Below are 144,179 nucleotides of genomic sequence, written 5' to 3'. Positions count from 1 at the left end.
CTCGAAGGATGATTTGTGTGGGTCTGATAAGTAAGATGAGCCTCACACTGACCATGCTGAGTTGCCCAGTGTTAAATGACCACCATCCATGGGAGCCCCATCATTAAAGATGACTTGTTCATATTTCATATGAAGAGATCAAGTCGGGGCTGCCTAGACAACTTTATCTTCTTTATCTCCTAAGTTGGGAGTACTTCAATTTGTCACCACAGTAGGCTTCTTTCAATACTTGGGAAACTGTCTCTTTCAAAGATTTTGACAAATATTGTAAGTAACATTTCTGAACTACTGTGCCTGAGGTCACAGTTCTCATTTGTCAGAGCTGATGGCCAGTAACTGCTTCTTTGTCCTAGGAGTGTCCCAGGAGCGGAGGTACGGCTAGCAGCAGAGGAGCAGGCAAGACCTCTGTGCAGTGCTGAGAAACTGCTCCTGGCTTCTGAGCTTTACACAGTAACTGCCGCAGAGGGGCTGTGCAAGAGACATCAGGTTTGCTGAAAATAAGGGTATTTCCCCTATACACGAAAGGGGAAAGAGAGGGACAGGTATAATGTGCTCAGCCTCTCCAGCTCCTGCCAGGAAGGAAAATCAAGGGTTTAACTTCCATTTCAACTTATCACAGATGGGAAAAATTAGACATTTTAAGTGGTCATCTAGGGTTATAATAAAGCCATTTTAAGGGATATTTTAAAATTACTTATACATGATTGAAACTGGATTAAGAAACCTTATTCAGCTGTAACTTGACTATAACCCACCTGACCACATCAGGTAAGTGACTTCAGCTTTGGCCAGGCTTTGGATCAGCTAAAATTCCAAGAGCACCAGGGACAAAGGAACACAGTCAGAAGGTATCACTAAACATTGGTTTAATGAGCAGAGAAACACTTTTAGTCTGAGTGGAGATTAATCTGAGCAAGAAAGCTTTACACACAACAAGAGAGAAACAGATCTCTGATACACAGGATCAAATATCAGCTGAGAGAGGGTTAAGAGTATTAAACACGAGGTTACGATGGAGTGAAGATAAATAAAGGCATCTGAGAAGCTAAAGCAACAGCCTTTCTGTGCATGTATGTACCACAGATCTGAATCTTCATTGTTTTGCAATTTTCACCTGTGATAAGATGGGTGTAACAGACTGAGCTGGCACTAATTTACAGCCTCTTTGAAAAGGCATAAGAGATGAGTGTATATGATTGCCAGGAACCAGGGTGTGGTGAGAGATGCATTGACCAGCTTCCAACACTAGAAATAGCTCTTTTTCCTTTGTATTTAATAGCTTCCCAGAGGGACACACCACAGACATTTCTAGTCCTGGGAAAACACATTTAAAGTTATGATATTATTATGTATCAAAAAGCTATTTTGCATCATTTATTATTTATTCAATGAGGCCTTGAGAGCACTTGAGTTTCATCCATGCATGCAGAAAAGATACAACCCAGTCCCAAGAAATTTATTAGCTAATACATTTGCTATAACTAAATTTGCGTCAGATTTACTTAACAGATTTCTAAATTGATTTAAATGGTGCAAACCTTTCTGCAGACAATGTAAACTTAGATTAGATGTTACAGAAATTTAGCATCCATAATTACATACTGGAATCAAGTAAACTGAAGTGAGACTCTCAAGTTTAAGATGTTTATTATGTGGGTCGTGTATCTGGGATGTATAAGTGAATTGCAAACAAAACTTCAAAAACATCATTTGTCTAAAAAATCAGTTTTGAAAGAGGCAATCTTCCATGTCTAGAAAACTTCTTGTAAAACATTAACCAGCTTTCACCCCATCGTTTTGCTGCTTGACTTTATACTTAGCTGCAGCTGCCTAGGTTTTTATAAGGTGTTAACAAATCTACCCATACTATTTTTAAATAATTTGTCAGAGAAATGCTTTCTCATTCATGCCATGAAGATTGAATCTGTCTGGGAAGTACTTGGCTGCTATGCAGATGGGCACTGTAGAAAACCCCCTGATAAAGATAGCTGATTGTGTTGTAACCAGAAATAGTTTCTGCCTGTACCAAGGACACACACCGAATGGAAAATCTGACAGTGAAGAGGTGCTTAGCACCTGTGCTTGGTGCTAATCAGAGCCAAGCCAAAAGTAGCTTGCAGCCTGACAGCCTCTCTGCCCTTTCCTCCTCTTCCTATATACAAATTTAGGTATAGCTGAATTTCTGTGGGCAAGGGGGATGGGCTAGACAGCTCCCATGAAATCCCTTCAGGCCCTGATTTCTACTGCTTTACACTGAGAAGTTGAACTTTCTTAAGAGAAAAGAAATGGGGACAGAGAAGGGGAGAGAAAGAGGATGGAGGAATAGCCAAAAATGCAGAGCACCAAGGATGGCTGATTGCATAAGTAAAATGGGGTTATAACTCAGTAAGATGACAACCTCTGCTGCAGTGGGGACAAACTCTGGCCAAGATGGCTGGAAATTATGTCTCTCTTTTTCAAAAGGGTAAATGATACCTACTGACCTTCCTCAAAAGTCACTGCTGCTCACTGCAGTGGCCCAGGGAAGCTCATCATGGGAAGCTGAGCTTTCCTTTGCAGTCTGAATGTCTTAGTAGGTCTTCTGCACACATTTTTTTTGTTGAGAAATTGGAGTCAAAGGCCTTTACACCACATCAAGCTCAAAGCAGTAGGCTCTGGCAGCGGGTGGGTGAGAAATACATTAGTACCTGGGAACCAGCATACCTTCATTTAGTCTAACCTTAGCCTGCCTCTTGCAATAGAGATTTGTAGTCCTAGGTCAGAGACTGTAAGAGCAGTTTAATACACTCCTCTTTCCATTAGACAACTGACTAAGTGCTTAGGTGAAAATTATACCATTAGAAAACCACCATCACTAAATTGAGTATTTGCAAGTTAGAATTTAAAATGCAAAAAGGGATGATAAATATATAACCTACAGATGCAGGGTTCAGAAAGTCATTACAGAGACATGTTCTTGGCCTGATTTCTCTCAGTGCTCCTGTCAATCCTCCTTTCCATTTGTGACATCAGGCAGCCACTACATTAAGCCCAGACACTGCTGATGGACTAGGGGCTTCCCACCGCCCAGGCCAGGGCTCCCCGCTCAGAGCCACAGCCACTGAGATGCACAGTCTCACTCACACTTCCTGCTCCTCTCGGGGACCTGTGACCCTTCCACTCCTAGTGATGCAACTTGTGCTCAGTCTTGCTGCAAACACCCTCCAGGCATCCTTGGTAGGATGCTCTCCTGGGACATGAGGACAGCAGGTTCTAATATCCCAGGGTGCATGACTGGTTGTGAGCCACAGCTGTTTGATCTCATGTGAGTTTATATGGGAGAAAGACACTAACTGATGAAACAGTCCAATAGCCGGCCACAGCCAGGACTCTGAGAACCATGAAGTGACACAATCCTGCATGTGTTCATAGCCTATTTTGTCTACTTATCTCAAAAAGCTTTCTGCATCCTGCTTACAGCAATGGAAACAGATACGACTCTCACTCCTGGGTGTACTGACAGGCCAGTGAAGGTTCCAGTGCATTTATGGATTGAATCCCAATTTACACAGGTGTAAGAAATGGCACCCTCGGCATCAGTGGTTTCCTACTGAACAAAGAGCATTGCAGCTAAATTGAGCATCCAACAGACATGCAGCAATGGCCAAACAAATGAGCAACTCCCTTGAACTCACACTATCTGCCTCTTTGCCTTTCCATACTCAGGGCCTGATCTTGCTTCCATTAAGAAAGATGGAAACACTCCAAGTGCTTTTGGTGGGAGCAAATGCCTGCCTCTATACACTCCAGCCTCCTGGGGTGTATATATTGTAGACAGTATTCAAGCTACGTGCCTGTATGTATTTCCTATGCAGTTTCAGTTTTTATAAACCTCTGGAGTTTGCAGCTTTGTCAGCACTGACAATGACGAGTTTCATTCCAAGTGGTGTGTTCCCAGGGAAAGTTTTTATTTTAAAGAAATGTCACTTCCCAAAGAAAAAACTGTTCTGCTGAAAAATTCTTCACTGGTTCTGCCTTTTGAGCTAATTTAAAGGCTCATCTTGCCTTCAGGTGCCCTGCACACTCAGAAAATACTGAATCAAAACATCTGATACTACAGTGATTATACTTTTCTTCAATCCATCTTCTGCAAGCATTAAAATGCACCGTTGTAGGTCTCCATTCCAGATAGAGAGGGGTGACAAACTGTCCCTGGTCATTTGTTCTTGCTCATCCTGAACAGACAGTAGTAGTAGAGGCTTTCAGTTCCTTTTCTGGCTGTTTTGGGGGACAGGAGTTATCAACCTTTAGAAGGTCTTCTTCACATAGCACTTCAGCTCTGTCAATATCCTCAGTATAAAAAGCAAACACCTATAAGTAGCCTTCAAAGTTTAATGGGAAATTCAAATAGCTTCTTCTAGATTTGCATATATTCTTGATTTTGGCTTCTTCTACTCACGCTATGCACTCCTCCATGCATTTCCCAATCTTTGGATACTAACATATAGCATATGTTCCCCATTTAACTTTTCCTTAATTTCTGTTGGCATTGTGTCTGTGGCAAAGGAGAAGCAAAACAGTTGCTCTGAGAGAAAATATCTGTTTGCAAAACAAACTTTTTGTTATATTTGTGTGTGAAAACAGTCAAAGCCTTTATATTCTTCTTTGAGATAGACATGTCTGCAGGAAGAATAGCATTCATGACCATTTAAGTCATGAAGCAATGGTCATATTTTAATGGAGCTTATCTAATAAAAAATAACTAGAAAAGCATGTGTTAAGGTGTGTTTAGAGTCTTAAACTACCTCTGTGTTTCATGTGTATAGAACCAATTGACTTCTGCAATGATGCTGGAATCTTGAAAATGCAAAAAAACCCCCATTCTTCAAATAAATTACCTTGCTCGTAACTGAAAAGTTCTTGAAAGACATTATTTAGCTAACATTTCAATTTTGCAAAATACTAGTTTGCAGTTTGCAAAATACTAGTCTACATCTGTAAGTCCCACAGCGAATAAGCCTGCTTGGACACCTTCAGAGAGGGAGGACTGGGAACCTAGGGAGATAGCAATTTGATTAAGTAAGCATTAGTAAATCTTCCAGTAGAAGGAGGTTTTGGAGACACATGTGTGTAAAGACTGAGTAAAGTAGATGTTAGAAGACCACAAATCTGGGAACAAAACAAAATAAAAAGACCCACCACCACCATCAACAAGTATAAATTCAGACAGGAAGAATTCAGAGTAGCTTTGCAGTTCTTTTTCTCAATGGTTACAAGCATATACCATTGAAGTCAACACTGATGATTGCAAGTTTTTACCATATTCTATAATGGAAGCTGATACAGACTAGATCTGGGATATTTTTAGCAGGGAATAATGTCTCAGGCATTGCAGGTGCTCTATTACTTCTCAGAATTTGGCCAAGAATTACAAAATCCTTTTATGTTAGTTTCAGAGGAGGGTTGTGCTGGTAGAAATACAAAGAAAGCATCTAATGCACAGACACATGAGGCACCTTCTTTCCCAGTCATGGGTTTAGCTCCTGCAGAAACCCAACGGGACTGATATCAGAGTTCTTTGTAGAAGATGCAAGCAGGAAGGAAGCCTATGAACCAGTACCACTTCCACCTTGTGTGCTCTCTTGTCTTTACCAATATTTCTTGATATGAAGCCAAGAGGGGGTAGTGGTGGTGGTGAAGGGGTGGGAGGGGGGTCTTTTCAGGGGAGTGAAGGGGACAGAAAGTTCTTAATTCAGTTAACGATTGCAGGAAGTGGTTTGTCAGTTTAGAGGTAGTCCCTGCTCAAAGCCAGTGCCCTTCCTAGAAATTAACTTACAGTTCTCTAAAGATAGATTGCGCAAAACACCAGGGGGCCCTCGGGAACCTGCAGCCACAATTCCCCGGGCAAGGAGCTCCAGAAAAGCAGTGAAATGCCCCCCTTTGTGCAGCTGCTCTGTGGACTAAACCAACGCTCAGTGGAGTGGGTCTCTTATGCAAGTTCTCAGGTTTCATATCCGCAGTGACCAAATTTTGTTAAAAATATGACAGCTGGTCCTGTCATTTTCTTTCCATGTAATTTTAACCGTAACTTCAAACTGCACATGTATTGTCTGCCTTTCAGCAATGGTGAAGGGAGGTTTGTATAAAGCGAAGGACTTACCAGAAGTTGCCAGCTTTGGCACTGAAGGATCAGGTCCCCTTGGCACATCTCATAGATTACATAAAAGAGTTGGCAAACTGCAGCAAGTAATTGATAAGCTAGGTAATATTCAGAACAGTCTATTCAAGCAATATGGCAAAGTAGGATTCAGTTGGGTACAACTGCAAAAAAACATGAAATTGTTTGATGTCACTTCAGGGAATAACTCCCAGGTTGCCTTGAGCAATAGCGAGGATCTGATCAATGTAATTACAGAGTATTGGGATGTCTCATCCACATTCCTAGGAACCATACAATAAATCCTTTCATCAGAGCCTCTAACATGCCCTGTGAGAACATTTTATTCACCCTTAAGGAATCACTTCAGTTAATCCATCTGAATGACAACATCTCACACTGGTGTAAATCTAGATTATCTGCACTGATGTCAACAGATTGACCCAGATCTTAGTATTCTTGCAACTGGAGAACAAAATCTTTGCATTATTTTCAGCTCAGCAGTTCCCTAGTTAATTTATACTTCCTTTGTTAACGAAAACTGCAGAAACTGGCACAAAGGTGAAATGAGTGTTCTATATAACCCAGTCTCCCATCCTTGACAGAAGTAACTACTTCATGAGAAGACATCTCAGAGTAGGTCCATCTTGCTCCATAACTGCAGACTAGACGTGGCCACACATCATGCAACATAACAGTATTATTTGGGGCATTATGGTCCTGTTTCCATCCCTGTTCCCACCCCACTAAGTATATCTGTCCTAAGGCCCAACAGCAAGAGGCTGGCTGTCCCTTCCTCAGTGGCAGTGGTTGTATCTCAAGAGAGGAACATGTCAGTCCATCACAATACTGTTACCTTGTCTCTCCAGAGTGTCTTCAGCAGTGACAGCTTGTTATTTTCTCCCACAGAGTTTTTACCCTATTGTAGGCCAAACACTTCAGGCAAAAACAAACCAGCTTTGTGTTTGTTTCTGTTTTGGAATCCTTTTTTGTCTGATTTTTAGGTCTTTGGGGTTTTTTTAACAATAGACCATTAAATGCTATATGGCAGAAAGAGAGGGCTTACTTTAAGGTGTTTTAGACAGAAAGATCACAAAGCATGGCACTAGCACTTCCTCACACAGCTCAAGCCAGAGCTTGGTTGTGAGCAGTGGCTTGGTCTAATCTCCCATGGCAGCAACTCCGTGAGATTTCCCCTTCTCACACCTGCTAAGGCTGATAGGGCCACAGAGACAAGAACTTGCCTGGTCCATACTGCACAATAGAAATCAATTCACTTTGAAGTGGATATTCCAGAACAAATAACAATCATTAAGTCAGGATTCAACCAGTTTATTAAAATAACTTTTCTCCATGGGAAGCAGATATCACCATGCCCTCTACTGGCCTGTGGCACCTCTATAGCTCATCTGCAAACTTTTCTCATTTCTTATCTCTCTTCCTAAAACATTTACCCTTAGCTTAAGGTGCCTTCCTCATTTGAAGGTCCTTTCCTCTGTCGCTTTGATTTTTTACTTGTCAACCAGTTACACAGATGAAGAAACCTTTAAGGGATCTACAGAAGACACCTGCTTTAGTGAAAAAATTTTAAGAGATGGCATAACATCTCAGTAGCTTCCCAGCTCTAGGTGCCTCCCATGTCATGATTGGTCTCCCCAGCTGCATCTCCCAGCACAGGAACTTGTTCCAGCCTTGGGAAAAAAGGTGGTTTGAAATGGTGCTGGTATACACAGGACCACAAGCACCCAGGTAGTCTGTTTGTGGGAGCAGCACATCACACTGTCACTGTGATCCCTTCCCTGAATTTTGCTCAAAGACCCTACACATGTGAGTAAGTATTCTACAGACTCATCTGACACAGTGCACAATGCAGCTGACAGATGTGGCCTTGAATCATTGTCTTGTTTGCTATCGAACCCTCTCCATGTACATCCTGCATCCTTTTAGAGAAAAACATTAGCTTTCAGGAGAACTCATAAGATGGTCATGTATCGACTCACAGGGGATGGGAGTCTGCTCTGCTCCCGGGTGAATGAATCAGACTTGCGAATGAGTGGGCTTTGTCTTTCCAGCGTCCACTTTCCCAGTCATGGCCCATTCTTGTGTTCCTCACTTATGTTAACTTCCCACACTGGGCCCTGCTTGTATAATTTAGACTGAGATTTTCTCCCCTTTCTTTTCCCTCCCTCCCCTCCGCCCCCCGCATCCTCTGTACAACAGAGCTGGCCACACAGCAACAGAGGAAATGAACAACATCTGGTGAGATTGATTCCTCGTTCTTGTAAGCAGTGTAAGCTAACAGCTGTGTCAGGCATTTCATCCAGCTCTGGAATAGAAAAGAAATCAATCATGCTTTCCCCTTTACCACACCTCCTCATTCTGGCATCTGCACCAGTCCTACAAGATAATTGCCTGATTTGCTTTCCTGAAAATATACTGGAATCCCACCCTTTGTACAGAGGACACTCGTGATGCAAATATAATAATTCTTTTGAAATACAGGAGAGGGTTAGTTGTTTTTTTTTTAAAAAAAAATAAAAGAACAGAACACTTAAGCGCATGACCATCGTAAAAAAAAAGAACCTCATTGGATTTAATAAAACTATGCATGAGCTTACATGTGGGTTGAAAAAAGTCTGGGGTTTTTTTTCTATGCATTTAGATGCCTAATCACTATTGTATTTTATGGCTCTTGGTAATACTTAGGTACTTAGAAAAGCCGCTTTTAGCACAGACATGAGTTGTACCATTATGCCGAATGATGCCATAATGGTGGCAACGTATCTTGTTGGACTGAAACCTTACTGCTCTGGAAATCAGAACATGGGGACAGATGAGATCCAAGCAGTAGCAGACACAGGATGAGCAGTAGATATAGCAAGAGAAGGGCAATTTTCTTATAGCTTATGGGTCTCTGAGCCAGCTTTGGAGTTAAGGATTAATCTCTTCTTTTGAGTGTTTCTGCTGACACTGCCAAGGAGCTGCCAACTATCTTCAATTGCCTGGGCAGTTTCCGTGATGCAGACGTCTGACCACTAAGAACTCGGCAAAGATCCACCAACAAGTCTTCAGTAATAATTACTGTCCCACAACCTCAGCTGTGACCATAGAAAGCACAGTGCAGCTCAGGAAGGAGGATTCAGAGGTAGTTTTTAAGAGAGTCTGGGACAGCCGAGCATTGGGCAGCTTGCCCTGTCTGTCTCACAGCTGCTCATTCTGATGGTCTCGCAGACAAGCCAGCTACAAAGAGCTACAAGCAAGGAGCATCTTCATCTGTCCCTTGGGATGCCATTCTCAGGCATGCTGGTTTTGACTCAATTTCATTGGGATTCTGGCAAAAATAAGGCCACAGCAGTCTAGAAAAAGCAGCTTGTTTATCATCAATCTGGACAGGTATTTGGTCTAGAAACATAGTCAAAACTACCCTCTGGTAGATCTATCGTGCAGGCTGCATGCTGGTCTTCTCTGTAGAGATTTAAATAGCCTGTGTTCTTGCTATCCAACCACTTTCCTAAGAGCACCTCAGAGTAGTGATACCCACCTCCAGGTCTCCAGAGATGTTTCCTGAGGGCCCTGTAGAATTAATAAGTCATGACCATGAGCAACTGAAAAGCAAAGCATGATGCTGAGAAGGACAGCAATGTATGATAATGCACACGGCACACCATCCTGCACAGGTTTACTAACACTGGAAATGGCTAACTTATGAAAACAAGAAAGCAAAAAGAACACTTTCTTTTTTTTTAACCTCAGGTGCTGCCACAGGTGTCTCATGCCCACAGTGAATTTTTCCACTGCCTCTGCACCAACCTTCGTCCTGAAAATCTGAGCAGTACTGAGCACAAAAGCCTTATGAAGTAAAATGCAGGATTTTGCCAGCTTTTTGCACATGAAAACAAGTCCTCTTCTCAAACCAGTGAGATTCACTACTGTAAAGTGGAATGGAGAATTTGGAAGCAGAGGGAGAAAGCAACCTAAGAGAAAGTAGGAAGCAGCCAATAAAAGACATATGCAGTGAAGGGAAGCAAGCTATAGTGCTAGGGGTTTGCTTGGGGTTGAAGATTTTCCAATAAGCAATGTAACAGAACAGATTTATGATTTCACCATAAAGTTGCATGATACCATTTAATGAATTAAACATTCGCATACGGGTTCAGAGAAAATATTACTGACTGGGAGAGCATAAAAGCGTTGGGACATTCTTCACATTTATTACTCATGAAAAGCTAAAGAAAGAAAGCAATCACAATAGCAATGAAACATACTTTTCCACCCACATAGCATCTGATCAAATATTCACAGATGGAATTTATATGGGGGTTTATGGTAGTTTTTTTAAGCTGCAGTTTTAAGTTAGGTTCTACTAAAATCCAAATATACATATATATCTTAGGTATTTATAGGAGTCCTATTACCATAATAATTGAGCTCTTCACCTCTTTTAATGTATTTATCCTCACACCATCCTTGGAAGGGAGGATGGGCCACCATTCCTAATGCTCAGATGGGATCTAAGGTACAAGAGAGGCTATGGACAATAAAGTGCCTTAGCTGCCTTCAGTTTGGATATTGCAATGCCTAGAAATGAGGCATCTGGCCACACTGGAGTGCTTAAAAGAGCCAAAGCTAGACAGCGTCCTAACCAGTCAACAGGAAAGGGTACACGTCCCCTTGGACAGAACAAGGAGAACTATCTAAAATAAAATTAAATTGCCTGGGACATTCACATTTTGGAACACTCCGCCAAAAAGAGAGAGTCCTGCCATCCAGCAGAATTCAAGTAAAACACAGCTGATGAATATACAGATCTAGAAATCAGGTGATTGGGTTTTTTTGACTGCTTGAGCACAGTCTTTGCAGATCACAAAAATCCTTCAGGTGCAAAATTCTGCGTAAGTAATCTCTGTGAATTCTGCCTTAAGACACTCACTGCAGGTGAGTGGGGATGGCTGCGATAAACTCGCTGTCTCCCAGGAGCAGCAATAGTCCCATCAAATAGAAGGGAAAATGCTCTGAGATTATGAATATGCTACATTGCCTTCCTTTCCACACCATCACACTAGTGCCTTCATCCCACTAGCACTCAGCTGTGTGGGGAACATCTCACATGAGCGACCAAACTCCACTCAGTCACATACCTAAGTGTTTTCCACTCTGACGCCCAACCTGAACAGGTCCCTGATGAAATACATTTATAGAAGTTGCAAGACTGATATTTCTGAGGTTACTGAGCAGGAGCTAATAATTGTTCTTTTGCAGCTTCCAAATCCTTGTTCTTTGTTTGGACTCATGTCACCGACATGAAAGCATCTCATTTAAGCATGTGTGGTATGACAGTAAGGCAGGGAAATCTTGCATAATGTGGGCTGTTTTTTAGAAGTAAATAAACAAGGTTGAGTATATGTCTGAGACCCAGGAAGGGTCATTCAGTTGAATTCACACAAAGATGGGTTTCAATTCAGATTCAATGTGCTGGCACATTGCCAAAGGCCTTGTGCCTATGAATTTTGTTTAGAACAACAGAAACTCATAAGCTCAGAGGGAAATACAGCCCAAAGAATCCAAAAGCAGTAATTGGCTCATAGCAACATGGAAATAGGCCAGAACTATATTTGCTTCAGACATGGTGGGAAATCATTCAAACCTTAGCATCAGTGTTGCGGTCAGTTTGGAAATTGGGGTAAATTTGACACCACTACTGTGTTGAAAACATTAAAAAGATTTTTCCCACTCTTCTCCCATCCCCATCTCTAAAGATGAGTTCAAAACTGCTCAGCCTCAAATGTTTAAGAAGGGTATACATCTTACCTAAACCCACTTTGACAGCCAGAGATTAAAGCATATCTCTATAAACAAATAAGCTCTGTGTAGTTCCCAGTTACCAAAAGGAAAGAAAGTTATATAGCAAAATCCTCAAAGCACACAGACATCTGGCTTGAGTCCTGTATTCATTTTTCCCAAAACACGCAAAGGCATCTTGTTTGATCACTGATGGATATGTAATACAGAGGAATACACACTCACACACCAGGAGGAAGCACAACATCAGTACTCTAAGGTGCTATGTGCCATCAGCTGTCACTGAACTCAGCAATAGGTGATATTGGCCATCTGATACTCATCCCCGCAGATTGTGACTTCCGCAGGACACTGCTTCAGAGACTGCCTGGCCTTTTCCAGCATCATCAGCCCAGCAAAAGACTGGACCTAGGGCTGTTCATTCATGGCAACTGGAAGGTTAAACATGAACGGTTAGAGGAGGTACCTTCCTCAACTGCCCGTTCTGCCTGTTTTCTAGAGACTGCAGTAGATACAGTCAAACTGTATGTGATGCAGTTTGCAAACCCATCATCTAGAACGTGGGTGATCTGAACCAGAGCAGATGCAAATGGCTGTAGTCCAAAAGTTACTTCACATGCAATTCAGCTTCTCTGCAAAGGAAAGAAGTAACCTCTGGGAGAGGGGAGGAAGGAAATATTGGGGAAGACAATTATCTCTGCCATCTAAGTTTTATCTTCCCATCCTTGTGAATCAACATCCTTAGGAAATATCCATTTGGCACTTTGAACCATCTTACTAAAAACATCCCATGTGTTATTTTTTCAGCAGAGTGTCTCAGTGCATTATTGGTGTCATCTTATTTGTTATTTTAATTTTAAAAAACATTTCATTTGAAATGAGTAAAGAAGAAAAACCTCAGGCTCTTTTTTTCATGGTTCATTGTTTCTAGACTGAAGTTGCAATATATAAAAATCACTTCAGCTGGTTTTTGTCATTACTAGAAATAAAATAATGACTTAATGACTTACTATCACATGGCATTCAAATTACAAAAGCAGCACTACATAAAAACCAATGCAGCACATATTAAATGGATTAAAATTGAACTAGATTTCTAATAGTGACTGTATGATGTGGTTACTTGAAATAGCTGGGGATTGGACTCAATGACCCAGGAGGTCTCTTCCAGAGTTATGCTCCTAAAAAGCAATTGTTAATGGGGAATCATCATCAAAGGGGGGGGTATTTTCTGTGGGTCTTACAGAGATCTTTTGTCCAATGTTATTCAACATCTTTAGCCAGGATGGTGAAGTTTTCAGAGGACACAAACATTTGGAGAACAGTAAACAATAATGGGAATGGGTCAATTGTGCTCACAGCTTGGTAAACTGCGTTACTTTGAACGTCACTCTGCAGTGAAACGCACTATTCCCACATCTAAGACAAAGTCACTCTTAGAGCATATTCAGAAGTAGGCACTCCCAAAAACCCTGTACACTATCCTGTAAGACAGAAGATACAATACTTGATTATACAAAGAGAGTATTGTGACAAGGTGAAATGTTATTATTAACTCTGCATACAGTACTGGTGTGTTCATTACTCAAATAACATCTACAGTCCAAGGAGGTAGCTGAAACACTGGAAAGAGATCAGAAAAAGGCTACAGCAATGATTTTATGTCTGGAAAATCTGCCTTAAAACAAAAGACTTAAGAAGTTCAACCTCTTTAACTTCTCCAAGAAAAAGTTGAGAGGCAATGAAATCATGGTCTGTGTTTGGGGTATGGAAAATATTTCTGACAATAAAAAGTTGCTCAGTTTAGCAGACAAAAGGCGTGCAATGTCTGACCAGCAGGAACTTGAAATCAGATTCAGGTGAGATAAAATATACATTTTTAATAAAGAGTTCAGATAATCACTGAAATAACTTACCAATGAAAGTGGTAGATTTGTAAATCTCATGAAGTCTGAAAGGCCACGTATCTTCCATAATGACATGACCTGGCTGAAGGAAGTATTCATCTTGATACGGGGATGACCAGGGCCCTTGCAGAGAAGAAAGCAGTATGGGAGATCAAAGCCTCTTTACTGATTTTAAAACCTGTGAAGAAAGATAACCTACCCACTTTTACAGACAATCATATACCACCTCTTGATCACAATGTAGGAATCTCTCAGGAATCTCTCCATCCAAAAAGCACATTTATTTTGACTTCAGTGAGACACCTATTAGGCCTTTATTCTTTCTAAACCTTTCCATTCTTTGAGTTCTGTTTTCATATCTTCTTTTAATCCAATGATTCCTCCTTGCCTTCCCATAAAGTTTCATTTCCTTCAGATGCTCAGACTGATGAAAGAGCCATACTGAAATAAAAACTAAATGAGGTGAAAATATATCCCATAAAAACTCCCATTAAGGAGTTTACGGAGACTGGCTCAGATAGCCATATTTTATTCCTTCTAGGAAAGAGAAAACCCTTAATCCCATAAGAATGCAGCCGGAATCAAAGAGCAAGTGGAGGCATTAGGTTGCAAGAAGAGGAGGGGGGGGGGGAAAAGAATTTTATAGTCAGCCCTTCAACACAGTGTGAATGAATGGGCTATAACCACAGCTACTGCATGGAGCACAGGCACTGAGTGAAGCGGATACAGGAGAAAAATATGATAAACTGGAAATCTACACAAAGTCCACGGTCAGATAGCACTGGGTTAACATAGTGTAATAGACTGTTAAGTGCTTAATGAGCCAGACACCGTTAGGAAAAATGTCTATTAGAGGAAAAGAACGGAGAGAGAGGAAAGGCATGAAATGCTTTGTGTTCGGTCATGATTAATTAAGAAATTGAGAGAAACAATAAATTTGATAGTTTCTTATCCCTTACATGAGAAACTGATTCTTCTTCAGAGCAAAATATATTCCGTCCCCAACCAACTCTCAGGTCATTGCTTCCCCTGCCTTGTCTGTTTTTTTGTGTGCTTGTTCTGTGTGTGTGTGTGTGAGTGAGTGTTTATCTTTTAGTATTACAAGTCGATCAACTATCAAACAAGATCAGCAAAAATTCTATATAATATCCCAGATTATGGAAAAACGGTATTTTGTGAAAGGTGCCTGATATAAACACCACATCCTTTTCTCAGTCTGCTCAAGCAGTTACATGGTTTTGTGAGTTATTTAATTTCCATTTTTGATCAGGGTATCTTATGTGTTTTGTTTTTTTTGTTGTTATACATTAATTCATGTAAGGCAAATAAATTTCTTTCACTTACACCTTCCTGGTCTTCTCAAGTTAGTAGGAGACAGAGAGGTTAAGCCTGTATCTGTATTTTAGTGAATCAATATGGCACTAGATGATGCAGCTTTTCCTGGACATTTTCATATGTTTCTGGAACAAACCCTGCCTGAACCTCTAGCACCTTCTGTTCAAGCCAAGTGAGGCACCATACAACTCAACATCACTCAGGATTTGAGCTTGTATCATTTCATTTACTTTTCCCTAAAAAGAAGTACTCATTATTTTTGCAATTCTTCTTGTCTTCATTGTCGTCAAATTGCTTCTAAGAAACGAACACATGGAATTCATTGAACATACAACAAAACCCACATTCAATTAGATACTGACTGTCTTGAGGGATAACAGCAATAAAATGCGGCCAAGGGGAAAAACAGTTCACAAGTTATGGTACAGTGACCCAAGCGTTGTGGGCAGAGGGGAATGTTGCATAATCAAAACAACAATGAGGCGATCGTGGGGAACGGCATTGTCTTCTCCACACCCTGCCATCACAAGCACTGTTCCTGGAACCAGCCCCACCACTTGTGAGAAAGCCTCTTTAAAAATCAAACCCTCACATTTTCAAATCGCCTTTAGCTGTGTGGACCACAGATTCACCTGAACTGATCCTAGCTACTTCTCTGCCATGAGTACAACATGTTTTCTCACTCCATCCTCTACATCCACCATGCTAGTCAGAGGCCAGCAAAGAAAACTGTCTTAAGTCGTTCTTTAAGAAACCACGCATTTTGCCCATGATATAGACTAATGCTGAGCAGGTCACCATACCATAACTTCTAGTACAGCCTTTAAGTCATCTGCCTTTGACTGTTTATCTAGTCTAAGCTATTTGTCTGGGCTCTGTCTAGTTAAAGGAGGATTCATCTTAGAGTAACTCATCTGACCCAACAGAGGTCTCTCTGGGAGATGCTTGTCTTGGTCCTTTGATGACATATGGGGACCGAATGTGCAGATGGACATATTAGGTGGACTGAATTACATCCTTACTTTCTGACTTCAGAGGACGGTTTTCAATGGATGTGACAGTAAGGCTATTGAAATCCACTTTATTGACTTAACTTGGCTTTGAACCAGAGCAAACATGACCTAAGAGACTGAAGAAGGATGTTTATCCTCAGTGAAACCACCAAGATCTGTATCCTTCCCTGATTTCATTGGTTTTTGAAGGGGTCTAAAGTTATTAGGCTCCTAAAAGAGATGCTTCACTTCAGTGACTGAAATGAGGTGGGCAGAATCTCTGCTTTTCTGACGTTCTCTGCAGTTATTTCATTGCAGCATTTAGATCTGTCAGCTGTACAAATTCCACAGAACAACTCCTGATCAAAATCCCAGCCCTTTGCCTGCTTTTGCAGAGATACATTCTCCCACCAGAAGCTGAAATAGCATAGGCAACCATCGGGAGTGTCACTAAAACTCACCTTGAAGTTCCAAGTGTATTTTCTTCTTTATTCTCTTCCTCCAACTCACATTTAATCCTTTCCTCTCCTCTGACACTTTCTAAGTCTGCATCATGAAATTCCCATGCCACATTCCTTCCCGCTCTCGCCTTTGCCATGCCTATAGGAGTTTATATTAAAGATTGTAGCCCTGTTGTACTGTGGTCTGAGCCACAAGACAGTCGTAAGTCATGTTCTGTATAAAATACTCCCATTTCCTAGAATTCACTCCCATTTTCAGTCTTTATTTGCAAAGAATCTTCTTTGGGAAGATAGAAATCATTTTCCTTTTCTCCTTCCTGGCTTAATATCATGGCTGATAAAACCTACCAATTTTCTTTCTTTTCTTTCATAATATGCCATATCTGGACCAAAGCAAACAACACCAAAAGGAAAGCTCTCTTCTGAAAATGGCTGAGAATACCCCATACAGTGTGTTTGATATCATTCATGTCTTGCTTTAGCAACTCAGAAACAGGGCTACCTCATCCCAAGGACATTTTCAAGTACTGTTTTTTGCCTAGTTTTGGAATGAGAGCATGGGCTAATTACAAGCAATGATGAGTTCCACCCAAAAATGTCTCTGCTCAGAAATTTGTGCGATCAGACCTGGTCTTTGGGAGTTTTGCATATGTCTACCAGTGCACATTAATCCCCAAAATAAAGGACTCAGCTGGAACTGTCATCTACTGGACAAGAATTCAACATTCCCATATATTTTAACACAGGTATTACAGGATGGAGATATACTTTTCACTGACATTCTGACCTCACCCATCTCTCTACTGTGGAGCCTCCATGGATCCAAATCATAAAGCTGAAACACTTTGAGGATATTACCTTCAAGGAGGTGAGTGAAATCCTTTTCCCTGCTGCAGATTCACCACTGGAGTCAGCAATGCCTTCCCATCCTGTTTCCCAGAGGCAAGCTATGGTATCTCCATCATCCCACTCCACAAACCTGGGACATTGCCAAGGATATTTGCAGCCAAAGGAGGGGAACGCAGTTTCCTACCACAAGAAACATAGCCGCCAGTGCAGATGTTTAATGTGTAATCTTCTCTGCAGATCTGTGTTAAGGATGCACAGCCCAGTTTACATCAAAGAACCAATGTGAACTTTCATCCACAAGTCAAACTACATACTAGTCTGAAAAGCATGGGGAAATGTGTATCAGAAGCAAATACCTTGGCATTGGATGGAGCTCTGTGTTACTCCAGTGCTAACATTACTTACTACTTACATCATACTGTACAAGCCATTTCGAGGAGTGCCTTAAAACTAATGATAAAACATTATAGAACAAGAGTGACATGGGGGATATAATTCAGCCATGAACTAGAGCAGCTTCATTCCACAGCCAGAGGTACAAGGCAACACCAGTGGTTTGCTCATATGTGCGTGTTACCAGCAACACTGTCTTCAGCAAGGCTAAGGCACAAATTCCTGTGACGTGCTCCGCAATTCAGCCTCTTCCTCTTTAAAGGCAATTATAGAGGTAAGTGTTGCTCACACTGGTTGCAACACATATTCTTGTATTTCAATTTAAATTCACTCATTGAGATGCATGACTGCTTTTTTTGGTCACACAGTATGTCTATGAGTTCATGTGACACCTGAAGCTTATAAAGTAACACTTTCTAAACTGCTGTGACATTCATCTGTTTCATGAGTTCAAACAACCTCTGTTCATACAATTACTCACATATTGAAATACAATTACTCACAAAAAGCACATCAAGAAGTCAGGAAGAGACCAGACTGATTTCTAGTTTAGCAAATCAGTTGGCAGTGGAACTTTTTTCTTTTCAGCTGTCCAAATCAGGTGCTCTCAACTTTGCTACATACCCCGAGTCACATGTCATGAGACAAATCAACCTTTCTGAGATTATATATAGGTATAACTGAGACATGTTGCCTTCTGCTCAGACTTTGGACCCTAAGAACAAGGAACAAATGCTCTAAAACATCCCATCTAGATCTATTGAAGTCTCATTTATCAGAATCTATGCCCATTGAAGCAAATTTTCTGAAGCGTATGAAAATCTACAAATTAAGATCCATTGTCTCTGAACAAGTTTTTTAGAAATCCTTGCTTTCTTAGTTTGTGTAATCACTATTTCTTTCAGAGCACAAAGAATAATTAATTCAAATTCCAGTGCCTGCTGATGCTGGAGGACCAGCACTTCTTCAGGTATCTTTCCATCCTGTTGTTAATTTTGCATTATGCATCAAGTTTTAGACTGATCCTTCATTACCACACCCTTCTCACTGCCACCTATACACATGGGTAGTAGGTGTAAAATAGTTCTGAAGCATAGAAATTGTCCTTCTATCATCACACTCCATCCTCTTCCCACCAGCACTGGATGCAAACCACCATGCAAATAATTAACACGCTTACCTCCCTTTGGGTTGACTGATAAAATGGAATCAGACAAATGAAATTTTGGTCCCCACTGATCTTTGAGTACTGCGTTATGACAGGGTGTGATGTGACATGTCAGATAATGTATCGTGTCACACTCCCTGTCTATTTGATGCCATTTAATGTAATGCATCCTGGCATGCCATGATGGGATGACACAAAATGAGAAAGAAGCTAAACTGGAAATACCAATTACCCACTCTTAACCCTGAGGCAGCAGGGGGAAAATATGCCTGCGTCTGGGTGACCCTTGCTCTGCTTATTGCCTAAGCTTCATAATTCAGGGAGTTTGTTTCGGGTACTCCTCCAGTCTGAGGTCATTACTAAACACTCAGATGGCCAAAGTGTCTGTAACCCTCCACTTCATCGGAAATCTAGGAAAAGCAGCAGAGAAATCAACTGAAAAAAAAATATAAATCGCTGTTCCCAGAGTGTCAAGTTGAGCTGATATTTTGTGTCTAATGAGCTGCAAAGCCACAGGGTATAAGGAATAAAGAAAAGGCAGGAGAGAGCAAGGAGAAGGGAGACTGTGTTGGCAGGGAGGCTGAGCCAAAGATCAGGCTTTCATCCAAAGGCTGCATGGACAAACAGGGTCGAGGCTTGTGAGCTGTCTGGCAGAGTGTAAACAAGCAGAACATAAGAATAATGCACGCTGTTCTGCTGCAGGTCAGCCCTGGGAGAAGGTTACTCTCCCAGCCTACCCTGAGAAATTCACTGTCACCTTTCTCTCCATCTGAAGTCACTACTCCTCTGATCTACCAACCAATCTGTTTGGGTAATTGCTGCCAAAACTGGTCCAGTCAAATGATCCAGGACAAAGCATAGCCTCCTGTTTGACCTCTTGAGCACTGAATGAGGGCACAATTTCATACGTGGGTGTGTTGGCAGACTGGAAGGAAAGCTAACCACCCAGTCAAGAGGCAGGGGGGATCCCACGGGATCCCATATCTCTCAGCTGCACCAGAACAACATATGTGGCTGGCATGAACAAAAGTGCCCAAAATACTCCTGGTTACTGGCACAGACATGGTGATGCAGCATCATGGTTTCAAGACAGCTGAGCTTGATACCACACACAAGGCAGAAGTCAGCAAGGTTTCAGCAGTTTTCCTTCTCAAAATCACCTTCCAGCTTCATATCTTCTTGCATCCCCACCACATATTTCTAAAAGCAACCATTGCCATCCACATGTCTAGATCCCAAATTCCAAGTACATCATACCAGGAATGAGTTCAGATCAAGGATACCCCTTCCACTAGATCTAAATCTAGTTTACCCCGTTTCCACTCATCAGTCTGTATGAGGCTGTGCTCTCCAAATACTCCTCTGACTATCTCAATGGCCAGTCTTTTCGCATCACAGCATTTTTTTTTCCCCATAACTAGCTTCTGGGAAACAATATCTGTGCAGTTCCACTACCTGTGTCTTCAAGTACGTGTCAGTGTGAATATCTATGTATGGTTGCATGTGTCTTGCCATTATTTGCTCATCGCTTTCTCAAAAGCCATTATGATGGTTGGCTGAAGACACTTAATTCTTCAGATTTTTTAATGAGAATAAAGGAAGTCAAACATGTTGGTGTGATGCAAAGCACTTGACATACAAACCCTGCCCTTGACATGTACTTTGCTGAAACCTCTAAAGGAAAATCTGTATTTGTAAGTTTATTCATAATACTCTTTTTGAAAAACAAAAAACAAACCACCACAATTCAAACCAAAATTATACCTTCATGAATAATGTCATAAAGATATGAGACTTGCATTCAGATATCTGTCAGAGGCTGACTCGGTCTGTTCCCACACGGGCTTGCAGCACTCTGGAAACAAACTGCTTAATGGTATATTTTTATTAATTACTTCCATGGCTGAAGAAACATTATCCTAGCTATAGAAAAATGTTTTAGTGATATTGTGAGAAAGATGGAGAAATGCTCCAGAGTGCTTTCTGTTAGAAGTGACAACAAGCACATCTTGTTATATCATTTAGCAGCTGGCAACTACAAATACGATATGGTGGATCATAACTACATTGGACTTCCATATGGACTAACAAATCCCACGTTATTCACAGCCAAGCAAAACTGGGAGATTCCTTATGGCAAAGCTGAAGGAAACACAGATTTACCAAAAGATTAATTTATTTTGTTGGGCTGTATACTGTAGTTATTATCTACTTTATTTTAACTTCTTTTTTAAACTAAGTTCCCTGTTTGTAAAAGAGAATAAACCTAGCCAGCTTCCAACAGAGTGGCAAAACTGAACGAATTGCAAAATCATACCGTGTAATTGCTAGAAGAAAAGTGCTAAAATGATGCAATCAAATTCCAACCGGATGGAATACCAAAAAAAAACCCAAAAAATCAGACATTTGAAACTGTTGCACCAAATCAATGTGGCAACTGCAGGATTTAAGACGAAATCTCTGTGTCAGGTCCTGAACAAATGATTGTGAGCAGGAATCTGGACATGAAACACTCTCAGTTCAGACAGAGACACAGACTAAGCCCTGTGAGTGACACAGCTCAAAGCTGAAGGATTTTTCAGACCTAGTGATGACGGGGTTTTTTTGAAACACAATGTATTCAACACTTGTTCAGTCTTTGAGACAGTCCTACACAGAAGCAAAGTACATTTAGGACTGCAATGGAGGCTAATAGAGGAATGAGCTTCCTAGAGACAACAGATTGGGCAGCCATGGGGTAATCAGCAAAACCCTGTTTCTCCCAAAGCAAAGCACATAACGTTGAGCTGGTCCTGCTGGCCTCCAGTAAGCCACATCTCTGCACCAAGTAAATAACCTCATTCAACACTGCCCTATTTCTGTAGCCCACCTCTGACAAATGCCAACATAGCCCTAGCAATCATCAGTGCAGCATGCTTTTCTGTTAAAATGTGTGTATATGTTAGAAATGTGGATATATTGACATATATGCACATGAACAATTCCCTATAAATAGAATAAATAGGTGAAACAAGCCTCCTCTACCTTCCAATGCATGTTTAATATATTTATGAGTATTTCTAGTTCATTTTTCCTTTTGACTCCAGACCTGCATGTGTTGTGATTCCCCTACAGTTTAAGTAGAACACACTTGTGTTCAATACTTAAATTTCATGCTTTATAAGCTGTACAAAATACTGTTAAACTTTAAAGGACAGCCACTATAAGAACAAGAACAGTCATAGAGATTCCACAGGAGCCTCTCAATTGCCTTAATTTTTATTTTATTGCAGTAAAACTTTGCATGTTTGAGTCATTCCATTCTCATCAAATTGGTAAGCGCAGGTAAACAAAATGCTTAAACAGTTTGGATAGTGATCAGAATCTCAGTCCTGACGATGACTATATTTTTGATGTTAGAGAAGTGTTGGTGTGATATGAAACTAAAGCTCTACCATTCAAAGCATAAAAGCAAAGTAATTTGTTGGTTTGTTAAGGAACCTGTGAGCATCATAATATCCTGGCAATTACTGATTATGAGCATATTTTCCCTTGAAAACTCTTTCCTTTATCGTTCAGGACTTGATAGGTTGACATAGAAAAGTTTCATCAACAACCAGCTTGAAAAACTACACTTAACTCTGTAGTAACTTTGCCCACAAAAGTTAGACTGAACTTTGCTCACAGGGTAATCGTGTGCATTTAGTGGGAAGGAGATGCTAAACACAGTCTCAATATATGTGGCCAGAATGGCTCTTACCAAAGCATGACACCTGCATTCTTGTTAGCACTGCTGCTGGGGCTTCAGCAGAAGGGAACATACAAGTTAGTGTGGAAGAGCCATTTCAAAGGCCTTTTCCAGTCTGTAGTTCAGTGTCACTAATCCAATACCGCTTCCAAGTCTTTTGTTGGTAGAACATTTTGGAAAGGCTTGGATTACTTTAAAACCAATTAATATTCCCCTTGGTTTAAATCAGGAGCACCATGTAGAAAATGTTATGTCACCCATACATCAAACACTATAGCTGAAAGCTTCTAAGACACTTGGTTTGAAAAATCTAATCCCAAGTTTATATTTATTTCTAACAGCTTGACTCCTTAAATAAATAAGATTTAGGATAACAATATTTTCTGTCAAACAGTCCTTCACCCATAGCTTGAACATGTCAATCTGCATCAATTGAATGTGGCAAAGGAACAGCAACTTCAGGGATGCTGCATTCCTACAATTTTTCAGGGTATAGGTAGCCGAGTAGGGGAGCAAGACTTACTAATGACAGCAAGATCAATGTGCAGCAATTTATTTTAGATACCAGGAATCCACAGAAATGGTACCTCTCATGCCTTCCAATGGACAAACACATTAGAAACTAGATTTCTGAAGTTCTACTGCTCATAATGCTTCCCTCCCTCCATCAAGCAGTAGACAATACTGAGAAAGATTAAGAGGCAACGCTCTTTTTTTGTTAACCCAAAGCAGAACATCTCCCTTTTCAATTGAATTTTATAAATAGAGGAAAAACAAGATCAAGATTATAAGGATCTTACTCAAAATGACAAGCAGCTCTTAAGACATGACTTTACATGACATTGCAGCTATCATTCATGCCTGACTGAAGGAAATAATGCATCCCCTGAAATAAGGTATTACTCGATATTCAATCAAGTATCAGGTACTGACCCATAAACTATCACATCACCATCCTGAGGTTTATATGGGCATAAATTTAAAGTAGTTCTAAATGAAGTCTTGAGCACTGTAGCCATCAGACTTGATAATTCCTGTATGGAGTGCTATTACTTCCAGATGAACTGCAGCCTACCTTTAGAGGTATTTTTATTTCAGAACTGTAAATAACCAGTCTTTATCTAACTAATTATCACTTCAAGAATAAATAATACAATTTAAATTAAGAAGTAATAGATGCAAAGTACTATTATTCAAGGCAAGATTTCTATAAGTAACTGCACCTGAATGATTAGCACCATCTCTGGTCCTCAGGGTTTCAACAGACAGGTATATATAGGGGTACATGTATAACCCTCTAACCCTGTTGTGCAAAATCAGTGACTTAAGCAATACACTGGTGGAAATCCAGGGAACTCTGGGAAGAATGATGAAGAAGAACTTTCAATACTTTGATAAGATTCCCTAACTATAGTCTCCTAAGAGGATGATCTTCCTTACACTCACAAGGGGTTTGGGGAAGCTAGATTACTCCAATACTCCTCATACAGACTTCTTTGATGACAGGTTTTGTTGTTGGATTGTTGTTTTTACTTTTACTGCAACATTGGAAGCCAGTCTGGGAAAAGATTTTGTAATATTCCAGGAAGAAATGCAAGAAGTGAGGAGTCCTCCTCCTTTCATCCCTCACAAAGCAGCTCACAAATCATATCACAGAGGATTAAGCCCTCGAGTCCTGTGGACCTCTGGTCAGCCTTGGTGGGCACATTCACAGCTAAATGCCATCTCTTTCAGCTCACCTATGACCTTCTCCTACACAGAGATTTTGGCAACATTTTGAGAAGTCAGCAAAAATATTCTGCTTCTTGACTCTGACATAAAATGCAATCAGAGTATGCCAGGAAAAGCCCAGAAAAAATAGCTGAGAGTAACCATGACTTAGTGGAGCATGTCTACAAATCCAAACTGATCAGACATGCAGTTTCCCTCCCTTTTGGAAGGAACTTGCAGAAGAAAAATTAGTGAGAGAGAAAGTGACTGAAAGTTTTCCTATACAATGGCCCTCCTGATATACTTAGGGGGAAAAAAACAGATAGGAGTAGAAGGAGTCTCTGGAGCACACAGAGTTCAGGTGTGAAAGGAGGAAAAAAATCCAACATAAAACCCCCTTTGTTTTAAAACAATCCTTTCAGCATGAGCTAAGCACTAGTTAGGCACTTTGTTCTATTTATTATTTCTACAACAGTAGGACAGAGAGGTCTCCAAGAACAAGGTCCTTTCTGTTAGGTTTCTCACACAAGCATTGTAAGAGATACTACCTGTCAAAAGGCCTTTCTAAATAGACATGACAAATATGGGGAGAAAGCAAGCAGCATAATTTTCTGCATGAGAAACTGAAGAGAAATTAAAAAACATGCCCAAAGACATTGAAAAAATCACTAGCAAGGCACTGATGTGATCCCAGCTCCTTTGTCACAGTCATGAGTAGATGACTACTGATACAGTAATCATCTAACCTAAAACATTAACCTCATGTTAACCCTCCCTGACTACAGCTCACTCTCTTGCTCAGACCTTTAATGCCTGTAAAAATGGAAGGTAAACAAACGAAAGTACATTCCAGAGCACTTAAAAAAATTTGCTTTTTTTTTTAAAATTATGAACAATTGCAAAAAAAATTAGGAGAAGCTGCCACTTAGTTTTAAAACCCACTTAAGCATATTCTCAGATACTTTCTTAATTCCTGCTCCTAAGATCCCTGATTTCCTTTGACTCTGGGCTCTTTAGGTGCTCACCAAATATTCCGGTTTGCTTGTGTTACTCCAAACACTTCTGTCCCTTACTTAAAATCTGAGGGATCTGTCCACCTTTTTCAGATGACTAGTGACAGTGCAGTGACTGGACTGTCTGGTCTGAGGAAAACAAGCAGAATTGCACCCTTGATATACACTTTTCAAAAGGCAGTAAGAGATCACAATGAGGACAGTCAAACATTGGAACAGGCTGCTCAGAGAGACTGTGCTCTCTCCATCCTTGGAGGTTTTGAAAACCCACTGGCATAAAGCTCTGAGCAACATGCTCTGATCTCATAGCTGACTCTTCTTTGAGTAGGAGGTTGGGCAAGAAACTTCTTAAGGTCCCTTCCAACCTGGATTTATCCCATGATCTCATGATCTTACTGTGTGAGACAGATTCTCAGCTCTATGGCAAGTGGATTCTTATTTTAAGGATGCACCAAATTCTGCATTAAGATTTAGCTTGAGCTATGTCTCCCTAGAAGAAACAGAAATGAAAGTAACTCTCCTGTCTACATGAATTTGATATTAAACACAAAAAAGTCATCTGCATTATTGATACCAGTAGTGGTGTTTAAAACAGCAGTCAGGTAGGCTAATCACTTTCTAACATTGATCTCAAGTGTATAATTCTCAGTAGGAAATTTGATAGCAGTGTGATAAATGAGTTGTTACCTGATTTCCTGGCCCATCCTGGATCTTGTGCCCTCCTTCATGTCTACCTGCTGTATCAACTCACACCATCCAGCAGAGCCACTTGAAGCATCACAAAGCTCTAAGCACGTAGGCATGCATGCAGGTGTCAGATGAAATATGTTGGGTTTCCTGCACAAACTTGATGAACTGCAAAACACATGGGCAGTAGAGGCCCAGATGCATCTTTTCAGTAAGCAGTCAGGGCCGGGCAAGGCAATAGACCACAAACCCATAGCAGAAGATACCTTATATATATTCTTCTAGGGCAGTCAGCCTATATGGTTATAGCTCTATAAGTTTTATAAAACACCTATTATAAAGCATCTTGAATTTTGACTAGGGTCATTCATTAATATTCAACAGTCCCAAGAGCAGGTAACAGTTCCTAATCAGCAGAATTCTTTCTCCTTGCTTGTTACTGGAAATTTACATGTTATATTTGTTCAGATGTAGCATATTATTTGCCTCTGAAAACTTTAAATCAGTTGTGACCATCATCCCAAAATGATATGCACCAGTCATATGGAATGTTTGATTGATGAAGTGTTTGCTGGGTGATGTACTATGAGCTCTGCCACAAGAGTTTATTGCATAGACTCTGGTTGGATTCGTTACTTACACTGTAGGTGAACAACTTCAAAGTTGACTCAACATCTATACATAGAACTCTGATTTCAGTTTGCTGAAATGTGAAACTATCATACTTTCCACTGGCACAGTTTAGTCTGATGCTGCTGTATAATCATTCTGCAGCACATTAAAAGAGAGAACAAGGGCTACCACTGCGACAACCTTGACGTTATACCACTTCACAGAAGCCAGTAGCCCTATCGGGTACTAATATCACCAAGGGATTGGTGCACACAGCTGAGAAACAGTGCCTTCATTAGTTATCAGTGATCAGCTGAATTGTGGAGACTGTCCATATGATTGCTTATCTCCAGATATGTGGAAATATAATGTAACTTTAATGTTCTTTATCAAAGTTCAAGATAAGAGGCTTGACTTCATCATCAGGTCAAGAGCATGTGCTCTGAGGGTTGTGGAGAGCTACAGCAGCCCAGCTCCTACGCTTCAGGGGGTTCAATTGCCCTGTCTATATTACATGTTTGAGTCCTATGTAAGTTTGATTTAAGCTGCTTGATCCCATTGCCTGAGACCCCTGGGCAACGCGAGGATCTAGCTCTCCACAACTCCCAGCGTACCTATGCAAAAATACAAACACCAGCTTTGATTTTATAGGGAAAGTAAAGGAACATAGAAACATCAAGATATTTCAAGAAAAACCTGTGACATCCCAAGAAAATCAGGTCGTGCAACTGTTAAAAGCTAATGACAATCCACAGTCAAAGGTCTGCAAAAAGTGTAACAGCAATTAGAGTCACCACTCTTTCTGTTCCCCTGAGCATCAGAAAACACATCAGATACGCAGCAACAGTTATGTAATAGGAAGCAATAATTTCCGGCAATTTCCACATCAGCATATTATATAATGAACACATTGATGTGGAACTGACCAACGACCAAGCCGCAGAAGGATGTAACATTGGCAAGTAGATTTATAACCCTTAAAAAAAAAAAAAAAAAGAAAGCGGAAGAAAGAAAAAAGGTGTTAGTTCCAATACCATCCGTTTTCAACTAGAAATCTTCCAGGCACTCAGCAAACATTGTGCAATGTAGTTCTACAAAGCTCCAAGAAGGACAGTGAATGGGTACAAGTGTCCTTATTTCATATCTGTATAAAGTAAGGGGAGGTTGAGATGTTGTAAGGTACTGGAATGAGACTGCAGGAGTTTGGATTTCTGTGCCAGTCCCACCAGAAATACCCAATATGACATTAGGAAAGCTACTTAGGCCAAAATTCAAAGTTATTTTTAAAAGTTCGGTTACCCAAATGTTTATTTATCTACACATATATATTTATCTACAAATAGATCTTCAAATGTTCCCTAGCTGGAGTTTATTGATTTTATGGGATGTTAGTGTAAAATCTTTCCAGGAATATTTGGAGAAAAAAAATCTCTGGCACCTCCTGAATCTGGCACTGGTGATTAGCCCCAGGGATTACACATATGCTTCATGTTATACACATGCCAGTCTGAGGTTTTGCTAGGCTTGTGCTAAGATTTCTCTTTGTAAACTGGAGTTGTTAATATTGTTTGTTTAGGACCTAAGCTTTTTGGAGCAAGGACAGTCAATAACCTACATGTTTATTCCATGCCTAAAACACACTCACAAAGGAATAACAATGCTATAAACAATTACTAATAATGTTGTAACAAGAGACAATATTAAAAAGGCAAGTCCTTCTTAATCTTTAAAGGGGCAAACTCAACTTAACTATGCTTATTCTCCAGTTCAAGTCATCACAACTTTTGCAAGGTGAAAGAAGGCCTGATTCAAAGAAGGGTTAAGGTTCATATATGGACCCTTATCTCTTTGAGATAGGAACACTTCCCAGGACAGGCCATAGGAAGCCACAGTCTTTGTAGCATCAATTGTGCATAAAGTACAGCTTACTGTGACTGAAAAACAAATGCAAAAGTCCTCGTCCTCCTTCTAGGAAAATCAATGGAAACTTTACACTAATGCCAGCAAGAAACCACCTGTGGCCAAAGTAAAATATTATTAGCCATGTGAGGTTTTTTTCCAGAAGTGATGTCTACAGTCCAGGGCATGATGAACAAAAATATCAGCATATTAGTATTCATTCTGAAATTACAGCATTGGGTTTGACAAGTGACAGACTGAACACAACAAATCTTTGATTGTGGCAGGCAGTTTCCTTTCAGAGTCTCAAAGATTATACAGACTAGGAGAGAACTATTTTTATATTCAGTCTGCAGAGTCAGGACTCCAGGGACATTGTTTTGTTTTACTTTAAAGTCTTTGGAACATTAAATTTTACAGACATAGATTCACATCTGCTTCCAAACTTCTAAGACAGTCACAGGTGATCTGACCTCTTTTCAGCCTCATTAGACTTACCAAATAATTGTAAGCAAACAATCAGACCCCTCTGAAGGAGAAAAGCAACCAGACTGTGCAAGTAGGATGCATTCTTAATTGTCACATCCATGCACCACTGAGTATTTCTTGCGCTCATTGCTGCTACTTGATTTAACGCAGCAGTCTGTACTTCTCCCTGTGTCTGATAGTAACGTGACAAGGGATTTTAAAATGTATGCGTCTGGGAAACATAATAAAGTAAAAATACTGGGGAGAAAGCAAGGGACCGGCTGTATATTTATAGTAGGTTTTGTATAAGCTGTGCCAAATCACAGTTCTACCAAAGTTTGAAGTTGGGGAGAACTTGTTGCAAAAGGAGATTTGGATAAAAGTACATGACTAAGCAGTAACAGAACCTGTGAATGCTTAGACCCACGGAAAATCATAGAATGGTTTGGGTTGGAAGGGACCTTTAAAGGTCATTTAGTCCTACCTGCCTGGCCTGAACAGGGACACTTCCACTGGATTAGGTTGCTCAAAGAGCTGTCCAACCTGACCTTGAACACTTACAGGGAAATCAAGTCTAAGTGTCTCAAATAGGGAACTTAAAATGGAGGAATACAAAAACTGAAACTCCTCGAAGACAAACACAGATAGTTTGTTGCTTGAGACTTGACATAGCCACAAAGATTTGCACAAAGAGGTGAAATCCAGGGCTCTGTAAGTGTTCCCAATTTAAACCAGTAATGTTTCTACACTCACGTTCCACTCCCATGTCATACACAGCTCAGGAGGTCATAGCAAAGGCAGTACTGTATCAGTTCTTGGTTTTTTTCTAATCTCCAAAGCATCCATCACACTCCTGGAAGGAACAAGAAGGAGCCTGAAGGAGAGGAGACACCTGAGCAGTCAGGATGCACTGTGTGAAAGGAAGTCTTGGCCGTGCCTCTCCTCTCACTGTGACTCATGCCCATATTGACCAAGGGAAGAATCTTCTCAAGTTATTTCAGTTCTCCAGAATTCCTTCTCCTGGGGAGACTTTGCCATCAGCTCATTAAGCAGACTCTGGTGGCAGTGCCTAAACAAAATGTTTAGTGTGCCATAGTACTAAATTATCTTTCTGCAGGCATACGGGTTGATTTATAAAGAGTCTTTACAGTGGGCTCACACTTTAGAAGCGGTCCAAAGGGAAAAGACCAGAGTGTGTTTTGTGGGAACCGAAGGTACAGGGAATACTCTGGGAAAATCTAATTACACTCACGTGTTACATTAATCCTAAGTGTTTCGAGGTCTCTCTAGAAAATTAAGAAAGCTCAGCTATTTAAGGATCAAATGTGCCTTTAACTTTTCCCCCATGTAGCTTATGAAGAGTGTTGATTACCCACAAAACTGGTGGAACAAAACCGCATCAGTGGTCATTTAATTTCTGCCCCCAGACACACTGCAGTGGTTGAAGGAGTTCAGTTTTCAGTCAAGTCACATCAAGGTCTCTGCTGAAAACACAAGCAAGGTTGCTAAATGTAGCTTCACAGTACTGGTGTACCCTAAGATGAAAATATGTGTGATGGCTGAAAAGTGAGCAAAGTCCACCCATCTCATTCCACTTTTATTTCTACTTTCCAAGGGAAAATTTGACCACTGCCTGAAAGGACCCAGTGCAGGCTGGAAATGAATGATATCTATCCAATTCTAACCCCTGTGTCAGCTTGCTCAGGAATCACCTATGAGATGGCAGGGTCATCTCTGCACTCATGGACACCAACATCAACCAGGAACAGTGCTCCAGGAGGACCAGCAGTCCTGTGTTGCAAGAGAGAACAGAAACCTGAGCCATTTGGGGTCATTGTAACAAAGCTCTGGAATGCCCTGGGGTGTACATCACCGCATATCTCAAAATTTACTTCAGCTCTCATCAGCATAAAGAAGGTTAACCGTAAAACTCTGGGCAGCCCACACCCAGCACTTTTGAGTTTCAACAACTTCTACCCTGGAGCAGTAAGAGGAAAGAAAGGGCTTTCTCTATTTCACATGGATGGGGAAATGTGGAACATTTAATACGGTGCAAGATCTTGTGTCCTATCTTGGATAGCAGCCAGAAGCTGGAGTCTGAGAAGAAGGCAGGAGAACCAAGCTGGTCCATGGATGTGGACTAACTAGCTGCCTGCAGACCGCACGGTCCTCTGCTTTCTAACAGCAACTGCACCGCAAATCAAAACCTGTCCTGTGTGCCTAGAGCTGCACGAGTCATTCTTGAGTCAACTCCACCTTTTTTATTGATGTTATTTCTAATTCTTCAAGGGATTTGAAGCAGAGTTAACCATGTATTTTATTTTGTCTTTTTCAAAGAAAAAGGTCCAAATAACACTGAAGTCAAAAGGATTTTTCAGCCCTTGATGGGATCCAGACAGCAAGCAACAGAAAAAGTCTTTATTTCAGGGGAGACCTAGCAGACACTCACTGACAGTGATCAATGGGTCCTGAAGCAGAGAAGGGGGAAGATCGGGAACACCGATCTCATTTGGCATGCAGACAGCATCTCTGGTTCTCCACATGTCCAGCTCAGTGGCAGAGCGATGAGTAAAGGTCACCCTGGTGACCCCAGTCTGGGAAATGTCCCCATATGGTGCACTGACACTCAGACCTGTACAATGAGCTGTCAGAGGAGAAAAGACTGGACACTTCTTCACATTCAAATTGCACTGTCAAAAACTTCAGACAGAAACATGTAATTTCAGTCCTAAATCACACTGCTCAGCACAGATTGAAAAAAGATGGTGTTTGGAGGGTTTTTTGGGGTCTTCTTTTAGTAAAACAGCAAGGAACTCTATAGCAATTCCCCCATGAAAAAAAAAAAAAAAAAAAATTCAGAGCTGATAAAGTAAGATTAATTGGGTGAGATTATGTAGAAGTATAGCATCATTTATAAAGATTACTCTTAATAACTACAGAATTACTTCAAGAATGTGATCCTTAATAGGGGTTGCTGAAATCATCCTGGAGAAATCAATAACAATACAAATTTCAATTTTTCAGTCACATAGCATAGCCAACAAAACACTACAGACACTCAAATGTCTCTCCTTGGCCACTGGAGAAGGCTCCAATGAATCCCTCAGTGGAAGCCATTCATGATCTTTCGATCTGGTAAACCAGGCCTGAGAGAGACCCCAAAGATTTTGCAGCCGGTGTGCAGCCAGTCTGAGCACCAGAGAGTGAGGCTTTGTGCTCCAGACTCTGCATTCCCCATTCAGTCCCTGATGCCACAGATAGTACAAATCCCACAGAGCTCAGCCTTGACAAACTGGACCCCCTCTTGGCGCCATCACTACACTCTTCCTCCAGCCCCCATGTCATTTCCACCACCAGATACGCCATTACCTGAGTATCTTTGATACCCATGAAACACTTCTGCAAAAGGGGAGTTGGGCACATGCCTAAGTGTCCTCTGTCCTGGATCCTTTCAAAACACTTTTACTGTTACTAATCACTGCCACTGTGATCAATGGCTGAGCTCAGGTGCTGGTGAAAGAATTGTACTGAGAGCCACGCAGATGCTCAACACAGACCTTCTGCACATCTCCTTGGCTAGACACGGGGAGGAGTACGTAGTCCTCTGGTGGCATTGTCCCTTTTTCTGATACTCCAGGCACGGAGACAGTCCTTGCTGCGTCACCTCACAACATGATCTGTGGTGGATCACACTGCTGTTCATAATATTTCCTGTCCTAGAAGGTATATGCATGGTGGATGGGGCTTTGAGATTTCACAGTGAGACAGTGCTGGCAGGGAGAGGAGCAATTCAGGGTACTTGGAAAATTCAGACTCCTCCCTCTGGATGTACCAAAAGGACCATGAAAAACCCTCTGGGTAAGCAGAATTTAAAGACATACCTACTGCCCATTTCTTCTGGGGAAGCTAGATCCAGCTTGAATTCCTGCCCAGCAGACACAAGCATGGCAGAAGCAGTGTCTCCACCTCCCTCAGGCTGGAGCAGAGCTGCACTCTTGGTGGTGCCAGCCAGGACATTTCTGCTGTGGAAGAGGAACTCATAGTACATTGCACCTGGGAAGGGCTAAGGTTGAGCAGCAGCTACCAGCCTCCCATACACAGGTACCTAAAATATCCTCTAAAATGTGACTAACTTGCGTCAAACCCAACTGCTGGCACACAAGGGAGAACAGGGTCCCTTCTGTGCCTTTCTAAATGACTAGCAAAGGCTCTCTGCAAGCTGGCCCACAGCACCCTCCCTGGAAGAGCAGGCTGAAGCTGCTTTCCCTACATGTTCACTCTTCATTATGATTAACTCCTCCGTCACAGAGAGGGACACAAACATCCATCTCCGCTTGGCCAACTGGAATCACTGGCCAGCACACCCCATGCCATTTATCACTGGCACTTACGTGGGAGAGGATGACAGCAGGTATCATTTGTGTCAGCGTCACTGCGTGAGCCGACTGATTAATTAAAACCACAGGGACCCCAGGCTGCCAGGAGGGTAAGGAGAAGCAGAAGGGATCGTTTGTTAGCTCTCCCTTAGCACTTGATGTCTCCTTCAAAGGGCCTTTGAGTAGAACCACACAAATCCCACAGCACCTTTGGGCCATGGAGATGGGAAGGGTGATCTCCCCAGGGAATGACTCTTGGGGGTCACTGTTGGTGGAGGTCCAAATGACAGGAGGGGACATGAGGTCTCCACGGACTCACCCCATCTCCTGCAAGCTTGTTTTTAAACATGCTGCTTTAAAAGAAGAGATAGAAAGGAGAAATAATCCCAGCAAACACTGAGTTAATTAAACAATTGCCCCACATCCTGCAAACCAGGAATCTCTATTATTCATGGACCAGAGCTGATGGGTGCAATACCATTTCTTTTTGTTCTCACATTACAATTGCATCCATCCAGTTTCACCAGCCCTCACATGACCCTCAGCTCAACCAGTTCCAGTAATTCTGGACAGATACTGATGTGAGACCAACACCAGACTCTGTCATGCAAGTCCCCAAGCCGTTATAGAAGAGCTGTAATGACAGACCCCAAAGTGCTTCTTGCCCATTTTCAGCTAGGCTGGGTTTTATAACTGCATGAACCTCAGTGACATGATATGCCACATAAGGATTGCCCCAGGGAAAGAAGTCATTCGGGTATGAGGTAGATCTGACTCACAAGGGATGAGGCTACACATTGCACTGTAACAGCCATTTGGGATTGCCATCCATGCCTGGCACAGAGATGCTGACCTACCTCCTACAGCACTGTCGTTGCACATTCACCCACAGCCAGGCAGGTTTCCTCACTGCTCTGGGAAAAAAACTCTTCCTGATCCTGATTGCTGCCCAAAACTCTTTCCCATACTTTGAGACTGGGATGTAGAAGATGCATATCACTGTGGAGAGACATCAGCCAGGACCCTGATACTTTTCAACACTTGCTTATGTCTTGCTGGAGCAAAGGGCACTGGTTTCTCTATTATGTATGTGCAATCAAAATAAAGAAATTTCCTGAACTTTTAGCACCCTAGAAGTATTGCCTATTTCCCAGACTCAGAATAGCCAGTTGGCACAGTTTAAGGTGGCTTGCACTCAGATTTTTAGCCTGCCAAGTAACGTTATTTCAGCACTGCAGCACTCACTCCTTAGCAGTTGTTCACACCCCCTGCCCTAGTCTTACATCACGCAAAGCTAGAAGGAGCCTAAAGGAAAAGATTTAAGGCATTTTTGCCGAAGACTGAATGTGAATCTTTCATTGGATTGTCCAAGAGGAAAATACAGTTTTTCATGTTGTCAAACACGCTTGCTAACCCCTGATCAGTTTTCTAGGGCATTCCCACTGAGAGCTCAGGAAAGAGTTAGGAAGGGAGCAGCCAAGTGGGTAAATTCCCTCTGCTCTCCAGGAACAGCGCTGGGGACACCATGGTCAGTGTCAGGATGAAAGGCCAACATCTGAGCTCACTGAAGAGCATTTATCTGCATGTATTCCCCATACCTGCAACTCTCAGCCCTGTGAGTTTAAAGGATAAGATGACTCCCAGCTTGGTTACCCTGCAGGGAAAAGGGTAGTATGGGGTTAATGCACCAAAGCTGCCCCATCAGTCAGGAGGGCCAGCAGAGCTCACCCCTAAACCAGGGTGGGCATTAGCTCCCTGAAGTCTTGTGCAGCCTCATGTACCAGATGTTACACACTGATCATTAGCCTCAGCTCAGTAAGGATTCCCATCATTTCTAGGAGCAAATATCAGGGAGTTCATCCCAAAGTACCATGTCCCACCTGCTGACTCTGACTGAGGAGAGAAGGCTGAAACAGCCAGAGGCTGAGGCACCACAGATGCAGATCAGGGGACACCCCATAACTTGCATCTAAAGCCATAAATTTAACATCTGCATATCCTGTTGCAAACTAGAATTAAAGCTGAAGGAAAAAACTTAGCAGCCATCAAAACAGAGCAGCAGGAGAGATGATTTGCTGCACCTCCTCCATTGTCCCTGGGCAGCAGACAGGTTCTTGTGTGCCTGGAGAGAAGGCAAAGACCTCCAGGCCGCTCCATCCAGCACAGCCTTGCACAGGGGCCAACAGAGGGGCTGACAGCAGCAAAAACACAGATGGGATTTGGATAGTCTGCACAGGGCAGTGGGGTTTTCAGTCAAACACAGGGTTAAACACACACAGATGCAGAGTGCTCTCCTCTCCCCAGTCACCTCTCTCCTGTCTGGAAGACAGATCCTCTCCTATGTCTTTTTCTGGTCCCCAACAGTGGGGTGGACACCCTTCCTATTCCCACCGCTTTGCAAAGCTCGGGTCATCTTCTGTGTACTTGCCGCCTCCCCAGGGAGCTGATGAAACCAGCCCCGACTGCGCCTTCCCATCCCACAGCCTTTGCTGCCATCTACAGCCCCACGACTCCCCGGGGGGGAAGGGATGAGGACTGATGTGGGGTGCACACCCCACGGGAACCCTCCCGAGAGCCATGGCAATTGCTGGCCTCTGCCTGTCTCCCCTGCAGAGATCCCCATGGCCAGCTGAATAATGCATGGACAGTAATTTAGTTCAGGCAATTCGCCCTTTTTTGTCTGCAGGTTTAATCATTGGGAGATAAATCGCCCACATCTCTAGCTTCCCGGACGAGGAATCGTTAGGGGCCAGACCTGCGATTTATTATATTTTGGCAGAGAGAAGATTTAACCACTCTGGCATGGGGCGAAGAAGGAAGGAGCTCTTACAAAGACCACAAATTAATGTTGTTAAATATTTACCTCTAATCTCATGCATTCATAGGTGAAATGATTGTGGTTATTTGAGAAACAAGGAAAAAGTAATGCAGTGGGAACCTGCACGAGACCCTGCACGGTCAAGAACAGGCACCCTCCATCATACTCCAAATTCCTTAATGCTGAAAATGAGTGTGTTCCCACACCATCCTACCTTCCCTCAGTACACAGAAGCATCTTGTCACAGCACCACCCCAATATAAAAATAACAAGAAACATTAACTCCTATAGAAAGCACTTTCTCCATAGGTCTCCATGTCTTCCAGGGTGGCAGCAAATATCAGTTTACCTGGGTACAAAAGGGCAGGAGTCTCTTTAGAGGACTCCAAGGATTAAACTGCAGGCTGGACTTCAGCTCTGCAGTAACAATATCCATGCAGAGGTGAGCCTCCTGCTGATGTACTGGGAGATACATGCTCCCATCTCTCTTGATATGCACAGGCATAAATGGCAAAATTAGAAAATTAAGCTTAATGTAAGACTAATTTTTACATAATAAGTAATATTCCTTTTTTAATCAAATGCATGCGCTTTAATAGTACACACTGTAAAACTATCAGGATGAGATTAGCAAAGCTACTGGTATGTTCAGACAGCAAATAAGAAGTCACATAGTGAAAACCATCCCATCTTTTATAAACATTTTTCCTTTCCTCTTTCCTTTCCTGCTCTCTTCTCCTTTCCCCTTTCCTTTCTCCTTTCCTTTCCCCTTTTTTCCCTTTTCCTCTTCCCTTCCCTCTTTCTCGATGAGTATTACCTACTCAATTTGGGTATCAAGACAAAAATGGGGGTGAAAAGAAACTACATCTCTATGCCCTGAGATTCCCAGCACACCCTACAGCATTCTAACACAGCTCAAGACTGCCACATTTCAACCACTTGATCACATCATAGGACTGCACCAACCTGGAAAAAAGAAAAAGAAATAAACAGTGCAGTTAATCATAGAGCCAGGAAATCTCTTCACATGAAAGTCCTTGCCCACTCAAAGGGGCTTTAAATCCCAACCTCATGAACAGCCTCTTCAGCGTCTGCACCATGTGAGAATCTTGGAGAACTTGACATGAAAGTTCTGCAAAGATGCCAGGGAAATGCATTTAGCAAGAAGATTAAACAAGACAGACAGCTGGGGAAACTATATCTGCCAGGTACATGCAACCACAGCTAACCCAGAGTGATGCTGAAGAAATGTAAAATTAAACAGGTGAATATATGTTAGAGGGGGAGGAGTTTACAAGTCACTTTTACCTACAGCATGAAATGAACCCAACCTGCTCCAGTCTCATTGTCCCAAAGCCCCACAGTGATCAGAGCTTTACTACATCAACAGAAGTGTCAACAGCTTTTGTTTATTTCTAACCCATTTCTAGAAATAAGGTGAGAGTTATGTACCATCATGCAGTACTGAGTTAAGGCAAAGACCAAAAATCCAAAGGAAAATGAAGCCAGGATGAGGATAACAAAAGGATAACACTGAGGGACAAAACTCAGCAATGTGTGTAGGTCTTGAAGTACACAGAAAAGCCAACAAAATTTAGCCCAGGAGCGCACTTGGGGGCATCTGAGTTTGTGCACAAGCCTCTTCCCCAGCACAGAGCAAATGGACACAGACAGCAAACACTGAACCTTCTTAAAACACTACCTCATCTTTTTATGTTACTGCTGATGACTTTGCTAGAGGATACCTCGCATTTACATGGTCCTACCTGATTGCCTAGACTCTATCCCAGCATGACTGCATCTCTGCTGGGTCATGGTAACCATCCACTGCTGTCACAGCTGTCTACACTGGGATATTGCTTTTACAAAGGCTTTTGCTTAAAAAAATGTAGAAGGCAGTAATAGCGGGGTAGACACAGACTCTTCCGGGAGAACCTGCCCATGAGCTCATTGCTCCTCAAGGAATCTCTTTTAGAACAGCTTTTTCTGATAGGAAAAAGATTTTCATTTCCAGCCTAAGCTTTTTCTTGGACTATTTGCACCACTTGTTACTACTCCATACTAGTCCCTAATTAAAATGTTCTCTGTGTCTACACTTCCAGAAAATGCTTTCCATACTCTCACATCAGAAAAGGGCCTGTTTCACTAGCATGAAGCTGAACAATTTCCACTAGATTGCAAAACACTTGTGCAACCATTAGATCTTGGGAGATATCCACCATTGGCAGCCAAACTCGTGTGAGAACAATTTGGATCTGAGCTCAGCCCTTATCCTGATTTGGCCTAAGCTGGGCTCCAGATCCAGGCACTTGCTCATGTCCATCTTTCCTCCACTGAGAAACAAGAGAAGAGGGGAATTTCTTGTCAGGCCCTCCCAGGCTCTCTTGTTGGCAGTCAAGAAGGCACTCATCCCCACCTTATCCAACAAACTTCTTGTTGTTCATTCTGGTGTCTCAGGTGCCAGCAGGAGTTTCTCACCTTTGCAAAGGAGGAGTTTCTTAGCAATATGGAGAGAGGGCAAGAGGGTGTTTTCTGTGGATGCCATTGCAAATATGTGTGTTTCAAAGGACACACCGTACTCCAAGTGCTGGTTGTGTGAATTAACTTCAGTGTCCTTCACCATGCCTACCTCAGAGCCTGACCACCACCAGCACAAACCACTGTGCCACACCACCAAGGTGGACTGAGGAGACCTGCGTGAGCCAAACAAGGCTGAGGCATGGCTGAGGAAGCTGGACAATTCAAGGTAAAGGAAAACAAATAGAATACTTAGTTCTGAGTTACTTCATGGCAGCACAGAATTAAAAATATGGAGCACCAGCATTTAGAGAAAACAAGACAGCCTTCAAAAGAGAGTCCATGCAACCATAGCTGCTTCATTGTGGAGAGTGACCTGCGATCTGGAATTTGGTCTGTGAATCCCTGAGTCCCAGAATCCAAGGGTCTGAACCTTCTCTGGAGAAATCCTGGTAATACGACTGCTGTCAAATGACTGGTTATACCACCTTACCAGTCAGCTGTCTGCACACCAGTGTTAGATCCAGAATCAAAAACCTTGTGTGTGTCCCCCCTCAAGCTCAGAGAGACAAAACAAACAGCAAAGCATGAACACAGAACTGCAGCTGCACCCAGCACACCACCAATCTCGAGGTACAAGCCAGGCTTGCCATAAGGCCAAGACAAAAACTCTCTAGCCTGCCCCCCCAGCAGCTCTACTAGCTCCAGAGCACACCAAAGCCTGTTACTCCAAACTCATTGCTCCGGCAGCCACAGCCTCTCCTCCCTGGCACACACAGGGACATTCCTGTAGCACCGGGTCATGTAAGTGTGCAGATCTCTCTTCACGTCCTACAAGGGGCCAAGTCTGTGCTGACACCTCTCCCTTGCAAAACCACAAAATGGTTCTTCATGAGCTAACCCTTGTTCCTTGTGTCCCAGTCACAAAAGATCGACATTGAGCACTACCGTTTTGTGACAACATGAGTGAGTTCAATAAATCCACTGCAGGTTTCTCTTGACAATGTGCCCAGGAAGGCTCCTTGCAAGGCCTTAATCCACTGTTTCAGAGTATTACTATCAACAAAGAGTCTTGAGTTCCTCTTCATACAAGCCCTGTTTACACTGAACAGCCAGTCTGCATGGGGCCAGCAGCAGATATGATGGATTGTTCCATTCAGAGTTTGTCCGCAGCAGTTTTTTGTTTTTAAGAGTGTAACAGTCATTAATAACACAAGGCGGATGACCCTGTTGGCTTGGAAAGATTATGCAACTGCACCACTGTGCCACAGAAATATCTTGTGCTGGAACTGGGGGCCCCAAAAGGCAGTTCTTCGCATGGGTCAGTTATGCTAAGTTCAGATCAAAGTCAGATCTAGGTGCTAAGAGAACAGAGCAGCACCAAAAGGATGTGGCCTTGGGCTGAAGTTGGCTGCCGACACACACTTTTATTAGAGATCTACTTGTTCTTGTCCCAGATCTATCATTTCTATCATTTACAGTGGGGGATTTGCACATGCACATGGCAAAAGCCCAGCACCAGGAGTGCTTCTCCAAGGCAAGTTACAGCAGCCCTTTTGAGTAGATATGTAGGTCCTACTTTTGATTGCTCCTAGGTAGTTGGGAAGATAAAAAACACAAGAAAAACCTATCCCATGTCCCATTTTCCTATGAAATCATGATGAATAGTGACTTGCCAACAGAGAGTGAGTCTACAAATTCAGGAGCTAGGATGGGGGTTTGGGAAGGAGCCTGCAATAAAGTTTCACCCCCTATCCTCTTCAGTTACCTGCTGAAGTAGGGGCATCTTTTGTGTCTGTTTCAGAGATGAAGAGTCTGATGCAGAAGTGAATGGGTTGACTTTACATCAAGGCAGAGGCCATCAGTTCTTAGTTCCTCTGTCCTTTAAACCACTAACCCAAAACAAAAAACTCAAATTCTTCAGTTGTTCTGAATATTAAACACTTGGTCTTTTTTGGTATAGCATGCTTGGGCATCACATTAGCATCATTCTGGAACCAGGAAATAGTCCATATCTAGACCTTGGCTGAAGACTTCTCAGTGAAAGAGAAATGCATGTCATAAAATCTAGGTATATATTTAAGCAAGCTGTTGAACATATGCACCTCTTCTGAGTGATCACAATGCCCAAAATCAGTATCCATGATTAGCAACCTTACATCCATACTGGTAAATGAACCCTGGTCAGGGAAGAGCACTGAACCATGACTGCTCTCACCAGGGAAGTGCTGGTGGACTCCCTGGCATTGTTTGACCTGTGCCAACTATCTTCCTCCCAGGTGACATTTGGGTATGGTTCAGGGAACAGTATTTTCTCAGGACTGCCTATGCCCTCTTTGCTTGTCAGAAGACAAGAAGAAAGAGTTTAGTCATGACATTTGGGACTGGGTTTTGCTTATTAGTGCAGAAGCATTTACTGTCTCCTGATCTGGCTTAATTTGAAACCAGGTAGCACCCAGATTTTATCTCACTGCCAGCCTGTGTGCTCTCACTCTCTTCCAAAGATTACTTCACACAGACACTGCCTACATCCAATGGTAAGAGTACAAATGCAGGTGTGTTTTTTTAAACACAGTAGGAAATATTTTGGAATAGTGTGCAATAGTAACATCACACCACACCCACCCATCTGACTGAAAAAAAATAAATTATTGCTGAGTATGTATTTTATGAATGCTATTTCTGGCTCTGTCAAGTTTTCCTGAGTAGGTTCACAATGACCACAGAGATACTTTCATTCTGGACACTCATGTTCTTCAAGGCCTCATTTAAGCTATAGATGATCAGCCAGGTGTCAGGCCATATGAATTACCCCCAGGTTTCCACTCATTAGAGTGAAATAAAGACTTCAGGGTCAGTGAAGACGACAAGAAGAGGATTCATTGGCCCATTTGGCCATATGCATATTAGCATTTGACACTTGACTCCTCTATACAGCAGATGCAAATGTAAAACAGGAAAGCTTTAGGGATACCAGAATATCTTTTCATTGCATATAGTGAGAACCTTCAGCCTAAAAAAACCTAGATCACCAATTAGCATGATCACAATTTTTGCTCAAGTAAACATTTCTCTTCACTGCAGTAACAAAATAAACACACTTTGAACCAAAGTGGAAAAAACATCTCTCTTATGCTTATCCACTACTAGTTTAACTATAAAGTGGCAGAATTAAGACTTCAGGTCTTGGATTATCAACAATGTTTTGTATTTATGGAACCATTCAATGTCTTTAATTCAGTCATGAGGCTGTGTGTAAAATACTGTGATAAATCCTTTGCTGATGTAAATTTTCATCACTTCATTAATTCCATATTAAAGAAGGATTGGCTGATTTTCACTAAGAAGAATGACTGGCCATGTACTTAGCTGCTGAAAAGCTGGTAGGTCAATTGTAGGAAATTTGTCATGCCAGATAATAAGATTGGCGAAGTTAGGAAGGCAGAGAAAAGCTTTCTGCACCTGTAGTAACACTCCAGTCTGATATGTAATTTAATTAATTTATAATAGCAGAGAATCTATTTTTTTATGCCCTCTGGGAATCAGATAAAAAAAATATTTCAAGCATCAGACTTAAAGAAATAAAAAACACAATATTTTAAACTTGGGGGGGGGAATCTATCAGGCAAGATAATGTTTACAGTAACTTTACTCATATTTTCTAACTCACATCAGGGCAAATCAAAGCACATGGTGTTTTGGTTCTGTAGAAACATTCTCTCCCAAATATAAGAGCAAAGGTTCCTATTGGAAAAGACATTTGAGACATAGCCACATCCACTTCAGCATCATGGAGACCTTCTGCACAGGAGCCCTACAGCTGCAGGTGGCAGAGCCAAGTATCACAGCCAAATATTTAAGCTTAGGTACGGGCTTTTGAAGTTGTCCCATATTTTGCTGAGGACATCAAGTCAGAACTTCAGTTTGTATGCACTTGTCTGTATAAAATAAAACAAAACCAAGGAAATCTCATTATTGCTGTAGTATCTACAAGACTTCATCATAGACTAGGAACACATTGTGCAAGTTTCCATTGCATGAAAAGATAGCAGAAACTTACAAAACAAAAGAAATCAACTTGTTTTGGAAGAACTTACACATATTAAATTTTCAATTTCCAGAGAGAAAAGGACATTTTCATTCCAAAACAGGGAGGTTTTTTGTACAGGTTGTTACTCCTGCACCAGTCAAATCACTAGGAATTGCTTTTATTTACAGGACCAGGGTGATGCTTTCAAGGAGCCATACAACGTCAAGAACAGGAAGGGATGGGTCAGCATCACATGGAAACTAGTAAATTCTACAGAACATTCTGGAAATGATAAATCCTTTTGCACGTGCAATGCAGGTGCACTTTCAAATATTAACATTCAGTAAGGTGCTGCAAGTCAACAACAACCATTGCGCCGCTTCTCTCAAATATAGTCCTGCCCCAGCTTCACCCCTCAAAAACATACAACAAAATACAGCAAAACCAGAGACCAGAGATGAGTGTTGTTATTAAATGGGAAAGAGGCTGCTGAGGTACTGAGGACTAAATAATTGTTCTTGACAAACAAGCAGATAGCTTACAGGTCCTAAAGCTGTAGGCACCATTCAATATGAAGAGTTTTCTTTTCTCCTTCCAGAGCAGGAGGCAAATTCAGTGTCATGAGATCATGAAGCCTAATCTCTTCTTTGACCAGATTGTAAATGAGTGCATTGGAAACCACTGGCAGAAGGGTACTTATCTCCAAGGCTATGATTATTATCATAGGCTAGTTAAGAGTATGCTATTTGTTTCCCGCATCTTTACAGATGTCTATGGCAAACGTTTAGCTCTTGACGGGAAGCTCTTGTTCGCAGCTTGCGAAGTTTAAGATCCAGCCTCCACTGGTCTGAGATATGAGGTGCTACACACTCCATGCTCCTTCCAGATCTTCATCCAGAGATTTCCAGCCTGACAGCGCCTGGTTCAGACCTCTGGCAGGCCACAGACCAAACAACCCCACCCAGTTATCCTTGAATCAAGCCTGTGATTTCTGGGTTTGTACAAACACATGTGCATGTACAAGCAGAGACATGCCGGGGAGGTTAGCACCTCCCTTCACATGCGCTCAACCGCCGAAAAGGACTGACACAAGTTTGCGTCACTGGAGGAAATAAGCAGTGGCTTGGACCACAACAAACGCTTGCAGTCTGGCATCTCGTTGGAGATCTTGTGACTTGTCATCCCCACAAGACAAGAACCCCCTCCTTGTAGTCATCTGCCCTGTGCTGTAATGGGGGCCTGAGGCCTTGTTCAAAGGCTTGACATCAGCAACACAAGTGCAAAATAAAAGCAAGAGCTGGCTGTACTCCAAGGGTTCATCTTGCTGATGTCTCAGCTGTGCCAGGTGGAGTTAGTTATCGAGGAAGAGCTGCAGGAACTACCACAAGTGCTGAAGGGATTGGGAACGTCATGGATGGCGTAAACAGGAACTTCTGAGTCTTGGCAGGACCTGCTTGATCTTTGTGGTGTAGGAGAAGACATGGTGCAGTTCGCTTCAGCAGTCTTCCTCTCCCTCAATCCAGAAGGCAACACTCAGAGGCTGCTAATGCAGATAGCACAAGGGTAGAAAGGGAGGCATTTCTAAAATATCAGATGGAATTGCCTCTTTCTGGCAAAACAGGCAGGTTTCTTTCCACATATTTTCTCTCTGACCTAGACCAGCTCTTCCTGCCTTAGCCTGGTTCCATGGGCAAGGCCAGCACCCCAGGTTTGGGGCTTTCCTCAACCTCCACACCTGCTACAGCTGCAATAACTAACGTGAAATCACTAGGGAAGAAGAGATTCTGTGAACTACAGGCTCAGTCACAAACCTATTTTTGGATCTCAGACCCACGTTAACCCCATCTCCAAAAGCTGCCTGCACCTAGGTACACAGGCAGCATCTTGATGGGCTGCAGATTTCACTGGGATGAGACAACTCCCTGCTTGACATTTAGAGCTACTGTTAGTTCAGTCTGAGTCTTTTTTAAAGGGGAAATTGATATAAGCAGGACAATGTATTCTCTGTGTTCTCCCTTCAGACACACAGTCACGTGTCTTTGCTGGAAATGCTTCCAGTATAGATAATCAGTTTGTGAATTTCCTCATGTCCTACTCACTGCAACGTTAACACACTCCAAGTAACTGACCAGCCCAAAGGGGCAGGTGGGACACAGCTCCCAAACAGGTTTTGCAGCCTTGCTTTGTTCCCCCAAACATGTACCCTTAAGATCCTGACAGTGCTTATGTGCACAAAGCACTGCTAGGAATTACAAGATGACACAAAATGGGAACACGTTGACCTTCTGGATGCTTTAAACTCTGGTCAGCACTAGAGAGAAAACATGTAAGTCAAAAATATGATCTTCTTGGGAGACCTAAGATGAAAAAGACTAAAATGCACCATTTAAGTCTGACAGTTGTTGCTAAACTCACACATCTCTCCTTACCTCCTTACTACTGATTTATGAATTAGATGCCTCGTCCTCTGGACAGGCGCACACATGTTTCACATTGACACAGGTTTTCTTTCCCACACATCTCTGCTGTATAAGGTGACCGTTTGAACTCATTAATTCACCATACAAAGCAAGTATGTTCCCTTAGCTGCTGTCCTACAGAGCTCAAGTTAAGGGCAGGAGAGTGAAAAACACTCCTGGTTTGGGGGAAGGACAGGAGAAGGGAAGAAAGCACGTGAAAAGGCTATACTTTAACCCAGTATGATTTGCCTTCTCTTCATCCACAGCATATAGCATACACATGATTTGAATGCAGCAAAATAGCCCATTACTTCATGCAAACCAAGCTGAGTGTGTATGTAACTCTGGTGGGTCCCCAAGTCAACCTGAGCTTGGAGATGCAACCACTGCAGCTTTTCCTTTCCAGAGATACCTGGAGGGCTTCTGGCTCTCACACAACATTTCACTGTATCGCAAACCCTCAAACAGTTGAAAAGTGGCTCAGATCACCCAGGTGAGAGAGGATGAAGTAAAGCACATTTCCCTTGGCCTCACCCTCTACCTGACCTCATCTGAGGGCATCCTCTCTCCCCATCATCTGCCCAACCTCGGGAGGTCTCACATATGGGACATTGACTGCTTGCGAGAAGCAAATGAGGCTGCTTTGCTCTTCCCTTTAATAGTACACATTTAGGTATGAAAGAGGTGAGGTGCAATACAGCCTTGTAGGTGAAGCACAGGGTCCTGGCATTTGGCCCCCTGTTGCTCCCTGCTCCATACCTATGTATCCAAGTCCGAGCTGTCCTCCATCACCACTTGGCTCACATAAAGCACTTTTGCTCATACAGGAGGCTAAAGGACACTCATAGCTCATGCATAATGTTCTCCATTCCTTCTCCCCAGAGAAATCAGTGAAAATCTGGCAAATTTGTACCAACTTCAGACTTACCCTTGGATATCACTAATATTAGAGGTTGGGAGTGAGTCTGTGGCAAACAAAGAAATTGAGGGGAGGAAGCAGCAAAAAATAATTGGTAGGTGGATGTCTTTAAGGAAATAAATACATGGTTAAAAGTAATTCCATAGTCAAAAAACAAGTTTTCCAGGAACTTTAGGGGAGATTATATGTACATGATAAACCAGAGAAAGAGAAAAAACAAATTTTAAAAAAATTAAAACCATATATATAGATATATATATATATGCCCTTCTTTGTTAAAATCCCTAATGTAAGAAGGGTGCCCCTGTCTCCCAGTGAATTTTGGGGTTCTTTGTAATATTTCACAAAACAACATCTGTCACCCCAAATAGTGATGGAGATGAATTACATTCTTTAAGATTCTCGGTACTCTTGACTCCCACTGACAGCCCTCTGCAACTGCCTCAAAAGGCCCATAATTAGTAGCCACATGCCATGGATGGAAAAAATCCATGCCAAATATTACTAGAATGCAGTAACATTATTTCCAAGGGATTTTGAGAAGCATCCAGAGTGAGGGAGACCTGACTCATTTCTTGTATTTTGCTTTTGGCAGGAAGAAGTGGGGAAAAGGGGTTAGACTGAAACTGCCAAGGAGCAAAAGAAAATGATAAACCTGACATGTAGAAGTTGGACACAGTGGGTCACTCACTATGGGGTATGTGGGGAAATCATTTGTGTCCCCTCCTCACCACTTCACAATGCCAAAAACCTCAATTGATGGAAATTATTGTTCCCCCTTTGGCTTCAGTGGCATTGTGCCAGTTTGCAGTAGCTAAGGATGTGACACAACAGTTTTAACTCCCTGCGAATATCGACAAAGTTATACAAAAATTCAATAAAATGCATTTGAAAATTAACTGAATTTGAATGATGTCCTACTTTGGGTATTTATTTTAAAACTCCACAGAAGAATTTGAGGTCTAACATCCTGCTGGGATAACGCTGTTGATGGCACTGCTATTTACATGAGACTATAAAATGGGATTTTTAATCTTTTCTTCTCCTGACCTTGCGCTTAAGGTATTACAAGCATGAGTGATAAACAAGCAAATAAATTCTTATGGCCAACAAACAGGGGATCATCAGTGCCACACTGCTTCTGAACTTGAGTATTATTGCAGGCAATCAAAACTTTAAAGGGAAAAAAGTCAGCTGGAGCAAAACCACCAGCTGTGAAAGCGGTGTGTGTCCTTGCGTCCATATGGCTACAGCATGCCGAGAGGGGAAATGCCTGTAGCCACTGACACCAGCCCACAAGGCACCAATTCTCCCAGCAAAGCATTGAGTTAGCAGGAAAGAAATGTTACCTTCACAAATGGAAAGTCCTCACCTGGAGAGATGAGTTACTCCTGCAGGACTCGTGTGGGAGACCCCCCTTAGCACAACGTGGGCTGGAGGATCTACTGTCCCTGTCCTTCCCAGGTCCCACGGTCAGTCATTCTTCTAAAGCTGAGACGCTCTTGAGATGCTCTGGCTTGGCTGAGGCAGATATCCTTATAAACAAGAAGTTGAACCCAACAAACCTAGATGAACCCTGCCATAAAATCACATTCAGGAATTGAATGACAATGACCTTATGTCATTTCTTTAACCACCTGCAAGTGAACACACTCTTCCAAATACCCACAATTCTGAATCCTTCCACTGGAAGCAAAACTAACAGTAAATATAGCAAACATCCTAGGACAGTGACAGGCTAGGACACAGGCACCAGCCAAACAACACAAATCGCCCTTTGCCTCCTGTCCCACCAGTCTGGTCTGCTTCCTGAAGCCTCACAGCACCAGGGGAATACTCCCTGTAGAGACAAAGTTAACTGGAGGTCTGGAGAGGTTTAGTGCAATAGGCAAGATAATATTTAAAAGTCCAAGAGAAATAAAAACCTGGGAGTCTTGCTTTCCCACTGTCAATATAAAAGGCATTTCTTTTGTAAATACTTCGTTTATACTTCTGCAGCATCCTCATATGGCTGCAAAGCAATCCTGAGAAAGCAATAAAAAACAATACACGAAATTCATCATTAATTGTGTTTTCATGTGTTAGGAACATCAGTGGTCTTTCCCTAACCTAGGAGATGGTGGTAAGCCCTGACTTTCTGTCTATGCACTTAACCTGAAGCAAACGTGTGTGTGTGTGTGTATATATGCAGACATATATATACATGTGTATATATACACACACACACAACTACTTATGCAGAAGGAAACCTCTAATACTTTGTCTTATCAAACATCCCCAGTGCCTTTTATTACAACACTGTAAGTTTCCTAATGCTTTATGTCCTCAGATCCTAAAGGGAACTATTAAAGAGCCGACATGTGAGCCAGCATCCATTTGTGGATGAAGAATGCTAACGGCCGGCATGGCCGTGGCGGGGGGGCGGCAGGTCCTGAACGACCTCCAGACAACCAGGAGGTAGTTCAAAACACTGCTGCAAGGATGTTAATCCCATCTCAGCCTGCAGTAAAAGCTCACTGTGCCATTTTTTAATGCTGCAAATGTTCTCCCTCCTTAAAGCAGAAATTTCTTCTCCTCTCAGTTTTCTTGTACTGAATTTAATGTCAATGTCAAGCCATCTTCTACAAAATCTCTCAGACACAGCCACAATACTTGCCAGATGTCTGGGGGATCCACTGAATCAATACAGTGAATACACAGAAAAAGTCCTGTCTTTTTAAAATAATATTTCATTTCCTCAGAACTTCTTTCATCCCCCAAGAAACAACTGTCAGCTACATGATATCTCAGCTGGATAAAACCCATAAAGCTGGGACAAAACTGCTGGACACGTCAGTTTTCTGTACAGAACCACAACACTGAGGGGCAGCAATATGCAGGATCTGGTGGTCTGAGGGGACTGATCAATCCGTGGGTTTTTCATTTCGCAGTTACATACAATCGCCTCCACTCCAGAGTCTGAATCCTCAGCCAGCAGATGCTTATTTAACTCATTGCAAGATCTTGGCAGGCAGTCTGACATTTTCAGAAGATAACTGCAGTTAATAGCACAGATCTACTTAATCACTTCAGTCAGGACAGAATGACCCAGTGTCGTCTTCTGATCTGATTTATGAAAAGATGGCATCAGATAGAATAAAGTAACTGGCTGCTACAGCGTCAATGACATGATGTTCCTGCAGTGCTCAAACACTTGGTTTTGGGGAGAGACAGAAGGAGAGCTCATGAAGCTGCAGGCACAGGGGGTCACACCTTCCTCAAGGACCCCAGCCTGGCCTGTTAGCATCCCAAGAAAAAACACTTGGAACACTTTTTTGCCACGAGGCAAAATTTGGGTTTGGTAACTTGCATAATCCCTCTAAGGGAGAGCCTGGAGGCAAAAATAAATAAGTAAAAGGGGAGATGCAGTCATTATTTCCAGTCCCTCCTTCCTTCTAATTCTCTTTAGCTACTGTCCCCTCCCTCCAGATAGGCCACCACCCCCATTGAGCTCAGCACACCATTGCCCCACTCACAGTTAATAAACAGAGTTGGCTTCTTACTGCGGCCCTTCCATGGTCACCTTCAGGCCTGCTCCTTCAAAGAATTCACCTCATCAGTTCTTCCATAGGCTCTGAAATCCTTCTCCCATGGGATGCGCAGGTCCAATTCCTAAATATCTGCTAAACTAGTGGTTTGCAGCCTCTAAGGTATCGACCTTATGTGATGAGCTGCAAGGAACTGGAAATGGGTCTGTGAAATGTTTCAAGGAAAAAACAAACAAACCAAAAAAGGACTTTTCACTTATCAACAGGTATTTGACAGTGTCTACAGAGAATGCTGGTGAATGGTCAATTGCCAGACAAAGCTCATGATTAATTTTTTTCATTTAAGAAGTTTGTAATAACAGATTTGCACAAGAGTGATTCTGGTGATTTCACTGGTGCAAAACAAGCCAGTCTGAAGATTTTTCTCAAAAAAGATCTATGGCCCAATCACCTATCATCACTGATACACTGACTTCAGGCTATTCAGTCCCTGCTGCTTCTAAAGGAGAAAAAAAAGAAAATGGAAAATATCAGCATATATTTGGACCAGAGTTTTGTGACCTTCTTGGTCTTGCAGACACCTTACAATTCAAGTGCCCGTGCCATGAGTATATACTATATGCCTGTGCTGGTTCAAGTGTGGCCCTCCAGAGAAAGGCAGCAATAAAAACCAGGATTGATCTGACACGACTTATCTAAGAAATAAACATGGCCGCCTAGGTTCTCCCTGAAGTCACAGGGAGAGAGAGATACCTGCAAAAAGATGTTAATCTTGTCTATCTAATGATACTAGGACAGGATGAATCAAGCTGGACACACAACTCTCTCTTCACTCTCTATCAAGAGAACTTAGATGAGACTGTTGCTTCAGCATCATTCAAGGTAGGTCTGACTAGCACAAGCCAAAAAGACTTGCCAGAAACTAAGGTGCTTGGAGGAGGTCCTTACCATCTCAAACCCTTTATCTTCATTTCTTTATCAATTAATTCCTTCCAGCATATACTGCAGGGTGCCAACACACGGATCCTTGCCTGTCCAAGAGCATGAGCACAGGGTGTGCTTCTGCCTTGGCCAGACTGCCTCCTCCTGCCACACCTCCCTGCTGCCCACCAGTGCCAGGGAAAAATGTCCCATTAATTTAAACAGATGTTGCAACAGCCTTTTTGTCTGCAACAGCCAAGCAGTGAGACACAAGGACTAGGAATGCATCCCATCCTTCCAGCACACCATTTTGCAGAGCATTCCCTCACACATGGCTTTAAAAAAACCCAAAAACAAACAAACAAACAAAATTATTATTCTTACTGGATTTTTCTGAAAGAATCAATGTATTATATCTAAGTACACTCATGAAATCAAAGACCACAATCACCAGGAAATTATCTAAATGAAGTTCTGAATAATGAGTCATGTCAAGTCACCACTGACTATTTAGTGAAACAAAAGACAGAGAAAAAAAATGGTTTTCATCCCAGTCAAAATAACACCCTAAAAATGGGAATGACATTTTTGTGGTTTTGTTGCTGAATCTTCAGGTTTTGTATCATGGAAAACCCTGTGATAAGGGCCCTGCACAAGATGCCAGGCATTTCCAGGCAAACTGTACAGACCGCAGTATCATTAATTTAATCTTCCACTACTCAAGTCTTCTCCTGACTGAAAAATCAATGCTAATAAGGAGCTTTGGGAAAAGACTATGTTGATGCCTCATCTCGTATGGACTAATTTTAACCTGCTATCAAATGACTAAGTGGCTTTAAAGAACCTATAAACCCAACAAAGAGATTTTTAAATGTCTCTTTCCCAAACGGTGCTCTCTGCTGATGAAGACATCTAAATGCATGAGGATGGGTTTATATGCTACCTCAGCCTCTCTGTCAGGAATGCTGGGGATGGAGGCCAAAGTCTTGTACTTCAACTGCATCAGCCCCTACACTTGTGTGGAGGAAAACACCAGGCAATGAATCCAACAAAGAGCAATTTCAAGTAGTGGGAGACACTAATAGGATCTGAATCAGCTGTAGCTGAAGGAAAAGAGCGTGGTGCTATTTGCTCATTCAGATAAATTGCCTGCTGGAGCAATAACTGAAACCTGAAGAACAAGTGTGATCTTAAGCAGTGGTTGAGATGGGATAAAAACAACACCCTGAATAGTGTCAGCTTCACTCTTGAGCATCCTCTCCAGTGCTGACCTGAGGTGTCTGCATTTACCTTCAAGGTCTTTGAGGAGGCAGCCCAGGAGGTCACAAGGCATCCAGGAAATCATTCCTCACCTCCGAGAGCTGTGAGACTTGACTGTTCTGAGTCACACAGCTTTTTCTCACTTTTTGGCAAACTTCCCATCCAAATTTGCTACATTGCCACATTGCCCTACTTTAAATCATGCCACAATGTCTATTTCACCCAGGGACCCCTAAGTCATGTCCAGAAGACAACAGCAAGGTGAATTAGGATACTGTCTTTTCTGAAAAACTTCATTTTATGACTACTGAGTTCTTCCAGTTCATTTGTCTCTTCCATTCCATGTTGCGTCCCAATGTGTAACCATTAATCCTGTTGATCTGACCACCAGAGCCACAACTCTCCTATTTCTTATTTCTTTCTACAGCTCCTAGCATTATGAGGGCTCGATCTTCAAATCAAAGGTCCTGAGTACCCTGAATTGTATTTAAATACAAATAAATACACTTATATTGTTAGTAGAGTTTTAGAAAGATGTTTTGCTTTCTGAAGATCCACCCATCAACATTGGAAAGTGCCTATGAATTTTTTGGGCAAATGCAAGGCCTCCTCCATAGTGAATAGGTTATTTGCTGAATATTCACTGAACTTTCAAAGTCAGATTAAATTTGTTTTCCCTTCTATTCATCAGATTTGACCATGGAGGGAGATATGGGAAAGGATGTATCCAAGATTAAATATTCACTCAGCCTGTGAAGAAGCTGTCTCCCTCTTGCAAGAGAGCGTCTCAACTGCCAATTTCACAATTCCCTCCTGAACACGATGATACATTTATAATAATGCCTGCTATTAATACAAATGAGGAAAAAAAAAAAACAAACCCAAACAGCCAGGCTGTGGAATAAAGCAGAGTATTTATCCCAGCTAAACATCACTGTCTTATCACTGTGATAGGAGTGAGAAGGAAACCAAACTCCACTACATCAAACCATCTTTTAACACTGCGATCCATCCTGATAATATCACAGCAGATAGTTTATCAGCAGGATCTCATCCATCACTAACTCCAAACAGGGAGTCTGTGACGAGGTTATCATCCCAGCAGAACCCTGTTTCCTTTCCCCAGGGCCTTGCTTTCATCCAAGTAACAGCATGCCTGGCAGAGAGCAGTCCGGACCCCCCAGGTCTGATCCCAGAGGGACCAAGGTGTCCGGGAAAGGCTCTGTGCTCTAAGGAGCTGCCAGCTACAGTTTCCATCTTGTACATGAATGACAATCACTTCATACCTTGACCCTTTAATGAGGCTGCTCTCAGATACCTGTTATGTAGGGTGACAGCCTGTGGCTCACAGGAAAACAGACACGGCCACGGGCTTTTTTGGTACCATGGATCAGCATGACATTTGGCTACTGAGTTACTGTAAAAGGAACTGCTGGATGCATGCTTGCAGATAAATCCCACACCCCCAAGCATACTGGATGTTTCCAGCCCACTGTGCATCTCCACGAAGCCGACCTCTGTGTCTGACTCTGCTTCACCTCTATGCCGAGGTGGCTAAGTCACGCACCAGGACCACATCTGTCTCCACGCTGGCATGACTTACCTGCCTCAGATGGCACTAGTTCCCCAGCGCACTGCGCCCAGGCTCTCCAAAATCACACGTCCCCAAATTTCTCTGTGCCTGGGTCATCAGTGGTCCTCTTGTCTGCTCCCTGAAGGGCAATACTTGCAGCTCTGCCCTTGAGACCCACCCTTAGTGCATGAAAAGGCTGAGGAGGGGGCTGGTCCAGTCGAGGTCTCGGACCCCAGCACCCAAGATGGCTCCGAGCCAGCAGCACATCACAGCTCCCCATCAGGAGGGGTCAGGTTGTTCAGCACGCTTCAAGATTGCCATCAGCACAGAGTTATCAGGGTGGAAAATAATCCCAAAATGTGGTGTCAAAGCCTGTGGTTGTGCTTTTTTGCTCCTGCTACAGTAAGTTACATGAAACGGAAAAACTATATATAGGAAAACTTTGTTGCTTTCCAGTAATTTCCTCAAACCCTTACCATTCTTTATTTGGTCATTCTACAGATCACTGCTCTCACCGTCCTTAGATCATCATGCAGCAGGAAAATGGAATGAAGCTGAAAGATAACAAAACCTTGGCAAGACTCCAACCATGATTAGACATTTCAATGAGTAACGAGCCTGACCAGAGTTACAGCAGTAAATATTTAAAGTTATTTTTGAAATGAAGTCTCAAGAAAGATGTAAACTCTCATGATCTGAGGCATTAGCTAACCTCTAATTACAGAGGGAAGGGGAGGAATGGAAACTTTTCTGAGATAAGGGATAACCTAACTGCTTGTTGCAGGGTTTCTTGGAACACCCCCAGTCAGCCCCGTTCTGGTCATTGTCAAAATCCTGGGCTAGAAGGCTCGCAGGTCTGAGCGAGCTTAGCAGCTCCTAAATTCCTAGAAAAGTAATTGTAACTTATACTTTGCTTGCTGCAAACGTTTGATTTTCCACACAAATTATAGAAATATATTATTATATAAAATCAGATATTTTGTTACAGGCAAACCATTACCATAGCTACATACTTCCCCCCCCCCGCCCCCAGGAGCTGCAATTAATAGTTTGTCTATTACAAACATCTGGGTTTTATTTATGTAATATATACATTTTATATATGTGTGTATATATATATATACACAAATTAGATGCTGCAAACTGTTTGTTGAAGTGCTTTTATAGCTTACGAAAAAATCTAGAATGAGAAAACAGCTTCCCACCACAGGAGACTCACACTCACACACTTTTACAGACAAACAGTATAAAGAAAATAAAGACCATAATACTTATCGATATACAATATGATCTATTCAATTAACTGAAATGTTAGTTGTTATGTGTAGCCTGCTTTACTTCTTTCTCCTCCATATAGCATTGGATCCATTCATTGTTTCTTTCTTTTTTGGGAAACTTATTTTCACCACCCATTTTGTAATGGCCAAAGCAATAGCTCTCCAACCTTGACTGGGTCCTTTAATACAAATGTCTCATGACATATGTAGCTATGTGTAACCAGGTTACCATCCCTTCTGCTTTCAGTCTGCCAAGGCAGGAACGTGTGGAGTGGTTTGTTGTAAAAACGCCTGGGTTTGGGCAAGTCTTATACAAAGGAGGGCCAAAAAACGCTTCTTACAGCTGGGAAGGTTGATCGTGATCTGCAGATCTACCACCTCAACACAAGAATGTTTCAAATGTGTTTTCTTCTGCTGTAGCAGGTCATCAAAGGAATTTAATGGTCAACCCAAAACTTCCATCCCCAACACCTAGTAATTTTTTGGATGCTATGGGCTCTGGACCACCAATCCCTTGGAGAAGGTGTAAGTTGAGAAATGCCACAGGAAAGTGGTGCACAGGGCAGGAGCCAGAACAGGTGTGCTGGGGCAGCTGGCACAGGTCCGGTGACACACAGTAGCATTTTATACCAGTGAGAACCACTTATGTGCTGCAGGCTGTGCTAGATTTACCCTACAGCCATAGTCTCACCAAGGGCGAGCCTGTTCTTTCTGCAGTGAGGAGATAGAGACACACCCCAGCCAACTAGGGCAGCCAGCGCTGATACAGGGAGCAGGTGAGCCTCAGATGGGATGCCCAGTCAAGGTGCATGTTTGGGCTCCTTTTGGGGCCCTGCTGAGCCATGGCTGAACTGGAGAAGAACAGGAGCAGACAGGTTTCTCTGGGATCTGCCAAGCCCAGGGCGTCGATCAAAGCATGGAAAGCACTCCCAGGCAAACCAGTCAGTGCCTCAACCATCAGATGAGGGGATGCAATGGCAGCACCAGCAAACACTGACAATGTTGACAAAGTGCCACTATCTCCAAAGCAGTGGTGTCAGCCAGTTGGGGCTGTGCACGTCCACTCGTGAGCCAGCATGCTGGGAGCAATGGTCTATCTCTGGCCCAGACCATGCAATGCGATTTGCAAACACTGCAGCACCTGCACTAGGACTGAGCCCGCCTGATGAGTTTCACTAGCAGTTGCATACCAAGATCAAAAGAAAAAAAAAGTGGGAGGAGGTCGATTCCTGCAGGACTTGGCAAGTCTAGCAACAACAATCCTGGGCAGTCTGATATTGCTGTTCACTGTGTGAACCCCTCTAAGAAAAATTCAAATTTCGGTGCATTTTCCTGGAACACTGCTCCTCCGTGAGATGTCACCTAATGGTCAGCAGCGCTAATAGACACTGATGGGATGGGAAGAAGCATTTGCTCTGAGTCCTGATAGGTGAAGATCTTCCAGTGATGCTACTAAAGAGTTACCAGCCCTTCCTCCTGGCCTGAATCCGAAGCCCGTGTTTGAAACCTGAGGTTCAGCGGGCACTGATGCTTTTGCCTGCTGAGGAACGGGCATTTTTGGCAAGGGGCTGTTGGTTAGAAGAAGTGACAAGAGTGGCTGAATCACTCCTGAAGGAGAAAAGGAAGATTCTGCTTCCGGATGCTATTTGATTAGCGTCCCTGGAAACTTCTGCAATGCAAGTTTGTCTGCTTTTCCCGTTTACAGCCCAACACGTGCTTGGCAGCATACATGTTATCCTTGCACAAAAATCAGCTTTTAAAGGGTACCCCAAATCCCATCATCAACTCAGTCACATGGACATCATTTGGGCTCCAGAGCTCACACTTTGTTTTATCAAAGCATCAGGTTGCACCTGAAGCAGCAGTCAATGTGCCTGCTACCCACTGCCACTCCTCCAGCATGGCCCCAAAAACCAGCCCAGAGCTCAGCTCCGGGCGGCCCTCCTCTATCTCCAATGCCTTTCTGAAGAGGAAGTGGAGCAGACTGACCAAATTCCGATCCCCTTACACAGCCCCTCGGAGCCGCTCCCCGGGCAGCACGGCGCAGCCCTCGGCCGCTTGCTCAGACCCAAAAATGTGGCGAGGATTCAGAGAGTCAAACTCTTCCTTTAGAAAAGAAATCAAGTGTGAGATATTCCTAGCCTCAGGCTAATCAGACCCTGGAAATTTCTCTGCATTGGATGTAGTCTCAAGCTGTGTCTGTTGTTATTGATATTATTAAAAAAAACCAGAACCAAAACCAAAACAGTTTTGGGAAAGAATGCAGCCAAAGTCCCAGCCCAGAGGTGGGGGGAGAGATGTAGCAGACTGAAGAAATCACTGCAGTGCACATAATCAGCTCCTCCCTTACCTGCAACAAAGGTTTTCTTGTAAACTTATAGCATTTACGGTAGTGATGCAGTAGGCTGTTTAAGAGATATATATACACAGATGCACAGAGCACTCTTCATAGCGATAGCTGTAAATGCTGATCTAGGTTCAGACCACAGAAATTTCCCATGGACTGATCTCCAGCTTCCCCAGCCTTCAGAAGAAATCTATCCCCAGTGCAGATGGGGTGGGCTTGGTCTTTTAAGGGTTTCCAGATCTGAGCCTCAGATGAGCCATCTCTGTGCTGGGGAGCTGCTTGGGGCTGCAGAGACCAGAGCTCAGACCCGAAGAGTAAATTTGAGTGCAAAGCGTGGGAAGGGGCCAGGAGTTTGCTGAGCATGGAGCAGCCACTTGGCTGGATGAAAGCAGCCGATGCCACCCCTGCAAACAGCATCATCCCCAGAGCCTCGCCGATGAGACAGCTATCCTGCTAGAGGTGAAGGGGGATAGACACTGAAGATGATGGTGCCTTGCGAGGCTGAAGGTCCTTCAGGAAAGCGACTGATTGAAACCCGACTGCTCTGCTCCCTGAGCCAGAGCTTCCCATGCTGCAAAGACCTAGACAGTGCCTTCCATAACCAAACCCACGCTGTAAAAGCTGATTAAAACATTTAATAAGGTTTTGATTAACAGCATATTTCAAAATTCTTTAGCGACCTGCAGATCAGCAGAGGCTCAACTTCGGGGTCTGGGGCCGTTCATTTTTTAAACGTTTTTAAAAGTTCCCTCCTTGAGAGCAGACACGCAATTACACCGCAGTATCAGTTGTTCCTCATTTGCAAAGCCAGAGCATGAAGCAAGTTGTGTTAATGTGTCGAAACAGGGCAGAAATAGAGAGCAATGGATCACTGAATCTTTGAAGGGAAAAGTAATATTGCAGTAATTTATAGAAGGGAGAGTTTGTGGGTGGGACAGTCGCTCTCAAAGAACAGTGGCATTCAGCCAGTAAATATTGCTCGTTTGAGAAGAGCATCACTGCCATCTTCAGGACAGCCGGTTTCTCTTTCCTGCCATGCAGCGGCTTTCCCGGGAGCATATTTTGGTTTATGCAATACAAAAGAAAGCATTTTCTGCGACTCCAGCCAAAGTTATATTTTTAGTTATTACTGATGCTCTGTGGAGGATGGTTTGGTCCAACGCCTCCCAGCTTCTGAATTCTGACACCTCGAACTGCCTACCCAGGAACATTTCATAAGCATAATTTCCAGTGCAAACTTCAGTTTAAGATGGAAAAGACCTGTTGGTCAGTCCAGCCCATCTCAATGAAGCAACGTTTCCTAACGGACACCTCTCACCCTTTATTCAGTCTAGCTTCAATGTCTCCAAGGAGCCATCCCTTTCCACTTCTCTTGCAAGATGTTTATGTTAGCGTAAGAGATGTGTTAGGAAACTCATGACATCAGCCAACTTTCCTTCCCATGGCATTAAATCATCATTCTTCTAGCCAGAACACAGTCAATCAGCTGGTAAACACAGAAAGCACTTCTAGCCTGGGTCTTAAAGTGGCATTTCACTCTTGGGCACTACAAGTCATTTCAAAGATGCACAGTGCTGAATATAGAATATATCACCTCAAAAACAACACTAAGAATGCTAAAGATGATAAAGGCAATTGCTTAAAAGCTAGCAAATAGCAAAGTTAAAACTTCCACATTACTTAAGCTCAAGTCTTTCAGCAAATGCACTCCTACACTGCTTATTACACCAATGCCAACCAGAGGTCACACAGCTGGTTAGGGGAACATCACTTTTATACTGCAACATCTCCCTCCACCCTGCAATCGGACACATGTCTTGTGCCCCTTCACACGATGGGTGTGTTTCCAGCTGCATGGGATGAGCTGGATGTGTGCACATACCCCTTTCCCAAGCCTGGACACCGGCCCGTCATTTGGCCAACATTCGAGCATCACTTTGACACAATGGGCACGTGTGAAATCATGCAATGCAGGAAGATAGGGAGCCAGGATAAAATAAGCAGCTGTTTCTTCCTTGCCTGCATCCAAGAAAAAGATGGGCCACAGATGAGGCCAGATACATGCTCTTGCCAGGCCAGCTCTGACCTGGGGTTGTCTTAGACTCCCGTGACTATAGAAGCCACCTCTTCTCTGCCTCAGTTTGTTCATGGTGTACATGGTTACCAGCAAGAAACAAAACCAAAAAGGACCTACAGATGTCACCTGCAGCAGGAGCTCTCCATGCTTCTGCAGATGGAGACATCAGTGATATGCCCTAGAGGGGAAGGAAGGGGAGAACACGCAGACACCTCTGGAGACCTTGGGATCAAAAGGGATTTGCCGTCACTAACCAAGAACCCCACGGCAGGAGCCAGGAGAGGGCACAGCTCTCCAGTGTTCCACTTCTTCATCACAGTCACCGGGTGTTTGTAACTCCTTGCCTCATTTATTGGACACCTCTGACCCCCCGAAAGAAAACATTGGCTTCTGAATAAGGCTCAAGTGTGAGCAGAGAACGCAGGTCCCCAGGGCAGAAGCCTGCAGGGGGTAGCAGACTGATGTACTTCACAGCAGACCACTATGGGGGAGAAGACAAATACACCTTCTGAATTTCTCCAACTTCTATTGCACAAATTGAGGTCCCAGGAGCCATCCTAGGATCTGTCCTCTATCATTCCTAATCGTAGCAGCACATGGAAGACAGCAGACAGCACCAACACATTTCCATATATATATATTAGATGAATGCTTTTCAAAAGGAAAATGAAGGGTCTCCCATGAAGCTGTAACAGTGAAACACATAGACCTGACTGAGCAGGGCAGCCAAGGAAAGGCTGCAAGTAAGTGTGGCCCTGAGAGCTCCAACGTCACTCACATGCAAGGGCAACCTCAGTAAGCATGTTCGTAACACACCAGGTCTATGTAACTCACTCCCAGTCTTCCATGCACTCAAGCATTTGCTAGTGAAATAATAACAGCACTTGGAAAGCTTTATTCTACCACTTTCCCAAGTCTTGTAACTTCTAACATCCCTGCAGTAACTAGATGACTTGACCTCTGCCCCATACAACTCCACAAACACTCACTTCACACCACTACAGTTGTGACAAAAAGGGATCAGAACATTGCTCAGATTCAAGAGACAGGGTCAGATTATACCTGGCTAGATTTGCTCACTGGGTACAGCCCTTCTCGTGTTGTAACTTTGACAGAAGAAATAAGCCTGTCCAGGCACCCTTGTATCATCATGGTGGTAACAGGACGAGACCAACTTGAAAGGATCATTAGCACTGAAGCAGGGGGAAGCAAAGCACTACCCCAGATCCAAGGCACCGAGTTGGATGCAGTCATCCAGTTTTCAAATATCCCATGTGATAGCAATTCCTTACAAAATTCATATACAAATTGATAGCATGAACTTTATACTGGGATTGTTTGAGTCCTTGTTTCACTGCCCTCAGATGGAATGCTACTACTGATCAGCCAGCAGACAATACACCAGACTTGGAAAAAGGAGTGAAAAAAACTTCACTTAGGCCAGTAAAAAGACCAAAAGAGCGAGCAAGAGCAAGGAGCCTGGTAATTCAGAGCTAGTTCTCTATTTTGGTAAAAGAGGCTGCTTGACAAAAAGGCGTTCATCCAAAGTTTGAGAAACAGTAACCCCATCACCACAGCCAGGAAGGGCATCCCCAAAGACGCCTCCTGCCTCAAGCAGGACTTGTTACTATGTCTCTGCAACATCCAGTAAACATCGCAGTGAGTTTCTAAACTCTGAACTCACAATGACTGCATAAACTATTCCTTGTTAATTATTTACATTTATTTCACAGGTGTAAGTATTTTCAGGAACAGAAAGAGAACACTAAGTTTAGAAAACTTGAAGAAAAGGAGGATGAGCATCCTTCTAGTGAAGCAACAGCCTGAAAAGTCACCACATCCCTGCTGCTGAAGACAGTGGCATTGGCTTTGCAAGCCAGGAGAAAGCAGCTGGAGAATGATGCATCCACTGTATTTGCCAGGGAACGCTTCATATCCACCTGCAACAAGCCACTCCAGGATCTCTCTCTCCAGATCTGCTCCAGCCCTAATAAAACTACTGGGAAACATGCAGCATTCCTGGCAAAATGAAATCCTGATGTGGTTTATAAACAGAAGATACAGACAGGAAAGGATACTTTTTTAGAAGAAACACTTCCATAATTTGTGTACTTTTCATGTGAAATTTTAAGAACCAAATCAGTATCATGTAAGCAGGCTAGTACTAAAGAACTGCAGAAAAAAATCCGAGGCTTGTGGGGTGGCACGCACTATTAGCACTGTGATCAGGTGGGAAGCTGTGCAGGCACTGCCTGTGAACGGTGACACGCACCACACAGGCCACTGTAGACTCCTCCGAGACCCCCCTGTGCCTGGAATGTGAGGCCTGTAAGAAAGCAGCAGCAGCATTTACACTCAGACACGCAGTATCACGAGGAGGAGGCCTTCCACCCATAACAGCTACAGGGCAGATACACCAGCTCACAGCAGACGATGGCTGGTTTGAGCAGAGCGTTTATGTAAACCATCAAGTGCCACTCAACCCAGTACCCCAAGACTCTAGGATATCACATAGGCCAAGGTGGTGCCATCCAAAATGAGCAATTTTCCCCCCAAACTTATATAAAAGCTGTTTAGTGACCAATACTTAGTGCTGAGCCTGCCAGCTACTCTTCTGTCCACTACCACAGATAACAGAAGAGTTTAAACAGAGAGGGAGAAGATTAAAGAGTAGGTTTGCAAGGAACAAGCACCAATAGCTTGAGCAACGAACACACAGTGGTTCCAGTTCAAAAATGCAAACAGCTGATGCCTGATGCACTGGAAGGCCTGTTTTCTTCTCTTGGAAAGCTCACGAGTAGAGAAGCTTGCGGAGTTGTGGGCCAGCCAACTCCAAGGCACGCCAGCTCTAATCTCCTTCCCCAGCTGTGTACACAGAGAAACTGCAGAATACAACTGCCGGAGGAAAAAAAGGAAAGCTCCAATTATTCTCAGACCACAAGAACAACGATGTTTAAAAGCAAAGATATTGGCAGGGCAGCAGAAGGGAAGAGCTGTCCAAGACAGTCGACTGAAGAAATTCTGTGTTGTTTTAGTCAGTAGGCATTGAGGCAGACAAAGAAGAAATCTGCTATGTGGCTAGTTCTTCCCTAACGGCACCCAGACTAGATTTACTGTTTCAAGTAATCTATTCTTTGTAAATTAGTTTCCTCTAGACTCTAGAAAGTTTTACTTCCAAAAAATAACACAGAACAGCAGTATGATTTGCACCTCCTGTGATTATTATTCAATAACTGTATTCACAGTAACAAGGCTGAGATGAATTTTTTTTCAAAGGGGTAATGAACTCATGAGGACAGTTACTCTTTCAGATACATGCAGAATGGTTGGCTGTATACAGTTTATAACATTCATACAACTCTGAGAAAGATTTTTTTCTTTTTAAAAAACCAAACAAATCAAGTTTTGTCCTTTCTCAGCTGGATTCAACTGTGATGCTGCAGAAAGGATCAGAGTATTTTATTCCTGTAGCCATCTTAGTACATGGTTTGCTTCCTCTGTAGCAGGGACCTCTGCTAAGCATCTTCGGCAAGAAAGAAAAAATGTATTACCCTGCCTAGCAGAGAAGGATGTACAGGTACCAGCAATACACGTTTGTACCTCCTGTGAACTCTTTCTCAAGAGTCACAATTTAAAATTTTGCAGATCTCTTATTTCCAAAAAGCAAACAAAGATAAAAAGGAGAATCTTTCCTGATGGTACAAAAAGGGGTGTCCACAAGAAATCCAGCATGGTCACACTGGTATGTTTTATTTGGAGCTAGCGTGCCATGTAAACTTACAAAATATTATTTGTCCAGCAAATAAAGCTGAGGGTGTTCACGCTTGCCTGCAGGTTTCAAATCTCCTTTCCAGAATGCTGACAACTCATTTCAGGCATAATTAGGACAGCACCACACACATGAGGTGCACTTATGTTTGCCCACCAGTGCAAAACATGCTATTTCCTAGAGATGTTCTGTCTAGTAATTCTCAATTCTTGTTTTCCCCTTCCATTCCTCCCCTCCCAAAAAGATTTTCCTCACTAACCTATCAAAGCTTAATGCTTGTTCTAGTAAGATGTTAGCCAAGCAGGAAACATTATTTGCTACGCTAAGATTATTCAGATTTTACACACAGTTCAAAACATCTAGATCCACAAGAGTATACACTGGCATAGAGAGAGGGAAGTTAATCTCCCCACCACTGGTACAGAAAAAGCCAAACTGGCAGCCTAATCTGGAATGTCATTTCTGATGGCTAGGGTGAGACATCAACAGAGATGCAACCAAGATGCTGGTTCTTCAGCAACATCCACTGGGATCTACATGGATTGCACACAGTTCTCCCCCCCAAACCCTGTACAAATAATATTTCTGGAGACAGGGAAGCAACAGAGAGTGGAGAGCAAGAACCCTGAAACACACTAAGCTTACATCAGTGGATTAGACTAGTTACTGATAATGAAACAGCAGAGTTTTCACTATATAAAATTTATAAATTTATTTTTTTGTAAAAATCCAAAGAGCACGAAGACATCTCACTCAAAATACTGGTAAATCAAACCACACTTAGAAAAATGAAAGCTGATTTTATTATCTCCACAGCCAATCATTTGACATGAACATGCATACGTAATTTTGCTACGCACACACCACAGTTTAACGTTAGTTATTAAAGGTTAAACATACAACATACATCCTTACAAAAATGAGTCAAAATGCAAACGTAACTTTTAAACAAAACAGTTTTTACTCATTTAAAAAAACCTTTGTGTTGGGTACCATTTTGTACAAACACAGTTAATTTAAACAAATCTGCTTTTAGTTTCCTCATGGTTGCACATGAAAATAAGCTGCAATAGAAAATGAAGTCATCAAGGGATTTTTAAATAGCAGAAGTAGGCAGTCTTGCCATGCAGAAGAAGCAATATTAAATATTAGTTTTTCAAAAAAAAGAAAAAACCACAAGTTTAAAAATATTTAGTTCAAGTCACAAATCTTTCCCCAGTACAGAGAAATCCAAATGCAACGCATAATTAGCTGCCACTTAGGATGGCTATTCTGAAAAGTAGAAATACTTTCCAGAACTGATAATTTTCATTGATTTGGCACAGAAAAGAAGTCTGAGCTTACTTAAGAACAAGAAAGTGATTAAAAAAAAGGGTAAACAGGAAGAGAGAAAATAAAAAGCAAGAATGAACGAGATAGTAGTTGCAATCACTAAAAAAAAAATCTGTGCATCTCAGTCATTGCAGAATACTGTCTGTCTACAGCAGGTGCGAATTCCAGGTAATTGTTATTGCAACATGGATTTAATTTGCTTGGAGGTAGTCTCATCATTCAAATGCTTTGTTGTGTACCTAAACACAGAAATAAAAATCAAGTTGAGAAGATCATATTTTAATTTGGCTTAACAAGTATGTAATTTCTTTTCTTATGACCCAACCTGACTGTACCAGAGTAAAAGCCTCAGCCACTGATCATCACCCAGCCCACAGTTACCAAGTACAGAAATCAGACATTCGGAGCAGAAAATGCTACTATCAATCAGAACTATAACCCAACAGCCTTGCACCAAGGGGAGTTAAAAATAAGCCTCAGCTGGATATTGGTTTTAGTGCTCATAGGCCATTTCATAGACTAAACTCACATTACCACCTGTGGTAGGTAATTATCAATAAGAGTAACTCTGAGGTCTCTGCCCACAGGAAACATCTTCAAATAAAACAGCTTCAGAAACTTTTCTTCAAAACTTCCAGTGACCAAACCTTTCTAAGATTGCTCAATGAGAATGGATTTAATCACTTTTCAGCCTAATTTCCTGTTTAGTTAAGTAATAGTGCTGCTACAAATAAAGAGTATACACATGTGTTTATCCCAGGGCCTTCCCCCTTCAAAATTCTCTAGGACATCAGCACATTTTTAAATCACTACAAAAAACTCAGTCATCTCTTATTTTAAAAGGAAGTACTGTATATCCTCAATACTGGGTTCTTTGTATGATTAATTTCCCTGATCTCCCTTCCCTAACTGTAATCTAAAAGCAAGCAAAAACTTATTCTGTAATTTAAATTTAAAAAGTTAAATTAGAACTTTCATTGTTATCCACAACAACAGTGGTATTTTAGTTGTTCACTTGTAGAATATCCAATGACCTTTTGTTTTGGAAATTAATATCAATATAGATTTCAGCACTTTTTGGTAATTTATACTTTCCACAAGAGGCCTAAAGTTTTCTAAAATCCTGAAAAGTTATTGCACTTGGTATTCTGCCCATGTGAAAACACTAAACATGATTATATTACTTATATGAATTTCAAATTGTAAACAGCTGATCTCCCTCCAAATCCATACAAGCTTACATTTGCTTTTAGGACACATTATCTGTCTCTTGAGAAAACAGGAGAACTTCTAACACTCCTCCAGAATCAAAGACTTAAATTTGGACTTAATTTCTCATGACATCTTGAAGCTTCTTTCATCACACACACACAGCAGCGCACATCTGCATCTCTTCCTAACAATTCCAAATGTGATTTTAAAAAGATTTAAATATCCTACCCAAATGAGTTATCAAATGGATGAAACCAGGGCTGTTAAAGTATGTAGACATGAAATGGGTTGGTGTGGTGAAAGGTCAGCATGACAACATAGACTGAATTTATGCTACTAACCACAAAATGACACAAAATGGAGTGAGAACCTGAACTACACTTTACATGTACTTTAATGATGTCAACCATGATGGGGAAAAATGGGGTACTAGTAAAGACTGGTGTTTATTTACAGCTGCAATCACAATAAATTAGTCAGAAAATAAGTGCTAATATAACATTTTTCCCTCTGGAAGCTTGTGTTTTTACTGATCACCACTTCAAGGACTGATCACATACAGGAGGTTCAGAGATGAGTAACAAAATGATTTAGGCATGGAAATACTCACATGAAGTCTGAAATTAAGCTCAGATTTTATTTTTTTTTCCTTTAGCTAATAATCTGAAAAAACTTTGCAAGTGAAACCACTTATAATACCACATTATTTCACTTCTAACCACATCTTAACACAAAAAAAAGAGGGCAAATGAAATTAAAGCAGTTTCACTACAGATAAGAAAAACAAAGTACAACTGCATACTTTCAGGCAAGACAAACTAAAGCTTCCACATTTCAAAGTGAGTACATACATAACTCCACCCAGTTACAGTTAAATGTTACCAACATAGTATGATACTTTTTCAAGGAAGGACAAGAATGAAGCCTTCATCTGCTTATCACATTTTGGCACTTCTTGCAACTCCTCTGATGCTGGACACTGACACGAAGAACACATTACTGACTACAGATACAGCTTTATGACCCAAATTAGCAGTTTTTAGGTTTCTATACAGAATTATTAATTTTTCTTTACTACTTCAATCATGTGGCAACTTCTTGTCTATTCTACACCAAAACCATTGAGACTCTTGCCTTAAGCACCTCCCTATAAATACTTTGTGAAAGAGGAACGATTTCTAGTTACATACCAAAAAAACTGCCTTACATGTCTGAAGCTATCTGCAAAACAAAAATCACATGATACCACTCTTATATTCTACTATTAAAAAATACAATCATTAAGCTATAGTCAAAACACACACAGCTGAGGATATGGCCCATGCAAACTAGTCCAGCCATCTCTTTAGTAAGCTGGCACAAGTCACAGGGCACATGCTGCAGCTGCTCATTTGCTTGTTTGGTAGTTCAGTCAGTAGATGTGACCACAGTTAATGTCTAGTTAGCTTTTAGTATGTATGATACTTTGTCATCAGTTTTAACTGCAGGTAAAATGTCTACTCTGTCATGCTCACCTCTACAGACTCATTCTTAACCTGCACACAGTTAAAGTATGCAAACAGTTATCCCAGAATGAACAACTGCAAGTTTATGACCTAGCTTTTAAAATGCAGTAGCTGCTCCATGCATCCCTGTCTCAATACACACTGGAAAAGAGGCTTGCAATAACCACATTCACCTTTTACCTGTAACACTGACTGAATACTTCACTGCTGAAGGAAATGCCCTGGACAATTTATGAAAATTCACATAAAAATATTTCAAATAACAAGAGTACCTGAGAGCATTTAGAAGGCCTTCTACACTGTTAGGAGGCTGGTCTTTAAGAACTTTGATGCATCCTTTCATCTAGGAGTTAAAAAAATGATACAGTTATTTTATGCTAATACCTTTTAAGTTTACAGAAGTGTTTTATATTCAGTTTGTCAGAGAAAAAAGTTAAGTTGCAGTGACATTTTCTTGATATTAGAAAGGAATTAAGCTTTCAGTATTACATTTTCCTATGACAGAATGGCTTAGCTACTTAAAAATCTGCGTATCTTTAAACAATGCAACTTTAATGTCACTCTGCTTTATTGAGCTTAGAAAAAAGGAACTGCAAACAGAAATCTTCATTTATCATAAACCCATTAAGAATTATTACAATCAGCCAGTGAAATAATTACAAAATCTGTGGCTAATACAGTAGGATAACAGTCCATCTGAAACAACCACAAAGAAGCATACAGTAACAGCATGTATTCCATAAACTTACTATCAAACAACAGCAGGAAGTTAAATACTTGGAGACTGGTGGATGATGAACTTAAGTTTTTTACCAGATCGTGAGGAACAAGCCATTTCCAGTCAGTCTGATTTGGATCTTTCAGCACAACCACTGCTTACAGGTGTTTCAAGACACTACCTGAATTTCATCAAAACAGATTTTTCATGACCTAACAATGACCATCTATGTGCCTGAAGGCCTAGTTTGTATTTCTTGCTACTTAAGTATATGGTTTTCTAACAGCTACCGCTATCCCATTAGCATCAATCCAAAGTGTACATCCAGTACTAGAACCTGGAGGACAGAAGAGGAGCCTACACACAATTTAAATACTCGAAAGATTATTTAGTAACAATAAACTTACATCAATTTTTGAAGTTTTGGCAAAAGCGCCCACCGGATGCACGTGGTCATAGAGTATGATGACACCCACCATTACCCTCAGACAGAATGATACTGTTTCCTCATTTGTAAACCTGCTTCTATATTCACTGTAATTAAAAACACAGATTATTATCTACCAAACACAACAGTACATACTAGTAACACCCAAAATAAGATTAAAGAAAAAAAATCCTACTATAAATCCTCAGAGGGAAAAGCAAACAAAAACCCCCAAACCCATCAGCCCCACAGACTTGAGAGCTTTCCTTTTTCCTTTCAATAACCTGCCTACAAGTCAGACCACTGCTTAGAAAGAGTTACCTAGAGATTAACAAAGATGCTCAAACCTAAAGTAGCACCCTGCTGCTACATCATTTCAGGTATGGGTTGTTTTTTTTTTTTTTCCCAGAAAAAAGAAAGAGATTAAAACAATACATATCAACTTTGCTTTCAATGCTTCCTCTCCTTTTTCCTGCCACCCTCTAATATACATGCAACCCAAATTTCTGACTCAGGTTAAAAAAAAAAGTTAAAGCTAAGTTTAATGAACAATGCTTAACTACTTTCTTGAATGGGACAAACCATTTCTAAGAAGGGTAAGAATATAAGTGTTTGGAGCTCTTAATGTACTCTGAAACAAATGTACTGCAGTATCTGGACAGGAACTTACTTAAATAAGACATAACTCATACCTGAGTAATTTTACCAATAGGAAACTATTTAGAACCCAGAAGAAACAGATAAAAAACCAAAACCTTTTTGTTCACATTCCCAGTGCCTCTCAAATTTACAGTAGACAACAGACTGCCTTCATGCCTAAAAGTCACCTCGTAATTCCCCAGACAGGGGTGCTGCAATTTTGTTACAGCCATCACCCAAGTCAACTTGCAAGGAAGTACCATCCAACACACTGCCTGTAACCCCTCTTTCAGGAGGCCCTAGGCAATCATGCTCAAATAGTATATTTTCTTGAATTATACATGAGAAAACCATTTATAAAGAGTGCCAAGAGGTTGTCTAGCTTTCATAGCTATTCTATTTTTAAATATTAATATGTTCAGAAAAGCAGACCACATGATTTGCATGGCTAGCAAAATGAGACAAGTTAGTTTCAAGTCAAGGTAAACAACTAACTTAGCAAAAAGAAAAGACCACAGCTCCTAATTACCCCAATTATATTTCTTTGATCTTATGCATCACAAGTCATGTCTTAAATACAGAGATGATTCAGACACAATACAAGCACTGTTTATACTCACGGGGTTTCCAGCATGACCCTGCACACACTAGCCATGGTGCTTAAGCAATCTGTAGTATTCTCTATTGGTAAATTTTTATTCTGCAGAAAAAGATAAATAGTTTCCAATTCAATTGTTGTGAAATATTATACTACAAAACCTAAATTAAATCAAGGATCTACTGGCATGACAACACGGAAGAATTAAAAACATCAACACAACTACGGTAAATTGGGTAGTCTTACACTGTTTTCAAAAAATATTACAATATAAATTAGCGACTTACAGAACAAAATCTACCATATGGGTTTTGTTTGCTTGTTTATGGTTAAAGAAGTACACCGCTGACACAACTGACTTTTGGGAAGTTTTAAAGGGATCAGCTAACCTGCTCTTTAAAGACAGAAATTTCTATATCCAAATACACGTATCTGCTGCAATAGTAAGACTTAAAATTGTTACAGCCAAGCATCTCAAATATGAAATGAGGCCATTTTTCTCAAGGCATTTCAAGTGTAAAGCAGAACTTAGGAGAAAATATTGAAAGACAAATGTATCTTTGTATTAATCATGTAATGTACAATTATTTTGTATTACGAAATAGTGTGCATTCTTTGCACGTAAGACAAAAATCAAAGTTATCAGAAGACAAGCACAATACTTGCAGTGACTGGATTTTACCACTAATATTTATTTAGGTAGTTAGGGATAAATAGGGACAAGTTAAAATGTTGGAATACTTTTCCAGTTCATGTTCCTCCCCTCTTCTGCAATAATGTAAGTATACTGAACTTTACACAGCAAAATAAGAGTGTCTTGGGAAGGACAGAAGGAAGTCACCTTTCAACTCAATCAAGCTGTTTCCCTTTTAGTTTTCTGAAGTTTCTGCTCTAAACCACCACCAAAATGCAGGCAACATACTTACCTCTCCCACCTCCCTCCTTGAGGAAAGCTACCATTACCAATGTTGTAATGCCCTCCATTAACTTTTTGCAACACATCGACAAGGTGGTTAGCTGAACTTCCTCTAACCTCTATGGCATCTGAGAAAGATACTTTATGTTTCTTGAGTCTCCAAAAATCAAGTTTGATTTCTAGATGCCAGATTAAGCCTGGTAGAAGAGTTTTGTATTCTAAAACAATGTCTGTCCATGCAGTGCTTTGAACTACACTATCCAAGCCATGAATTTATACTCTCACCTCTGACACAAACTTTGTTGTAGCATCACTTAAGGTTTTCAACATTGGCGTTGCTTCAGCATAAAATAAAGACATTCTGTTTGCCAACTCATTATTTACTTCATTTTCTCCCTCTGCCTATACAACAGAAGGAAAAAAGAATTTAGTTGTTCTGTACATGAAGAAGATAGGTGGTAGTATAAGATTACATGTCATCTCATCCAAGGGTTACCTACTGGGACATTGTTAATCCTCATACGGCTCAGAGTTCTTCTGTAGTAGCTGAAGTCATTCTGTATAGCAGGATTTGTCATCTATATAGATACGGAAGCAAAAGAGTTGTGACAAACTCAAGAAAAGTATAAGGACAAGTCTTCATAAAATATAATACTGAGAACAAGAAAATATTCAGCCTTCTGAAATAAAAAAGGCCTGTGCCGTGTTGGGAATAGATATGTAGAATATAAAGCTTTCTGGTTAAATTCTCAGATTTTTCAGAACCAGATTTAACCAGAACAAGAGAGGGAGTAGTCTCCTCAACAGGATTTTGAAATTAGTAGGTTGAAAAAAATGGCTTTGCTAGTTTGACTCCAAGAATCAGACCAGCAAATCAGTATCATTTCAGCTTAGTTCTTTGCACATTAGCAAGAAAATAGTCGGACTATGGGTGTGCAAATACTAAAAGCAGCAGCAGCATTATTCCAAGAGATATGCCAAATTTGGATGAAGAAACATGATTAATATGAACTGAAATGTAACAAGTGCCTAAAGCTAATATGATATTTGATCTGCTTTCCAGTTTAACCTAACTCTAGGTCATGCGAACAAGCTGAGCATCGTAGATATTTGATTATCTACTGCATACTCTATTCTAGAACAGAAACCCCAAATTGCTTCAGTACATAGACTTGTTTCCTTTTCACTAGCCTTTGTGCTCAAATTTACAAGTTCTTACCTTGAGCTCATCAAATCGGAGTGTAAAGTGAAGAATTTCTGCAAACTGCTTAGCAAGAGCCTGCTCTCGCTCCAGGTGTTGCGTTGGTGAATATGGAGTGCTTGTCAGGGCTCCCAACAGACCTCGCAATCCTGCCTCTTAAATGAGAGGAGAGTATTTTGCAATATACAACTGCACCTGCTTCTTGTATCCCTATTGACTGATATTCTGCATGCTGGATTTAAAATATACATCTGCCAAAATACATGGTAATTAATAATAAAAGGGCTTGACAAATTGCTTCCATGTGCCACTGTTACCATATTTACTTACAAACTGCTGCAAAGACTAGGTTTAATCAGCACTGACAGCTGTGAAAAAACTTCCTGAAAAGTTTTATTCAAGCTTTGTCTGCAACATTTGTGTAAAACATATTTCAATAACCTGCGTTAGCAGACTGCAGCCTTTAAGATTACACAGAATTCAAGAGGTACATACCTATCAGCAGAAATCATGTTTTAGTTTAAGATAAATTTATAATCCAACTTCCTGCTCATCTTGAGAAAAATACGTCACCTCTTTAACAAAGCAGAACTTGCCTGCAAAAAGCTTCCATTTTTCGAGCGAATTTTTTCATGAGCTATGCTAGTAACTGTCTAAAATTGAGGTAATGGATAGTTTGTGAAAAAATAAATGAAGTCTAATCAGTTTTATTAGCTTAGACACAACTTCAGTCAAGTTGGTTTTGTAAGAGGCATGAAGCACCATTTTAAGTACTGCACCTGCATGAACCAAGATCAGGTATTTCCAGACACCAAATTATTTCTGGTGTTTGGGTGGGAATAATACAGTCACTTTTAACTTCTCTTGGTATCAGACACATTAACAGAATTAATTCTCAAAGAATTAGTCTACTAATTTCAAAATAATCAGCTGGTTAGTGCTTTAGAGAAAGAGGATGACAAATATGCTCCCATTCCCTTTCTCTCTCCTCTCAGGTACCCACGGAAGCGAGTTTGCTTTCACACACAAGAAGGTAGTACACAGATATAAATAAGATCCAATACAGTATATGGAAGGAATTTATGCAATATGAGTTTTTATCTGCTAACAAGAGGTTGACCTAGATGTGATCACATCTGAATATACCAGATGTACTAATTAAAGACAAAAAACCCAAGTTAATACCATTGCACTTACCTAGTCTCTGAGAAAATTCATAGAATTTCTTTAGTTTGCCTACTAGTGGAACAACTGCACCCCACGCCTTCTCCTGCAGCTTCTCATCATTGGGATGCTGTATTGCCTTAAATTAGAAAAAAAAAAAAGAGGAAAAAGTATGCTTAGATTAACTGATACACTACTAAAAAACAAAAATCTGTGCAGGGCAATTGTTTGAAGAGCTAGTAATTAAAAATTCTACCTACTGAGAAGTTTCCAGTTGAGATACAAGCCTGTACTAACCCATGTCCTGTTCCAAAAAGCACTAAATACTTGTGCTGAAAATAAGTATCCTGAATAGGAAAACAACTTGCAGGGAGTATAAAGAAATTGTTAAGAGTAAAGCTACTCAAATAAGAAAATTTACTTAACCAGATTAGTTAATTAAAATCAACAACTTTACTGGGGTACCTCCAAGGAAAAAGTTTAGTGATCAAAGTCTCATCCTAATGTTGGTATCTATCAACAGTTTCTGAATTTGTAAAGAAAACCAACAAATTTGCTGCGAAATTCAAGCTAAATATTACAGTAGGAACATTTAAGCATAATCAACAGCATAAAGCACCACACCAAGACATGGTGTATACCAGAGCTTTGAGGTATATATGTATAGACCTTATCTTCACAGTAAGCTTCCCAGACATATAAAGCCTTAAATTCAATCTCTCTAGGTTTTTAAGACAGAAACTAGACTACTTCACAACTGAAAGTTACTAAGAAAACAGAAATAAAAATGCTTATAACCCTCCTGCCACATCTTCCTGGTCAAGTCCTTGATTTCAAAATCTGTTTCAGGCAGCCCTGGGCTGAGTTGCAGCACATTCCTCTCTGGTCCGAAGGAAGTTTCCTTCCTGTGATGTCTACCTCCTCAGGAGTGTCTGTCTTCTTTCTCCAGGGGAGCTGCAGGCTTCCTTGCTGACACACATTCCTGCTCAATCCTACAGCCTCTCCCTGAGCATGCTCCTTCCTAAGGGTTCTGTGTGATAGAGTTACCCTTCTTAAACCTACTTTATGAATTCAACAGAAAAAACACTCATGGTACTTTAAGTAAAGCTGAATGGCTACGAGCATCTCTTAATTCATCCGAAGTGAGCAGACACTCGTGCTATCTAAAGAGTATGTTACAGTGAGTGACTCCTCACTTTAGGAACAAAACAGCTCCCATTGTTGCATTTGATGAAGAAAGGCAGGGAGATGAGAGAGTATTTATTCCACCCTTTCTTAAAGGTAAAGGAAAAATGGAGTGACATGCTGTACAGAAATTTTGCTTCTGTTCCAAACATCTACTTTAGTAAATAAAAGCCAATTAAAAGGGATTGAAAATGAGATGCCTTTTGTGTTAGAATTATCACACAGACTTCTCCAATTAGTGTACAAAAAGATGTCAACACCACTCAATACTGCATTGTCGTCACGCCACGCTCTTTCTAAATTCATCACTCAAGAAGAGCTTATGTGGGAATAAAGAGAAATCAATAGCAACAATTCCATTAAAAGTTTGAGAAGCATCATTTGCTATTACATATGTGCATTAATATTACTGAAACAAGTGACATCTGTTTTAATGTTAAAAAGGAACATTCCAGAGCAGAAGCTCAAGACAGCAATCTTAATAGACAACATGCTCTGCCAAAACAGCTCCTGCAAGCAAAGTTAAAATCCAGCAGTATTTGGTTAGGATCAGACAACGAACAACCACAGGTTGTGCACAATCATAACGCTCTAGCTTACCTCTCGTATTTCATGGCCAGCTCCTCTATATGACTGCAAGTCTTCCAGTATTCCTTCTGCATCCTTTAACACTACATTCACCTGATTATAAATTTCCTTTTCAGATTCTGTAGGTTGGGCATCTAAACAGTAGAACATATTAAATATATATATATATTTAACAACAATATGGAATTCAATAGGCACACCATCACCTACTGGACAGATTCTTCATGCAGCAACTCATCAAGAATTTTCATTCTCTGAAGAGCTACTACAATGTATGAGGAACTCCAAGAGAGTGATTGTATTCATTTTTAGTAGTCTTTTAATTCACTTAGCATCCCAAAAATCCACCTGGAATCTATCCTTCCTGACTTATTTAAAACTAAGTTAGGAGAACAATTCCTGACAAGTCATCGTTACGACTATCATATCAATCTCACCTTGGGGTGCAGTACAAGCTCAAATAGAAGAGACTTAGGTAAGGACTCAAAAGATAGACTCACTGCAGATATTACAGGAGGTGTTCATGTCTACTGTTATCTAGAAACACTGCATCAGATTATTTTCCATCTTCTCTGCCTCCCCTTTTACTGTCTGGGAAAGGAGCCCTTTCTTTTACTTCTAAATATATTTAATTCTCAAAACATATTCTTTACTGCACTAATTGCAAAATCAGAGCTGAGAACAAAAAGATCTAGTGTAAACTTGTTTGTGGGTTTTTTTTTCCCCCTACCCCCTCTTTAAGGATATATACCGTCTAGCTAAAGACTTTCCAAAAGTGTATTTGATCATCGTTTCAGAAGATATACATACATGTTTAAAGAAAGGTGATTCAATAAGAAGTATGCTTTGAGAAGAACCAACAAAATGTTTTAACCTTTAAAAATAATTACCTAGTACAAATATCTGAGACCTTGTTTATCTGAGATCAATTTTTCTTTTAAAATTGTGATGGAAGCTATAAGGTTAGTTCCCTTTAGATTGATACTAAAAAGATTAGTTACTGAAGCTGCTACTGAAGCTCTTGCAAAAAAAACCCTCTTCTCTGTTACATGGGCAAAATATGTTAGAAATCAAGTATCAAAATATTTTAATCCAGGATTTCCAATGTCTAGAGTCTGGGTATTAACAGTAGATTCTTTTTTATAGGGACAAACAAAAACTATCTATAGACAATATATCCTCATGATTTTGTGCAGTTTAAAGAATCTGGAAAATGTCTTTTTAAAGGTGGTTTTTCTATGACCCATATGTGTAACTCCCACAAACAGTGATGGAAGTTACGCACATACTTACATTAAAGAGAAAAAAAAAATAAATCACAGCATCCTAGTCTTACACACTAAAAAAAAAACATTAGAAAATGAACTTTGTATTAGGAGAAAGTAAGTTTTACATGCATTGCCTATCTGGATTTTGCTATAATTTTTGCATAATACTCTTCTTTTTATGGTTTAATACATAGAGAGTGGGCATTATTAACAAATATGCCTATATATAGACCTTGCAACAGTTTAACTGTGATATTTTGAGAACCATCATGGGTAAAAAGAAAAGCTGGTCACTCCTTTCAAAAAAAAAAAGTGTAAGAGCACCACATTGATTAGGCATCGAGTAGAAGTGGCCAGTGCTTTTCAGATCATCACAAAGGTCACATTTATAATTTTGAAAGCTGCTGAAGACTGCTGTAAGAAATGAAGACAAAAAAATGAGGGAGAAGAGCAGACAGGTAAGCACCAGTTGATTGGCAGCAGTTCATGCACAAACATGAAATGCTATAGTGAAATACAGACTAAAACGTGAAGCTCAGTAGCATTCCAGATTGTGTTGTTAAATAATGCAATCAAGACTTGCCACTTGGATTGTCTCACACTGAGTACATCTCTTGCCTATTTAATTTTTCATGCCATTTTTTCTTTACCCTCTCTAGTAAGGAGAGTTCATTTTTCAGTGGGGGGGCAGGACCAGCAGAAGGGCCCATGAGAACAACTCCTCACTTCAAAACCCACCAACAAGTAGAACAGATGTAGTACTACAACCTTCCAAGTTCAGAAATGAAAATCATCTTCAAGATACAAATTAAGTGGTCTTCACTGAACAGCTGGCTATGCAAGTCAACACCTTCAACACCTCTGTTAATGTATTTCACTTAGGATATAATCAGCCAATTACTGTATTTCATTTTCCTAAAATATTGCAGGAAACCTAAGACAATGGTTTATAGTTAATTTGTTGGGGTGGTGTTTTTGGTTTGGTGGGTTTTTTTGCTTGTTGGTTTTAGTTATAACAAACTCCTAAATATATAAGTTTTAAAATCCACTAGGCACTGGATTATTTCTTTTGGTATGTATTTCATTTTGGTGCACCCAGTCCTCTCCAATAGAATAAAGTTGTAAACCTGATTTGTCCCAACTAAGTTCCTTTCCCATCAGTAATTCTTCTGCACCTAGAAAAGTGCTCAAATTAAAAAAATAAACCTAAGTTATTTTATATTCACTTCACAATACATTTAGGATGTTATTAGGATGGATTTAAAAGGCACAGTGTAGAAAATCTTCAAGCCCTAGTGCTGGCTGGCTCAGAGCAACTGTTTTATTTGCTTCGAAGTGCTGGTTAGGGCACTGCATTCTGAAAGCCCATCAAGGGTGGAGAATTGGGGAGAGGTTCCTCTTCCTAAGTACTGTTGTAATCTTGAATAGATGGAGGTAGCATTCCCACATACCAGTATGTGCCTCAGGACTCAAGCTACGGGACTTTCACTTGAGAATCACTAATTGTGGAACTCATTCTCCTCAATGTGGAGTGCACAGAACAGGAAAGGGAGTTGTACTTCTGAAGTTAGTCTTGACAACTAAGTAACAGCAACCAGCAATGCCAAGCATCCAAACAGCAGGATGAAGGCAGCATACGATTTCAGGGATTTCCCTCTTTCCCTTCCATGGATGTAAGTTCCTGCTACAACTTTATAGCAAGGCTTTGCCTTTACCCAGCAATGTTTTCCATAGAAAGAACAAATAACAGTAAGCACAGCACAGCTCACTGAAACGTTCTGTGGTTTGATATTGTTGCCAAGGGAGCTGACCTCTACTTATTCAAGGCAACTTTCACATTTCTAATCCAATAGTAAGAAAAGGAAGACTGAGATCCCTTAAGTAAATGGGAAGTTCACCTTCAAATTAATTTTAAATTTAATCAGAACCTTACTGCCTTAGGTGCAGTATACATTTAGAATTCATAAAGCTCACACAATAACGTATTAAAGACAAAAGAGTAGACTTGAAACAATATACAAACGCTGTTACGTGAACTAAATGCTATGGAAGTACGACAACATATTGCATGCAGGGAACACACACACTTAGTGACTATTTAAAAAAAAAAAATATTTGCCTACCCTACAGAACTAGTAGGGAGAGAAGTTTGAGGTTAAAAGTTTATACTGCACAGCAAACACTATTTAAACTGAGATTTTTCCCAGGGAAGAACACATCAAGTCATCTGAAACTGGCTGGGACAAAACTCACAAGCAAAACCCCAGACTGCTGGAGATGAAATAATTTATTCATCTCTATCATCATTACTATGGAGAATGCTATCTTTGCAGCTCCTCTGAAAGCTAGCCAAGTTCTTTGGAGGCAATGCAGAATACTTTCAGCGCTAGCTTGAGATCACCATCTGCAACGAAAAGTACTCTGTATTTTAGCTTCTATTCAAATCAGTAAATTTGGAAAGGATTTGCACTGTGACAGTAATGACACCAATGTAAAAATTGAGCTGTAAGTTTCCCACGTTGTAGGTGGCTGTTTTACATTAACAATATTGTCCTTACAAAGCTATGCATTTTCTTCTGCTCACGCTAAAGTAGCACTGCAGAGACTTTAGTAGAATACTTAAGACAACTATTTATTTCAAATAGGTAAGGTGAATGACCAAAGATAACATAAGCTTAACCAGTGTTAAGGCAAGGAAAAGCCAATAACCCATTATATCATTTATCAGAACCTTTTTTATATGTATTCTGATAGTCAGTCACACAAAACACTGGAATCTAGCACCAAGATAAACATCTGAAAAAAAATCTCTTAGAAACCCATCTAAAACCTTTCTAAATTTGGAATTTGTATCCCTATAAAGCTTTAGGGACATTAGATTTTTAGCTCTTTATGGTATGGTGCAAGAAACATTGAACTAGCCTGCTCACTCCAAAGATATATACAGATTTAAGAACAGAAGACTTCAAACTGTGTATTACTGGGCCAGGCGTAACATAGAATTGGCAAATTTGTTTTTAATACAGAGCTTACTTGCTCTTCCACATAAAAACACAACATTAAGTATTGCAAGATTAAGTGCCAAGTCTTGAAGAAAGATCTTAACTGTGTCAAAGCCAAGATCCTGTCAAGGCAAGCTATCTGAAACAGAGTAGCAAGAAGCATGGATACACAGTATAGCAGCAGAAACAAACGCAGGACAGGGTCCAAAATGAATAAAGAACAGTCTAACAATTCAGCCATAATGTAAGTCACTTAATTTGACTGCGTATGTAAACATTTCATGTCAGCAACCTGCTTACTCTCATGCCAAATCTTGTTCATGCTCAAAACATGCACTTTAAAACAAAACTGATAGCTAAAGAATCAGTATTTCAAAATAGCAATTTTTATTGCAATTGATTTTAGAATTATGCTTCTTGTATCCAGCTAACTTCAATTCAGTCCAATTAAATGATCAGTATTTGCAGATTAAGCTGGAGCTTCACAACTCCAATATTCTCCCATATCAGCTCTCCCTACTTCACTAAGTTGTACCTATTCTGATGATATGCAAGATTTGAAGCGGTTTTAAACAACAGTTTTGCTTTCTGATTTTTGAACACAGCCTTTGATTTTTTTCCCTTTATAATTTGTATGGCTATCATCTTTCAATAACAGTATATTCGGAAGAGACAATTGATAAAATCAACAGTAGAGAAGTTATAACTTTAAATGAAGCAAAAACATATTTCTCCAAGCATTCGCTTTCATATTAGAATAGAACCAATTGCTACTGTTTCATCAAACACAACTGAAAATAATTTGGGGGAAGAAAAGAAGATGTAATGAATTTCAAGTTATCCATAGCACAATACTTCATCAATTTTCTGTTACGATATTCCGTTGTATTTTATTACATGGTCAAAATGCACTTGAACATTAGTTTTCTCATTTTATGCTTGCTGATGTACAGCTGGGTAAAGCAATAGCATATCCCAAAAGAAAGTAATTAAACATGCATAGCAGCAGCCAACACTTACCTGCCATTCTTAGGCTATATTATATCATGCAATAAAAACTAAAAGCAGAAATACTAACAATATGTGAACCTTCCAGAACGCTTGGCATTGATCAGGCAAGCTATACATCTCTTTTCAAAAGCAATTTCGTCTCTAGACTCTGAGCCCCCCTTTTAAGGAAGGAGGAGGTTAACTGTTAAATTTCAATGCCAAATCAAATAAGGTTCACATATACACCTTTAACATGATGATGCTGGAGAGCTATGAATAGCTGTTGTGAGCCAATCTGTATATGCAGCATTACTCAGTGGCACACTGGAAGAAAAGAGAATCAGGTTTCATATTCAGTCCTTCCTTTAAGGTGCATGTATCCTTGCAATTTCAGTAAGTCTTCAGATAATTCAAAGTCTTCTTAAAGTTTTCATTAAAAACAGACAGACTTTTGGTTTAAAACAAGAACCATATCAGATTCCAACAATAAAATATAATTTGAAAGCCCTCCCTGATTTTACATTTGAGAAACTGAGGTTATTTTAAAACAGATTATTGCTTTCTACAAAAGTTCGCTGAACAATTATCCATAGCTCAGGCATGCAAAGCTGTTAGAAGTATGGCAAAGTAAAAACATATATTTAGTACATGACAAATGCAGTCTACTGCAGGCAAAGAGTAATAGATATATAAAATCATCTTCTCACTTTCAAAATCAAGGAAAAAATTTGGCCCCTGCTCAAGGTCTGTGCATGTCAAAACTTTTAGAAGGTTCCCCATGTTAAGGTACCTGCCAAGACAAGAATAAGAGAAAAGAAAATTTTCTTTTTGTAAGAAGGAACAGCCCAAATATAGTTGATTGAAGTGGTGGGGGAAAGAAGACCAGAGTTCCATCAGGCACAAACCCGTCCTTCAGGCTGCCGCCCTGATGGGTGGAGGGAGACCCCCACCTCGAGGACGTACAGCTGGTGATCCCAGAGATGCAATGCAGCTTTCCTGTAAGAAGTGACCACATCACCAACATCTTCACAGCCGCCCCTTTGCAAAAGGGGCAGAACTCCAACTGAAGGCCTTGCCAGTGATTAATTCTGTCCCGGTACACCCTAGCACCAGTGTCCTGAGCAGGAGCACCACGTTGAGGGCCAAGTACCATATTTGCAAGCATTGACATGGTAGCCATGCTACAGATTTTTACCTGATGGGACAACAAAAGGGAAGAGCTTTAATTTTATCAGCCCTTATAATTTTGTCAGAAAGCCACTATGGAAAAATGCATCAAGATACATCATTTCAGTGTGCAGAAAATGCTAACACAGGTATGCCACAGATCTTTTACACAAGGTGCCTAAAATATCTGGGAAGCTCAGACAATTCCACTTTGGACTTTTGGATGTAAGAAATGCACATTAATTGCACCATGAATGACCAAACCAGGATCAGGAATGGTTTAGTACTCACTCTTGTACAAGATAGGATTACAGTGAACAACTGCTCAGCACAGATTACTATGGCATACTGACAGAATTTTTCATTTTATGATTATTTGATTTGCAGGCAGATGGATGGACATCACTGACCACAGAGACCCAAAATGACTAAGCACAAGGAAAGAAAATTCACACAGTAGCATGACGGTGGCTTGGCTACTACTGGAGGGAGAAAAAGAAAAAAAAGGAGAAATGGAAAAAAAAACCACATGCAACTCTTCCAAATTGCAGATTTGCAACTGAGTCCCCTAGCCTTCACTGCAGCAGGTATAAGCAACCCTACTGTTACCATTTTAAATGCACCAGCTGTGAAGGGCTGAGAGACTTACTTTCAAAATCCAAGAAAAAATGTGCTGCATTGTGGTCTATGTCCCTGGTTAGCACCTTAATGAGATTACCCATGCCAGCAAACCTAAAAATAAAAATGGCAAAATAATTTAGTTCCAATAACCATTTCCTTTAAGTACACGCCTGGGGCTCACTGAAGCAGGGCTCCCATCGGTTTTTGCACATGGGATTCATCACCTTCTGGTGGGAAATAGAAAACATACACTGCACAGTGCATTTTCACTTCCCTTCTCAGGGAGGAGCGATTGTTGAAAAAATTAACAAGCTATATCCTTGACAAAAATAAAGATCGGAATTACTGGCTCTTTCAGCTTTAATACATTTAAAGAATGTTACCTATGATGACTGCACAATTGTTTTGCATAACTGAAGCAACCCACAGACAACAAAAGCAACCTCAGATGGAACTGGTGTCATCATAAGCCTGTGTTTTTACTATCTCGCCATAATCCAAGACAAATTTCGGAAGGCCTCTTAATAGAAGTCATCTGTGGCCAATGAACAATTTTTCCCATCAAATAACATAAAGTAATGACTTAAATGCAAGTTAGACTTTTCCAAAACGAGGAGATAATCAAATTTCAACAGTTCTTCTTATGCTTGCTGTCACATCCCAGCTAAAAGAAATGAAAAGTAGAAGAAAAATTAAATAGTCATTAGATTTCTCAAGGTCAGATAACAAAACAGTTTCAAACGTTACCATAAGTTTCAGAAATCAATACCTTCAGTAGGACTATAAAAACTGCATTTCAGAACAAGGCAATCTTTTCAAGGACCCTCCCATGTATACAGAAGCTGAAAATATACTTAAGAACCATTGCCCTCAACTACCAGTTCACTAGAGTGCTGCTGCAAGACAAACACAAGACACTACCCAAAAAGCCGATTTCATATTATTTAAGAATAAACCATCAACAGTCTGACATTTGGATGCAAGCTTAAGATCTAAAAATCGAGTTTCAAATCAGTGTAACTATACCAACCTACCAGTGTATGCCCCTTTTTTTTTTCCCTGAGTTTTATTGTCACTGAAGAATGATGTTTACCTGGAGGGAGGTAGCATGACTGTAAGAATCATTAATTTATTAGGAATCAAGAAAACCGAAGCAATGTGAAGTCAAAACAAATTAACTGGCAAAACAAATTTTCAGAACCTGTGTTGACAGATTTCTTGAGTTCCATAAGATAAATGCAACCGGTGTGTGAGGAAAAAGCAAACTAAGAACAGGAGGCAATTTATTTTTCAGGATCCACAAGACTCAGCAGTAACTCACAGAATCAACAAGAGCTAGATAGACATGGAAAGGGGAATGAATCCCAGATTATTGAAAATTATTCAGTCTTTGCTTCCACGGCTTCTATGGAATGACCAAACAGTTAAGAATCTCGATTTTTACAAAAGCAACTTTGAGTGTAATCCAACTGATCACAGTGGCTTCTGCACACAGAACTTCATCCCCAGGTGTACGCTTGCTTTTTTGCACATTCAAATTTCTCCTCAAAACTCAAGAAAATGTAAAGTCCTGCTTCCTAGCATTTGAACATAGTTCTCTGGAAAGTCAGATCAGATTTCTGAGCCTGAGAAACACCCATTATTTAAGGAAGCTTTAAATTAAGGTGTCCAGTTTAAACACTTATCTTAAAAACTAATCCATCAGAACGTGTTTCTTCAAAGAGGCAGCTTTTCCAGAGCTTTCTATTCCATAGCTTAGTGAACTCTTCAAATGCTACATGTGCACCAATGCTGTGTAAACATGCAGCATCAGAAAGCAGAGAGATTAGTTTTCCGTATTTCATCAGCATGTTCTGTAACTCAGGACTGAATAAACCACTTAGCCCTCTCCCCAACAATGAGGACATTCATAATCTGGAAGAAGTTGAAACACAGAGGCACTCTTAAACAAATATTTTCAATAGGGGCAATAAAAAGGCAAAAGTACAAGCTACCTAATAGTGATTGAGTCTGTAGATTCAGATTTAAAAACCAAACCTCAAAACAGTGTATTATGTATTTCAATTCTAACATTAACAAGCAAGGAGCAGACACATAGTAATGACCGGTGTTAGCTGCCTAAAGAGAACTCTTATTATACCTACAGTTACTGCCATGCTTCAGCTCTTCAGCTGCAGCATCGCCTCCTCCAGCAAAACATTTTCAATACCTCAAGTAAATGCCTCTATGCAGGTTTTGCCTTTTGTTTTGACATTAACCAGTCTCCTAAGAGTTTACAGGGTCACACATGTGGTTTAAATACTGGATAACATTACTTCTGAAGGTCAGAGTAGGGGCATGCTTATAGGGTCGAAATATTTTGAAGATAAGTTTACAGAACAGCATATAGCCACTGCAGAACAGGTTGTTTAATTGAATCCCTACCACAAATGTGTAAGGGGACAGGGACTCAGTTTTGCAATACAAATACTTTCATTCAGACCTTCATCCGTCAGAAAAGTTTGCCAGTAAGAATATATGGTTTCTTTTCTGGGAGTGAGTTTAACAAATAGAGAAGCACAATAAAAGGTTTGGCAGTACAGTGAAACAGTAGATATGAAACAAATTCAAGCAGAAGCTGCAACTGACCTAATGGTAGCAGTTCAGTGAACAGCCTCTCTGAGAAAGGGAGAGAAATTGAAGATGATGAGCATGGATTAATTCAACTACGACAGCAACAAGATGACAACGTGCGATATAGGAATACACTTCAATTTACATGAATACAAAGCTGCATGAACACTTGTTTGTAATAAAGTTCATAACAGACCTCTTCCCTCGTACATTCAGCGTACTGAAAAAGTCTTGATAAACTTAAGTCACATCACAGTTTAGCATAAGAGATACAAACCACAGTTGCTTTCTTAGCAGTAGAACATTCACCATATATTCAGTTTTTATGAAGTGAATGGATACTAGCAGAAGCTGGACAAAATATTTTTGAAACTTGTATCAAGATGAAGTCTAACAGTTACTCAAGGATCTCAAGTACTCCTTGATCCCAGAAGATTTACTGTGTTTTAATAACTGTGAAAGTGACCATTCCTCCAAGTTGTAATCCAAAAAGACTTTAAGAAGCTAGAGAGAGCTTGAGAACTCAGTTTAGACAAAAGTTGAGGAGATACAATTGATCTAGCATTTCTTGGGAGGACACTTTTCCTCTCCTTAGCATTCAAGGTAATGAATGCAGGATCCAACAGATAGAAATTTACTCTTCTGGCAAGGCTAAGCACTAGCTTCGAGCACTGAAATGGCCACCTAGAAACGAGACCGTGGTGTCACAGCATGGAACCTCCCAAACACATGGAAGCAGCTGTGGGTCAACATGCCATGGCTCAGGTTAGATGGCTCTATACTTCTGTACATTATTTTCCTTCGAAAGGTATAGCTAAGCAGCAAGAATAGCTGACCTGTTGCACTCAGGTGGAACCCTAAAGAGAGGAAAATGAAAACTGACCTAAGAGACTGCTATGTCAGCAGAATACCTGGATTGATCTAGAGTAAAGCTCAGAGATGCCTCAGGCTCCTGACAGATCCAGATTTTCTAGAGATTGTTTCGTTCAAGATAGCTCATCATTTGCATTTCTGCTGGGCCCAAAATACACGAAAGAAGGTCCACTACTGGCTCTAATATTAAAGATAATGACAATCTGCACATAGTAAAAGGAAGTCTACAAAACTAGCCATTACAGTTATCTTCAGGGACCTCTTCTGCTATTTGATGCCCTGTAAAAGCATCACCAGCACGAAATATTTTGGTAATTCTATGAAGACTTATCTTGGTAATTAACTACCATAGTGGCATGCCCAATCAGTACAGATTTACCAAGAACTCTTCCAGTTTCCTTGAAAGTCTACAACTTCAGCTGAAGTAAGTAGAATTAGTGTTTCAGAAAGTCAGATGTGGTTCCAGTTAGCTAGCCCTGATGTTGACCTATCCTCTAGTCAAGAACATCTTCCAGCACTAATTGCATCCTTCTTGAACACACTGCCGCAGTCAGCCCCGATTCAAGAAAGATTTGCGCCTGTATAAAGACCAAAGCCAATAGCAAGCACTATTAGTGAGTTTTATATCCTGCAGCTGGGATTTGTCTCAGAGCCAAACAGCTGACTCAGAACATTGACTGGAGGTGACTTTTGTGGGTGCTAACACACCTTATGACCCACAATTGTTCCAGCACAACTGGAACAAAAGACACTGAAGCTGTAATCCTTATCGAGAAGAATTTTGCATATTGCAATCACCAACTTCAAAATATTCACACGCCCAGCCTTAAGTACAGTTTAGATCAGTACCTATTTGTTCTTCCACAGCTTCAGATTGTCAACCTCTGTCCAATTTTATTTGGTGTTTCATTCAGAATATAGTACAGTTCAAAACTTGCAACTGTTTTTTCTCCCAAGGTGGTTCTTGATTTTAAGATTTCATAGTGCAGTGTCCAAAGGTAACTCATTAGGTGAGCTGACAGTGTAAGATTCAGTAAAAGCACACTTTAGACGACGAAGTTTTCTCTTGCCACAACTCCAACATCATAAAGTCAAGAGCAGAAAAAAAACCACTGGTGTCTGTCCAAAAACTGACTATCCCTGTGAAGCTGCCCAGAATCCCTCCTGACATGCTCTGTACTCCAGCACAATACTTGAGCCACATGGAACAGGTTATGGGAAATCAGAGCATGAGCCAAGAACATGGTTTAAACTTGACCTACTTGCAGAGGAAGACATACGGAATGCCACATTTGATTACAATGATTTGGCCCATTACAGCCTTATGGGGTTGTATGATGTTGCGTGTAGTGTCATGATCAGACAAGCGGAAAGCAAAGGCGTATTTTCAAAACAAGTCTTGCACGCATGCCCTTCATGCTGAAAACATCCCTGACACATTTCATTTTTTTTTTTTTCTAAGCTAAGCCCAGGGGAAATTTAATAGAAATACATGATGCAACCAAATTCAGCAAGCACTGAAGAAATTTCCTCCTCTCACACTTGAAAGAAACACTGTACATTAACAAGATTTTTCCCTGCAATTGGCAAGCAGCTGGAAAGCTTACTCTTGTTAAAGGTAAATACTACAATGACATTCGTAAGTGACATTTTAAAGTTTTGCTTTGTTCTATCAGAAGAATAGCATGCTTTCACAGAAGAACAGCATGCTTTTAAACTAGTTTAAAAAACCAGATAAATAAATGGATTAAAAAAAAATGTGTCTGTGACCATTGAAGAATGCCTGCTTCAAGAAAACATTGGCTCACCTTTTGGAAAAGTATACACTTTTCCCAAGACTACTTTTAATGAAGCTTAAGACTGAACAGGAACATCCAGAGTATGAAAACTATACTCCATGAAAACCTCATAGCCATGCTCTGGAGCCTGGAGGAGGAAGTTAAGCACAACACTATATGGAAAGCACATCTAATGAAAGAGCAAACATCTTCTTCCAGGGATTGAGTTTTAAATTTTCAACTGGTCATGTATATGTGGCATAAACCTCCAATTCAGAGATATTTTGGTATAGTAGTAAGTGAAAAACACTTACAGTGTTAAAAGTCTAACATTATAGTATAACACTACAGCGTTACTACATAAACAAAAACCTAGCTGAATGTCTCCCTATACTGTTTTTCTAGAACAATAATCCTATTAGCCTGGCAACTGTTTCAGGGCTTACTGAATGTTTTCTGCCTATTGGATCTAGCCATGAACAGGGAGGGAGAAAAAAAACCAAACCACCCAAAACAACAAAAGAACAAAAAAAAACCCCAACAGCAAATAGGTGGCTGCCCACATCAGCGGAATCCAAGGCAGGCCTTAGCAACAAATGATATCACAGAGCAGACAGCCTATTGGATCAAGTGCCTTTTTTCTCCCGATGAAGCAGTTAAGCTTCACAAGCAGTGAAGCTTCACAAGCAGTGAGAATATATTTGCCCTCAACCTTAAAAGCTAGAGAGCACTGCAGAAGTGGAAATAGGCTTATAAACTGCATTGCGGGAATGATGCTATTCAGAAAGTCAGAGTATTTTCCTTGGATCCAAACACCTTTTTCCTAGTCTAATGCACATTTATTTCTCTTCTGAATAGTGCTAGAGAAGCACAGATGCCCTCTGAACACATTCTAATTCCTACTAGTGATAGTAGTGTTTAAAGTAATAAAGATCTGTCATTAAACAAAATCCCAAAGTAATAAAATGCATTGTCCAGATAAGAAATAATTATTGAGGTAATAGTAAAAAAAAAAGCAAAAAAATAGTAGTTATCACTGGAAAAGAGACCAACACATGGAAATTATCAGCTTTAGATATAGGAAGAAGCTGTTTGGTGCTATTAGCTTAAAACAAGTTAGATTTTTGGATAAGCTGGTCTCATTTTCAGCATTCATCATAGCTATAGTAACATTATTAGAATTAAAGGTATCAGTTCAGGTACTGGTATCTAACTGCCGAATGAAACACATATATGAAGTGCCACACCAGTCACCAGTTGTGCATAAACCATGCAATTTCATTCGTTGCTGGACAAGTTGTTCTAGCACACATAAGATTTCGTCAGGTTTTATACACACTTTTATGACATACTTCACAATCTAAACCCAGGCAAAGATCTGTGCACTGCTTTCCACTCCTGACACCTAGTGGTTCTTCCACAAATCACTAATTGCAAATCAACCATAATAAGAAGAATAAAAGATATGTAAGCCGAAACAAAAAAAAAACACAAAACCCACACCCCACTACTGAATTCCTAGGGCTTCAATCATCAATATCTTATATAAATTGTTTTTCCACTATTCAGATATCTAGATAGAAAATGTTTTTGTATAGGAAAGTAAGTATTCAAGCTACTTAAAAGCTGTTTAAAGCTGCCTCTGATGCCAGTTCTTTTGCCTAAACCAACTTTGATACAATAAACTGTTCTAGCTGAAACTGAAGGTTGTTTTGTTTTGTTTTCTTTTTTGAGATCACACATCATCAATAAAGTCTCCTTTCTAAAGAAAACTGAATTCAAAACTTGTCATATCAGGCAAGTGGAGGCCTGCCAGCGAAAACAGTCTAGTGAAAAAAAGCTCACATTCCTCAAAACCAGAATTGTAAAGTATGGTCAAGGTCAGCGTTCATTCAGTTCATTTTTCCACTTAGAGGAAATCAAGGGAAAGGCACTGAAGAATCCACAGTCCCTTTAGAAAAGGCAGTCTTTAAAGCCTTGCTAATTTGAGAATATTTTAGTGGCACAGCTGACACTGAGTAACCTATTTGACAGGAGCTACAATAAAATAACTAAGCATGCCCACACAAGTCTGGGATAAACCCCAATTTGTCTGGGAGGATTCTTATTTTTATAACAGAACTTGTATTGAAAAGGGGAGAGACTATGCTGCACAAATCTGCTCTGATTTACCCTTCAACAAGTAACCGCACTATTCTAGTAACAGCTAAAAAATAGATATGCTTTCCTCTTTCAAAATGACACATCTCAACATGCTTTCTAACTTAATTCTGCATAATGCCCTTTTTAATACAACTACATTGCAACTATCCGAAAAAAAATATTTTTTAGTTCAGGGACATTTACACTTTGCTTTCTTCTTCGAAGTCTGAAATTTTAAAAGCCTTTTGTAGTGCTGAAACTCCTCCAACAGAGGTCACTACCTTACAATTTCATCTCCCAAAGAAAGGGAAGCATGTTTCATCCCATCTTAGAACCTTACAGTTCTGAGAGCTGGCAATTTTCTTCCAGCCTAAATATTGCATTTAGTCCATGACATTGTGATGTTATCATGGAAACGGTGGCTGATCTTGAAGTCTGTCTTTTTTCAAAGCAAGCTGAGAACATTCTATTTTTATCAGGTACATCAAGACGCAAAAAAGCATTTAACAAGAGATGTGGTAGATTTACAGACTATTATTTTACAGAAAAGCTTCTTACTCTATAAAAGATGGTATGCCTATTAAAACTGTTATACTACCACATACTATGAAAGTTTCATATTTCAAGGATGTCAGCTAAGTTCTCATCTCTCAAAAAACCCAAACCCAACAGTAACAATAATTTGTGTAAGTCATTATTCTGCCAGCTTTTCATCTCATTGTAAAGAAAAAAAAAAAAACCAAAACAACAAAAAAACCCCAAGACCTGCAAGTATATCTGTTAGGAAAAAAAAAAAAATCTTTCCAATCCCTAACTTCACTATAGCGTCTACTGCAATTGATCTGCTAGCTTTTACTTGGTATTTCACTTGTGAAAAAGCACTCCTCTTCAAGTCTAGTTTAATTGGGAAATGTATTTTCTTTCAAAATAACTGAATTCCCATCTATAAGAATGAGACTCCCATACATTTCAGTACCCAAGTTGGATGAAGTTACGCTGAGACTCAAACAGCCTTGGTAATACTGCCATCTAATGTACTAGGACAAGGAGTACAATCATCTGTAGTGCTCTTTTAATACTCAAATTAAATGCTTTCTTTTAGTTTGACTCCAAACTGTTGCACCCCTTCAGTGCCTTGGCTTGCAAGTCCTACACTAACAATATTATGACTAATTATCTAGTTATCAAGCTGATGGATATAAATATTCATTGACATATTCTATCTCAAGGGATTTTTTTGGGATGTCACAGTACTAAACTTCAAACCTTGTGTGTATGAACCTGACACTGACTGTCCATCTGCGAATTTAGTTCAGTGACACACCAGCGCTGAACTACCAAGGACAAGGGAAGTCCTATGACCTTCCAAATCATGTAGCTGGAAGGGCAAATTTCCATGTTTCTGGATAGCGTTTTGATTGTTTTGTGGAGTTTCCTTTTTCTGAGACACCAGTCAAAGCATGTTTGCTGAATATAGAAGGCTAATGAAACACATCAAGTTACTGATAGTACAACAGAAAATGACTAGCAGAATGATACAGCCTTCCCATGCCATCTGTTTTCAGAAACAGTAACAAAACAGACAGGCATTAGGTGGGACAGAGGGCTAAAACTGGTCTCTACATGGTTGTTTGCTTCTTTAGAGTTTTAAGGTTCTACAGCTGTCTTATTTCCAATTACTACTTCAGAGCCTCATGAAGCATAGCATCAACTACTTTTATTGAGTCTGGATAGTTTTTGTTACAAGGCAAGTGTAAAAAAAAAAAACCTAACCACCAAACAAAAAAAACCAAAACACCACCACACCAGACCACATTGGTCCAAATTCCTCTAGCTGTCCTAAATATGATCATCTTTTATCTCATTTTCCATCCCTCCCATCATACCTTAACTTTTCTTTTAATCTTAAAATCTAACTAAAGGTGTCCCATAAGTGTAAGCTATCATAAGCCAATTTATTTTCATCCACCTGTTGGAAATATGGAGAAGCATTTATTATTCTCCAATGACTTACACACCCCACAATCCGTTAAGTTCAGTAGCAAGTATGCAGAATATCACAGTTAGGATTTCCTGCACCAGTCCCTTTGTGAACTCTAGAAGTCCACACCTCATCCCATCTCACAAGGAGCTTGCAGCAGTTCTTGGGGAAAACCAGGTACATATGCAGCACAGAAAGCCATTAAAGAATACTGAATGAATTTAATAGTCTGGCTGAGAAAAATACTTGACCTGAAAAGACTCACATACTAGAAGAACCACCAATTATACACTCTCCCTGTTTCCACTCTTCCTTAGGTATCTGCTCACATTTGAAGGTTCAGGTTTTCTGGGATATTAAACTTTTTTCAAGTTTTAACCTTATTCAGAAAGCAACATCTAGTTAAGTTTGCCCCATTCTTTGAAGCTTAACCAAAGTTTCCAATAGTCTCCAGATCTTTACTATTGTCAGCTTACTGGTGCTCTCCTAGTAAAAGCGCTGCTTGGGTACGGCTTCTGCCAGTCCCTTCAAACCCATCACACTGGTGATTTCAGCTGGTTTAAGATGCTGTTAAGCATCTCGCAGGTACATCGTCTCAGCACAACTGGAAAAGGTGTAAGCATCAGCAGTCAGACCCTGCACTTGCAGGCTGCTTACGTGGACACCACCACCTTGGTTTATAAACATTTTCGCTTCAATACTCAAAAAAATTTCTGTGAAAAAAATTCACGGTTTCTTCAAAGAAAACAGAAGTTTCTTCCCATGTGATGTAGCTGTTTGCTGGACAGCCTTCCTCTTTCTGCAGGCAGTACCATTCCCAGCAATGCCCCTTTAGTTCTGCTAGCTTTTCTGTATGACTCTCACCTTTCTGAGCAGGAGCAGCACTGTTCTAGCAGAGGAGTAAGTGAGGGTGCGAAAGAATGAGCAAAACCAAGTGCACACATGCAGAGGGAAGGAAGATAGTGATTCCTGGAGACTGTACTTGGCTAGGCAGACCCATGGTCTGACTCAGTTTAGTGGCTCTTACAGCATATCCTTTGCAAATGCACACAACGCTGTGAGTCAAAGCTTGCACTAATTCTAATAGCAACTTTACTAATACACTTGTTCATGACTTCAGAAAGTAAAGGCTACCAAATGAAAAAGGTACTATTGGTTTGTTGTAGATTTGGAAAATACTGCTGTATGCTTGCCCGGTTCCTAGACTCATTCCAAAACCCCAGAGAGTCAAGACAGTAGGCTAGGATTGTTGGTCTGACCCAGCATTGCCATAAGCTCTACTAAGAATGACAGAAATGTGATATACATCCCAAAGCCAATGAACCTGCAAAACAAGTATTTTAATACATCAATCATGCACTAAAATAAGGGACAATTACTTTAGTAACACATTTATAATGCCATATATTCTTAATTCCTAAAGGGAGTATTCAAATAGTTTTAGACACAGCACTTGGAAATGTTTTCTACTGTTGTCAACAAAACTGATGACAAATCAATTTAATCAGCTCCCCAGAATTCAAAAAGCTTTTTGATGATTAATCAGAAACAAAAGAAAAATAAATCCTATCTCACATTTGGTAGCATTACCTTCCCCTTCTGACAGAAGATAGTTAGCTATGCTGGCGCAGCACAATAAACATGAAGTGTAACACACGCACACTCTATGCAGTAGCTCAGATGACAAGTAGCAGGTTATAAAATTAAAAGTTAAAACCTTCACATGAGTACATGCTACCTCTTCATTCTTACAAGCTGGTTCAGAGTACAGGTTTCTGACATAAGGCATCTGGTTCAGAAAAAAAGTAAAGTTACACAGTAACTTTACTGAAGAGACCGAGAAAGAAAAACCACCAAAACATTATTTCTTCATTCAAATCTTCCAAGAACTTTAAGCACAATCTTCCAGGGTAAGTTCTTAAATGTGGCCAAACTACTATGGGCACACTAAAAATGCCTTTGTTGAAACAATGGAACTTCTTCACATCACTACAGCAAGGAGTTTTCAAAATCATTACCAGGCTGTGTGGTGAGGTACCATGCAAGCAAAAAACCAAACACTTGCAACCTGGTTTAATGTCTTTAACCAGAGAGGTATAAATTAGGTTATATATCAGAACTTCCTAGTGAACATCACAAATTTCAAAAGCTGTAGAAGTAAATGTGGGGGAAAACTAGTTCTTAAAAAGAAAAGTGCTAATATTCAGCACAGACCCATTTTCTGCCCTTTAACTTATTCTAATTTTTGCTTCTTTTATGTCAGGAGAGTTGTCAAGCAGGTTAAGTTTCAGTTCTTACCTACAGCCAGTGCTGCACTCTGTTCTTGTCCTCCAGGCTGTTTTAAAAGAAAAAGAGATTATGAAAATTCATTCTTCTGCACCGAAAGTCTTAAATGTAATGCTACATGACCTTGTAAAAGCAAACACACAACTGTTCCAGTCTATTTTTCCAGATCTACTTCATAAACATAGTTCTGGACCTATATGCCATGCTGTAGCTTTTTAAACGTATGCTAAAAAAAACAGAATGCAGAACTGTGTTTTATCTCTAGGTGTATAAATAAACAAGGAATACAATTATTTGGCAACAAACATGTTTCTAGGGAAAAAGGCTGCTGGTGTTAGATAATCCATAAGAACACATATCCCGTAATATATCTAAGACTAAAGAGTCAAAGCTGCAGTAAAATACCAGTGGCAAATTGTTCCACTTGCATTTTCAGTTTGCTTTAAAAAAAAAAAAGAGCATAACACAGGATTCTTAATTCAACCACACTAATTAGCTCTTGAAAAAATTCATGGCTTGCATGCTGACCTCCAGAGAAGGCATTTTCAAGTTACCACTGAAAACCTTTTGCTTAACAAAGAACACCAGATTTCTTGGACAGCCTCAGTCTGCTATACACATTATTAACCACCATCTTAAGGCTGGTGAAATAGTTATGTTAATAGTACAGTTTAAAGGAGAAGATATGGAGTACTACAGTATCTCATAAAGCTGCATAGGAAACAATAGTGTAACATTAGCTATAGGGCAGGCTCTGAAGATCTACAGCACCATAGGCAAGAAGCAGAGTGAAGACCCTAGTGTGAACAACTCTTCACAGCCCACAGAACTGAACATAAGCAAAAAGACAACTGTCAGACACTGTTATGACTGTAGAAATTTATTTTTCCATTCTTTCCAGTGTATGCATCACTCTCAAAGAGGCTTCCCCCTTAACCAGGATTTCTTTAAGTTTAAGTAGCATCTGCTTTTTTCCTTTGCCCGTTGGCTTCAACTTCTCATTACTCTCTCAGCAGTAAGCAACAGTTGGTACTTCAGGGCAACAACTACTTCACAGGACAAAAAGATGGCTAACAGCACTATCTTTGTAAAAGCTGCTGCAAATTCCCTAAAACTCACCCACTCTCACTAGAGATATTTTAAATGGGTTTTTTCCCCCTCTCCTGATGACTTCAGACTGCTCAATTCATGGTCTGAGACAAAGCAACAAAAATCAAATACTGACTGGAAAACACTGGTTCCATGCAGGTCAGGGATGAACAGAACTGATACTGTGAACAGAGAAACTGAAGCCAAAGTTTGACCCAACATTAGTTAAAAAAACCCTAATTTCCTGAAAAAAGTGAAAGAAAAAAAATCAAATGGGACTAAACATTTACAGACACTAAAAAATTCTATGTAAAAAGATTATTTTTTTGGGGAGGGATAGTCAAGAGCTCTGGTTAAGATGATTCTGGGTGAGAGTCCCAACTTAATTCACTGAGATATAATCAAAAAGGAGAAGTCCAAGTTCATTAGAATGACCAGACTATAAAAATAAATATGAAAGCAACAGAGGAAAATAACCTCTATAGCAGTAAGGCTAAGGACTTTCTAAAAAAAAAAAAAATAATGCTTCCTAACAGTATTAGTTCATTACTGAACAGAAATGTCTAAATTTCCAACTTACAAAATTATTAGCTAAAACCTAGAATTGCTCAGCTCTTCACATCTTTCTGGGCAGAATACTGCACTTACAATCACAAGCACTCACCACCTGAAAGAAAAGTTTGCTGATGCTTGGGGAGCTTGTTCTGAAAGTTTCGATGAATGAGTGAAAGTTAATTTAACAAAGTCTTCCAGGATCCTTGTGATAATGAAGACGTGAGGAAAGAAGAGGCCTAGTAGAGACATTAGGCAAAAGGGAAGCAACCCAGAAAGCTGAGAATTATACATCAATTGGACCATCATCAGTAACAAGAAAAGAGATGTTCCACAGGAATCCATTAACTAGATTCCTATCTTTTAGTACCCATGAGCATGTCTTCATGCAAATCAGGTAAGACTGAGCACATCTGATGCTATCAACTTGGTTTACACTGGCAAGCTGATAGATATTTGATTTTAGCACAGTGTGACTTCTCATCACACAGTACTTTAAATTTAGATGTTAGCACTATGCAATACAATACAGCACTGTCTAAATGGTTAACAAATTGACTTGTAGATCTCTAGCAGTCAGTGAGGAATAATCAGTGAAACTCCATTAAAAATGGCCAGATGTGAAACTAATGGTGTGATGGAAACTAATGGTGTGATGGATTACACAATTCTTGCGCTTCTGGATGCACCTTAATTCAGATACAAGAGTATCTAGATGAACAATCACCTATTATCAGATTCAGAGTGCATTACTTGGGTTCTCCCAGTTAGTATAGAGGATGATCTGCAAAACATCTGAGCTTCCTTCAGATTGATTCTCAAGGTTTGGATCTGCAGATTAATATACAAAGAATACCAACAGGCACAAGATTAGACATGAATACTATAGAATTTAATAGGTAGTGAAAATTGAATAATACAGAACCAAGCATTTTTTCAATTGCTTGTGATTCTGAGGCAGCCAAATATTTAATGTTATACGACAGAAAGATGCAGCTCTAGGCAGGAAAACTACCTTTTATTCAATGGGTTAACAGCTCACAGATTTTCTTTAGCCTTTTTTTTTTTTAATACCATTTCATGGAGTCAAACAGCAGAAAGATTAATGCATCCCATCCTAGAAATCTCTATTACACACACACACTCCCTCCCTTGACTTGCAGCCTAACTTCACCACAGCATAAAAAAGCCAAAGCATATGCTAACATCTCAGGCCAACTACAACAGGAACTCAAAGAATTGCCACAACGGTTGGAGAACAAATGTGGAAAAATGTCTACAGCCATTAGAGAGGCAGTGAATCATCTAAACTGCAGCTATTCATTTTCAGAAGCAAAGAAAACCAAGCATCATTCAGTTTGTCAGAGAAATAGCCTGTAGTTGACACAAGTCAAATGGTACCCAAATATAACAGATGCATTAAGTAAACTTGGCATCATTGCGGATAACAGAACTTAAAAAACAAAACAAAACAAAACTGGCTAACCACTGAATAAGCCCTGTGTTTGGGGCATCCACCTCATGTTGAACTGATGCTGCTTAACTCGGCAATACATGAAAACAGATTTCAGAAGAGAAAAGCTAACCATTAACTTCCAGTACAAAACCAATGTCTTCTGCCCAACCCTGACTGAACCAATTAAGAAGCCTCTACACAGAAGCATAGATTTGTTAGCAACTGTCAGTCAAGATTTGCTACAAGAATGGTGATTCTGCAGGCTTTCCAACAGTCAGGTTTTTCTGCCTATTAAGAACTGAAAGCATTGAGTACTGAGAAAGAATCAACAACAACAACTTTGCAATAAGAATCTAAATTACTTCCTGTGTACTTGATTGGTACCTCAGCTTGTCAGGGAACTTCGGAAAGAATTACTTCATAAAGCTCCCAGCACTTATTAAAGAAAGCTTGCAGAGGATTCATGTACTCCATGTGAAGTATTAGGCACCCAGGCTTTAGTAGTTGTCTTCAAAACACAATCCACTGTGGTATTTTCACAGAGCAAATGCTGAAATTTCTTGTTTGAAGTTCAAGTTTGCACTAGGATTTCCCTTGGTAAGCATCACCAATTTGAACTCTGTGCGAGCCAGAGGTGGATTATGGCACAGATGTTCTCAGTCCATGAATCTCAAGTGTCCTTTGCATGCTGCTGAACAGAACAGGACCTAGCTCTAAGACTACACTGCTCTGGCAATTTTTAGACACTCCTGCTCTGTTGCTTCAGTTACAGACCAGAAATTAAGTTTGAGGAAACCACTCTAAAAATTGGTTACTCTTAGAAGCACACATTAAAACACAAAAAACCAAGCCCAGTCCAAAACAGAACCACAAGTCAAATACATTCCACATCTTGTGGGTAATAAAAAAAGAATGCTAAGAAACGTTTAGTAGTAAAACTTGATTTTTACTTTGGTAACAGTAACAGATGGCTAAACTATAAAAAAATAAATCACAGCTAAGATCATGTTTCAAAGGAAGTTTCAGGGCATCTGCAGATGAACCCATGGTTCAATACTAAATGGATGCACCTATAAAGTTAACATCAGTGATTCTAAAAGCAGATTCTGCTATATCTGTATGGCAATAAAACTTTAGATTAAGTCTAGGCAAAGGTAGTCTATCACTACTGCAAAGTGACCTTAGTTCTTTATGAGAAAGCAAATCTACTGGTTGGCTGCTATAAAACCACCTTTTGACTTCTGACTGTAGAAAGCTTCAGCTCAAATCTTTCTTCTCCATTTATTTTTATTTATTTATCCTTCTGAAGCTAAATTGTGTCTTTAAAGTCTATGAGTTATATTAAGCCATTCTCTATCCTGTATAATTTCTCAATGCTGTCCTTGTACTATCTCATATTACTTGCGACACTCAAACCTGTGTTTGAGGTTTGTAATTTAATGACAGAAAGGGTGATCTGACACAAAAGCTTTCTTGGCAGTTCTTGACCTGTATTAGACAGCTGCCAGAAGCACACGTTATGCTTCCTGTCTTTATTCAGAGATTAAGATGCATTCATGCCAATATAACTCATTCTACACAGCTATATTGGCAAGCATCGAGTGGCACTCTCAGTTCCACATGCTAAATTAGGGGTGCAACTAATTACTTGTCATACTCCAAGTGAGGTCCACAAAGTGCTGTTTCAGTTTCTCTAAAGCTTAGTCTGAGGATTTGGCTTCAAAAGGAATATAGCAAAGAGCCATGAAGTTTGCTTTGAAGAAAATATTTAAAGGAAGTTTAGATACTGCACTGTAGATTAACAAAAAGGGGACAAGGTTACATACATAAACCCGTTTTATCAATAAAAAAAGAGGGAAAACCACAGATATTTCAGAAGCTTGTATGGTTTAAGAGGATATTCAGACATATACAAGATTAATACTCAGCATGAAAATTTATACTTCAGCCACTTACAGGTATGTTTTCCACAATAAACCATTACCTTAGCTTAGTGGAAACAGTAAAATGAACTATGATAATCTTGATTTTTGCATCTTGTCAAAGCTTTACACAGGAAAAAAAAGCTGCAAGTACAAGGTTGGTTTTTTAACCAAATCAGAAAGTTAGTTTAAATATTTCCAAATAATCTTTTTCACTTCTCAAAGCAAGTGAGAATATTAAATGTTGGGTAACCAGAAGACAAATAAGAACTTTTAGGAAAACAGAGATAGAGCTACTTTGGGTTGTTTAATTTGTGGTGGTTGTTTTTTCGGCAGTAGGGTGGGGGGGTAGAACTGTGATATTTTAGTCCAGGCTACACAACTTCCTGTTTTACTGCAAGGAAAGAAAAAAAAAGCCCACAAGAATTATTAAGTCCTGTGTCTAATAGTTAATGATTCAGACAACTGAACTTGCTATTTCTGGTAGCATATTATCTCCTGTATTTCTTTTGAACCTTCATAAATCTAAATCCTGAAGTGATTCAGTACTGGGTATATTATATGAACAGAATTTTGAAGAACTCACTAGTATTCAGGCTTTCACCCCTCAAAAAAGTACTTAAGTAGTCCTAAGCTAGGAAGAAATATTGAATACCTTTACAACATTAAATGATACTGCCGTTTGCTATCGCATGTTTAACTCCCCTATGACTGCTTAGCATTGCTATTTTTCTGCAGTTGATGCTTCCTTTGATGTTATGCTGTTAACACCCAGTTGTGAAGTGTTCCTGAATACCAATCAAGTGATCAAACAGCTTTTTTATCTAAGATACACAAATGATATAATTTCTTAGGAATATGGCAGAGTTTAAGACCATACCCTGTCCCAGAAGTTTGCAGCAATACTCATCCACTTGCGTAGTATTAACAGTAAGACAAGAAAAGGTCAAAAGGGCTTTCCCATTCAACGTTATTAGTAGTGTATTATCAGCTCTGAGCAACCACAAGACCCGTAGACCTATTCAGTAACACTTAAACAGAGGAGTCCTTATTTCTTATAATCTAGATTTCTACACTCAGGGTAAACCACTTTCCTCAGGGCTATACTAGGTCATATGAACAGAAAGGAACTTCTATCATGAAAGGAAACCAACCAGAGAAGTAACTTACCACCTAAACCATCTTTTTACTGATTTTAGTGAGTTCTAACCATAAACTCAACAGTATGAGAAATGGAGAGCTGAAGCCCGAGTTAATTCTGACAGGTAAAACTGTAAAATGAATTTAGACCTAAGCTGATTACACTACAGCTATAGAAGTATCACAGACAGCATCTCTGCTGCTCAGAGGCAATGGATTTTATTATTACAGATTTCAAAGAACACGGATTAGCTTTTAAAAAGCCTGAAAAGCCCTTTCTATGGAAACCAACAGCAGTAAGTATTGCCACATGCTTCTCAGGCTTGAGAGCTGAGCAGGTTATAGGGGATACTCAAGCCGTTTGCTTTAACTCCTTTTTCCCAGAGGTCCCTAGTACTGCACCACTAAGCAAGTCTCAGCAGAGGCAGCTCCTCCATAGTCATAACTCATGCACAAGCCAGGAGGCAACACTGTGCAAGACTGATTCCGTGACAAAGCCTTGGGACCAGCAGTAATTTCTGCTGAGAAGGACAGGGGAGCTCTGCTCTAGTCAGAGTAACTGTCATATAGCAACTGAGACTCTTGAAAGCGCCTCCAGCTTGCCCAGGAGTGCCTTGAGCTCCACCTACACACCTACATGGAAAGATCTGTAACAACTGTTTCAGCTAAAATTAACAAAAGAAGATGGAGAGAGGGGTGAAGAAAAAAAAGTTGGAAGCTTTTCAGATAAGCTAAACAGTAACATTCCAGTAGTAGAAGTTTGAGATTATTCTAATACAAAGAAAAACATGGGTGATTAGATGCCAGTAAAAATGATAAAAAAAATACTCAAACCAATTGTATCAATCACTAGCTGTCCAGAAAGGAAGAATCTAACCAAGTTATTTTAATCTGCGACCTCAAATGTGTATTGGGTAGCATTTAAGATGGAAGCATGCAAAAAAATTATAGAATACAGGGCAACAAATGTAAGAAACATAACATGGGAATGTCTGGGCCCAGCTCCTAGGGCCCACTGTGTTTTCAACAGCTTTGTCCAACAGTCAAGAAAAAACACCAAAAAACAGGAGCCATACACACGGTCTTAATTCCTGCATTGCAATTTAATGATACTGAGTCTCAACAGCTGCACACTATTTCTGCTTGATAATTTCCAAAGTTAATTCTTCCATGAGCTAAAAGGAGGCAAACTGCATTAGGGAAAGTTCAGATTGGACATTAGGAAAAGGTTCTTCACTGAGAGGGTGGTTGGTTCCTGGAACAGGCTCCCCAGGAAAGTGGTCATGGCACCAAGCTTGTCAGAGTTGAAGGAGCATCTGGATGATACTTTTAGTCATATGGTTTAGTTTTAGGTAGTCCTGCAAGGAGCAGGGAGTCGCACTCAATGAGCCTGATGGGTCCCTTCCAACTTGAGGTATTCTGTGATTCTAAATCATAAAACTACAGTTATGTGGTCAAGCAGTAATCTGAATATTAACCAGATCTGAAGGACTACATGTTAGTAGTCCAAATCCCTACAGAGTTTAAAAAACCCAATGAAAAAACACCCACAAAACCTAGAAATGTCCTTTAACAAACATGAGTCCTTCTGTAAGTCAGGAAGTGAAATAAGCAACATCTGACATTAACCTAATAGAACAGACCACATAAAACCTAATATGAAAGTCCAGTCACCTGTCTCAACAAGCACAGCTTTTCAGGTCAAATGTCCTTCTGATGAGAAAAGTTTACATATTTTGCTGCTCTGTTTAAAAGTGACTTTTCAAAAAGTCAAAACAACCCTTAAATTAATGTCTTTAATTTGAAGGCTCATTGGACAAACAGAATTAAACAGTTCATGTTATCCTGAGCAATTATTTACAGGTGGAGAAAAACAGCAGCTTTACCTTCATAAACAAATCGTCATGGCTCAAGTCTCAAGCAGAACACAGTTTACTAAATGAGCCATTAAACCAGATTCAAAACTCATGTTTTAAACTTACACTACTGTTGCAGTAGGACTACTGCATGTAAAAGAAAGATATTTTGAAAGATCTCTACACTGATTTTTGCTTGATTACAGTAGAAAACCCTGTCACTAATCATTTGCAGATTACTAACATCTTCATTCAAGGTTTTAAGTAATTAAGTCTCCACTGTGGGAGAAAGCCACATTACATTGCGTCAGCACAGGCAGATTATTTACATTCATTGCTAATATGTACTATTAGACTTTAAAAAACACAGGACTGCACAAAAGCTTTTAGCCCCTCAATCTATCCCCATGCTATTGCAGCCAGCCACTTAAACAACCCCCAAGATAAAATACAGCGAATAAATAGAAGACAGCTCAGTTTGACCTAAAAAAAACCTGTCAGCTATTCCTCTCTCTTGCCTTAGCTACCAGCATTAATACAAAATACATGCATGCTCGTAGAACATCAGTAACATCATCAGAATTTCTACCAAAATATTTTATAGTGAGTGTCAAAACCACAAAAAGTACTTAACCTCCATATACTAAGAACCTTTTCAAGCCCATTTTCACATGGACAACAAATCAATTCAAGATGCTCTGCTGAACTGCAGATAGAATTTATAGGCAAACCTACAGCAATATATTTAGTAGTGTTGCTCTAAAGGAGATTGGTTTTAACTTGTGGCACAAATGGGAAGTAAAAGTGGTTTCAGTTGTCAGGAAGACATTAATTTTTCTTCATGTATTTACAATACATAACCTCATTGTGACAGATTATTCTTTTCCCCACATGACCCTGCTGTTGGTATCTGGTAGGTTCGACGGTGAAAGCTTTTCAAGTTGCTCAGAAATATTTGTAACTTCACCACTTTCTACATTGGTTACACTAGTTTCTCCAAACAAAAAAAATCCTTCTGAAAGCACACATTAAAAGCTGCACATTTTTCAACACCTATTTCCTTGCTTAGTAGAGGAAACATCTAGCATTGAGCAAAACAAAACAGAACCTTGCTTTATATTTCTTGCAGCACATCTTACAAACTTCCCAGACAGTCAAAGCCATACAGAAGTCGGTAACACATGCAACATGGTCTTTACTCAATACAGTATCTCTTCTCAATACAGTATCTCTTCTGAATGAGGTTCTTCACTTCTAACCTTTTGTAGGCACAGAGGTATGGGGACAACTAGAAACAAACTTTCCTGCTCTTTTTAAGTTTTAACCCATATTAAGGGATTTGCACTAAAAGCCTAAAATCATAACTGAAGAGTTTTTAAAGATTGTCCCCACAAGGAAGCAAAACATTTAAAGATGTGTCAGCCAGACAAATGCTACTCTTAAGAGCTATATAAGCCACAACAAAGAGTTTTCAAAATTAATAAGTGACAGGTATGCATTTGCTTCCACTTTGCAAACATAATACTGAAGGTGTTTTCATATTTATTAAAATAAGCACAAAATGCAAAACCTGTTAATCCACAAACACTGCAATAGCAGTGCTGGAACAGTGACTTCACAACATGCTAATCATATTGCTCGAAACATCTCCCCATCATCATTACAGGGGAACAATTCTAAGTTGCACGGAAAGATTTTTAAATCTTTAAGCATGCAGACAATTTCAAGCTGCATATGAGAGATAAAGCTATAAAGAATGAATAATTATCAGAGATTATACACAAAAGCAGGAGATAATTATCAAGATCCTTTCTGAATGACAGATACTCTGGAAAAATAACCTGATACAAGTAAGTTAACGTAATGAAAAAGAAAAGCTAATACAAGAAAAATAGAGCCAACACTAAAAAGTTTTATGTTCTTCAGTGTCTGTGATAAGGGACAGCTGAAACATCATAACCAAAAGAAATATCACTTGGATAAAATAGGCATGCATGTCTTACACGACCATTTGGACTAGTCTGTGCCACGCCAAAGTCCAGCTGGCTTGATATTTCTATCTTGGCACCAGTCATGCAAGACTCGGACACACTCTGCCCCAAGGGATACCATGTCGGTGTGTCACATTCTCTTTTCAGCATATTCCCAGAGCTGGGGGCCTGCACTGAGACTTGGGTCAGGTCTAAAATGTGGTAGAGCTCAGCAGGCTCTCAGCTAATGTCTTCCCAGACCACCGTTAATGCTGAAAACAGTGAAATCGAGATTGTGCAGCACTACTCCTGAGCTAAAAAGCACTACTTGGTCCTAAAGGAAATGCTGAATTAAGACAAATACTTTACCATGGTTGCAGACAAAGAGCTGCCTTCTAGAATTACCCAGTTTCACTCAGCATGGCCATCCTGTTAAACTTCTCAGAGAGATAGGGGGATAATAGGGTGGGAAGGGACGATGAAGCAGAGAAATGGACAGGGAATTAGCCCCTCACTGCTAGGCTAATGAACTTTTGAATTTGTTGTATGGGGCAAGCTGTGTGCTCAAATTTAGTGACAGACATACGTTATTTATTCATATCATATACAATCAGAATAATCCAAAAGGATTAACCTAAAAATTACTGTCAGACAATTACAATGTGGTTCAAAACTTGCGTTGGTAATACAATGCTTTGGTACCTCAAATTGTGACAGACTACATGCCACAGGTTCTTTCTTCTGTAAATTGAGGAACACACATTTTCAAACGGGGTATTTGGGAAGGAGTCTCATACACATTTTAGTTTCATGAGCTGCTAATTTTACAGAGCCAGGCAACAAAGCTCTTGAAAATATCACTCACAAATAGTTGTACTATACAAATCATCTTTATATTAAAAAAAGACTTAAGTCAAACATTGTTCTCACTGTCATTTCAGACAGATGCATGTTATTGACCACTATAAACCTTCAAAACTTTCCTATCATTATTCTGTTTGGCAGAGAGGCAGAAAAACAGAACAAAGTATTTTAATATTCTCTGTGAACCCTGATTATTAGCAACAGCTACATAACACAATTTCATAAAGTTATCCTCAAATGCTTCTAAAATTTAGGCAAATTAACTAGCATGTGAAGATTAATAAAGCATCTGTGAATATTTGGGTCATAAAAGCTTTATGTTTCCTTACTGGCTAGGATGCTGCTTCTTTCCACATTCATTCTTGGACCCAGCTGCATTACCCCATTTTGGGCTAAGAATCCTCTCCTGCCATGAGTTTACTTAGCCCTGTAGCTCAAACGGTAGCAGTAAACAGAAGAGTAGCACTCAAGCTTTACAGAAGATATATAGTAAAGTATAATCACAGAGGAAAACAGAACGCATATTTAGTTTACAACTTTGTGAATGCCTTCCCCATATCGAAGACTGCTACTGCATGTACAACACTAAGTATTTGTGAAGTGAGCTGTAAATCTGGTACCTACTACCAATGTGCATAGGATTCAGCTATGTCAAGACATATCCAGAAATCCTAAATTTTCATGTTTCCTTGTGACTGCCTTGTAACAGTGTAGCTCAACATCTTAACTTATGGGCTGGTAAACTGCTAGTAAGTGGCCACAGCTCTTCACTGATGATCCTTTTACCACTCTGAACCTACAGGCAACCAACAGACGATTTTAAATGTCTGTGAATTACAATACATCCTTAGTTTTATTAACATTTATTATTTTCAGTTAAAATTATGCCTCAAACACCCATAGAATAATTACAAGCACATTAATGGCATTTTCCAAAGCACCTGGACACTCAGATTAGCATGCTTTAGCCATGTTCAACTGCTAAACCGAATTTTCTTAAAGGTTCCTTTTTTCTCTCTCTCCAGGCTCTGAAGCATCAGATTTGAAGTTTCAGTGTTTGTACTATCACCCTTCAAATAGTCTTTATATAGTAAGAGGTACAGACACATTGTATTAGTCTCAGTGGAAAAGCCAAATAGACAATGTTTAACGCCCCACTACAGAAAAAAGGCTAATCTATTCTCCTGCTGTGAGAGTAGGAATTTAATCATTTTGTATTCCAATTTAAATACCCACATGTTATCTGCTGCTACTGAGCCTTTTGTCCGGTAAGCTACAGTTCATTATAAAAAAAAAAATATAATTGCATGAACTACTTCTTGCTTTCAATAGTTCAAAATACTTTGTACTCCTTGGCTTAAAATATTAAGGAAAACAAAGAAACATTCTACAAGCAAAGACACCTAAGGAAGTGTTTACCGGTTGGTAGTATCTTCTTGCAGTCTTAACAGAGAACTTTCTTCCTCAGATTATCGATGCAGAGCTCGTCTTCAGAATCTGAACAAACAGAAGAATCCCATTAAGCATAAACAACACACAGTATTTCAACTACATAAGCCAGCACCAGGGGTAAATCAAAGCTAATCCTGCAGTGCCAAGGAACCCACATAATTCCTTAGGAATGCAAATAAAACATGCTGATTTTAAAAAACACTTGTGATTTTATGGAAGTGACCTTACAAGCAAATGGAGAGGTGTCCTTAGAAACTCTTCTGTGAGTCAGTAAGGCTATCCATGATCACAGGCATCAGAAATAGAGCACTGCATCTCAGCATTACTGAGCTGAGTTACACACAGTTACAGCAGAAAAAAAAAAAATAGAGCATTACATCTCTGCACTACTGAGCCAAGTTACACACAGTTGCAGCTGAAAAAAGTAGGTCTCAGTTCAAGTTAATTTAGTGTCATATATATGTGTACAGGGAAAAATTCTTCATTGCTACAGTTTTCATCAGTTAAAGACAAATTCAGCCAATGGCAGCTTTTATCTTTCTGAATTTACTCTAGGCTTACTCAGATATCCTGCTTCAAAACTAAGTTTCTGGTTCCGAAAATTAGTATCTGTATGGTCAGACAGAACAGCATTTCACAGAATCAACTAGGTTGGAAAGGATCTTGAAGATCATCCAGTCCAACCATTAACCTAACACTGCCAGTTCCCATCTACACCATATCCCTCAGCGCTATGTCGACCCTACTCTTAAACACCTCCAGGGATCGGGACTCTACCACCTCCCTGGGCAATCCATTCCACTGCCTAACAACCCGTTCTGTAAAGAAATACTTCCTGACATCTAGTCTAAACCTTCCCTGGCGCAACTTGAGGCCATTCCCTCTTGTCTTATCTCTTATTACTTGGTTAAAGAGGCTCATCCCCAGCTCTCTGCAACCTCCTTTCAGGTAGCTGTAGAGGGCGATGAGGTCTCCCCTCAGCCTCCTCTTCTCCAGACTAAACAACCCCAGTTCCCTCAGCCCCTCCTCGTACGACATGTGCTCCAGACCCTTCACCAGCTTCGTTGCCCTTCTCTGGACACACTCGAGTAATTCAATGTCCTTTTTGTAGTGAGGGGCCCAAAACTGAACACAGTCATCGAGGTGCAGCCTCACCAGTGCTGAGTACAGGGGTAAGATCCCTTCCCTGTCCCTGCTGGCCACGCTATTTCTGATACAGGCCAGGATGCCATTGGCTTTCTTGGCCACCTGGGCACACTGCTGGCTCCTGTTCAGCCGGCTGTCAATCAACACCCCCAGGTCCCTCTCTGACTGGCAGCTCTCCAGCCACTCCTCCCCAAGCCTGTAGCGCTGCTGGGGGTTGTTGTGGCCCAAGTGCAGAACCTGGCATTTGGCCTTATTGAACCTCATGCAGTTGGCCTCAGCCCATCGCTCCAGCCTGTCCAGGTCTCTCTGCAGAGCCTCCCTACCCTCGAGCAGATCAACGCTCCCACCCAACTTGGTGTCACCTGCAAACTTACTGAGGGTGCATTCGATCCCCTCGTCTAGATCATCAATAAAGATGTTAAACAGGAGTGGCCCCAAAACCGAGCCCTGGGGGACGCCACTCGTGACCGGCCTCCAACTGGATTTAACTCTGTTCACCACAACTCTTTGGGCCCAGCCATCCAGCCAGTTTTTTACCCAGCAAAGCGTGTGATCATTTAAGCCTCGAGCAGTCAGTTTCGCCAGGAGAATGTTGTGGGAAACGGTGTCAAAGGCCTTGTATTTTCCTCAGAAATGCAGCACTGAGATCTACTGCAAGCATTCAAAGGGTATTTAAGTTCATTTGGAGTAGGTTTATACAGGAAACGGTCTACCTTTTGTAGTATAGTAACTGGATGATGAACTAGCCAAAACTGCCACCTTTCTCTTGTGGTAGATCTTTTTCATTTGGGATTTTGTAGGCTGCTTCTGTTTCAGGGATTATGACTAAGTTAAATACTTGAGTGTCGTCACTTAACCTGTCTCCAGTAAAACCACTGTTGCTCCTACTTCAGGTATTGTTCCTGGAACCAGAATCCACCCTATCAATGTGCAGCATCTCAAGATTTCTTTTAAAGAGTGATTTCGCATTTTGTACTACAATTCTCTTTCTGCTTCTACACCAAAGTCAAGCACATTCTGCAATGCATCTGTTTTTAGCATAAACTTGTTTTAGAAATATAAAATCCCTGTCATGTCATTGCAGATTCAGCTGAAGAGGCATGAAGTATTCAGCATTAATTTGTATTCAGCATTAATTTGTATTTAATCAGCTATCAGCAGCTCCTCTTACATGAGATAATCCTGATTAACAAGCATCTAACAAAAAATATGCTGCTTTGCAGTGAAATTTCTAATCACAGAAGACATAGTATTAGAGATGTGTTCCAGCTTGGGAAGGGCGGAGTGGAGGGGAAGAGTTATGCAGTGTTGAGGTTGGGTAATGGTTTTAGTCACAGTGAAAACTACCGTCAAAAGATACCACCCATTCCCTCATCCCCTCTCTGCAAACGAAAAACTTGTGACCTGAACAGCACAGCTAGAAGAGAAGGCAAGGACTCTGGGTTACTGTGAAAAATTTAATTGACAGATAAAATCAAGGGATCCTATTCACAGCTCCACTGAAGCACATGGTTGCAACAGACAGTTCAAAAGTAGAAACAAGAAGAGAGCAATGTTAGTCATTGATAACTTTTGCCAATTTGTGTCAAGACAGCATCTAAGATAAGCAGGTGCCTGGCAAATCAATGTTTCAGGTTTTTCCTGCAAACATTGTATGAAGCACTACTTCACTTTCTTGAGGAAAGGGAAATTTAAAAAACATCCAAGGCACCTTATGCACTTTGTTAAAGCACAGGCTTCATTTTAACAATTGTTTCACTATCCTATTTCAGTCCTTTTCATTCATGGTCCTCTTGCAAAACAACTGTATGAAGTTAACAAATGAGTTAAAAACTACTGAATGGAAGCCATAAGGCCTTATACAGAAGGTCTTATACCAAGGCTGCTTGGTAAATCGCTGAGCAGAGCAGCACTGTGACTGTCTACAGCCTAGTAACAGGATTTGAAAGTTCTGCTGGCTGAGTGACCATTTATGCAATTGCAACATGTGCAATTTCCTTCAACACAGTCAACAAAAATACTTCCTTCTCCCCTGCTACACTACAGTATGAAAAGCTTCCTGTTCAGTACCAGAGAATGGTTTGTTTGGGGTTTTTTTCCAAGCATAATTGATCATTTCATTAAACAGAAAAGTTGCATTACACTTCCACTGGACCAATGCACATACCATCATGTTGCCAAATTTGAATGTTTAAACTTCCTCATAACTACCTGAAGTAGTATGCAGGGTTTTGTTTTACTGCAAGCAATATCTAAGCCTACTGGAGACCCTTCTGCCCTTCCAGTCCCACACTGCTCTGCACTGCTCCCTCTCCTGGCCGCTCAGCATCTCCAGTGCTGTCGCTCCTCCCTGACAACCCATTCCTGCAGACCGGCCCTCAGGTAAGAAAAGAAAGGGAAGCAAGTGCCAGCAGCTACATCTGGATAGGAAAAGTCAACCTCGCAGAACAGCAGCAGGTACAGTGGATTAGAGGGATCATGGAAACATCCACACGCAGAGAAACTATGTAAACTGCCAGTGCCGAGCAAAGAATAAAGTCTGGTGTGACAGGGGGAACTGGAGAGGAATCAAGAGAGGTTTTTTCTTTTTTCTTTTATTTTTTTCTTTTTAAATAATAGATCCCCAAACTGTAACCCATGGTATAAATAACACAGCTGAGAAAAACTAAGTTATCTGCCGTCTTAGCTTTCAGTCAATATTTGTTCAAAAATTAATTTTCTTTACTTCAGTAGACATTTGTGGAGTAAATTACACTGTTTCTTTGACAGGTTAATCAGAATAGCAGGTGAACAACAAAAGAGTAAGCTCATTCTCAGGCGATATCCTTGCTTGCACTCCACACACTGTGTTGGCAGAGTTTTGTGGGACGAGTTCAAAAGAAGGAAGCAGACAATAAACCTACTTGTTCCCTGGTAAATTAGTGAGACTTCACCTATTCATTTAAGCAACCATCCCTTACTTCATTAGTTTTGTCACTTAAGGGGAAGGTGGAATTAAATTCTGAAGTACAGCACCTGATTAAATCTTGTTCTCCATAAAAAATTCATGCTGAAGAAAACTATTAACCATAAAGATTCAAAGAGCTTTCTGTGAATCGCAGTGTTAGTTTTTCTCTGGCATACATGTTTCAACAGGCAGAGACACAGCCACTGCTTCCCAAGCCTCTAAATTTTGCACTCATTTGAGCTACAAGGAAGAACACTTCTGAGAAATTTATTAATGGCTGCTTTCTCAGGACAGAATGGTAAAGCCAGTAACGCAGACGTTAATAGGTTTTACTGAGAGATTCAGCGTACTCCATGAAACAGTTTGCTGAAATACTATGGCAAAACAGCTACTTATTGACAGGTACAACAGTTTCCAGGTAGGGGCTTCAAGTTATCTTAAATAATTTTCCAGCCTTTTCCACCCTTAAAGCAAGATTGTCACTCACTGCCCAGGTAAGTCCATGTCAGAGCTGGCTGTAAGTCTCCACCAGATGAAAGGGATGACTCAGGGCAGAGATAGAGAGGGAAACAGAGATCAAAGTATTTCCTGAAATTCTGCACAAACCCTCAACTGCCAACCCAATAACTCGCACTCCAGTTCTCTGCCTTGCTCCAGTCGGACACTCACCTCCGAAGGACACCACTGAGGTGACCATCTGGGGTGGCCTGAGATGTCATTTCATTTCCTCTGTGATTGGTAACTTAGACCACATCTTCAAAAGCCCACAGAAATGTAAATTTCACAACTTAATATGCAGGTTATTTCAACTCAAAAGTACCCACCTAGCCTGTACACCCAACACTGTTGTATAGATATGAACATCATTTAAAAATCATGTTACACACGTTATATTTGCCTGTGCTTGACTTTACTTAGCCCAAAACATAGAAAGCACAGAAGACAGCAACCGGAACTTAAGATGATGTATCCTCCCCACAGATTGCAACAGACTGCTAGTGACAACAACCCATCAACAGGTTAAGACATATCTGAAGAGTATACAAAACAAGTAAAACAAAAAAAAATCATAAAGATTCATAAACATAACTGTCAGAAGGTTTATAGTAGCTTATAAAGAATTCTGTTGCCAGATATAAGACAGCACACAAATTGAGCAGCCAAAAAAATCCCTGCAGAGCTTCCGAGAGGCTACTCTTTACTATAAGGCAGCTATGAAAAAAAGAGGCAGAAAGCAACACACCTGATGTCCTACAAAAACAGGAAAACCTACAAACACTACAATTCACAGATAGCTTCATGGCAGAGAAAACCTGCTTGAGAATTTTATTCCTCACTGGAATGATACAGACCACTTTTTTCCCCTTACCAACATTTATTGCCAAAATTTTAATTTTCAATTGAAAGAGGAAAGTCTCCTGGGATTTGAGGAATTGGTGGTCAGAGAACAATTTAAAAAATCCCTAGTAGTTTACTTCTACAGAGCTGAAAAAGTTCTCATTCCTTTATTTTCAGGACAGTAATGGAACTGAGTGTTTAAGAGCAAAATAATGATACTAAAACTTAATAGTTTGAGCTTCAACTGTGTATCGTACAGTTAATAACAGTGATGCTACGACACATTAGAAAGTTAAAAGTATTTGTTTCCAGAAGATTGCCCAGCTCTGCTTTCATGTACCACCATAGCACTCAAGAGATACCCTGTCCATTTTCAACATCAAATTATTACTTCTCTTCATTCACTAGAACAATATCAATTACAGGACTTAAATATGGTATTTCTTACAGGTTTGAGCTGGAAAACATTAAAACATATTCATGTATTAGAAGCTAATTTTGTGAGTAAATGAAGATTGTCCAGTTGATGAAGAGTTGCAAAGACAGAGAAGAAAAAGACTCACACATAACCTTCCCTTGCCCCCACAGCAAACATTTGGCACAGGTTTAAAGTATTATCAGTCCAACACAACGGGTTAAGTGTAATTTATCAAACAGAACACTGACCAGCTTTTCCTCTGTTAATTACTCCAAAGTCATAGAAGGATTTCCAACAGCGAACACTTTCTTCTGTCAGTGCCATACCTCAGCTCTCAAGCACAGGAGTTGATATTTTGAGCTCTGTAGCATCACACGGTTTATAGCAACTTCCTTTAAAAATACAGGTTTTCAAAATAACCAAGTATTACAAAAGGACTGAATCTTAGAAGATGCCTACCCTTACCAGCTTTTTTTTTTTCCTTTTAATTGATTAATTACAATTGGGAATAGTGTGTGCTCCAGATCCAGGAGAATTTGCTCACACTTCAGAAGTTCTGACTACCGTCAGACCATTTCTCACCTTCAAACCCTCATTCACCCAGCTTCTTGGAGCTCAGGAACCTATGCCTATGTTTACTGTAAATGCAGCAGTAGGAAGAATGTATCTCTTGTGTAAAACAAAAAACTGAAACTGCTGAATACCTATTCCATTTAACCATACAATGAGCATATTCCTCTATTTCAAGGGCAAATGTAGAACTGCAATGATGCCAATCATTTGAATACTCTAAGACAAACTATGGGCAGTCAAGAATATATTTGACACAGGACTTGAAAAAACATAACCAATATTTCCTTCAGTTCTCCTTGAAAATAGAGCTGCTCCTTAGAGAGCAACAAGTCCTTAGAGTGATTCAACTCAGAGATGAGGAGGCAGGACACAGATGACATTCCCTACATTAGTTAAGGAACAGGTTTCCATAGAAGGGTGAAAAGGACATACACATATAGTCACATGCAGACTGAAACGGGAGTAATCTTTTCCTATTCCTGGTGAGAGGATGTCCTTGATACAATATAAAGGAGGACGACAATTAAGTTTAAATGAAGTAAACAACTTATAAAAAGTTGGTCAGAAACGTGCAATCCTTGCAAAAGCTCTGGTAATTCTGGCAAGCAGATGTCAGGAGCAAGTTACTGATACTGATTACACTTTGACTTATAAACTTCTAGCCATATAGAAAAACATGCACAACTTGGAAGATTTCTTCATTCTGAAGTACAGATGCCACATTATCTTTTGAATCTAGATCTCCATTAATGTTTGCTCCTTGGATACACAACACCTGACCAAGGGATTGAATTACATTGTAGAAACCAGAAATTAACTCACAGAATGAACATTGGACCAGTCCTAATTTTTCTACTCTCTACAGATGCACAACAGAAGGAGGTCTGTTTGTGACCAGAAGCCGCAGGATCACTACCAAAGAGCCTACTTCAACAGTTAAAGGTATGAGCAATCTATACTAACTCTTCAATAAGTTAAGGCTTGTAACAAGAGGATAGAAGTTGCATATCCCCTAACTCAAAGAACAGTTTAAGGTAAGCAAAGACTAAAGCCCAGGACCTCCCCATCCTATAAAAACTCCTTCTCATCAGGTTCTGCTGTGCTTAGTCTTTCGTGGATCCACCCCTTAAACCCCTATTTCTCAAAGTGTCCCTGCATCAGCTGAGCAAGGCACCAGCCTGACTCACAAGTAGATGCTGAATTCAAGACTCCCCAAAGATTAGAGGTAGGTTCCCCTTATGTTACCATCGCAGGTTATTATGCAGAAGAGTGTGCCATTTCAAAACTCCGAAGGGGGGTGGGGTGTGAGGAGAGATGCTACGAAGCCCTGGATCTGTGTAACTGGTTAATATATCCTTTTTTTCCTGTTTCCTAATCAGCTGGGTTTAGCCAAGCTTGTTATCTAGTCCACAGAGAGGCAGACATTACTTCCAGCTCTTAGAGAAAGTTCAGTATGGTAAACATGGCTATCTGATGTGTAAATAGTTTAAGCTCTTAGCTTAAACAGTCTGAATGATCATTTTCGGATTCAACAGTTGCTTAAAAAAAGATACCGCAGAGCTTACTGAGACCTTGAGTAGGAAGTCTCACCCTCAGAAGGTTGTCTGCAGACTATCTCAGCTTTTACATCCGCTTCTCACTGAGAGACATTAAAGGCAACTGGACTCCTATTTCTGCACAGGAAATCTGATGATCTTTAAGCCATTCTTACACTCCCACATCCTCCCATTTAGGTTGGTATTAAGAGAGCACAAGATCTTTGTTCAAAGTGTACTTGCAGATGCCATCATCTCCAGAGGCATTTTTCCTACATTTAATGTGCATGTTGCAACCTCAGTCAAAATCAGAGCGCAACAATTTTTCTATATTACCCTGTATTTGAAGTAACAAAGGAAGCATTTAAGAACAAGTCTTACATTTTTCTGCTGAAGTGAAATAACAAACACCAACATTCAAATAGTCACATACATGTTCTAGAGACTGCAACAAGGGAGTCAGTTCATCCTTTTCAAATCAAACTTTACCCTGGAACAGCAGTTCAAGTAAAAAAGGACTTATTTAGAGACTGGTTGTATTGCAAAGCTTTTTTGCTACTATAAGACTAGAAAGACTTATCTGAAGACTAACAGATTCTGAAGTGCGGTTTTTCATGAAGAAATAAAGCTAAATACACACACGAAACAAAGGCACTGTATTATATAATAGTCACGTAACAAAATTCACACTGTATTGAGTCATGCCCAACATAATTCAGGTATACACAAAGTTGCTGTATATAGGTAAAATTCCAACAAGAGACATGTACATAGCAGCTTCCCTTCATGCACTTACCATTAAGTTTACAAGCAGATGCAAGCACATGCAACAAGAGCATCATCGGTACAAGCACTGTACATACCCACAGGCATTGAGACACAGTCCTAGGACCACGAATTTCAAGAGTAAGAGAGTAACAGGGATAAATGGTACGACTAAGTGTAACCAGACTTGAAATTAAGGTGCCTGGCTTCTCCATCGGTGAAGTACTTTCAAACCATGTGACAAGAGAGTTGCTCTACAGGTGGAGCGTGCTTTAGGCTGCTCCTTCATGAGAAACCCACAAGGCCCTTCCTGCATTGTGGAACCAGAACACAGGCAGTGCCACATACGAGGTTTATGTTCAACAAAATGAAAGACAGACTCCTGAGCTCTTCAGAAACATGGTATCTGGAAAAACGTTACATGAATTGTGTAACAGAAGCCCAGAAACAAGCGCCAGCTTGGCAAGAGGTATAAACAAAAGTGCATGCACATGCACTGCAGATGCACGCCTTCTAGGAAGAAACTGGATCTATCACGTGATGCCGTAGTACTCATCTGTTCAAGGACCATGATTCAGTGCCTACAGAGCTGTAAAGAACTATGATTCAGTGCCTACAGGGCGTGTTGGATTTAGTACAGATGCATAGATTAATTGCACACCACATACGTGTCTGGCTGCTGACAGGAAAAGGCTACACACACACACAATTAAGAGCACTCAGAGAAGTCAAATCATCTGCTATAACAGGACTGATTAAAACCTTCTTGGCCTCAGATTCACTCAGTGCAACTGCAGAAGTCTTCTGTATCATCTCTGTTGTAAGTAGTCTCAGAATAAGTGAGGCTAGTTAGCTTGCACGATAAAGAAGGTTTAGTTCAAGGCTAGTCATGCCTAGCACGGGCTATAACAAACATTACCTACTATGGAATTATCTGCATTGCCATTCAGGAACTTATGCAATTTATCAGGGACATCTCATGTGGCAAAGACACTGCCAAAGAGCTGGATGATTTATGGGCATTCTTACAGCAGAACCTCCCATAGCAGGAACCTTCCAACACAGCAGACATTTTGCCAGCAATCTCTGAATATTGGAATACGACAAAAACAAGACAGGGGAAGTGAGAAGACTTGCATAACGATAAATCTCATTAATAAAGATATGCTTGTCACTGTGGCTAAGCTAGAAGATTACTTTTGCCTTATGGTACTGTCATGAACATAACAGCATACAAAAACAGGCAAGCCAACTCCATAAAGAGCAGTGCAAAACCCCTTTGGCTGATCAAAAGGCTTTCAGTAGTTTTTTTGTCTTTCAATAAAAATTAATCTGACTTTCAAGGATTTAATAACAATGGCAAATATTAACTTATTTAACATCTTATCACCAAAATCTAGAAATGGATGTTGGCCTTCTGGGCCTCCACCTCCCATATTTTTGTGGAAATAGTTAGTTGCTTAAAAATACAAGTATCAGCAAAAATAGTACAAAATAACCCCACAATGACTGAGATCTACCAGACCTAAAAGAATAAGAATTTTTCCCTTGGATATACTTTCATTCAATGTATCATTGCAAAGAAACTAAAGGAGTTTCACAGGGAATTACTAACCCTGCTTCTATCTTATAAACATGTTTTATTAGGAGTTACTCAACTACAGAAACTCAGTGTAATGTTGCAGTAACTAAAGACACATTTGATCTCTGTTTTTAACTACAGACTTCCTATTTGCTTTCAGCTAATTAACTCTGCTGTACCTCAGTTTCTTACCTGTCATGAGGCAAAGCATACAACACTAAGCATAGCAGGACTTTAGCCAGGTATGTAGTCTTTGAATTCTGCTTCAGCAAGTTAGTAAGGGTAGCATTGGATGAATCTTGAAGGGGATAAGCATAGAAGAGGCTGTTTAGTGACCCTCAAAGGCAGTCAGTGAGGATACAGATACTGCATTCCTATCTGGCAAAGTTATTTATGTTAAACTCTCATGCGTCAACCTGAAAGATAATGGAAATTATTGTTTTACTGCTGAAAACTTAAGCTTCTTAGGCCTTACAGATAGTAAGAAGTTAACTAATCATTTGACATAGTCCAGTCTAATCTTGGACATAACAAACAGTAACTTCACTTCAACTTGTAGATAACAGTTCTGCCCACAAAATCTTTTATTAACAGTACTTTGAATAAAAAAAAAAATCATGCAGGTGTTCCAAATTGCTGATCAAGTCATCCTTTCACAGAGATTACAAATAAACATAATTAAAAAAGAAAAGATGCACATGTTAAACACAACATGCTTGAAGAAAAAAAAGTTTCATCCAGGTAAACCAACTGCAATACTGGTTATTGTTGGATTATCAGAGAAGTGTCATAAGACATCCTGTAGTTTGAATGTACTTGTTAGAAAACATCATTGAACTTACATTAGGACAACTTTCTAAGATGAAAAATGAGTTTAAGAGTACAATTTGTGTTCTACTAGTGTACTTAAATAAAATATATAGAAAAAAACTGTTCCCATGGAGAAGCCTTAGATTCAAAGATAAATTTGTGGTCTTGATGATGTAGAGCTAGACTCAAACAATTAACAAATTCTATCCTGTCTCATATACCAAGAGTCTGAAGAATAAACCACTCCTGGAAAAGTACAACCAGCTTCTTGGTTTGTTGGTCAGCCAGAGTATTCTCCAAGATCACGAACACCATGCTTATGACTCAGAGAACACATACAGTAACAGAGAAGTTATTGAGTCATTCATGAGAATGTGGAAAAACAGTTTTCTCAAGAAACTAGGTAGGGAAATGTGGTGGGTTGACCCTGGCTGGATGCCAGGTGCCCACCAAAGCCACTCTATCACTCCCCTCCTCAACAGGACAGGGAAGAAAAAAATATAATGACAGGCTCGTGGGTTGAGATAAGGACAGGAAGATCACTCACCAGTTACCATCACAGGCAAACCAGACTCGACTTGGGGAAATTAGCTTCAAATCAAATCAGAGTAGGATAATGAGAAATAAAAACCAAATCTTAAAACGCCTTCCCCCCACCCCTCCCTTCTTCCCAGGATCAACCTCACTCCCTATTTCTCTACCTCCTCTCCCTCAGCAGCACAGGGGGACAGGGAATGGGGGTTGTGGTCAGTTTATCACCCATTGTTTCTGCCACTCCTTTCTCCTCAGGGGGAGGACTCCTCACACTCTTCCCCTGCTCCAGCCTGGGTTCCCTCCCACAGGATACAGTCCTCCACAAACTTCTCCAGCGTGAGTCCTTCCCACAGGCTACAGTTCTTCACAAGCTTCCAGCGTGGGTCCCTCCCAAAGGCTGCAGTCCTTCACGAACAGACTGCTCCAGCATGGGTCCCCCACGGGGTCACAAGTCCTGCTAGAAAACCTGCTCCAGCGTGGGCTCCTCTCTCCACGGGTCCACAGGTCCTACCAGGAGCCTGTTCCAGCACAGGTTTCCCATGGGGTCACAACCTCCTTTGGGCATCCACCTGCTCTGGCATAGGGTCCTTCACAGGCTGCAGGTGGAGATCTGCTCCACCATGGACCTCCATGGGTGCAGGGCACAGCTGCCTCACCATGGGCTGAAACACAGGCTGCAGGGGAATCTCTGCTCCAGTGCCTGGAGCACCTCCTTCCTCCCCCTCCTTCCTCACTGACCTTGGTGTCTGCAAGGTGTTTCTCTCACATATTTTAACTCCTCTCTCTTGGCTGCTGTTGAGTAACCATTTTTCTCCCTTCTTAAGTATGTTATCACAGAGATGCTACCACCATCACTGATGGTCTCGACCTTGGCCAGCGTGGGTCCGTCTTGAAGTCAGCTGGCATTAGTTTTATTGGACATGGGGGAAACTTCTAGCAGCTTCTCACAGAAGCCACCCCTGTAGCCCCCCCATTACCAAAACCTTGCCACACAAACCCAATACAAGGCTAGTTCAGAAAGGTGGTTCTCTCTCTAACTTTGGGTTGCATGTCACATTCTTTAACAGATAGCAGAGAGCATTAGCAGCTGCACTTTCTTTGCCAGTTTTGAAACCTACAAATAAAAATGTACCATTCCCACAGGAAGTGGCTTCAAAACCCGTAGCTTTAGGCATACGGGACTTTCCCTGGATGGTATCACATCCTACTGGTACTGGAAAACAGCACCAAACATGAAGGACATTGATGAGAACTAATTCACACTATTGTGAGAAACCCCATACTTGTAAGGCAGTTTCTTGAACCCATTCACTGCCTTTGCACACATACACAGCACTACAAAAGCAATGCATGGTAGGAAATTAAACTGTGAGGGAGTAATTTCTTCATTACCATAAACTCCTGTACATGCACTATCGAAGTTTTGATTATCATAAGAAATTATCAAGCAGTATTTTACAGACATTTAGTTTCTTCCCATAATAGGAAAGAGTTGCTTCAGCACTCATTTATGTCAAGGATTGCTGTTCCAAAAGGTACACTGGGGCAGTGCCAAGCCACTGAAACAGATTTATTTCAAAAAAAATAGCTATAACTTTTCTACTAGCCAATAAAAGCTACTACCTAAAGGCAGTGACTCTCAAACTCCTTCCAACTGCAGCACTTTCTACTTTTTGTCATAATCCCATACTTCATAAAGCCAAAGGCAGAATATTTACTTCACTTTGAGACATCTATGTTAGTGGTAAGAGAAGGTGAATGGCAAAAGCGATCATTCCCTAGCACCCAAGCAGATTTAAGTCATGTTTACGCAGAATGACATGGAAGCTCAAAAGATACACAAGGTGAAAAGGAGAAGTGTACTTAAACCCAGACAGAGACCAGAAAGAAAAAACAAGAGAGACCAGCCCACTGATGGATATACCTGATCTATTCTACTCTTCTGAATGCTTCTGTTGATGAAAAGGTTTTCAATATAGCCACTGTATTCTAGAGTACCCTGGGCTTCTACAAAGCTGCTGTCTCACACAAAATAACAACTCAAATTCCTGGTTTAAACTGAAATAATATTTCATGCTATCAATTCTACGTGTATCAAAGTTCGGTTGTGTGTCCTAGTAAGTAAATAAAATGTTTAAATAAGGGATATGCATTTTGGATATTTCCAATGAAAAAAGGACTGAAGCAAAGAACTGTGAACAACTCACTCTTTACACACAGATTACTCTAAATTTCACTCAGCCACCTCAGTACCTTTCACAAGCTGACAGTCAGGAACATGTTCTACAAGAGGACAACATAGTTTAGTGTTTTAATCTGAATTTATACCTGCATTTCACCAGAAATCAGAGCTCCCCAGAAGTTTTTTTAACAATGTTTTGAAAGCTTAAGAATTAACCATGTTAGTAAGTTATACTATTTGTGTCACTGTTCATGAATTTCAGTCTGTCACCAGCAAATTTCATCTGCCATCAAGCTGCATGCCTGTTCATCCTCAACATGCTTCTGTGATGTGCAAGCATTGTTATCAGGAATATCAAATCAGTAAAACACTCAGAAGTGTTGCAACACAGTTCAAAGTAACTACTTAACACACCAATCCCAGCATGCAAATTTGTAGCTTTCAAGCTTTTCCTTAGCCTGTAGCCCTATGTTGAAGAATAAAAACTTATTTCTGGCCTGCTCACTCTTTAAAAATGTCTAACTGGATATTTTAAGAAAAAATGAGCACTTCTGAAGTGACTGACCTTTAAGACTTCATTTCTGCTTTCAAGAACTCTAACCAAATCTACTTTTCCCTATTCACAAAACAGATACTCAGAGACTAAAACAGACACTATTCTAAGTTAGAGAAACCAAAACCTGTTACCATGCATAATTATTTTTTTTTCTATTTCTGAAGGCAGACAGCAAGCAGTTCCAGATGCTCAGCTTAGTTAGTAAAGACATAAAAAACTGTCCTGCAATTATTTGAGGAAAAAAAGACCAGGCCAAAATGATACAAATCTGAGAGAAATCTCTGCATATGGAAGCAAGACCATGGACAAATTATTCAAATATGAGGTCAACTTTGACCTTACTTGAGGTGCTAGGGAGAATGAAGAAGTATCTGCAGCTGTCAGCCTTGTTCTTATAGGTCTCAACTCAGGACTATTCAAAACATTAACGTATACAGCTGTATTAAGGTTAAGTGCAGGCAGGCTTTCAAGCCTACCTGACTAAAAGGTGAAGTTAAAGCAAGACCTAATATCTGCTCCGTCAGTCTAGAATAATGTACTCCTAGTTTTAAAACATTCTTTAATTTACACTGTCTCTATATAGCTATACTCACAAAGAAATGCAGAAAAGTATTCTTCATTGGCAGAGAAGCCTTGGCAGTTTGTTACTTTCCGTGTCAGAAAGGAGATAAAATCAAGGAATGCCATTCCTGGGTGCTTTCAATGTTGAGATAGTGTACAAAACTGTAAAAGCAATTTTGTTGTACATATATGAACAAGCATCAACAAAGAAATATGGTGAATGAAATACCTCCTTGCAGGTGAAGAGAGTCTCCCATTATATCCTAAAATACATACAAAACTAATGCTAAATAAACTGGCACAAATGTAGAGAATTCTAAGGCAGGCATCAAGCCAATCAATCCCATGTTACTTCTGAATTCACACTGACATTGGAGATTGCTTGTGACAGAGATCACAGGATTACATTTATCTCCAAACTTATTTAAAGCATTTGCCTTCACAACTTCAATGGGAGGAAATCCTTTAAAAGGTATCTGCAAGACAGTAAGTGGTTCCTAGCTTAAAGATCTGTTCTGTTATCAGACCTGAAAAAGCCCATTTCTCCTCCCAACAAAAGACAGATCAGTTGGCCTGAATTACCAGCTTTTTTTTTTTTTCCTTAGAAACCATCTAAAGCAGGAAGAATGCTGAAATTTCATACAACAGCTACCGACATAACCCTTTCAGGTCTCCCATGAGTAACTTGTCAGGGACAGCAGTTTATTGAAGTTGGATTAGTAAGAATTATTGCCACTTCTTTACAAGCCTGATACCGTCAGAAGAAAAGCCTTGAGATACACAGACTTAAAAACCTGAAATTGAAAATGAACATAATGAACTATAAACATTGACAAGAACTGCTACAAATTTATTTAAGCTGAGAAAGAACTAGTAGACAGAGGTAGTGGTAGGAGGTAATATTAACCACTTTATCACCTCTCCCCATTATCTCCCAGGGGAGATAGGAAGACACATATTTTATTGCTATACAACACAGAAAGGTTAGCTGCAAGAAAGAGCAGGAAATTAAAAAAAAATTATAAAAACTGGGAGGTCGGAAGGCTGTCATGCCGGGAACACAGTTATGAGAATTGTAACTGGTTCCAATAAAGCAACTGTAGTTACAGGTTATGTGGCAGTCTGTCTTTTTACTGGAGTCACACTTTCATCAACTTCTGTATTATGACAAAGGAGTCCTGCCTGTCAAGCACCTGCAGGATTTAGTATCTGTATACAGGTACAGCTTTCCTCCATCTAACCATTAAAAACAATCTCAACTTTCTTGTTCACAGGCTAGAGTCAAAACCGCGACTTTTCATCAACCTTTTTCTATTCTAAATAACCATGCCTCAGAGTAACACCAATCCCAAGAATACACTGCCCTCAACACAAAACGCATGAGTCAGTCAACACATTACTGTTACGTACTCAAAGAGATTTCAGTTCTATTTTGCATGCTTACTCAATGCAATTCCTAAGAATAAACGAAGAGTTCTCTCACATTTGCCTTACTCTTTGAATACTGCAACAGCACTGAGATTGTGCAGTACTTGGAAGTTCCCCGGAGAACTCAGTTCTGTCACCATGAACACTATGCTTAAGCAGCAAGAGCATCTTATTTTCTGAGTTTATAGAGCAGAGATTTATTATCAGTGAGTTTTGGGTTCTTTTTTTTTTTTTTTTTTTTAAATTTTCCACCCTGTTCTTCATACAACTGAGCCTAGTCCTTCTACCTAACATAACTTCCAGCTATCATGGGAAGAAATATACTGTCCACTCTCATGAGACAGTTTTCAATGTAGCCATCTAAAGTCAGATCTAATCAAATGTTGCTTAATGAATACCCAGATATAAAGAAAAAAAAAAGACTTTGTAGACAGAGATAAAAGCAAAAAGAATCTGCTGGAATATGTAAAATTTTTGTCATTTCCCCAGACAGCATTTATAGCACTACGCCAGTTATTTTAACAGTAGCTAGCACAATAATCCACCGTACAGTTGGAACAGCAATCATTTCCTTCTCATCTTTACACACATGCACAAAAAGCTGCTGCTCAGCAAGCAAAATTCTTTTAAGTTGTAAAATAAACCCCAAAGAAACCACTAACAAATACTTCTTTTGCCAAAGTACTTTTTCAGTTAAATCCACAATTTATGTCCGTTTTCTTCGTGAACATGAAGCCACAACTGAGATAAGCCTCCCAATTATCTTTGAACAAAACAGTTTGTCAGAACTACCTAGGGAGGCTAGTACTTGTCTCAAGTTTGCTTTGAGGCAACAGGTTAGTAAACTAGGTCTTAAATAATGACCACAAGTCACATTTGGAACAGATTTCTGAAAGGATCAGAAGTGCAACATTAGTTTGAAGCAAACTGAACCTGAAAAAACGTGCTGTTTAAATTCTTGTTAGGGCCTGTGTTTAACATGAAACGTAAACTAGAAAAATCTTGGATCTTTAGGATATTCCACTAACTGCCAGCAGTACGTATCCCTACAGTTTCCCAGGCTACTTTCAATTAGCAGCAATGTCACAAGAAAATACAAGCATAATTAGTGTCAGAGGGTGAGTTAAATTCTACATTTCCTCAACAGCATGTTACTGGCTGCCTTTTGAAGACCTTCAGACTAGGACAAACCGTTCACAATTTTTAGCCAGGAAAAGAGTTCAATTCAATTTTCCTGTTTGAGCGGGTTCAACTATGTGTTTGTGAAACTTTCCTTCTTTACTGACACTAAAGGAGGCTAAAAAGCTGCCTAAGTGATTAAAACACTCATAAGTCCAAAAATTAATCTGATGTAAGCTGTTCTTTTGATTCTGATGAACTACTCATCTTTAACAGAGGAAGATGGAAACATGCAATACAGGCCATGAACACGTAACGCAAAGCCAACACAAATCACCCGATCAGAGAAACGTCTCAAAACAGGTTTTCCCAGCACATCACTTATTGCTGAGAATCACAGAATGGTTTGGGCTGGAAAGGACCTTCAAAGGTGATCTAGTCCAATGTCCAACTCCCTGCAATGAGCAGGGACATCTTCAACTATACCAGGTTGCTCAGAGCCCCGTCCAACCTGACCATGGATTTTTCCAGGGATGGGGTATCTACCACCTCTCTGGTCAACTTGTTGCAGTGTTTCACCATCCACACTGTAATTTCTTTTTCCTTATATGGAGTCTAAATCTACCCTTTTAATTTAAAACCATTGCCCCTTGCCCTATCGCAACAGGGCCTTCTAAAAAGTCTGTCTCCATCTTTCTTATAAGCCTCCTTTAAGTATTGAACGGCCACAGTAAGGTGTCTCTAGAGCCTTCTCTTCTCCAGGCTGAACAACCCCAACCCTCTCATCCTGTCCTCACAGCAGAGGTGTTCCAGCCCTCTGACAGGGGCCATGAAGATCCGGCCCTCCTTTAAACCCGTTCCAACAGGTCCATGTCTTTCCTGTGTTGAAGACTCCAGAGCTGGACACAGCACTGCAAGTGAGGTCTCACCGGAGCAGAATAGAGAGGGAGAATCCTCTCCCTCAACCTGCTGGCCACACTTCTTGTGATGAAGCCCAGGATACAGTTGGCTTGCTGGGCTGTGATTGCATATTGCTGGGTCACGTCCAGCTTCTCATCCACCAGTACCCCCAAGTCTTTCTCCATAGGGCTGCTCTCAATCCCTTCATCCCCCAGACTGTATTGGTACCAGGGGTTGACCCGACCCACGTGCAGGACCTTGCACTTGGCCTTGTTGAACCTCATGAGGTTCAAATGGCCCCACTTCTCAAGCTTGTCCAGGTCCTTCTGGATGGCATCTCATCTCTCAGGTGTGTCAACTGCACCACTCTGCTTGATGTTGTCTGCAAATCTGCTGACGGTGCACTCAATCCCACTGCTGCTGCAGATACTGAACAGTACTAGTCCCAGTACAGATCCCTGAGGGACACCACTCATCACTGATCTCCATCTGGACATTGAGTCATTGACCACTACTCTCTTGATGTGACCATCCAGGCAATTCCTTATTCACCGAGTAGTGCACCCATCAAATCCATAGCTCTCTAATTTAGAGAGAAGGATGTTGTGGGGGACTTTGGCATCCTCCATTCACAAACAGCAAGTCTAGGAGGGCATCTTTCCTCGTTGGCTCACTAAGTACTTGTGACAAGAAGTTATCTTCCACGAACTTCAAGTATTTCCCCAACCTGCTTGTCACAGCAGTATGATATTCCCAGTTGATGTCTGGGAAGTTGAAATCTCCCATAAGGACAAGGGCTACCGATCCACAGATTCCTCCTAATTGCCTACAGAATAACTCCTCGGTGCTAGCATCCCGGCTGGGCAATTGGTAGCAGACACCCACTACAACATCTCCTTTGTTTTCCATCCCCTTAATCCTCAATCCAGAGGCTCTAAACCACATCATCGCTGACTGTAAGGGCTGTACAATCAAACCTCTCCCTTACATAGAGTGCAGCACTTGCCTGCCCCACCTATCCCTCCTGAACAGCCTACAACTCCCCAGTCGAGCACTGTGGTGGTTGTGGGACTCATTCCACCAAGTCTCACTACCACCAATGGTGTCACAGCTCTGGGAGCTGACCAAGGCTTCTGGCTAAAGGCATTTGAAACCACAGTTCCCAGTAGCTCCTTGTAGGGACAGGGAGCACCCCAGCACACCTTAACCCTTTCCCTTCCCTTGAGGTGCTGGGGTGGTTGTTGGGGGCAGGGTGGAACATGGGGAGACCCCCAAACAGAAGGCCAGAGCCAGGAACCCCAGAGAGTCCTTAGCAGTCAACAGCTATAAGGGACTGTGGTGCTGCCAGCACTACGGCTCCCACTGCGCAGCCCCCAGGCCCCCCAATGCCCTGGCTGGTTCAGCCTTTTGTCCATCCTGAAGCCTTCTACCCCGAGGCTGGGAACAACCCCAACCCCTGCAGCCTGGGGACACTCTTGGGGGCAATAACAGAGGTGACCACTGGTGATCGCTCCTGTCTCTCTTTTCAGGCCCAGCGAACCTGTGCTGACTGTCCAGGCAGGGCAGCCCTTCTCTACAGCCTGGGCACCCCCGGCAGGGTTGGCACTGTGGGCACCCCCAGCAGGTATGGCACCCCATGCACCTTCAGCATCCCCAGCACCCCTATCCCTCCAAGCATTTTTGGCATGAGAGTTCAGCAATTCTCTGCGAGCGTCCCTGCCCTCGCCTGGGTGATGCACACCCAGTAAACAGAATTTACAGAGAATTTCCCAAATACCTGAGCCCATCTCTCCTGTTTCACATTCTATAAGCAAGTCTCCTCCCCAGTCTGCAAACCTGTCCCACTGGCACAGCAGCTCACCCCACAGGAAGGACTCTGGCCACAAGCTCCTCACATCACCTGGCGCAGAGCCAGGGGACACTGGTGATAGGGGCTGGCTCAGCTGGTGCCCCTGGTCCCCCCCGGCCCAGCACGGTTCCCTCTCACCCACACAGGGCTGCAGATGGCTCCATGTGGCTGCTTCTTTGAGCCCTGGGTCTTTTGCATCCCACAGATAAGCACCAACCTGCCTCCACCAGCCACCACCACGCTTGCCCACCATGCTGCTCCTTCGCCAGGTGCTGCCCTGTGGGGCTCCCAGGGTCGTGGGATAACCCCTCCCCAGCCTGGGCAGCCCCTGGGACTCTCCAGGGCCAATCGCAACACTTCACACCCTTCAAGTGCTTGCCCAGGTACCAGGAAATGGAGAAGCAGTTTGCATGGCTCAGCCTCTCTGACACTGTCACCCCCATGGGGGCACCAACATCCCCCCGGGCAGTGACATCCTCAGCCACTGTGCTGCCCCCCACATCCAAGCCATTGGGGACCCAGCAGGCAACCATCCCCCTGTCCAAGGAGATGTTACTGGATTGGTCCTTGGTCCGCCAGGACAGTCCCAGAAGCATTGCCATGCCTGGGGACCCTGGTGGCACCTGCAGAGCCATCCCCCACAGTGACATCGGCTTGCTCTCACTGCCCACGGAGCTGCCCACCCCCAACTACAGCATCCCCGAGACCTCCAATGCAGTCCTGAGCCTACAGCAATTCAGCACCATTGGGATGGGGCCCCAGGAGCCATGGTGCGATGCAGGGATGGACCTGCCACCGCCCCTGCCTGGCAGGCCAGAAAAAGCAGGGGAAAAGCAGAAAAACACCTTTCCAAACCCACCCAGCAAGCGCAGGCTCTCCAGCCAGCATTAGGGTGGGAAGGTGGGATTAAACCCACAGCAGGGATGCGATGGAGATGGGGGCTGGGGTGGGGGTGTAGGAAGTAGTGGTGGTGTTACAATAGCTTTAATGACACCTTTGCTCTTGTTTTTTCATGTAGCATGCTAATCTACACATTGGCTATTAACGTCAGGAAAAAGTAAAGCCACCAAAATAGCTACAAAAAGTCAGTTTACACAATATTTCAATTCAAACAGGAATCGCTATAACTAAAAAACAATCTGAGTCACACCTGATAACAGAAAAATCCCACTTGCAAGCAGCAAAACCCATCAAGTTCATTTTTGTGCAGACCAGTATCAACAATCCAGTTTTTACAGCATTCTCATAAACGGAAGAAAAACAATACTGGCACAGTAAGTACAATACCACACAGTAAGTATAGCACTATCTTTATGCAGAATTGTACAATTCCATATGAAACAAGACTAACATTGAATAACATTAAGTGCAGCTCTGTTTGAAAACTACAGTAGCTGTTAGTTGGCAAACATATTCTTCCTGCCCTTCTCTCCCCCTCTTTTAGCACTGTTAGCTTCACACAAACAAAAGGAGGGAGAACTTGCTGCTTCTCCATTCAGCAGGTTAACCTATTTCTCCTGCTGCACGCAGTAGCAAAAGAGACTGAAGCTTAACTCAGTAAAATTTGGATTTGCAGAGCAAGAGATGTTAACTAGTGGACTGATGCAAGCATGCAAATAATGGAGGAGGTTGATTAAGAGCACACATCAGCAGCTTTACAAAGTCACCTTCCACGCAGAAGAATGATAAATGAATAATCATTCAGCATCTTTAATAACAAAGACTACCATAGGAAGGACATTAGATCCTGGTTTAGGTCTACTTGAGAAGCAGCTCTCAAGGTACAGGATTTCATATCGAGCGGCCTGTATCAAGATACAGAGACTAGCTTCCCTCATCCTCTATTTCTTGGTGTCAAAAAAAAATCTCCATCAGTATCACAGCCAGCACTACGACTAACTTTAAATACATTGATTTTCAGCACTGATACAAGAATAAGTACACACATGTTCCTTCCTATTTTTACAGAAGTTATAAACTCAAGCGTTACTTAAAGCAGAACATCCTCTTTGTAACAGAAGCCTTTTTTTCCTGGAATGTTTTTTTTCTTTATACTTGCTAAAATCCAAGGACAAACAAAAGCCTTGAACCTTCTTAAAAATTACAGAATCTTGACACTGAACGCAGACTATTACCCTTTCCACTCAGACTTACTGAATGCAGATGGGTGTTTTTTGGCAAGGAATGAACAATCAAAATTATTCACACCTAATGCTCACCTAGTCCAACAGCAGGTATTTAGGGAAATATCCTCAGGACCACTTCAAAGGTAGTGCAAAGAATGCCTGAACTAGAAGTTATATCTGCCCATTTGATACCTATGTACATCTTCAGCCTCTTCAACCAATACTGACAGCAAATGCCACAGTCCAATTAGGTACTGGGGGGGAGAGGGGGGGGAGATTTATTTCACACTTACTGCCTGGTAACTGGGTGCCAACTTCAGGTGCCATGAAGAAAAGCTACTCATTCCTCATCAGCCTGTGCTGTAACATTTGTTTCATATACCTTTATCACATGGCCTCTCAATTTCCTTAAAAATCAAGGCCTAAGATGTTTAAGTTAGCATCCTATCTTTATACTCTAAGATTTTCAATCACCTCAAACATTAGTTTGTTCTATAACCAGATTTTACAGAAAGCAGGCATGTGTATTAATTTACTAGCCAAGAAACTAGGTCAACCATTTCTGAAATCCATGCAGAGTCAAGCTCTGCAAGCAAGCAGAAGGCGGCAATGATGATATAGTGAGTTTTTGTTTGGCTGGTTTTAACTCCTCAGCCTTTATTAGAGCAAGGCTGTTCTTCAGAAGCTTCATGGTTTTTCTTTAATCCCTTGTTAAACGTTTAGTGCCCTGGATGACTATACTCTTTGAGAGTGGCATCTGAACAGATCATTAATCCGATACCAAGCCAACAGGACTTCACCTTTAACAAAGTCCATCTTCTGCCACCTGTTCTCCTCCCACCTCTGCTTTCCTGAAGGTGTACCTTTCTTCACTTGCCCTATGACTCAAATTGTAGATTTATCAAGCAGCACAACAGATCAAAAGTAAGCATATAGTGCAGAAGTCCTGGATCACACATCAATCACATCACAGCCTTTTGTTCCTACTCCCAAAGTACTGGGAATTTCCACACTCCTCAGCTGCAATAAATGCCAGGAGAACATTGTGCAAGCCTCTCCCCTGGCTCAGAGGGACCACCAGTTGTGATCTGCGGGGTGGGTGTTGGGTTTTGGTATTTGTTTGCGTTTGTTGTTGGTTTTTTACTTATTATAAAACTGTACTTCAGTGCACTGTCCATACCCCAGTCTCGGGGAAAGAAAAACCACCCTTACAGTATTACCATGAAGAAGGTGTCATTCCATGACTACGGAAAGCCCATTCAGCACTAACTATATAATAAATGGAAAGACAAAAATTTGCAGCAGTTTGACTGCTGCATCTTCTATTCCTTAGCTAGCACAGTATTTTTAGACAAAAAAAGTCTACCATAAAACAAGTTTAATATTGATGCTCACCCCTCTGACTTCTAAATTTGTACAGATGATAGGAATCAACATATTCAGACTTATAAGTGACAAAACGATTCAAGTATCTATAAAAATGGAGAAATACAAGTATTATTGTCCTCCTGTTCATACTTCACTTGTGTGCGCACCAGCATCAGCAAACCTGAATCCACCAAACTCCCATCTCATACCAACAAGGATACATAGAGTTTTGTTCCCACATTCTAAGAAAAGGCAAGAGGAAGAACGGGACTTCACACTTGTTTGAAATTATTTAAATTAGGGGGTAGGTTGCTTTTTTGTTTTACTTACATGCAAGATACCATTAACCACAATGTCTTTTTCATAAAGCCAAGAACACTTACACATAGCTATGCTTTCCCTATTCTCTATGCACAGTACAGTGGTTCTACATTTATTTAGCAACAATACTGAGCCCTCTGCAAAGGTTTGCTGTGAGTTCAGAACAGGAGAACAGCCTACATTTCATGTTTCCTTCCTTCTGCAAGGTTGAGTCACATCCTTACGTCTCCTTTTAGAAAGCTAACAAACCATGCTAGAAGAAAAAAACCACTTTAATGGAGAAGCCTCGCATTCGAGAGAACATACAGCATTGACACAGGCCACAGTTCAATTCTTTGGCTCATTTTCTTCAGTGACACAGGCAAGAGAACTGCACACCTTCTTTCCTGTTAGAAGCAAAATCTGCTGCTCTTCACAGCCACAGAACTTCATCAAAGGATTTCAAAGATAAATGAAAGGCTTTAACATTTTTGAGGAGAGAATTAGTGCAAACAAATTCCTTGAAATTACTCTATGAAAAAACCCCAAGCAACCTCACGTACGGGAGGGAAGAAAGTAGAAAGTTCAACAACTACCTTTAAAAGACAATGCCTTTCTAAAGAGCAAGTTCAGTATAAAATTAAGACCTGTATTTGTTTCCTTTGGTCTCTCCAGAACTTCAAATAAAATAAAGCTCTTATCCCATTACATTTTAAGCCATGACTGCCAGCAGAAGAAACATTTCTTGCTTTATTTCCTCTATTGTACCAACATTAACACCATTGGCTTAACGTGGGTACGTTTCCTGGTTAAAACTACTATAACTCCACAAGTTGTTTGTTTGAAATCTGGACCAGTTTTCCAAGTCTGTTTTGTGCAGCCCAACCAGCACACAGGCCAGGGCAAGCAAAACAGTTAGCTTAAAACAAATAAGTTCAAGCTTTAGATAGCTACTTCTATTTATGTAACATACTAGTACAGTTCATTTCACAGTGAAATGGATGGACTGTTTCAAATCATTTATATTACACACTTGTATGATCAGAACAATTAAGCAATTGGGATTAGAGCACCTCAGTCAACAAAGACAATGAAACAACATCCCAGATCTGCTGGTACAGTTGTTTTTGTCAGTGCAACTTTCAACTGCATACTCTTATTAGATTGTGAAACAAACAATTACTCACATATCACATAGTATTTAATATCATTTGTTTAAATATATATTTTTATATTGATATATTATAAATAGTATGTTTATATGTATTACACACTAGATTATGCATTACTATCCATGCCTTCCAATGAGTCAGAAGCTGGGCAATGAAACAAATGCAAATGTAATAATTTTCTTATAAATATAAGCAGACAGAACTGATTCCCTGTTACCAGGCAAATAGACTAGACAACACATTTCCATCTTCCTGCTCTGGATAGGCTAAAGGTCCTGACACACTGTTTCAATCTTGATATGTACTGTAGTTTTCTGTAAACACAGCTTTAGATAAAAATAATACATGTAAGTAAATTGTAAAAGGTGCAAGTCTCACTGAGTATGGGACAGTTCTAGGGCTGTAGCTTTCAGAAATATTTTCTAAAGTAATTTATTTGAAGTCTAGCTAGGTATTAAAACAACAGCATAGCATATTTAAAAACCATGACCACACTATTTATATTTAAAGATTAAATCATCAGTACCATTTTCTAAGGTAGAGTCAAATATTTGGCACAGGTGCTACAGCAAAGGAGGAACTAATCACTAAGTTTTCAGGCTGAGGACATGGCTACTGTATCAGAGGCAAGCTTCCCCAAAAGGTTTTCTTTTCATAATTAACCTACAAAATGGGGGGGCAGGGGGGAAAGGATGACACAGGGGGGGCCAGACAGGGACAGGGATGACTCCACCCCTCTGAGAGAAGATCACCTTTTTCAAACTTGTTCAAGACAAACTATAAAAGCCCAGCCAGATTTTCAGAATTACTCCCCTATAACTAAGAAACGTATGCCCTTATAAAGTCTCAGGCAATAACAGACACCGATAAATGAGAGTTGCATCTTTCAACAGGTATTATCTGCAGCCTACAATAAACGCTATTCATCCTACTTAACAAAAAAAAAAACAGGAATGCTGAATTTACTACCTCTGCTCAAATGATACTAGAAGAGCTTGAAATATTGACCTTGAAGATCAGTTTCACTGCAAAAGTGAGAATTTTATCCTTTTTTTCTGGAAGCACTGTTTTGGAAAGGATGAGTAGTGCTCACACCTCTTCACAAAGAATAAGGGTTTGCTTCTGCACCGTAAACTTTACTTGAACCCAAAAGAAGTATTTGTCACAAAACCAGACTACTACATGCACACAGTCTGCCCCCGTTATAAGTACTGAGAAACCCTGAAAACCACAGTGTAAAGGGGGGGGGGGGGAGCCATGTCCTTTTCAACATGCCATCCCCAATTCCAAAGTACAGGTCAAATGAAACCTGATTGGACTTCTGGCCCAACTGGCCACACATTCAGAGCTGAAAACCAGACCCTAACGAGCATGCTTCCAGGATCCCTGAACCTGCTCAGCCAGAAGGAGGGGTGAGGAAGAAAAAAAAGAAAAAAGGAAAGTTCAGAGACAAAATTTAAACAATGTCCTTTTCAGCCGGTTCTAGCCCCAACTTTGTAGAGATGATTACAAGTATTAATGATGCTAAATGAAAGAAGCCCTAAGACAACAGCCACAGCTATTGTACTACTGAATTAGATGGTACTAGTAGCAGTTACTCTAAACATTTTGTTTTCACAAGTATTCAGGGGAGAATAAAGCAGAGAAAAGTATGGTTGGTAAAAGCAAAAGAAAACACAAAAAATGTTACCTATGTCAGATATTTCCTGAAGTACGAGCAAAAAGAGCTTTCTACATAAATGCCAAATAAAAGAGGATTAGAAAGGACAGAGCAGTAAGAGTGAAACTGTCTGATCAGACATAAAACACGAGCATGAACCCTACCTTCCAGTTACTTCTGTTACAGCATTCACAGGCAGGACACAGCCTTCTTGTTTCCGTTACAAGCCTATCCTGTAATAGCAGTCTCAGCAATTTACAAAGCAGAGCACAGCTGACAGTAGTAAGGAAGAGATGATGTTACACACAATAAGTGGTTGATAAGAGAAAAAAACACTTTAATGAGGTGCCCTCCTTCAGTGAAGGGCAGCAGATGAAGTGTAGAAATCTGTACTCTGGGACCTCCCAAGGCAAGGGGAAAAAAGAATACCTTAACTAAACCAGTTTTAAATCAAACAAAAAGAACTACAGAAGAGCGCAAGTACTTTAAAGAATTAGGGTATTTATAAAATACTAAGATGACTATTCAGACATATCTAACAAGGCTTTCACTCACCGTCTTCAATTTTTTTTTCTTTCACTGAACTTCCAAAGATGATTTATAATGATAGCTCAAATTAAGATTGAACACTGTCCTTGAAAAAGGTACACTTAAGTACCCACATAAAATAGCTTATTTTTCTTATGATTATGTCATTAAGAAATATCTTGATCTGTTAAATCAAATCTGTGCTCATTTGCAACACATGATAAAATGAAACACCCAATCCTTTTGCCAAGAACAGCATTTTACCAGGACTAAAGTAAATACATTTAGTTGTTTTTTTCTAACACTGATTCAGAACCAGGAAACAGACCAATTCTAAGCACAACAACTGTGCTTTTCATTTTTAAGAAAGCATTTAGCTTTTTTTTTTTTAACATGCAAAAATACTAAGACCAAAGATGACATGTTCTCTGAGGAAGTTAAAGCTATATAATTGTGGAAGCTAAACACAAATTGCTTGAAGTTAGTAAGTGATTTTTAGTTCTTTTTCTGAAGCTATTGCATATATCAACAACACAAAATGAAGCAGCACTGAATCATTCTGGCAGTGCTGTAAAGCCAACACAGTGTGAAAATTGAACTATATTGTACTCAGTATTTTTTATTTCCTGACAACTGTCAGCAGCGCATAGTGTGCCCTGATGAGTGAATGCATGCATGCTTGTCCCCTGGCAGAGAGGATCTGCCTTCAACAGATGGACCAAGAGCATAAGCAAAGCCTGTATCACTGGTATACCAAAATAGAGGCTTGAAAATCACTTAGGTATTTTGGCCAGCAATTAAAATATTAGCTTTCTAAAAATGCATGTGGGTTCTACACCAGCTCAAATTTGCTTGGGATACAAACTGCCCTAGCTGAGTGTTGTATTGAGTTATAACATCACTAACTATACTGAACAGTGTGTGGACACCCATGTAAGTATGTGGGTGTACGTGTATTTTTATAGATACTTACACACACGCATATAAAAATCTATACACACAGATATTAACTGTAAGATATGAACAGTATCACCTTATTGCGTTTCTATCCTCTGGAGACAGATGGTTGCTGGTTTGTTGGGTTGGTTTTTTTTTTTCTTTTTTAAACAAAGTTTTACCATGACTGTACTTCCTTTTCTTTTTTAGTGCTGCTCCCTCCTGACTCACCTACATGTAGCTATGCTTCAGCATGTTGCACTTCATGTTCTTTTATAAAGCGTCACTACAATTCTTACTTGAACTGAAGATACTTAAATTGCATAAATCTACCCAGAGGTAAAGGTGGGCAGAGCTGACAAATCACATAACTAAACACACAACAAGCCTACATAAGGCCAGAAAACAGCACCTGAGGCTCTCATTGTTTAAAAACTTTATGTGTCCTTTTTCACATGGAAGTATCTCAAGTTTGAACACTAATGTTTGTCACATACCCAACATCACATCAAAAGCCAGCTGTGCTTCTAAGAAACCCAAAGTACAGTTTCAGACCAAAAGCACTCCTGTGACCATTTCGCTCCCTAACAGGGGAGAAAAATCTCTACCTTAAGACCCAAAAAGAGATTTGCTACCCATGAATGCAAAGCTTTCAAGAGAAAGCAAGTTTCCACCAAAATTAAGCTACAGCAAAAACGTTCCTCGTCCTGCTAGCTGCAAAGCTGATCAGCCAAATATTAACTGAACATAAGCCAACACAGTAGGCCTGGCAAGAAAAGGCAAAAAACCACAGCTCCATCAACAGAGGCTGCTGTTCTTTTCTTTACCCAGGAGTAAACACGTTTTTTTTGGTTTGGGTTTTTTTTTTTTTAATACTATAGAGTTTCTTAACCAGCATAAGCCTCATTCCTAGTGTTTCTCTTAAAAAAAAAAAAAAAAAAGAAGTGCCAGAGAAAAACTTTGAGTGATGAGCTAGTAAGAGGATTAAAACAAAATACCAACAGAACTCTCAAAAAACCTGATAGGGTAGCAAAGGCTTTTTACCCTTCCTTTTAATGAGAGGAGAAACAGCAGCTTTTTACTTCTTACATTGGTTGATACAGTTTCTCTTCTAAAGAGAAACTTGAGAAGCCACAAGGCTCTACAAAACAGAAAGAGCTTATGGTTCCTCCTTCCAGTGGCTAGAGTAGGACAGAACTATCTGTTACATTAAACAGCTAAGTAGAGCAATGTGGATGATTCAGAGTCCCATCTGAGAAATAAAAATCAGCTCATTCCTCCTTCCTTCACCACAAGAGAAAGGAATTCATTGCCCACAATTCTGTTAATAAAGCTGCACCACCACTTTGACTTTTCCATAACATTTAAACACTAAAAATAGGTGTCTTTTTACAACACGTGGCAGTTTGGCCCCAAAGCTGTGTGAACACAGTACAGCTAAGGAACACATCAATCTGCATCAATCCCAAAAGTTTGTGGGAGTTACTAATACCAGAGTATGAGTTCTTGAGTCACACAATTCCAGAATTAATCCCTCTTCATTTCTCTGAACGAGCAACATATTTACATAAGAAGAAACTAGAAACAACTTTGCCTTTTTGACAAAATGAAATGGCCATGTTCTGCTGTGATAAACAGAACGACCTTGAACACTGCCTTGTTCTCCCATTTGGTTATGGCAGCTACATGTCCAAAGAGACTATAAACCAACACAAGAAACAACTGTGAAGTTAGAATACAGTATTAAAATGTAATCATAGCAGAGAAAAGCAGCAAGTTTGATGGGGATGTGGCTGCAATATGTAAACTAGTCTAAAAAGACTCAGGTTCCAGTCATTTCTAACCACGCAAAACTAGCTGAACTTCTCTTCTTCGTGCCTTTGCTCCTCATGTGTAAAATAGGAAGCAAACCACTTCCTCATGTCACTAGACCATTCTGATAAGTAACTGTACAGAAAGCAGTACCAGACTATCCAAGAGGAAATTAAGTGCATCCCTGAAGCAATCTAGCAAGAGCACGGTAAGGTATTAAAGCAACGGAGACAAACTATTGAGCACTTGTTCACTAAACTAGCACCAGCCACTTCATCCTGGGAATAAAGCAAGGGTCCTAATGGAAGAAACGGCATACAATTATGTATGCAAGGCTGCCTGCTTTCTGCAGTTTCTTTATTTTTGAGCACTGCTTTGCAGCCTAACAGAAAAGACCAAGTATAAACTCTTAAGCAGAAGATGAGCCTGGACAATTCATTCTTGTAGCTACATGGCACATCATCAGAATCAGAACCATTTGCTCATGACAGCAATTTCTACCACTTAGAGATACATACTAAGCTAAAGCAGTGAGGACATGATGGCTACTAATGGCAATGGACAAAACTCTGTATGTTTTATTCCACTGTAGTACCTTCCTTGTAGTTCTTCTGACTCTACTTTTATCATCTCGAGTTCCTTGTCCAACAGAGCTATCTGCCTTCTTCACAAAATCCCAGCTTCTACTCTTACTTCTCCTGTCCAGGCTTCTCTCCATCAGCTCTCTCTTCCGTATTTTCTTTGTCCAGCAAGTCCCCATTTCCTTTGATGCTCCCAAGATGCTCGGTGACAGGCACCATCATTCCCACACACTCCCTCTGTACATGACTGATACTCTCCACACAACCAACAAGCTCCCAAGCCAACCTCTTTGCTGGTTTTTGAACAACTTGTCTCCAACTCAGTCACAGATTCCAATTAATATTCTTCCCTGCTTTCAGCTCAAAGTAAGGTGCTCCTCCTCCTAGTTAATTGCCAGCACTCCTCACCTCAGATGTCATCTCCATCCAAACCTGTTTCCTCTCCCATACTGCCTGGCTGGATACATGTTTATTAGAGCATGAGTTTTCACAGGACTGTAACGGGGTCAAATTGAGGCCCATTCTGGACTAGGGACAGGGAGAGAAGCAAAGCGAGAGGCCTAAGTCCTGCAAAAACACTCCGCTGTAAAGCTGAGACTCACTACAGGTATTTGAAGAGCTGTCAAAAAATTTTAAGACTACAGTTACAACATCTGTTTCCAAGTCTCACTTTTGGCAGCTACTGAAGTAGTTTGACTGAAATTCCTTTAAAAACCTGACACAATATTAACATCAACATTATATAACATTATTTGCTCAAAGTATTAGGTCTTAATCAATAGTCTCTGACAGTGCCGTTTACTAGACTTTACTGCCAGTCCCACCTACAGTTAAGTTCCCCACCAGACACTGATCTACTCGATGTTTATTAAGAAGCCATAGTTACAGAAAAATAAGATAGTTTCTCTATAACAACTCTGAACATTGCTAAAACTAGAAACTTCAGAAAATATAAGAAAACAACAACTTGGGTTTTGTTAGACTAGTTGAAAGCTCTTCTAAGATCATCCTCTAAACTTCAAGCTAGGAGATATCAACTAGGTCCTGTTACTCTTACTGCTGCTAAGAAATTAATTCAGCTCTGAACTCTAAGATGCAAAGGTAAGAACAGTTAAAGCATTTAAAGTACTCGTTCAGCGTTTGGGAGAATATGACTTTAGCTAGTTGCATGTGGGAAGAAGCAGCAAGTAATCTTTCACAAGAAGTATCCGCAGCAAAAAATTTCAAAACTATCATTACAATTCAGTTGCCTGTTCAGCTGACAAATCCACATTTCCCCGCATAAGACTTCTATAGCCAAGCAGGAAATCTAAACTCTAAATCAATTAACTACTACCCATAAGCTATCCTTACATAACACTCTGCCTTGTCTGTATGATCTTCATTTATACAAAAGGTCAGCAATTTTGAGGTGAAGCCTCATGAAGTCTAGTGGTTACATATTTCACTTCCACATTAAGAAGGAACAGTTTCAAATAACTGTATGTCTCAGCACATAAAAGGTGCAAATATAACAAAAAGAAATGAACTGACTTTTCATGCCCAGAATGCACTTTGCCTGACAAGCTGCCCTTTCAGGGACACTAAACAAGAAGGCTTAGGTTTTAAAAAAATAAAAGCTATGAATATATTTCTTATTAATTCTTACAGCTTTTTTTTCCCAGACTAGCAATGCTAGAATTCAGAATTATTTTTTTTTTTCCCAGTATAAAGGTCAAACTGATTTGTACATCAGAAGCCGAAACAAACCCCTTTGTTGTCCAACACAAAGACAAGAATTCCCTTTCCCCGTGAAGATGTTACCCTGAAGACTGCTATACTAAAAAGGAGAACCAGCCACCATCCAGTGCCACACCTGACTGGAAGCATACACAATTAGATTTAACTTTTGAAGTTAGACAACTTCTAGAGCCACCAGTCACAGAAACAGGGCTTTCCAGTCAGCTAATTTACAACCAGGGCTCCTAGGAACTCATCTATTACCTTGTACAGTACAGCAAAAAAAGTTACTCACGCTAACACTCCATTTAATTTAATCATCTAGTACTGAAGGAGAACCAGAACTGCCTCGTGGCTGAATTTGAGTCTTTTGAACTATGCCAGTTAAACAGAATTCACTCACAGAACAGCCTCCTGCTACCAGGGAACAGTTAAGCCCCGCAGTCTGAAGTAAAAAGTGCTTTTAAAAATGTATCTAGGACAGTGTTCTGCTGTGCTTTCTTATATATAAAGTGATTACGGATACAAAACTTTTTTTTGCCTGGTGGTCACCAATTCAGGTAAAGCATTTGCTGATGACAATCAGCCTTCCAGACAAACGTATTAACTGCCTACAGGATCAAGCTTAGGTTTTGGTGTGGGTGGCAGACAGAAGGCCTGTTCTGCAAGCCATGCTATTTTTGAAGCTACAGCCACACCAAATTGAATGCACTCACAAGCTAAACTGTCCCAGACCCAATTATACTATTTGCACAGGGACCACCTGGGAATCCCAAGTGCCATAGATATGAACCAGAGAAACAGCCAAACACTTAGTAAACAAGACCACAAACCATAGAGCATTTCCATTGAACGGGAGTAGAAGAATAAAAATAAAACCTCCCATACAAACAGTATTAGAGGAAACTAGTTTTACATACTTATAGATTGTACATAAGTACAATCTCTTTGTTTCAGAGATATTTAATGTCCAACTTTTCCTACAGTCCACAACGGCTTCATGTAGTAGAAAAAAATGCTGGGTTTGGTCAGTCATACATCATTCCTCAAATGCAATACTGGAACTTTAGGTTAGTTAATCATTCCTGATACACACAAATAAGCCAATACTTGCCTAGGTACTAGAAATGTAAAAATTCTTTTGCTAGGTTCTAAGAAAGTAGTGTTAAAGAACACTCAAAAATAGTCAGTCTGGTACCAAAAGTCCTTTTACAAATCAATTTTACGGCCAGTATTAACATTGCCAGAGTTAACCAGAAATAAATTACTAAACGTTTCACCAACACCTCCTGATTCAGTAGCAACAGTAAATGAAGACAGTAGCATAACCAGATTACAAGGGTTGCAACAACACATGTGAGTCCATAAGCCACATACACACACAGTGAGCAGCACACTGTCAGACTTTACTTCACATCTGCAACTGTCTTACAACTACCTGGAAATTCAAATTATCATGAGTGAAAGGTTTTACTTGCCCCTTTCAATATGCTTTGTCTGTAACTAGTTTCATTATTTTCTTCACTCATGAAGGTATTTTAGACTAGATGTCAGGAAGTATTTCTTTACAGAACGGGTTATTAGGCAGTGGAATGGATTGCCCAGGGAGGTGGTGGAATCCCCATCTCTGGAGGTGTTTAAGAGTAGGGTCGATATAGCGCTGAGAGATATGGTGTAGATGGGAACTGGCGGTGCTAGGTTAATGGTTGGACTAGATGATCTTCAAGGTCCTTTCCAACCTAGTTGATTCTGTGATTCTGTATTCTCTGTGCATCAGGCTTTCACATGACAGAGAACACCAAATGCCATTTCTAAAAAGGAGAATGCAATTAAAACCACAGGAGACGGGGAACACAGGAGAAAGTGCTGTAACTAAAAGTACTTTCAGCTTTACCTAGTCAATTCCAAAACTGCCCATTGTTTATTGTTGGTTTCTGTTAAGCTCTGCTGTTTATATAACAGCAGTACACATATCTCCAGTAAGCACTGGAATTGCAAAAGTAAAACAGTGCCTATATAAGAGAGCCTATTACTCTCAGCAAATTTTAGACTGTTTGAAACACTCTGCCAGCTGCAGCAGCCAACTTGTGGCACTCAAGAGAACATTTCTGAATCACAGAAGGGGGAAAACTGAGGTGAATTTTTAAGAGATCCTGAAATTAAAGGCAATCAAATAAGCCCCTGTCTTCATACACATGAAGAGAAAGGCAAACTTCTCCACATTGGGTAGAGGTGTTAATTTTTCCACAATCACAAGAAAATATTAATACATGAATTTATAGGTCCATAGATTAATATTAAAAGAAGAGTTACAAGGTATGCAAGAGGATCTTTATTTAAAAGTGCTTGATACATGCAAATGAGTGGGAATAGAAAAGATGTCAAAAGATACATACAACTGGTCAGAACTTACAGCTGGAGAATCACTTCAAGTAAGTCTTACCCTGCCTAACTGATGTGGGTATTTCAGGTGCCACAGCTAGTAAGCAGTGCCATGCCTCATGTTCCCCAAAACTTAACTCTTTCCAACCCAAACACAGCTCCCTTCATATTCCTGATCTCCTCGTTCTCATCACCTCTGAAGCCACGTTGATAGACTTAGAGGGATTCAGTTGAACCAAAGTGACTACCAGGATGACACTCTGCATCCTGGTACTAAGCACAGGAGTGTGGCACTGACATTCAAACCTTGTGTGGATTCAGCACATATATTCACTAGGGCTGCATACCTCGCCTGTAGCGCATTTGCTTGACAGCTGACAGTCCGTGAGATCCAATTTGACAACACTCAAAATATTTCAGCTTTGAAGATGTATTTTCAAACATTCTTACGATGAATAAGTCTCATAAAATTGCTTTATAATATACTTCGGGATAGTTAACATCACCTTAACAGACACGAGTCGTTCTTCTCAACTTAAGCCCATCTACATCAATAACTAAAACTCTTGGTGTAATTATGAGAGTGCAAGGTTTTAGGAAGGACAGGCAAAGGTGATAATCTTGATTCACAAACACACACAAACCTGACTGCTTAAAAACCAAATCTGACTTCTTGTACATAAGCTTTAATTTTGCCTGTCTCTACTACAGGGTATACATGAGTTCCATCTATGCCCCCAGCTGGCAGGCAATAACAACAACAAACAAAAAGGGTACTGCAGGCTGTTCATATCTGTACTCTCCCAGATACACAGCGAGGCAAAACCACCCTGCGTTTATGTTTACCATGTCTAACCAACTACAGAAATCCAGAGTGGCCCCTACATATGCTTTTCCAAATGACAGAGCCAATTTCTGTTGCTGTATACTCAATAATTCAATAGTTTGTAGTACAAATATTCCCCACCCTTCTGTCTCTTTACAGTATTAATTCCAATTGTCTAATACGCACCGTTAGCAGCCTGGTGACAGACACCTTGAATTAAGTTTCCTGCATAACTGTCCCTAAACTACTTCAGCTATTGCATTCAATTAATTTAAAAATTAATTATTCTGCTAAGATATATAGTTACTGAAAGACACAATAAAAAATTGTTTCATTTTTATCTTTATCCAGACATTAAGACTCCCGTAAAACTCAGAGAAGGGGACAGGACAGTTATGTATGCAAGAACAGATCTGGCTAACATGACGTCTCTACAGTCAGCGAGGTTCCCGCAGGAAAGGTTTCATATGAAGAGGCAGAGAATTTCAGAAGACAATCTCTTCAATAATCCCTCACCTCAGGCGGCCCCAGCTAAACTGCAAACAGTGAAGAAAATCTAGAGCACCTGACGACAAATGGAAGTTGTATAACAGACAGAATCAAATTCTTTCCTTACTTTCGTACAGCCACGGTACTTCTTGACAGGGATATTTTAAAACAGATTCTGGGTTCACTTCTATCTACAGTCTCTACTCTCTAACAGCTAATATATGCTATAAGAAATCTGACAGTTGGATAAAAAGCTATCTACTCTTCTACTGAAAGCTTCTGTTTCAACAATGGAATACTCTCTGTATGCCAGACAAAAAAAAACATTCCTACTTCATGGAACAGCAGTATCTCATTCACATTGTTTAGGATTTTGCTGTTAAACTTGTCACACAAAACTGAAGATATGTTTTGCAAAACAACACACCTTGCTAAACAAAGATATTTGTCAGGTGGAACCTTTAAGTTTGGATTCAGGTTCCAACCTTGACAATAGTAAACTCAGGCTAATTACTAAATGCCTCCTGTCCAGTGTCCCAATCTGCCACAACCTACTATTAAATATACCTTTAAGTTAATGACCATTTTTTAAGTCCAAAGCAGTCAAGAGCACAAAGAAAGAAAACTGTCTTGTGTCAAGGAGGGGGAAGTTCGAGCAAAACAGAGTTTGCAGTTTTTAAGAACTGAAATGCTAATAAGAAAAAACACATTATTAGATATAGCTAGAAAATGTTTTACCGGTTTGAGGATTAACATACATGCTAATCAACACTTGTATCTCCATACCACATTATCAGAAATTCAGAATGACAGATTTTAAATGTTAGTAAGACTCCACTATTACAGCAGAAAGACAGCTGTCATACTGTCACTGACATTTGGATCCAGGATGCTGATGCAATGGAACAGGAAAAGAAAAAAGCAAAACCCTTCAAGAACCTTCATAACAGTCTCTGGATTCCTTTTGGTTCCTGAAATGTTTCTGTGAAGAAACTTCTTGCATTTTATTACCACATAAGATACAATACCAGATTAAAAAGTAAGAAAATAGAACTGAGTTGTACATGTCCTTATTTTTGAGACACACAGGAAAAAATTAAAATCCAATTAAAATTTGATTTTATCAGCTATTTAATGAGTAGGTTAGAAACAACACCCTCCTGTTACAGCTTCTGAATTCACCTTAACCCTACCTGTGATTACAGTCCCAGCATCACACCTACTGCCCACAGCAGGATACACCCTAACTATGACAAATTTGCAACGATTTCTCTATTCTGCTGAACTCGTTGCAGGTTTTAGCTACAGTCTGAAAGGCTGCAGATGCCCCTGCAAGAGGTTTCCTCCTCCTGGTTAACCATTAACACTGTCACTCCGTTTCTCGGCGGCCCGAAGCACCACCTGCCCCCGGCCGGGGCTGGGAGCGCCGGGCTGCACACGCCAAGCAGGGGACGCGCTCCTCAGGCCGCCACTAGCCACCGCCACTAGCCACCAGACACCGCCACCAGCCACCCGAGCCAGGGGAGTTGCCGGCACTTGCACCAGGGAGCAAACCGGCTCCTCCGACCCGCCGCGGCGAGGGGAAGGAGCCCCGCTGGGGAGCGGGGGAAACCCAGGGGAGGGTTATTTAGCGCAGGGCAGGTCCCTGGCAATTAGCGTGGTTTCCCCAGGCGAGGGGGGCAGCGGCCGCCGCTTCTCCGCCCCCCCGCCCCGAGGCCCCGGCGGGCGGGCAGCCCCCTCCTCGCCCTGCCGGGCGCCCCGGGCAGAGCGGGCACAGCGCGGCAGGGGCGAAGCGGCGGCGGGACGGGGAGGGCAGAGCCGCGGAGAAGTTGCGGAGAGCCGAGGGGAGGCGGGTTTGGGCCGGGGATGGGGGGGGTGAGCGCAACAGATGGGAGCCGGGGGGCGGGCGGGGGGAGCCCCGTCCCCTCAGGGCAGGCCGGGCCCGGCGGGAAGGGGGCGGGGGTCGCGCCGCCAGGGCTGAGGGGACGGCGGGGATGAAGCGAGGCGCCCCGCCCGGCCCCCCGCCCTCCGCGCCGCTGACACTCACCGAGCCGCCCCGCGGACGGCGATGCGGACAGGAGCGGGAGCCGGAGCCGCCGCCTCCCCCCGCTCGGCCGGAGGCAGCGCCAGCAGCAGCGTGGCCGGAGCCCCGCGCAGGGGAGGGCGCGGATAGCGACAGCGCCGGAGCCGCCCGCGCTGGGGGGGAGGGGGGAGGAGGGGGAGGGGGAGCAAGCTGCACAGCACCGCGGGGGACCGGCCGTGCGGGCGGGCGTGCGGTGACCCGGATGTACCGGCGGAGGGGGGGGGGGCGGCCAGCAGGTGACTGCGCAGGCGCGCCAGGCTGCCAGCGCACTGCGCATGCACCTGCTTCGACTCCGAGTGTCTCGGGCAGGGGCGGGGGAGAGAAACAGAGGCGGGCGGGCAGGAGAGGCAGCGAGTGGGTCAACCTCCTTAAAGGGGCAGTCACGCAGCCCGGCGGCCGGGGCGGCCCGGGGAGGGGGCAG

The 144,179-nt window shown here is 40.8% G+C and overlaps 1 protein-coding gene across 1 annotated transcript; it reads right to left on the bottom strand.

Annotated features, from left to right (window-relative positions):
* Positions 1-63,723: 63,723 nt before the first annotated feature.
* CYRIB (CYFIP related Rac1 interactor B) lies at positions 63,724-143,933 on the bottom strand. Its single transcript, XM_074841627.1, is given in 19 exon segments — positions 63,724-64,597; positions 67,348-67,418; positions 68,201-68,327; positions 69,480-69,559; positions 70,659-70,775; positions 70,874-70,951; positions 71,593-71,729; positions 72,772-72,877; positions 74,524-74,645; positions 80,479-80,561; positions 80,677-80,699; positions 80,702-80,752; positions 80,755-80,829; positions 80,831-80,857; positions 80,859-80,966; positions 81,588-81,670; positions 93,245-93,281; positions 105,501-105,578; positions 143,723-143,933. Coding segments are annotated over 16 exon segments (1,299 nt in total). The 5' UTR covers positions 81,618-81,670; positions 93,245-93,281; positions 105,501-105,578; positions 143,723-143,933; the 3' UTR covers positions 63,724-64,533.
* Positions 143,934-144,179: the final 246 nt, after the last annotated feature.

The sequence above is a fragment of the Strix aluco genome, chromosome 1 (genome assembly GCF_031877795.1).
Source record: "Strix aluco isolate bStrAlu1 chromosome 1, bStrAlu1.hap1, whole genome shotgun sequence".
Classification (NCBI taxonomy): Eukaryota; Metazoa; Chordata; class Aves; order Strigiformes; family Strigidae; genus Strix; species Strix aluco.
This window is presented reverse-complemented; position numbering and strand designations above follow the sequence as displayed.